Source organism: Suncus etruscus, chromosome 14 (assembly GCF_024139225.1).
Source record: "Suncus etruscus isolate mSunEtr1 chromosome 14, mSunEtr1.pri.cur, whole genome shotgun sequence".
NCBI lineage: Eukaryota > Metazoa > Chordata > Mammalia > Eulipotyphla > Soricidae > Suncus > Suncus etruscus.
Window position 1 is genome coordinate 32896966 of NC_064861.1, and position 144179 is coordinate 33041144.

Here is a 144179-nt window from a genome sequence, read left to right on the forward strand (position 1 = left end):
TATGGGATGCTGGGGATTGAACCCAGGTTGACTGCACACAAGGCAAATGCCCTACATGCTGATAATTGCTGTAGCCCAGCTATTTAATCCTTTTTGAGAACATTTTAATTGGATTTGTTAATTCCTATTTCTGATAGTTCTTTGTTGGCATATAGAATTCAACTTACTTTTGTATATGTAGTTTTTGTATCCTGCAACCTCACTGAAAACTTTGATTTATTAATTAGTTCTAACAATTTGGAGGGAGCAAGGCTTTCTTCTGGTTATGTATATATAAAATTATGTTGTCTTGGCTGTGGGAGTGCAGTAGGTAAGGTGCTTATCTTGCAGGCAGTCAATCCAGCTTTGATCCCTGCTACGATGTGTGGTTCCCTGAATACAGAAGGAGGAGAAAGCCTTAAACACAGCTACTATAGCTCCAAAACAACAGCAAAAATGTTATCTGCAAATGATATTTTTTACTTCTTTATAATATGAATGTTTGTTTTGTTCCCTTCCCCTTCCCTCTTTCCTCCACTTCCTCCTCTGGAAATTCCAGCACTATGCTTAATAGCAACTGTTGGGCCAGAGAGCTAGCACAGCAGTAGGACGTTTGGCTTGCATGTAGCCAAGACAGATGGTGGTTCGAATCCCAGCATCCCATATGGTCCCCCGAGCCTGCCAGGAGCAATTTCTGAGCACAGAGCCAGGAGTAACCCCTGAGTATAGCCAGGTGTGACCCCAAAACCAAAAATCAATAAATAAACACCAACTGTTAGCATCTGTCTTGCTCCTGATGAAACCCTTGAATAAAATGTTAGCTGTGGAGAGGTTTATATATATATATATTTTTTTTTTTTGGTTTTTGGGCCACACCCAGCAGTGCTCAGGGGTTACTCCTGGCTGTTTGCTCAGAAATAGCTCCTGGCAGGCACGGGGGACCGTATGGGACACCGGGATTCGAACCAACCACCTTTGGTCCTGGATCAGCTGCTTGCAAGGTAAACACCGCTGTGCTATCTCTCCAGGCCCGAGGTTATATATTTTAACATATGTTTTCACAGTCCATACTCACTTACTGAATTTGTTTTTTAATATTGAGGCCAATACCCAATTGCTTAGGGAACATTCCTGGTAGTGCTTGGGGGACCATATGTGTGTTGGGATTGAAGCTGGGTTAATCAGATTCAAGCCTGTATTCTCTGACCCAAGAGGTTTGTTGTTTTTATTTAATTATAACTGGATGTTGAATTTTGTCAAATCCTTTTCCTAGCTCTGTTGAAATATTGAAATAAGCATATGGTTATGTGTGTACATGTGCACATGTGTATGCATATAACTGAGGGTCAAATCCAGGACCTTATATATTTGGGTCATAAATTCTGCCACTGAAGTAAAGCCCTAAACACAGTTCTATAATTTTTTTTTAATTTTTCAGTTTGCTGATGTATCTTAGTATTTTGTAAATGTTGAACTATCCTTGCATCACTAGAATGAATCTCACTTAATCATTGCATATGATCCTTGTAATGCCCTGTTGGATTTGGTTTGTCAGGAATTTTTTTCATCTATGTTTCTAAGTCTTATTGACCTACCCTTAGTCTTTTTGTGTGTTCGCCATCTTTGGTTTTAATTTCTTGGCAATGTTGGCTTCATAAAATGCACTTGGGATTGCTTCCTCCAATTCTGCAATTTGTGGAAAGTGTTTGAGAAGTATACTAAGCCTATTAAAAATGCTTAATAGAAATCCTCAAACTATCTGGTCTTGGACTTTTATTTGGAATTCTTTTGATTACTGACTGGTTCAATTTCCTTACAATTGCCTTGTTATATTTTGTTTCAGTATTGGTAGTTTGTATAATTCCAGAAATTTTTCCATTTAGTAGGTTGTCCAACTTGTTAGAGTATAATTATTCATTTTGGGCTCTTATAGTTCTTTATATTTCTTGTTTTCCATTTAACTTCTCACATTTCAGTTCTGATTTTATTTACTTGAATCTTTTCTTTCTTCCCCCTGAATTTCTTTCTAGTTAAAGGTTTGCTATTTTGTTTATCTTTTCTCAGAACCAGCTCTAAATTTAAATTATTTTTATTTCAATGATCTTTTATATAAAATGAATGTCTTTTTAATTTGTATTTCACTTGAAATATTTCTGATTCTTGCGGGAGGCCAGCATTTCTCTGAAAGCTGCATTTGCTGCTCCATTTTGGTAGGTAGATGGGTTTTGGTAGGTAGAATTTCCATTTTTATCTGCCCAAGGTACATTGGCTTTCACCCTTGATCCACTGTATATTTAATAGATCTCTGCAAATTTGCGCAATTCTCCCAGTTTTCCTGTTATTGATTTCTAGTTTTCTACCATTGTTGGATAATGCTTGACATGATTTCAATCTTTTTAAATTTGAGACTTGTTGGTGGCCTAATCAATGATCATTCAAGTCTACATACATTTGAGAAGAATGTGGGGCCGGCGAGGTAGCGCTAGAGGTAAGGTGTCTGCCTTGCAAGCGCTAGCCAAGGAAGGACCGCGGTTCAATCCCCTGACGTCCCATATGGTCCCCTCAAGCCAGGGGTAATTTCTGAGCATGTAGCCAGGAGTAACCCCTGAGCATCAAACGGGTGTGGCCCGAAAAACCAAAAAAAAAAATTAAAAAGAGAAGAATGTATATTCTTTTGCCTTAGGATATATTCCTCTGTATATACCTATTATATATCTATTAAGTATTATTAAGTAAGTCCGTATGATCTGTTGTGTCCTTTCAGATTTTTTTGAAACCTATGCCCATATAGATAACTGAGGTGCTTAAGTTCCCTTCAATTACTGTATTAATTTTATTTTTATTTTGGGGTTTACTAACATTTGCTTTATATATTTATATATAAATTAATTTATACATAAATATATATAATATTTTGGCTTTTGGGTCACACCCAGCAGTGCTCAGAGGTTCCCCTTGGTTCTATGCTCAGAAATCACTCCTGGCAGTCTTAGGGGACCATATGGGATGCCGGGATTTGAACCACTGTCCTTCTGCATGCAAGGCAAACACCCTACTTCCATGCTATCTCTATATTGGCTATATTGCTATATTGGCCCCAATATTTGCTTTATATTTTTAATGTTCCTATACTGGGTGCATATTTATAAAGTTATTTCTGGGGCCTCAGGTAATACAGGAAATAAAGCACTTGCTAATCCAAGTTTGATCCCTGATGCCACATAGGGCTCTGTGAGCTTTGCCAGGAGTCATTCTTTAGAACAGAGGCAGGAATAGATCCTGAACATCCCTGGATGTTGTGTCCTTATATTGGATAGAAATCAGTATCTTACTCCCTTCTTGGTCTTTTATTACAGTGTTTTAAATTCTATTTTTCTTGATAAAAGTATAACTATAAGTGATTTTAGTTTTTTTGGGCCACACCCGGCAGTGCTCAGGGGTTACTCCTGGCTGTCTGCTCAGAAATAGCTCCTGGCAGGCACGGGGGTCCATATGGGACACTGGGATTCGAACCAACCACCTTTGTTCCTGGATCGGCTGCTTGCAAGGCAAACACCGCTGTGCTATCTCTCCGGGCCTGATTTTAGTTTTCTTACATGAAATAATTTTCTCTTTACTTCACTTTGTACTTTGTACCTGTGTGTCTTGTAGGCATCATATACATGAGTTCTTGCTGTTGTCGTAGTTGTTTTTGTGTTACACTCAGCACTGCTCAGAGTTTACTCCTGTTTCTGTTTAGGGATCACTCCTGGTGATGCTCAGACCATATGTGGTGCCTGAGATCAAACCTGGGTCAACTGTGTGCAAAGCAAATGCCTTGCCCACAATACTCTCAGCCCATACCTGAGTTTTGTTTATAGTCTATTTTGTTAATGCTGGGGTTTGAATTCAGGGCCTCAGGTGTGCCAGAAATGTTTTCTACCAGAGTCACTTTTCTAGTCTTAGTTTTGTATTTTGGGCTACACTCACCTATACTCAGGAATCATTCCTGACTCTGCACTCCCAGATCACTCCTGGTAGTGGCCAGAGGACCCTATGTGGTTACAGGGATAAAACCCAGGTTGGCTGTAAACAAGGCTGTCTTCCAGTTCTGTATTCACCACTGTGCCATTAATTAGGCTTATTTTCTTTTATTTTTTAAATTGCTTTATTTAAGCACTGTGGTTACAAAATTGTTCGTTGTTGGGTTTCAGTCATACAATGTACACCATTCCTTTTTTTTTTTTTATACACCATTCTTGACCAGTGCACCCTTCCTGCCACTAATGTCCCTCATTTCCCTTCCATTCCCTACTCTGCCTATCTCTAGAGCAGGCAACTTGCTTCTCTTCTCTCTCTCTTCTCCCTTTCATTTCTCCCTCCCTCCTTTTGGACACTGTGGTTTGCACTATTGTTAATGGAGTAGTGCCTTGCAAGTCACTTTCTCCCCTTTCAGCACTGAGTTCTTGTCCAGCGTGATCAGTTCCAACTATCATTGTCCTAATCTTTGGCCCAGACCTGCAGGAGAGATTCAGTAAATATGGCAGGAGCTGGGAGTCTGGTAAACAGTTTCTCTAGCAGTTCTGCAGTGACTGTCCAGTTGGAGCAATCTGGCAGAGGTGGCAGTGGCAGTCTCCCAGCACCCCTAGCACTTCAGCTTTATATACCCTTCAGCCAACTGCCCCAAAGGGTAGTTCCAAGGGGCTTCTGGTTAACTGTCCCTTTAAAGGGACAGTACCTACTTATGTTTGACCAGGGGCCATAAGTTTCTGCTTCCTTATTTATTTATTTATTTATTTATTTTGTTTTTGGGCCACACCCGGCGGTGTTCAGGGGTTACTCCTGGCTGTCTGCTCAGAAATAGCTCCTGGCAGGCACAGGGGACCATATGGGACACCGGGATTCGAACTAACCACCTTAGGTCCTGGATTGGCTGCTTGCAAGGCAAACGCCGCTGTGCTATCTCTCCGGGCCCTATACCACAGTTTCTTTAGCCACTCACCTGTTGTTTCTGGAGTCTGGCCATTGTAAATTGTGCTTTAATGAACATAGGAGTGCAGGGGGCACTTTTGTATTATATTTTTGTGTTCCTGGGAACACAAAAACCCTAAGAGTGGTACTACTAGATCATATGGAAGCTACTAGATCATATGGAAGTTTCTTGAAGAATGTCTATATTGTTTTTTGTTGGGAAAATTCACGCACCAAAATTGCATAAGGGAAGGGGGAAGCAGGGAAGTCTGGAGCAGGGCCACCACAGGAAATAATTCAAACCAGGCTGAAGAGAGATGAAACACAGGTCTGGGGATCTTTCTACTATGTGGAGCAAGAGAAGAGGCAGGGTGGGACTGCAGTATTTATTGGGAAGATAGGACTACCCTCATGGGCTGGAGGGAGGGATGAAAGTTAAGGTAAAGAACCTATCTAGAAGTTCTTCTTGCCCAGTTGGACCTTTGACATGTAAAAGAGGAAGCCAAGCATTCAACTTCAATATTCCAACACCAATCCACTACCAGTCACCTTCACTATGCCACTGTCCCTAGTTTTCTAGCCTCCCCCCAGCCTGCCCTCTTGACAGGAATAACTTATTTTATACTGCCTGTTATAACAAAATAGTAAGTGGAATGATAAAAAATAGTGCAGTAAAAGTGTGTGAACATTGTTGTTTCTCATAATTGGGCCACTGTCTAAAGATTTACTGTTTGCTGCCAGGTGAGCCTTCTGTTATTGTTTTTTGCTGGTTGAGCTTAGTTGTCGTCTATGCTACTTCACTATAATTTATCGTGCCTCTAATGGGCTGTCAATATTGTGGAATTTGGAGGTATGGGTGTATATTAGCCATGCACTCCAGAAAACCCAGCATCTATACAACTAGAACTCTTCTTGGTCCTCACCCCCAACCTGAGGGACCCCGCCTTCACCCCAGCCTGAAGACCCATATATCCGTGAGTTTCATCAGTTTGACTTAGCATTTCTTATGAGATTAGTTGTGAAGCTGTGAGGCGAGACCACTTTCATGGCAGCATCTATGAGATGTGGGTGCGCTTTTAGTCTTTCTTATAAAGCTGGTTTGATACTGATGAGCTACGCTAGCTTTAGCTTATCTTCCCTCAGTTCAGCGAGTGATAACTTCAGCAGATAAAAATATTCTGAGTTTAAAGTTTTTCTTTCAGTACTTTGAATATTTTTATTCCCTCTGATCTGTAAGGTTTCTGCTGAGGGTAATATAGGGGCAGGGTAGACTATGGGGGAAATCCCTCTATGTAAATTTTCTCCATGCTGCTTTTAAGATTATTTTCAACTTCTGACATTCCAGTTATATTGTGACTTGTTTAGATCTCTTTGGATTTATCTTGTTTGGAGCTTTCTGTGATGCTGACTCTGCATGTCCATTTCTTTATCCAATTGAAAAAAATGTTAGCTATTATTTCTTCAGGTAAGTTTTACAAACCCTTTATTCTCAAGAATCCTAACATGTGAATCTTACTCTTGTTGATGTTGTCTTAGAGGACCCTTAAGCTATCTTCATTAGTTTTTGCTGTTATTGCTATTTGGAATGTTTCACCACCCTTTGAGCTCATCCATTCTATCAGATCTGCTATTAAATCCCTGTGTTTTTTTTTTTTTTTTTGTGGTTTTTGGGTCATACCCGGCAGTGCTCAGCGGTTACTCCTGGCTTCATGCTCAGAAATTGCTCCTGGTAGGCACGGGGACCATATGAGATGCCGGGATTTGAACCGATGACCTTCTGCATGAAAGGCAAACGCCTTACCTCCTTGCTATCTCTCCAGCCCCTAAATCCCTGTTGATAGTTATTTTTCAACTTTATGATCTGTTTGGTATGTCTGTATATTTATCTTTGCTTAAGTTCTTTCATTCATTCTTTTCCCAAGTTTGGTGAACATCTTTATGACATCACTGAAAGCTTTTTCTGTGGCTTTAACTTGTTTGGAATGTAATCCTATTTCTTCATTTTTTGCCTAATTCTATGTATTGGTGAGACAGTTGCCTATGTGAGTTTTGAATGTTTACCCTATGCATGCGATGAAAATCATCATTCAAATTTGTCCTGCTACACTAACAACTACTTTAATAACAATGTTAAAGAATGAGAGAAATAGAATGCCTGTTGCGAATACAGGCAGAGGTGGGGGAGGAGGGAGGTGTGGTGGTGGGAATGTTGTACCGATGAAGGGGGGTATTCTGTTTATGACTGAAACCCAACTACAAACATGCTTGTAATCATGGTGCTTAAATAAAGATTTATATAAAAAAAAAAGTTCTACTTTTGGTTGTTTCTCAAACCCTATGGTTGCCTGGGCATCCTGGATTATTTTCCATCAATTCTGTTGAGAGCATACTAAGACCTGCCAATATTCTAAGAATGAAGCTCTCTGAACCCGTTAAATATTCTCCCTTCTTATTGTGATGATTTGGGAGTGGAACAACTTGGCTTTGGTGGTTGGATACTTGGAGGTGATGCTAGCTGGAAGTTTTACATGCATGGTTGTAGCCATGCTGACAAACTTGGTTGTACTTCCTGTGGAGCATAGTTGTGATACTTTCCAAAGCTCACACACTTAATAGTTTTGACATTTTCATGCATTTGGTTGTGGTATGCTAGAGATCATGTACTTATTTTTGTGGCTCCAGGACTCACAAATGGCAGTGCTACATTTCAGAGGAGAGGCACCATCCTTGGCATTGAGCTTATCTACAAGACAGGTGCCCTACCAAGGACCACATTCCTGAGTTGGGAGGCATCTTTTAGCATCTAGTCTTTGACTGAAGGGTAGGCCTTGAGATGTCAACTTATGTGGTGCTGTGGGGACAGCTTAAGTCCTGATGGTTTCCAGACCAGGCAGGGTACTCTCAGGAACAGCTACAAGAGTCCAGGCTTTGTACGAGTATACAATCTCCTATCTGAAAAGGATCAGTGAGTTGTGCCAAAGCAAGTGCAGCGACCATATCCCCAGGCCTATGTTCCTTGAGAACTTTCCTGGCTTCAACAGTGTCAAGGTGTGGTGGAGAGCATAGGCACATGCAGTGTGTCATCACTTGTGAGCGAGGCTGTTTTGAAAAGGCATAAAAGTAGAGTGTCTACTTTTTGTCCTCACTAAAATAAAAAAGGGGGGGGGCACCAAGGTCTCTGTTCCCAGAAATCGAAACACTCTTGCCCTCCCTCATTGTGAAACTAAGGAATTTGGGGCCATACCTGGTGGTGCTCAGGAGTCACTACTGGCTCTACACATAGGAATCACTTATGGCAGATGGAATGCCAGGGACTCAAACCCAGGTTGGTCACATGTAAGGCAAGTGCCTTACCTGCTTTGCTATCTCTTCAGCCACTAATGAGCCTTTTTTAAATTTATGATTTAGGGATTTCTCAAACTGCTAGTTGTGTGCCAGGGAAAGTGAGTCTATACATTAAACCTTTATATGTCAATTATTTCCTACCAACTTTTTTTTTTTTTTTTACTCCACTACACCTTTACTTATGGGCCATGCCTGGTTGTGCTTTTGAATCACTTGGGTTGGGGCTTGGGAACTATATGCACTGCTGGGGATCAAGCCTGGCAGAGCTGCATGCTAAGCAAGGACTGTACTATCGGAAATTGAGGCCTGTGGTGCCAGGATTTAACTTGGCTCTCCTGCATGCTGTATGCATTAAATCTTTGAGTAATCCCCTAGTCCAGTATATTTTTGTTATTTTTGTTGTTTTGGGCCACACTCGGTGTCGCTCAGGAGTTATTTCTGGCTCTGCACTCAGAAATAACTCCTGGCAGGCTCAAGGGACCACATGGATGCTGGTGATCGAACCCTTATCTGTCCTGGGTAAGCAGCATGCAAAGCAAATGCCCTACGGCTGTGCTATCATTCCAGTCCCAGAATACTTTTAGCTGAATCAAGTTGGGTTCTGTTTCCCGGAGAATCCAAACTAGCACATAAAGAGGGGGAGATTCAGATTTATTTGGAAAGCACTGAAACATGAAAAGGCCAGGGAGTCGAGGAACCTGTAAGCAGAAGGCTTACAAACGACTCTCATAGTGGAAGGTCATTCGAAAAGTTGGAGGTCAGAGCAGCAAGTCAGCAACAGAATGATGGGCCATGGAATTAAAACTACAAAAGGAGAAAAGTCATGAGGTAACTGAGTGAGGACCTGAAAAAATAAAACCAATAAATGAGCTTAACGAACTTTTGGTGCTTCAGTACTCTGAGACTGAATTGTAAAGCTCCAGATGAGTTGTGGGAGAGATCCTCAAAACAGAGCATGTGGGATTGTAGTCATTTCATTTAAAGGCCAACTTCTGTCCTAATTTAAGTAACTTCTCACTAGAAGACAAGCAACTATAAAGCCTTTGGTTGTTACATCACCTAGGTAATGAAACTATCAATATCAGTAATATAAGTATGAGATAATGAAAGTGAAGGGGCTGCAGCTATCAGTGAATCAGGAAAGAGATCAACGGAGGGCTAGAAGTAACTGCAATAAATCAACTGAAGATCTGAGAGCACTTCCATGAATGAGTTGCCATCAGTGTGGAAGCTACGATGGAGAGATACACAAAAGAATGAAATCTTGACATTTGTATTTACTCTGTGTCTGGCAGTTTATGTTTTGTTGTTGTTTGTTTTGGGCCATATCTGGCGGCACTCGGGGGTTACTTCAACTCTGTGCTCAGAAGTTGTTCCTGAGGGCCTGAGAGATAACATGGAGGTAAGGCGTTTGCCTTGTATGCAAAAGGACGGTGGTTCAAATCCCGGCATCTCATATGGTCCCCCGAGCCTGCTGGGGCGATTTCTGAGCGCAGAACCAGGAGTAACCCTGAGTACTGCCAGGTGTGACCCAAAAACCAAAACCAAAACAAAACAAAACAAAAAGTTGTTCCTATGGGGGACCATAGGGACATAAGGATGCTGGGATAGATCCCAGGTCAGTCCTCGGTCGGCCAAATGCAAGTCAAATACCCTACTGATGTGCTTTCCACTCAGGCCCTGTGACAGTTTATCTTTTATGCACTTGGTTTTACCTTTTTATGGCATTCTTGGCAGTGTTCAGGGAACCACGTGTGGTGCCAGGGACATGTGCTGGGAAAGCACTGGGCAAGACTTGTTTACTGTCCCAACCATTGAGTGGTGGAAACATTTAAGCCCAGGTAGTCAAACCTATCATCAACATTGCTTTACAATACTACGTAAAATTCATCAGGAATACAGCTTTCACACTCACCCCCACTCTCAGTACCTTTTCCTCCCACTCCTCTCTTTTAAAAGTATCAGTTTTCAGAGTCTGATTGTTATTGTGACTTGTTCCCCTTGCTTTGGTTAATATTACACATAATGCCCATCCACATTACAACAAAAGGCAAAATTTCATGTACAAATAGCTAAGTAGTACTTTGCTGTGGCTTGTCACCCTGCTATGCATTCCAACACAGATAGCTGTGCATTCCAATGCGGTATGAGGTATGAAATGGGGCTGGGGGAAAATGATCCAGAGATAACAATGAAAACAGGACCTAACCCAACTCCAAGCATACTGATAAAAGAGGATCTGGAGAAGTTGCTGCTCTTGAAAGTACAAGGAAAGCAGTATCACTAGGAAACACAAAATTTGAAAGTCTGGCAATTCATAAGTAACTAGTTCTGTGTTGCCTTTTCTTTTCTTCTTTTCTTCTTTACCAAACCCGGTGATGCTAAGGGGTTACTCCTGGCTATGTGTTCAGAAATCACTCCTGGCTTGGGGGACCGTATGGGACAGCAGGGAATCAAACCACGGTCGATCCTAGCTTAGCACATGCAAGGCAAATGCCGTACAGCTTGTGCCACTGCTCCGGCACCACCTTTTCTATTTTTAAATAATTTCTTCTTGCAGTGGCTCAGAAGAAATGTTAAAAGAATGTACTTAATTTTATTATGTAAGGTTTTTTTCCCTCTTGCCTAAATGAGTTTGATAACAAAAAGCGCTAAGAAAACATTTTTAGGGGCTAAAGTGTAGGGCCTTGCACCTGGGTATGATCCCTATCATCCCATATGGTCCCCCCCAAGCATGCCAGGAATGAGTCTTGAGTTCTGCTGGATGTGATTCCCCCCCTCCACCAAAAAAAAGAAAAAAATTAATTCTAAAGCTTACTAATGATAAGCAATGTTGAATTTTATTTGTTAGAATTAGGAGTCTATAGACGTTTTCCCCTTTGGATGGCCTTTTATGGTAATGATTTGTGTACATAGTTTTCTGAAATAATCTTGCATTTCTTGATTAAAAACACCTTATATATTTTAATATGATGCAATTTAGTTTGCTTTATAACTACTTGGATTTTTTTTTCTTGTAGTTGAGATTATGGTAGGTTTTCTGGGGCCACTCCTGGTAATGCTCCAGGAACCATATGGGATGCTGGGGATTGAACCAGATTGGCTGTGTGCAAGACAAATGCCCACCCCACTGTACTGTTTCCCTCTCATCATGGTAGTTTTGGTCACTCTGGGCCAGAACTAGGTGCTGAAAGGAGGCAAAGTGATATACATGATGTCCTATGAGTAACAGTATTGCAAACAACAGTGTATAAAAAAGTGCCTGTCATAGAGATAGGCTGGGGGGTGGGAGGGAAATAGACACATGTTGGAACATTTATGATTCTCAACCATACTTCTGTAATTTAGTGATTCAATTAAGAAAAAGAAATGATATCTGGGTTAGGATACATCACATGCTTGGGGGATAACCCTGGAATTACAGGATCCTTGCACAGTGGTCATGACTTGTAAGCCTCACTTGCCTTCCCCCTCCAGATGTGTCCTTGAAACTGGGCTGATAGGTCACTTGTACAGATGTGCTCTTAAAATATGTTTAGAAATGGGGCTGGAGTAGTGGCGCTAGAGGGAAGGTGTCTGCCTTGCAAGCGCTAGCCTAAGACGGACTTCGGCTCGATTCCCTGGTGTCCCATATGGTCCCCCCAAGCCAGGAGTGATTTCTGAGCGTATAGCCAGGAGTAACCCCTGAGCGTCAAACGGGTGTGGCCCAAAAACCAAAAATAATAATGGTTAGAAATAAAATTTATAAATACCATATCCAAGGAAATAGGTGGTACCTCTGAATTTAGCACTGTTTTTTTTTTTTTTTAATGCCAAACCCATCAAGGCAGTTAGACCCTCTTATCAGTGAAGGGTCAGCAGCTTGGGGCTTGGATTCATTCACATTGTGCTTTAGTTTTGCTGAAGTTCTTGGAATCTGTTCATAATTCATATGAAGTGTTGTTAGTTTAGAATCTGTCAGCTATATAAAACCTCAAACACAAAGCTCCTTTCCAAAGATATATTTTTCTCAATTGACATCAGATCTAAGCAGTATCCGAGGACCTGTTTCTAAGGCAATTAAGTTCTGCTGAATCTCAATGAACGTAAGATCCCAGGGTGTTAACACTGCATTTTATAATCTCTGAGCACTGATCAGCGTTCTTCTTAATCCGGTAGAAGTTCTCCACATATTCAGAACGCCCCAAAAGCTCCACAAAATCTTCATCGTGAGTAATTACCAGAAGCTGGAAGTTTCGTTGCTGCGAGCGACTTTTTATTATCCTGAAAAAAGAAATTCAGTATCTTTCATTACTACTTTCCTTTATTTGAAAAGGCCACTAAGAACCTTATGAGCACACAAATGTGTGCTGTGTGAGAAAACCAGACTTTCCTGTAATGTGTGTGTGTCTCGAAGCCCTGCAGGAAGTGGGGGGGGGAAGGACCCAGGAAGGAGTCCCGCCACCTCACAGACAATGAGGACAAGAGGCTTGACTCCTCACCCAGGTCCACTTAGGAACTTGAGAGAAAGAATACATTTCCTCGACAACAAAAATCTTCTCACTAGAGCAGAAGAAAACCTTTTTTTTTGTTTTGTTTTTTACCAAGCTTTTCTTTATTTATGTCTTTGCTACTGAACTTTAGAAGCGTGACTTACTCCTTTGCCTGGGGTTTTCTCAACCCGTTACTAATTTTCTCTGGAAAAAAAAAAACAAAAAACAACTCTACAAGTAAGGGAAATAACACATGCAAGCCCCCGCTGCCTTCTTTGGAGTTGGGTCTACTTAGAATTCTGCCACCACCAGTCACAGATACATTGTTAGTATGACACATAGGGGGCTTGAGTGGGTGGACTGATAATGAGTTTGCTCATTATCTATCTTCTGAGGGAATCACCTATGAGCCTTGAAAGACCTTTTTCTTGAGGGGGGGTATTGATTTTTGGGGCACATCTGGCACTACTTGGGGATGGCAGGGATCAAACCTAGGTCAGTCAAGGACAAGGCAAGCACTTCACCCACTGTACTATCTCTCCAACTTCAACCTTGAAAGATATTTTTTAACTTAGCACTTATTTATCTTTGCTTAGAGCTGGATATAATTAAATTGCAAAAGCTACCTGCTGATCATACAGAAATACTGAGAGATGGCTCAAATCCTGGAGTCAAATAAGAAACACATTTGCCAGAAAGAATTTACTTGGAGCCAGTAGTGTCTGAGAGCATCTCTATCTCAAGAAAATGCAGTTCTTTGCCTGAACCCAATCAATGCACCAATGAATGTGGTGGAAGTTGTGTGCAATTTTACCCTCTCTGAGAACCTATTGCTAAACTTTTTGCTGTCATTCCTCATAGCTGCAGTCTGACAACTGTGACAAGCAGGAGAGATGTGAAAAAAAAAAAAAAAAAAGCCACAAACACTGTCTCAGCCTAACCCCTGCACATACCATGTGGGTTTACAAAAAAAACCACCAAGTCAGGAAACCTTCATCAGGAGTTTCCCTAGGAACATGACACTGGGGCAGATGCAGGACGTGCCTGCACAGCTATTCATCATGTCTTCCTTGTGGTGAATAATCTAAATTACTACCAAAAGGTAAAACTGAAGGTTAGGCAACCAGGGAAGACACATATTGAGAAGGTTATCATGGAAACCTTTGTCTTACTGTAAAATGATCACAATTTGCCTCCAATTGGAGATACTTACTCAACCAGAGCATGTGCAAGAGATTCAATGTTTTCTCGGTCCAGATTGGTCGTTGGTTCATCCAAAGCAAGGATTCCACAGTTCAAGCAGAATGTTTCGGCCAAGGCTAAGCGAATGATAAGTGAGGCCAATACCTGGAAAACAGCACCATGGTTGAAAGCATGACACAAATCTTTCTCTAAGTCATCTCAAGAAAGTGTGCAGATCTACATCAACTGTTTAGAAGGGAAAGGTGGGGGCAGTGCCACAGGGTGCCAATCCTTTGGAAAAATGATTGCTTTCTTTGGTTTGAGAGCATAGCACTGTGGACTGTCTTTTAATTCAAAAAGTGACACACCAGGTGTATTATCTTAGGTCCATCATGTGAAATGAAAGAATACATTGGGTTGGGTGAATAGCTCAATAGCAATATACTTGTCTTGCCAGGTAAGAACTTGTGTTCTATTTTCCAGCACCACACACAAGAAGTTAAAAAAAGTGTTGATACTTCAGAGGCTTGAGTAATATACATAAGTCTTCAATTCAAAGATATAGTAATGACAATTATACTCCCGAGTCTCATGAGACCTTAATTTTTGAGTTGCCCCTCAACTCTGCTCTAACTCATAAGCTGTAAAATCATCTTTCTCCTTGAATCTGTATGAGAAATCATCCTGGTAAGTAAATTATAGATTCTTGATTCTGTATAGCTTCTCTTTGAAACACAGGGCCACAGTTTGGCCCTATGAGGACAGTACTTTCTTTATTTCAGGGCTGCTGCCTCTACCTATTTACAGGAGTGTCTCATTGTACAATTTGTCAAATGATTTTTCTTGCTAAAATAATAGTTTGGCCACACCTGGCAGTGTTCAAGGATTACTCCTAGCTATACACTCAGGAATCACTTCTGGCAGACTTGGGGGACAATATGAGATGTCAGGGATTGGACCCTAGTTGCAAGACAACTCCGTTCCCTTTCCAACCTTTTTTGGTTTTGTCTTGCAGTTTTAACTGCTACAGTAAACCTACTTTAGTTCCAAAATTATTTACTGTGCAACAATACCAGTTTTAAATGCTATTTTCTCATTCACAATTGGCAATAAAAATCATCCAAGCAAGTTAGAAATCACAAATTTGTCATTCTTGGCAGACTCTGACAGAGATAAATCTGCAGATACTTAAAATTGGTATCTGCTGTCTAGGATGACAAATAAGGCATGGAATGACTGAGCAAAACTTGAAAACAATTTATGAAGATAATTCAGATAATGAGATAGTACTTTTAGAATCTTAATATTCTGTTAAGATAATCAATCAGGGGGCCAGGGAGATAGCATGGAGGTAAGGCGTTTGCCTTACTTGCAGAAGGTAGGTGGTTCGTATCCCGGCATCCCACATGGTCCCCCGAGCCTGCCAGGTGTGACCCAAAAACCAAAAACTAAAAAAAAAAAAAAAATCAGGGCTAGAAAGTATGATGTATAAACACCTACTTCTAAACTGAAATGAGGAGCCTTAAGGGTTTGAGCTTGAAAACAAACTGCCCAGGAAGAGCCAGTCTTATTTCCATAAACTGCAGGTCCCACTTTGCTGACACTGTGGTAACATCATTCCTCTCTAGATTAACCTTATGCTCCTTATCAAACCCACACTGTGCCCCAACAATTGAATCTCAGGGAAGAACCTCAACTGGGAATCACATCAGAGCCTATGGCTTCCAGGTGTACTCAAACTTTTTAAACAGGGGACCAGTTCACTGTCCCTCAGGCCATTGGAGGGTCTGACTATAGTAAAAACAAAACTTATGAATTCTTTTTTTTTTTTTTTTTTTGGTTTTTGGGCCACACCCGGCGGTGCTCAGGGGTTACTCCTGGCTGTCTGCTCAGAAATAGCTCCTGGCAGGCACGGGGGACCATATGGGACACCAGGATTCGAATCAACCACCTTAGGTCCTGGATCGGCTGCTTGCAAGGCAAGCACCGCTGTGCTATCTCTCCGGGCCCATGAATGAATTCTTATGCACACTGCATATATCTTATTTTGCCATGAAGAAACAAAACAGATACAAATACAATATGTGGCCCGCGGGCCATAGTTTGAGGACCACTGTTAAAAGCTAACTTTTAGATGGTCTGCAGCCCCAAGGCCTTGTTCCTATTATGGGGTTGTTTTTTCCTCAATGAGGATCTGATATACTACAGTTATCTGGCTCAAACCCAGGACCTGGTTTACTTATACTGCATGTTATTGATTCTAAACATTTCCTTTTGCCTCCCTTTTACTTCTCTTTAAACCAGGATACATCTTTTAACTGCATTCTCAGTTTTCTATTTTTGGAGCAGGTGAAAGAAGTGCTAAGTACTCCAGATCAGTGTTTCTCAACCCTAGTTTTGCTGACCCTGAATCCTTTTCAACCATGCTCCTTCCTGGGATTTCAGAGTGGAACATATGACCTGGGTTGAGGAAAACTGCTCGGGCTGATGACAGAGTAAGTAACCTTATTTTCTCTAAAGGAGCGCTGTAAAACACAGGTGTTCCTGTTCTTGTTCTTCTTTACCTACTCTTGTCAGATGATTTCAAGCCTTCGCCTAAAGCCTACTTTATATCATAAGGGTGTTTCTCTGGGTAAACTAATTCTTTGTGTGAAGGACGTTTATAGATTCATGAGATCCTTGCCTTTTGACCAGCACTGCATCGTCCTCGCATATCCAAGGCTGTGTCTCCTTTTAGCATCACCACTCGGTAGTTGTAATTCCGCCTTTTATCTGAAGCTGTTACATTTTCATCAGCATCGGAACGTATTTCTATGTATTCAATATCTAACACAGAAAGGTGATTTCAGAGTCATTTAGGAAGTATGGAAGCAACTATGTGAGGCTGACCTTATAGGGATGAGGGTGGCAGTGGTATGTGTCAGGGGATGGGGTAAACAGTTACCTGTGGCCAGGAGGATTCATGAGCATCCAGAAAAGAGCCCAGATATCCTCAGTCTTAGAGATATCATCCAAGCCCTAAAAACTGAGCCTTTCTTAGTTTCCTTATTAAGAGTTTCCTCTCATGGCTTTTTCTTTTTTCATAATGTTTCCACTTATTACTATCTACACACCAACAGAACTTATTATGTTATCATTGTCATCATTAATGTGTCATCATTGACAAATATGTAAGTCTTGAGATTTTGAAAAGAAAAAGGTTTTTATTTTCCTTGCTTCAAGATGTCATCAAGACAATAAATCTTAGAAAGTCTCAAGGATGTATTCACAAAAAAAGTCTAATCTAGCATGGTGAAGTCATGTTAGGCAAGCAAAGGGACAAGATATTGGGGAAAAATGTGCAACATCAAGGTAGTAATTACCTTGTCCACGATAGGTGCTTCGCCATAGGTCACGAATAATTTTATTGATTTCTTCCATTTTCATACTGTGAAATTTCATTATTGCTCTGGAAAGAGAAGTCATTGGTACTTTAAGGGAAAGAATACATCTGATAGTACATTGAGAATAATATACATATATATAATATAAAATACTAAAAGTAGCATTATAATGATTTTATGAAATAACTTCCCAAATATTTTCAATAATAGGGGCCGAAAGTGATAGTACAGTGGTAGGGCGTTTGCCTTGCCTGAAGCTGACCCAGGAGGGAAGGTGGTTCAAATCCTGGCATCCCATATGGTCCCCCAAGCCAGGAGTGATTTCTGAGCGCATAGCCAGAAATGACCCCTTAGCGCCACCAGGTGTGGCCCAAAACCAAAAAAAATTCTTTTTCAATAATAAAAGTAGGATCTACAAATATAAATGGGGCCAGAGAGCGGTAGGATGCTTGCCCTGGACAAGGCCAGTCAAGATTTGATCCCTGACATCCCCCAAACACTTTGAGGAGTAGAGCCAGGAAATTATTCCCAAGCATCACTGGGTATGGCACTCCCAACAAAAGGAAAATAAAAAAAAGGAACCACTTTGTTGCCAGGCCTGTACTAGAAACAAGTGTATTCAAGAGATCCAGAGTTCTTATCATTCTCATATTCACTCTCTGTGGTATGAGAGAGGAATAGTAAAAATCCCGAGCAACTTTTAAGCAGACCTTCCTTTACTGGGAAGAACTCCCCAATAGATGCCCTGTGCTTCCAGGAAGTCAGTGAGGAGGAAGTGCCCAGGGTCCCCTCATCCACTGGGAAATAGGTGAGTCTCCAAGACCATTTTACGTTTTTTCTTTTTTTTTCCTTAAGACTAAGATTTTCTGTAAGTCAGTCACTTAAAGCTGCTTTCACTCCTGGATTCTGTAAGCTTTTTTTTTTCTTTCTTAACCACGAGCTTTGGTTCAGAGGTATGTTGGAGTCTTAAGTAAGCTGAGCTACAAAATATTTAATTTGCTTTTCTGATTAAAAATTCAGACACTGTAATCCCAAATATTTTAACTTCCATTTGGTCAGGTCCCTGCCCCTGTAGTGATCTTTAAGAATAAAACACAAAATTAGCAAAACCACTTAAAGAGGAAAAAAAATGTTTATAAAAACAAAAACAGCCTCAGGAGCCGGAATGGTGGCACAAGTGGTAAGGCGTCCGTCTTGCCAGCGCTAGCCTAGGACGGACTGAGGTTCAATCCCCCAGTGTCTCATATGGTCCCTCAAGCGAGGAGTGATTTCTGAGCACATAGCCAGGAGTAACAACCCCTGAGCATCACCAGGTGTGACCCCAAAACAAGAAAATAATAAAATACAACATTGAAGTAAGACCCTTTATGTTTTGCTTTAGGCTCTTTAGAAGTGAGTTTATGACCTAACAAATGTTGCACCAGTGATATAAAGGTAGCAGTACTGCGATTACCATACAAAGGAAGTGAGGTGCACTTACTCCCATTTGCAGGCCTCTTATCTGATACATATATATAGAAAAAAGGAAACTGAGCGTAATGCTCTGCATCTGTAAAATCATTTCATGATCTTCTGGTTCACCAACAAGAGAAAGAAATGACTCAACATAAACACATTCTAAGTATCAGATGAAGTATTATAAAGTAAGTAAAAGACTAAAAAAAAGCAGTTTCTGCTTGTTAAGAATAAAACAGGGGCCAGAGAGATAGCACAGCGGTGTTTGCCCTGAAAGCAGCCGATGCAAGACCTAAGGTGGTTGGTTCGAATCCCGGCATCCCATAGGGTCCCCCGTGCCTGCCAGGAGCTATTTCTGAGCAGACAGCCAGGAGGAACCCCTGAGCACAGCCGGGTGTGGCCCAAAAACAAAAACAAACAAACAAAAAAGAATAAAACAAGTATTCATTTTATGTATCTCCATACAACATTTTATGCTCCTTTCAAAAGGATGAAAACAAAAAGCCCAAGCATTTGCTACCGCTCCCATCTCCCACCCCTGAAACAAAAAACTCAGAATATGTTCTTGGAACCAATCATATAATCCATAGCTTTATAAACTACACTTCTAATTTTTCCAGAGACTTAAAGTCATCTTTCTATTCCAGTTAAAAAAAAATCTCCCATCAATAATAGTCTAATAACTAACATTCCCAATGAGGAAATGATCTAGGTGGGATGGGAGGTATTCAAGAAGAGCTTCAGCTGTGGTTCCCTTATATAAGAGCCTTGGTACAACTTGGATTCCAGGTAGGTAGGATGGGTTGCAGTATTGGGAAAAAGTTCCGGTATTGGGAGATCTAGATTTACCCAGACGTGTATTAAAATTAATGCCTACTACTGTTTACTGGCCTGATAGTTTTTGGTTTTCATTTCGGAAATGGGGAGGAGTTAGGGCCCACACCTAACTCAGAGAACCATATGGAATGTTGGTGATTGAATCCAGGCTGGCAGAGTTCAAGGCAAGCACTCCACCTGCTGTACTCTCTTTTCAGCCACTGATAATTTATCTTCATATCTTCTCTCAGTCTACCACAGAGTTTACAATCTCACTATACAACAGCAAATATATTAATCCATAAGAGGGAACTAACAATTATAACAGTTTTCTATTGATTAACTTTTACTATAACATATACTTTAAGTGGCCAATATGAAAATGTATTTATCACTTTTCCTTATAATTACTATTAAATTTTTTTTTGGTTTGTTTTTGGGTCACACCCAGCAGCACTCAGGGGTTACTCCTGGCTCTACACTCAGAAATTGCTCCTGGCAGGCTTGGGGGACCATATGGGATGCTGGGATTTGAACCACCATCCTTCTGCATGCAAGGCAAATGTTCTACCTCCATACTATCTCTCCAGCCCCTAGGTTCGTTCGTTCGTTCGTTCGTTCCTTCCTTCCTTCCTCTTGCTCTTTCTCTCTCTCCCTCCCTCCCTCCCTCCCTCCTTCCCTCCCTCCCTCCCTCCTTCCCTCTCTCTCTCTCTCTCTCTCTTTCTTTCTTTCTTTCTTTCTTTCTTTCTTTCTTTCTTTCTTTCTTTCTTTCTTTCTTTCTTTCTTTCTTTCTTTCTTTCTTTCTTTCTTTCTTCTTTCTTTCTTTCTTTCTTTCTTTCTTTCTTTCTCTTTCTCTCTCTCTCTCTTTCTTTCTTTTTCCGAGTAATTTATTTATTTTTGAGCACTCGGCAGTGCTCAGGGGTTACTCCTGGCTCTGCACTCAGAAATCGCCCCAGCAGGCTTGGGGGACCATATGGGATGCTGGGATTCGAACCACTGTCCTTCTGCATGCAAGCAAATGCCTTACCACCGTGCTATCTCTCTGGCCCCAGCGTTATCAAATCTTAGTTACACATCTAGCTCCCAGTATATATATTATTATAAAGGGAAGATTATTTCTATTTTGTTTTTTGTTTTGGGGCCCCACACACAGATGTTCTGGGACCATATGCAGTGGTGCATGCAAGACAAGTGCCGTAATCCCTGTACAATATCCCAGCAAGGAGAAAAAAAATTTTTTTAGAAAGAAAAAGTGTTGGCCTGTTTTGCTTATGAATACACATACATCAAAATCAAATTTAGCAGGTATTAAAGAGTATGCCACTATCAAATACCATTTATCTCAAGAATGTGCAACAGAAAGATATTTAAGATATCTACTAAATTAACTAATTAAGAGAGAAAATGGGGGCCCAAGAGATAGCATGGAGATTAGGCATTTGCCTTGAATCCAGAAGGATGGTGGTTTGAATCCTGGTATCCCATATGGTCCCCCAAGCCTGCCAGGAGCAATTTATGAGCATAGAGCCAGGAGTAACCCCCAAACGCTGCCGGGTGTGACTCAAAAATCAAAAAAAAAAAAAAAAAAAAAGAGAGAGAGAAAATGATCACTTCACTAGTCAGTCAAAGATATGAGTTTTGATAAAAATCTTCATTACAAAGTAAAATTTCCTAATCTGACAAAATGATTACTAGTCACAGCAAATATTAAAGTTAAGGTCAAAATGCACAAAAGTATTTCTCCTACAGCCATGTAAAAATAAGATGCCTCTCACACTGTTCTAAAACAAAGCTCTTTAATCCCTAAGATTTCATTATGAAAATACTGACGAATGGGGGGGGGAGAAGTATTATTCCTGCAGGCCACTTAGAAAATCTAAGAATCAATTAAAATTGTGTTGTTTTTGGGTGACAACCAGCTGTGGCTAGGTCTGATCCTTGGTGGGACAGACAAGAACCATATACGGTGCTGGGAATTGAACCTCTATCAGGTTTGTGCAAGTGCCTTGTCAACTGGATTATCTCTCTGGATTACTTAATTGAAATTCTTAAGGTTAATACATTGGTCAGAAATAAATACACAGAATTTGAATTCCATTATCTACCAGTAAAATCCAAGAGAAAGAATAGAAAAAAAAAAACCCTATTCATAGTGGCAACAAAAGCAATGAAAATCTTGAGGAAATTCCAACAAAATCTTTTTCAAAATTAAAAAATAATTTTTAATGAAATCCACAGTTAAGCCAAAGTTTATATATGAGTTAACACAAAAGAACAAAACAGTAATGAGTTAATAATAAAATTGAAATACATACAGAACTTTGGTTTTATAAAAGTGACATTTCAAATCAGTGGGAAAGCTTCATTTGTATAACAGGAAAAAGTTAAAATTATAACAGACTCTAAAATTAAAACTTAAGAATGGGGGCCAGCATGGTGGCGCTAGAGGTAAGGTGTCTGTCTTGCGAGCACTAGCCTAGGACGGACCTCGGTTCGATCCCCCGGCGTCCCATATGGTCCCCAAAGCCAGGAACGACTTCTGAACGCATAGCCAGGAGTAACCCCTGAGCGTCACCGGGTGTGGCCCAAAAACCAACCAACCAAACAAACAAACAAAAAAACAACTTAAGAATGACTTTCAAAATCTACAATGTTTTCCATCATTGTGTTGAGACAAATACAGGAATTTCATAGGTTGAACAAACTGCATCTGCTCTACCATTTGCCAGAAGGGTGTATGTTGCTTGGTTAAAATACGTAATGAAATCAGATGAACAGCAATGTTGATTTTTTTGGTTATTTTGAGCCACACCCAGCAGTGCTCAGGGGTTATTCCTAAATCTGAACTCAGGAATCATATAGGATGCTGGGGGATCAAGTCCAGCTTGGTTGCATGCAAGGCAAGCACCCTACCCATTGCACTAGTCCTCTTGCCCCTGAACAATATGATTGTGTAAAGTAGTTTCTAAAACAAAAGGGAAAGATCTAAGATCTACTGAAGGCCCAAGTTCAATTCTTGTTACCACATGTCCCACCCACTCTTTTCTCAGCACCTATAGCACAGGTGGCTCCCACCGTCATCATGCAGCATGCACCAAACTGTCAGGCCTGCATAGTTGAGTCAAGTGTCACTGGGAGATGTCCTGAGCATGATAGGAGAGCACCCAAAAAGGGATATAAAGTTTGCTTCATTAAAAAATATTTCTGACCCCCCACCACCAAGGACTGAGGCAGAGGGGCCGTCTGTTTAGAGGAGCCCCGGACAGTGTCACAAGACTTAAAATAGAAAAATCCCCAGCTTGAGGTCATCGGAGTGAGACAATCAAGAGTGCAGCCATTCTGCTTTGCTCTGTGGCTTTGCATTTCTTCCAAAGAATTGTACCACAACACTTTAATAAGAGTACTGTATGGGCCCGGAGAGATAGCACAGCAGCGTTTGCCTTGCAAGCAGCCGATCAAGGACCAAAGGTGGTTGGTTCCAATCCCGGTGTCCCATATGGTCCCCCGTGCCTGCCAGGAGCTATTTCTGAGCAGACAGCCAGGAGAAACTCCTGAGCACCGCTGGGTATGGCCCAAAAAACCAAAAAAAAAAAAAAAAAAGAGTACTGTACATCAAATTTCACAATGAAAAAATTATGCATAACCCCACCACACTTCGTGATTGAAGAGGCTAGTTCTGGAGATGCAGCCAACAGCTGCCACCTAAATAACATTTCTGATCAGGACTTTAGAGAAGAAATGTTACAAATGTTCAATGAACTTAGAGAAATGATGGAATGAAGAGCCCAGAAGACTTGAGGATCTGAGAGTAGAAATGAGAAAACTTCAAACAGAAATATCAGAACTGGGGGCCAGTGAGGTGGCGCTAGAGGTAAGTTGTCTGCCTTGCAAGCACTAGCCAAGGAAGGACCGAGGTTCGATCCCCCAGCGTCCCATATGGTCCCCCCAAGCCAGGGGCAATTTCTGAGCACTTAGCCAGGAGTAACCTTTGAGCATCAAACGGGTGTGGTCCGAAACCCCCCTCCCAAAAATAAAAAGAAAAAAAAAGAAATATCAGAACTGAAAACCAATAGTAGGTTAAATGAAAACCTCACTGGAAAGCTTCACCAGCAGAGTAATAGCCATTGAGGAAAGAAACATGATATAGAAGATTATCTTCATAACACCTTCATACATAACAGGCTGGGAAAAATCCTCAAAGAAAGTAAACAGACGACAATAGAACTGCAGGATAAGCTCAAGAGAAACAATACAGGAATCTTTGGGGTACCAGAGACCCAGGAAGAACACTCCAATGAAGAATCAACATTCAAGGACATCATTACTGAGAAATTCTCAGAACTAAAGAGTGTGCAACCGTATTCTGGATGCCTGAAGAATATGAGCTAAGAGAGTCATAAAAAAAAAAATCACCCCAAGGCTCATAATAGTCACAATGATAAAAATCACAGATAGGGATAGAATACTGAAAGCAGCACAATCAAAAAGTAAAATTATATACAAAGAGGCATCCTTAATATTTACAACAGTTTTAACACAAGCAACTCTCATGGCCCAAAGATAGAGGTGGGCTATAGTGACAAAATTCAATGAAATGAATGCGTCACCAAGGAAAAATCACCCAGCTAGACTTAAATTCAGGTTTGAAGGAAGGATACACAGCCCAAAACTTTACAGACTCAAAAACACTCTTAAAAGAAGAGCTGAGGGGCCAATGAGGTGGCGCTAGAGGTAAGGTGTCTGCCTTGCAAATGCTAGCCAAGGAAGGACCATGTTTCGATCCCCCGGCATCCCATATAGTCCCCCCCAGCCAGGGGCAATTTCTGAGCATTTAGCCAGGAGTAACCCCTGAGCATCAAATGGGTGTGGCCCAAAAAACAAAAACAAAAAAAAGAGCTAAAAGCTAAACACAACTAACTCCTACAATACAATGGGATTTAATCACATGACTATGTTCTTTCTCAACATCCAAGGACTAAATTCACTTATTAAAAGACACAGGTGGCAAAATGTATCAAAATATTGAATCAATATTCTGCTGCCTGCAAGAAACACATTTGAATAGTAAGAGCAAACACAGCCTCAAAGTCAAAGGTTGGAGGACAATCATTCAAGCAAACAAATCCCTTAAAAAGGCTGGGATGGCCATACTAATATCAGACAACACAGACTTTATGCTTAAAAAGGTTATAAGAGATAGAAAAGGACATTTCTTAATAATCAAAGACATGTACAATAGGAAGAAATCACACTCCTAAACATATATACACCCAATGAGGGGCCAGAAAAATATTTAAAACAATTGTTGAAGATTTAAAGAAAGATATCAATGCCAACACAATAATAATAGGAGACTTCAACACTGCCCTGTCACCCCTTCATATACAGATATTTATCTATATGTATATTTATGATATACATAGTTTCAGCCAGGCTGAAACTCAACAAGGATACACTGGCCCTGAAGGAAGAAATGGAAGAGAGTGACTTGGTAGATATATATATATAGGGCTCTCCATTCCCCAAAAGCTGAATACACATTCTTCTCCAATGTACTTTCCCCAATGCAGACCACAAGCTGGGTCAAAAAACATACCTCCATAGAAGCAAGAGAATACAAATTATATTAACTACCTTCTCAGATCATCACACACTGAAATTAGAAGTGAATTACAGGGGCCGGAACTGTGGCACAAGCTGTAAGGCCTTGCGTGCGCTAGCCTAGGATAGACTACGGTTTGATCCCCTGGTATCCCATATGGTCCCCCAAGCCAGGAGTGATTTCTGAGCACAAGCCAGGAGTAACCACTGAGTGTCACTGGGTGTAGCCCAAAAATCAAAAACCAAAAAAAAAAAAAAAAAAAAGAAGTGAATTACAGACACAGAGAAAGAACATTAACACCTGGAAATTTAATAGCTCACTACTGAAGAGCTTGGAAACAAATGAGAATGAAGTTCTGAATTACTGGAATTAGTGGGAAATAGCAAAAAGCACTTTTAAGAGAAAAATTTATAGCTTTGCAAGGATTCATGGAAGAGCCTACTTAAATAACTTAATGAAACAGCTTAAAAAATTAGAAAAGTATTAACAAAATGAACCAAAAATAGGTAGACAAAGGAAATAATAAAGCTCAGAGCAGAAATTAATGAACTGGAAACTCAAAAAACAGTAAAAAAAGATCAATGGTTCTCTGTGTGTGTATGTCTCTCTGTGTGTGTATGTCTGTGTGTGTGGTTTTTGGGTCACACCCGGGAGCACTCAGGGGTTACTCCTGGCTCTATGCTCAGAAATCCCTTTTGGCAGGCTCGGGGGACCATATGGAAGCTGGGATTCAAACTACTGTCCTTCTGCATGCAAAGCAAATGCCCTACCTTAAAACTTGACTGATTGATTGGTTTTTGGGCCACACAAGCAGTGCTCAGGGGTTACTCCTGACTGCGCTCAGAAATCGTCCCTGGCAGGCTGGGGGACCACATGGGATGACAGGAATTGAACCAGGTCCTTACGGTGTTGGCCTCATGCAAGGCAAACACCCTACTACTATCTCTCTGGCCTAAGAGTTGGTTCTTTGAAAAAATAAACATAATTGATAAACACTAGCAAGACTCAAAAAGAAAGAGAAAAACTTAACAAACCAAATTAGAAATGAAAAGGGGAAGATTATTACAGAAACTACAGAAATTCAATGAGCATTCAGAGATTACTTTCAGAAACTCTATGCCACAAAGCAAGATAACCTGGAAGAAATGGATAAATTCTTGAAATTCTATAAACCCCAAGGTTGACCAGGATGATCTGGCATATCTGAGTAGACCTATCATATTGAGGAAATTAAAATGATAATCAAATATCTTCCCTAAAACTGTGGCGCGAGCCATAAGGCATCTATCTGCCTTGTGTGAGGCTCATCCAGAATGGACCTCGGTTTGATCCCTGGTGACCCATATGGGCCCCCAAGCCAGGAGCGATTTCTGAGTGCTTAGCAAAGAGTAACATCATCACCAGGTGTAGCCCCCCCCCAAAAAAAAAACTTCCCAAAACAAAAGCCTGTACCCAGATGGATTCACTAATGAATTCTTTCAAATCTTTCTAGAGAACCTGTCAAATCCTTTTCAGGCTCTTCCAAGAAATTGAAGAAACTGAAACACTCCCAAATAGTTTTTAAGAAACATCACCCGGATACCACAAGCAGACAGAGATGCCACAAAACCAGAAAACTACAGACCAATATCCTTGAAAAACACAAATGCAAAGATACCAACAAAATCCTAATAAATAGGATTCAATGCTCATCAAGGTCAGATACCATGAGCAAGTAGAATCCCAGACATGCAAAGATAGACATGCAAGGATAGTTTAACATACACAAGTCAATCAATGAAATACATCATATCAAAAAAATGGAAAAATAAAAAACATATGATCATATCAGTAGATGCAATGAAAACATTTGACAAGGTCCAATACCCATTCATAATAAAAACTCTCAGGAGATCAAAATTGAAGAAACTTTTCCCAATATAGTCAAGGTCATTTACAACAAGCCCACAGCAAATATACTCAATGGGGAAAAACAAAAAGCCTTTCCTCTAAGATCTGGCAAAAAACACGATTTTCCCCTCTCACCACTTCTATTCAAAAGAGTACTGGAAGTACTTGCCATAGCAATTAGGCAAGAAAGAGACATCATGAATATCCAGATAGGAAAGGAAGAAGTCAAACTCTTATCGCTTGCAGAAGACATAATACTATATTTAAAAAAATCCTAAAGACTCTACCAAAAAGCTTCTAGAAACAATAGATTTGTATGATAAAGTGGCAGACTACAAAATTAAGACACAAAAATTGATGGCTTTTTTTTTATAAATAAATAATGAAAGAAGAAAAAGACATTATGAAACAACCCCATTCACAATTGTACCTTAAAAAATCAAGCACCATGGAGTCGATTAAATAGAGATGAAAGATTTATACAAAAAAATGATAAGAAATAGAAGAGGACACAAGGAAATAAAAACATATACCCTGCTCATGAATTGGGAGGATTAACATCATTAAAATGACAATACTTCCCAAAGCATTGTGCAGATTTAATGCACTCCCCTCTAAGGATATGATATTTTTCAAAGAAGTGGATCAAATACTGAAATTAATTTGGAACCATATATGCCCACGAATAGCTAAAGCAATCCTTGGGAGAAAGAAGATGAGAGGCATCACTTTCCCCAAATTTAAATTGTATTATAAAGCAATAATAATTCAAACAGCATGGTATTGGAATAGAGACAGGCCCTCAGATCAATAGAATAAACTTGAGTATTCTGAAACTGACCCCAGGTTTACAAGCAATTTATCTTTGATAAAGGAGAAAAAAATGAAGTGGAGCAAGGAAAAATCCTACAAGTGGTGTTAGGAAAACTAGTCAATTACATGCAAAAAGGTGAACTCAGACCTCTCTTTAATACCACAGACCAAGGTCACATCAAAATGGATTAAAGACCTTGATATTGGATCTGAAACCATAATGTATTTAGAGGAAAATATAGGCAAAGCACTCTATGACATTGAGACTAAAGGCATCTTCAAGGAGGATACACCATTGTCCATACAAGTGAAAGCAGAGATAAACAAACGGGACACAAGTGAAAGCAGAGATAAACAAATGGGACTATATTAAACTGAGAAGCTTCTGCACCTCAAAGGAAACAGTGACTAGGATACAAAGGCCATCCACGGAACGGGAGAAACTATTCACCCAATATCCATTGGGTAAAAGGCTAATATCTAAGAATATAAGGTATGACAGAACTGAACAAGAAAAAATTCTAGCCCCATCAAAATATGGAGAGAAGAAATGAACAAACATTTCCTTAAAGAAGAAATACAGATGACCATAAGGCACATGAAAATGTTCCACATTGGGGTCGGAGAGAGATAGCAAAGCGATAGGGCATTTGCCTACCTGGGAGGGAGCTAGTTCAATTCTCAGCATCCCATATGGCCCCCCAGCCTGCCAGGGGCAATTTCTGAGTGCAGAGCCAAGAGTAACTCCTGAGCACTGCCAGGTGTGGCCCCCAAAACTAATCAATCAATAAAGTTAAAAAAAAAGTTCCACATTACTAATCATCAGAGAAATGCAAATCAAATCAGCAACGAGGTATCATCTCACACCACAGAGGATGGCAAACGTCACAAAAAATAAGAACAACTAGTACTGGTGTGGATATGGGGAGAAAGGGACTCTCATTCATTGCTGATGGGAATGCTACCTAGTCCAACCTTTCTGAAAAACAATATGGATATTCCTTTAAAAACTGGAAATTGATCTTTCTTATGATCCAGCTCCTACTCCTACCATAGGAACACAGAAACACAAATAAAAAAATGACCTCTGTATGCCTATGTTCATTAATTAATAGTGCTTCTATGCAGCAGATTATGAAAGCAACTCAGGTGCCAGACAAGATACACCACAAGAAACTGTGGTATATCTACACACTGGAATACTATGCAGCTATTAGAAAAAAATTAAGTGATGAATTTTGCTTATTTGTGGACAGACATGGAGAGTATTATGCTAAGCAAAATGAGTCAGAGGGTGAGAGATTAAAAGAGTGGAGAGTGCAATTAGACTTTTACCCCAGTTTACTACTTTTCTCTTCTTCAAACAAAATCACATAATTTGAACTATCTAGTCCTGCCTCCCAGTTAGAGGGGGACATAAGGGAGGCACCAAGACCAAACAGGTGCAAGACTACTAAGTAGTAAACTAGATACAGAGGGGACCACATTTTCTAGCAGCCCCAGGGGTGAGGGAGGATTTGGGAGGTAGGATGAAAACGGAGGTGTAGGGAGGACAAATCGGTGATGGGAATCCCCCTGATTTTATGTAAATATGTACCTAAAATATTATTGTCAACAATATGTAAGCCACTATGTTCAAAATAAAAATTATATCAAAAAAGAGTAATATGGAAAGGACATTCATAGCACCCTTCATTTGCAGCAGTGCTTCTCAAATAGGGGGGCACGAGACTCTGTAAAGGGGGTGCGTTTGACTTCAGCAAACACTGTCATAACAATCAAAGCCCCGTGCTTTTGTCTCTGTATGCCTCTGGATATGAGAGTTGCTGTGTCCTGCTTCAAACCCCGCTTCGAAAAGCTATGCATTGCAAAACATGCTCAACCCTTAATCCAGACATCACCTCTGCTTAAAAAAATCAGCTCAAATTATTTTATATATTTTTGTTTTGCAGGTTAAAGTTTTTTTTTAAATAAAGATACTATTTACAGTCGTGTGGGGGGCATGAAAATTTTTTTCTTTTTCCTAGGGGGGGGCATGACAGAAAATAATTAAAAAGCACTGATTTGCTGTAATATAAACCACAATGTCATAAAAAAAAAATGGGGCGAGCAAGCGAGCGAAATAAAATGCCTGTCCCAGAGGCAGGTGGGAGAGGGTTGTTGGGAAGGAAGAGGGCATCAGAAAGGGTGAGAGGGAAACTGTTGACATTGGTGGTAGGAAATGTGCACTGAAGATTGTTTTATGTTGTATGACTGTAACTCAATCATGAACAACTTTATCTGTGGGAAAAAAAAACCCTGTATTATGAACAACCTTGGAACCATGGTATTTAAATTAAAAAAAAATTCAGTGACAGGGCCAGAGCAATTACAGTACAGTGACTAAGGTGGTTGCCTTTCACAAAGTTTAACAGGTTGATCACTATCACCTCATATGATCCTCCACATCAAAAGCAATTCTTGACCACAGAGCCAGGAGTAACTCCTGAGAACTACTGGATGTGGCCCCCAATCAAACAAAAATCCCCTCAAATTCATTCATAATTTGAGGGGATTTTTGCATTCACAATTTGCAAGGATATATGATGGCTTTAATAACATTTATAATTATGGTAATTAATAAATCACTATATTAAAATATTAAAAATATTTTAAAATGTCCTATTTTGAAAAGGGGTTATAATAAGGCCAGAATGACAAGTGGTTCAGTAAAACATTCTATAATTAGTCCAGTCCCCAAAATTATATAATCAAAAAATGTGAAAGAAATCTGGGTGGCAATTAAATTTCAATGTGTGTACCATTGGGTAAGGGATTGATAATGGGGGGAGGTTATGATAGAGTACTTTGTTTAGAATGTATTTAAAGTCACCCTAAAAATAGTCTGTTTAAGGGACACAGAGATGCCAGAGTAGTAAATGGAACCATCTCTTCAAATACCAGGTTATAAAGACTTTTCCGTAGTAGCACTTCTGTGTAGCATGGCTTCTGTCCCAGCAATGAGATTGATTCCCCCTTTTGTTTCTAAGCTTTCCAAATGTCTTATCACTCTTGGAACTGGGAGCATTAATGAAAAGTTTATTTGAGCTTCTAAGTCACTTGTTCCTGAGTATATATACTTGATGGCACAATGAAGTCTAGTAGGCTCAGGGCTTTTATAACTGTTTTGGGACCACTTTTCTTTCCTTTTTTTTTTTTTTTTGTCAATTTTCAGAATTTTTCTTTTAATTACTTTTTGGATAATTCCATTATCATTTAAAAAAAACATCTTAATTTAAGCACCATGATTACAAGCTTGTTTATAGTTGGGGGTTTCAGTTATAAAAAAGAACACCCGGGCCCAGAGATAGCACAGCAGCGTTTGCATTGCAAGCAGCCGATCCAGGACCAAAGGTGGTTGGTTCGAATCTCAGTGTCCCATATGGTCCCCATGCCTGCCAGGAGCTATTTCTGAGCAGACAGTCAGGAGTAACCCCTGAGCACCGCCAGGTGTGGCCCCCAAAACAAACAAACAAACAAAAAAAAAAACAAAAAAAAAACTTCACCAGCAGGAGAGCTTTTTTGATTCTTCAATTCTTTTATTATTTTTTTTTCTTTTTCTTTTTTGGTTTTTGGGCCACACCCGGTGGTGCTCAGGGGCTACTCCTGGCTGTCTGCTCAGAAATAGCTCCTGGCAGGCACGGGGGACCATATGGGACACCGGGATTCGAACCAACCACCTTTGGTCCTGGATCGGCTGCTTGCAAGGCAAACACCGCTGTGCTATCTCTCCGGGCCCATGATTCTTCAATTCTTTTAAACCTCTCCAGGACTTAAAATACTAAGGGAGTTTATCATTTTGTACTTATGCTTCTGTGTCATACCTGGCAGTACTCAGGGGTAACTCCTGGCAGTGTTTGAGGACCATGTGATGCCTGGGATTAAACTGATATCTGCTGTATGCAAAGCAAATGCTTTAACTCCTGTATTGTCTCTAACTCTCCATTTTATAACATTTGAATTGATACTCTAAATCAGAAGTACACATAATTAAACTGTTTATTTAAAATAAAAATTTAAATATCCCCTTAATTTTGTTTTTATGCCACACCTGGCAGTGCTTAATGCTTACTGGCTCTGTGTTCAAGGATCACTCCTTGTGGGGCTCAGGAGCCTTAACCTTAACCTGGTTAGCTGCATGCAAAGTAAGTACTCTACCTAATATACTTTCTCTCCAACCCCCTACCTATTCTTTTTTTTTTTGGTTTTTGGGCCACACCCGGCGGTGCTCAGGGGTTACTCCTGGCTGTCTGCTCAGAAATAGCTCCTGGCACGCACGGGGGACCATATGGGACACCGGGATTCGAACCAACCATCTTTGGTCCTGGATCGGCTGCTTACAAGGCAAACGCCGCTGTGCTATCTCTCCGCCCCCCCCCCCCCTACCTATTCTTTAAAAGACAAACCCTTCTCGCTTATTACCATTCTAATATCCTTAAAGAAAACTAATTTCATTTTGTGGAAGGCCAGAACTTTTAAAATTCAACCACTGGAAGATAAAACACAACTAAATATATACAGACAAAAATATATGGTTTGAAATATTTTTCAAAAATTTTTTGAAATTTCTTTCAAAAATTACCGTGACTGTTGTTGAGAGGGCCACCAGAGCCACTCTTGGAAGTGCTGACCATCTGATGCCAGGAATTGAACTCAGGGACTTAGCCATACAAGGCATATGCTCTATCACTTCAGCAACATCTCTGATCCCCAGCAACCTTTCAATTTTGTGATCTACTGTTTTGGTGCTACTAGCACTGTGGATGTGAAGGACAACTTAGAACAGAGGTTGGGGGTGAGTCATAGAGTGTCTCAAAATTCTGATACTCAATTCTCCTTAGTGAAGGGACCAGTTCTGAACAAACTCTTAAGAGAGGTGCTACAAAATTATACATTATTTCCTTTAAGTCACAGAAGTAATATTTTGGGCATGGACCAAAACATGACGTATTTTAAAGTCATTAATTTTAGCTGAAGTGTTCTATTTTAAGGAACAATGAGGTAAAATATCCTAAATGATTTCCCCTTTTCTCAGCTTAGTATACACATTTCTGGCCATTGGCAATGCTTATAATTAGTGATGTTTTTTTAGAATACTACTAATAACAGATGGTAATCAGCTTTTCTTGAAAATGCACTGCTAATTTCCTGTGTTACCTTAAATAGACAGTTGATTGCAACAATTGGACTGACTGCTGTGTTTCTAAGAGCTGAAACAATGAGGGAAATTTTGAACTCTGCTTTCTTCTAGGTGAGAAGGCAAGGTAAAGGCTCAAATGAAAAAACCTTAAGGACAGTGTTTAAAAGCACAAGCCCACAAAGATTCGGTTTTTGGGAAATCTGTAGTGCTTCTTTCCTTCTCATTTAGAAGAATCCATCTGATTACAAGATTATTGAACTCAGCAAACAAACTGGCTTTGTTCCTTAAGCAATTTTAAGTTGTTGGAAATCACCTGAGCACTCCCTGCCCTTAACTAGACCCATTACACCTTTCCGAAGTACTTAGGATGATGTGTGCTTGTATGACTGAGGCACTTTTCCAGATTATACACACTATCACCTACATTGGTGTCCCACTCCACATGGGATTGTTTGCAGTTTACAGGAGAGCTAGATCCTATCTTGCAGAGCCTGACAGGAAGACAGAAGTGTTTTTGTTTAATAGAGGCACTATCTCCTTAAGGAATATTGGAAACATTCCCTATGTCTGTCCAATGGGTCTGCTTAGCCAGGTAGTACTTGTGGCAAACATGTGGTAACAAGGATTAAACCCAGGGCCTAGTATTTGCTAGGCATGTGCTCTATTACTTTCAGGCTTATCTAACCCCTATTTTTTTGAATAAAGATGTGTGTAACTGGGCAAATTCCTCCTATTTTGAAGGGAGAGTATCTCCTAAGTAGTGATCATTGGATCTGGGGCCACACCCACTAATGTTGGTATTGGGGACAACCAGGGCAACAACCAGCAGTGTTGAAGGATAGGGTGTCCTGTGGTACTGGGGTTTGCCCAGTACAAGTAAAGCAAGTACCTGATTAGTATCTCACCAGAACCCCCACCCCTACCCTCCACTTCGGAGAATTCATGTAGTTCTAGTTGCCACTAGCTCTAAAAGCATGTAGCAACAGTTGGAGGATTTCTTAATAGGTTTCTATTCAATGAGAAATAAACATATTAGAAATCTAAAGTCTAGCCCATGCCCGCCATGTTCCCAGCACAAAAACAGCCCAATTCCTCTACCAAACTCCAAAAGAAAATAATAGCCATTGATACTTCTCAGGTAGTCTGGTCCAATGATACCTCTGTGAAATTCTCAGAACGAGTGCAGATTCCCCTTTCTGCATAAACCACAGCAGGCCAGCACCACACCCTACACCCTCGGACAGAAATGACCCAGTTCCTTACCTTTATCAAACTGCCAAGTCACCGAATTCATTTCAGATCTACAGTGGCCACAAGTAATTTTCCATCCATTACTATAGCCTTTCTCCTTGCAAGTACAAACAATCTTACTTCATATTGTTACAACACAAAGGTAAATGGGATTATCAAAATTTAGATCAACAAGGGTCAATTTAAAGTAAATTTTATATGGATCCATGATGTTACTGAAGTTAAGTGTTTAAGGATTTAATTGGGCTGTGGCTTTTACTAGTTGAGCCTTTTGTGTTACTGTTTAGGCTTATTGAATTTGGTAGATTACTATGTAGTTTTCCAATTAGATTTCCCGTGATATTACTGGGCTTATACTACTGTAAAATTTTTGAGTATCACAGGAAATCTGAAGGGAAAGCTACATAAAAATCTACCAAGCGGGGCCGGGCGGTGGCGCTAAAGGTAAGGTGCCTGCCTTGCCTGCGCTAGCCTCGGACGGACCGCGGTTCGATCCCCCGGTGTCCCATATGGTCCCCCAAGCCAGGAGCAACTTCTGAGCGCATAGCCAGGAGTAACCCCTGAGCATCACTGGGTGTGGCCCAAAAACCAAAAAAAAAAAAAAAAATCTACCAAGCTCAGAAAAGCACCTGGTCCATTGTACTACTCTCTCTAGCCCTCTGTAATAATAAAATATAAAGCAAAAATAAATCCACCACCAAATTTAGCCCTTTTATATTAAAACTCTTACAAAGAATTGTATTATTTACCACCTGTTCTTTTCTCAAATAATTAACTTCCTAGATTTCAATTCCAGCTATGCCACAAAAAATTGTTCCTTGGGGTTATTTACTTTTCAGTACTATATTTTTGGAGGTGGGGGTCTGAGAGATGGCACAGCAGGTAGGGCGCTTGCTTAGTATGCTGATGACACGAGTTCAATCACAGCCTCTGAGCCTCAGAGCCAATCAGGAATAAGCACTGAACACCACTGGCTGTTGCCCAAAATCAAAAAGAAAAAACGAGAGAGAGAGAGAGAGAGAGAGAGAGAGAGAGGGAGGGAGGGAGGAGAGAGGGAGGTGAGAGAGAGTGAGAGAGAGAGACAGAGAGACAGAGAGAGAGAGAGAGAGAGGTGTCACACCTTTAATCTTTTTCTCCTTCTTTATCAGCACTACTTGACCAAATGTGTGAACAATATGAGTCTGGAAACCCTTTCCTTATTTAGCTATCCTAAAAATAATCCTCATCCATAACTTTATTTTGGGGAACAGCTAGTAATGCTCAGGGTTTACTCCTGGTTTTTCATTTAGGAATTACTCCTAATGACCAAAACAACAACAACAACAAAAACCAGTGAGGTATCATCTCAAACCAGAGACTGGTACATATCACAAAGAACAAGGATCAGTGCTGGCATGGATGTGAGACAAAAGAACTCTCATTCACTGCTGTTGGGAAAGTAGGCTGGTGCAGCCTTTTGGGAAAACAATATGGATATTCCTCAAAAAAATAGATATCGAGCTTCCATATGATCCAGAAGTACCACTTTTGTAAGGATATAACTTAAAAACCCTGAAACACCTTGCGATAAAGCCCTCTGCATTCCTATGTTCATCACAGCACTATTTACAATAGCCAGAATCTTGAAACAACTCAAGTGCCTGAGAACAGATGATGGCTATAGAAACTGGTACATCTACACAATGGACTACTATGCAACCATTAGGAAAAATGAAGTCATGAAATTTGCTTATACATGGATGAACATGGAGATTATTATGCTGAGTGAAATGAGTTACAGGAAGAGACATAGAATACGCTCATTCATTTTGGAGTTAAATAATAAATAATATGGTAATAATACCTAGAGATGATAACAATCAGGAAGATTAGTTCATAAAAGGAAGCTTGATACAAAGTGGTGAATACAATTAGGGTAATGAACTGTCCTACGTGACAGTGATGGTTGGAACTGATAGCTCTGTTGAAAGGGGATAGCATAATATACATGGTCCTTAATTAGCAACCGTGCAAACCACAGTATCAAAAATAAGAGAGAGAAAGACAAGTAAAATGCCTGCTCAATGTAGGCAGGGGAGGGTTGGTAGGAGGGAAACTGGAACACTGGTGAAAGGAAATGTGTACTGTATACAAACCGAAGTGTCTTAAAAAAAAAAAAAAGAAGAAAGAAATAGAGAAGAAAAATGTATGAGACAGGACAGGGAGAGGGCATCAGGGAGGGTGAGAGGAAAACTGGGAACACTGACAGTGGAAAATGTGCACTGGCAAAGGTTGTTGTATGATGTATGACTTTAATTCAATTGTGACAGTAACTCAATCATGAACAACTTTATCTGTAGGGAAAAAAAACTATTATGAATAAACCTGAAACCATGGTGTTTAAAGAAAAAATAAAATTCAAAATAATGAAATGTTTAAATAAAAAAATGAGTTCAAGAGAAGTATTGGAAGAATCACTTTAAAATTAAACTTAACCCGGGGCTGGAGAGATAGCATGGAGGTAAGGCGTTTGCCTTTCATGTAGGAGGTCATTCGGTTCGAATCCCGGCATCCCATATGGTCCCCCGTGCCTGCCAGGAGCAATTTCTGAGCCTAGAGCCAGGAATAACCCCTGAGCACTGCCGGATGTGACCCAAAAAAAAGACACATACAAAAAAAATTAAACTTAATCCATGAAAAATCTTGGCTGTACTTACAAAGTGCAAAAAATGCCATGCCTTTCTTCAGTCTGCAAAAAGGACTGGGCATCTTAGATTGCTGAATGACAATGCTGAGCAATAAGCAGTTCCACAAGATTCCAAGTCAGTGCCAGTTTTCAAAAAGAATAAAGTGCACGCATAGGACAGATGCTACTCAAGCAGAAACAGGAGCACAGACAGAACGGCTGCTTTGGCAATAAATCATGAATCACCTGAACATCATCAAGAAGCATTGGGATTAGCTAATTAAGGAAGCGAAGTAAATAAGTCAGCCTCAAATCAGGCCACGAAGAGACTTGGCCCTGAGCAGGGCAGCTGCTGGTGGTTACAGATGGATAGCCCCCAATTTTTCCTCTTCTAGAAAGGTTATAACAGAAAGCCTCTTTAAAAAAATGTCCAAAAGAATTGTGCCATCATATTTGTCCTCTCCTAGTCCTTTTGGGAGGGAGGGGCACACACAAATAGCAGCCTTCAAAAATTACTCCTGGCAGGCTCAAGGGATCATATGGAATGCTGAGGATCACACCTGGATTGGCCACGTGCTACCTCTGGCCTCTACTTTCCCTATTGTGGTTCTTGGACCATATTTTTCTATATTAATATAGAAATCTTAACTTTGAGGGCCAGAGAGATAGCACAGCGGTAGGGTGTTTCCTTTGCATGCGGCCAACCCAGGACGAACCTGGGTTCAATCTCCAGCATCCCATATGGTCCTCCGAGCCTGCCAGGAGCAATTTCTAAGTGAAGAGCCAGGAATAATCCCTGAGTGCCGCTGGGTGTGACCTCCCAAAAAACAAAAGTAAAACAAAACAAATAAAATATATGTATATAAAGACATCTTAACTTTGAAGAACCCCTTAGTAGTTTCCAAACTTAGTATCTGAAGAGTAAATGGCATTTAATGAGGGGAGAGAGTGAGACAAACAGGGGCTAGGGAGATAGTGCAAAGGGCTAGCTAGTGTGTATGATTTGTATATGGGAACCCAGGTCTAGATCCCTGGTACCACATGGTTTCAAGTTCTGCTGGATATGCACCCAATTGCCCCATGGCAATTTTGTCCTTTTATACAAAAAGGAAAAATGATGACATATAATTAATTTCCCCATTCCTGTTTTTTTTTTTTTTTTGGTGAAGTAAGAGTCTTTACTGACATTTAGTAACACTCATAAAGATATGAGGGGAAAGAGAGAAGTATGTGTTTGAGAGAGAGGAAACAAGGGCTTTTCCAGAGGGAAATAAGCAAAAAACATACAGATGTTCAAGGAAAAAGAAAGGCTTGAAGAGCAGGCCTTACTTCCCTTCTTTTTTTTTTTAACAGTAAATAAATATAACTTGTCTCAAAGGTTATGATGGTCAAAGTTACAATTAGTGAATGAAGAATGCATTTCTATCATCATTATCTAAATGAATTCTCAAACTGAAAGCTCCCTTGGTGCTGCATTCTAAATGTCACTGCTAAGGCTGATCTGTAGATTAAGTTCTATCTGACCAAATGTTGCCTTAAAACGAAGATACTGTCTATTTTTTCTTTTTTTTTAAACTTTATTGATTGATTGATTGATTGGTTTTTGGGTCACATCCAGCGGTGCTAAGGAGTTACTCCTGGCTCTGCACTCTGAGATTGCCCTCATTCCATATGGAATGCCAGGAATCAAACGTAGGTCCCTCCTGGCTCAGCTGCATGCAAGGCAAATGCCCTACTATTGTGCTATCTCTCCAGCCCTGATACTGTTTAATTATTTTAGCAATGAGGAAGATATTTTTATTTTAAGCAAACAGTTAACAAGTAAAATACAGGTAACTAAAAATTCATCTATCAGATACCTACAATTATAGATAAATTTAAAACAAATTATTTTATACTCATAGTTGAATCTAAGAAAAAAAGATGAAAACAAAGATAGGTCTCCAATCTGGAATGATCATATTATGTTTAATGTTGCAAGTGGATTTGGATATTATTTTTGTGAATAATCACCAAGAATGAAGATGAGACATAAGGCCTAAATAAGACTACTTGGAACTTTTCAAGATCTGTATAAACAAAATAAATAATAATAAAGTATCTGCAAAAAAATATCAAAAGACACACACACAGAGATGCATGATACTCCTTCAGTAACAATATTGCAAACCACAGTGCTTATAAGGGTAAAAGAAGAAGAAAAGGAGGGGAAGGTAGGCAGGGAGGGGGAAGAAAGGGAGATGGAGAGGAAGAAAAAGGGGGAAATAGTGGGGAGAGAGAGAAAAGATTCTGTCATAAAGGCAGGAGGAGGGGAGGGGGTAGGATGACAGGAGGGTAACTGGGAAAAATTGGTGAGAAATGAACAATGGTAAAGGAATGGGTGTTGGGATATTGTATGATCAAAACTCAACTATCAACAACTTTTTAACTCTATCACAGTGATTTAATTCAAAAAATAAAAGCAAATAAACAACAAAAAATATTGTATGAGAACCAAATCTCTAGGTCAATACTTACTGGTCAAGGGTCTTATAGTAAATGTCTAGATCTTTATTCACAAGCTCTGTTGTTCTCATAACAATCATCATTTCTCTGTATTTTTCCTCAGCATCCGCAAACTGAGGTTCTCGAAGTTCTTTCTTAAAGTGAATAATTTCTTCCTCATAACCTTTCTGTCTCCCCACAGCTACACTGTGATTTCTTTTTATGTTATCTATTTTTTCTTCCAATGTTTGATGTTCACTATAAAAGAAAGTGACAAATGAGAAACATTTTTAGGTTTTAATAAAACTGAATAGAAAGTCAGATCTCTTTAGGTAGTCAAGAAGAATAATGTAAGACACTAGTCTATCAGAATATGGGGACTGGAGTGATAGTACAGTAGATAGGGCTCTTGCCTTGCACAAATAGCTGACCTGGGTTCGATTCATATGGTTTTCTGAACCCACCAGGAATTATCCCTGAGTGCAACATTAGGAGTAAGACCAATGTACCAGGTGTGGTGCAAAAAAACAAAACCAAAACAAATCAACAAATCTATCATACTATCAAAGTGGCCCTCCTTGTGTGGGCTTTTTTGTGAGTGTGTGTTGGGTTGTTTTGTTTTTTTGGTTTTGTTTTGTTTTGTTTTGTTTCTTTTTCTTTGGTTGCTGTTTATCTAGTGTCAGGGATAAAATCCAGACATCACATATTTGTGATATTTGCCATATCCCTGGCCCCTCTACTAAAATAAAAAGTTCTCACTTTGAAGATCAAACATCCAGGATAGCTGACTTTATGTACCACATAAATAACTCTCAAAACATGAGAGGATGAAGCAAGTAGCTCCTGATTTTTAGATACTGACTGACCAATGTTATTATTAAAGCTTTTTTAACGAGTAGTATTATAATTTGACATATTTCTTTTTGTTTTTGTTTTGTTTTGGGGCCCTACCAGGTATGCTCATGGATCCCTCCTGGCAACCTCACAGGAACATATGGTATGCTGGGGATTGAACTGCTACATGCAAGCAAGGCAAGAACCCTCTCACTATACTATTTCTTCAACATCCTTTAAACCAAGAATAATATAATTTCCAAAACTAAAAAGTCACAAAATAGTGCTATCATTTTCTTCATTAAAGTTTTTTTTAATTAACTTCTGGTTGTAATAGTATTCACTATTAATTTCTGATTACAATACTGATTATACTCTCTATACAAACAAAATTCCTCTCAGACAGTAATAAAAGTATTCTGTTGCTTTGCAACAGGTCAACCAGGTTTCAATTCCCAATGTTCCAGATTGTCCCCTGTGCCCCTCTAGAAGTTATTTATAAGCACAAAGTAAGGAATAAGTCCTAAGCACTGCCTGATGTGGCCCCTAAAACCAAATAATTAAAAAGCTTTACTTTTCCAATTTGCTACCAAAAAGCACACTGTTAAAAAGCTGAACTCTGAGCTAGAATATCTGGGTCATATTCCTGACTTTCATCATAATTTTGTGATATTTTTATGTATTTCAGTTTCCTAACATTTGGGGGGGGTCACACCCAGCGGCACTCAGGGTTTACTCTTGGCTCTGTGCTCAGAAATTGCTCCTAGCAGGGTTAGGAGAGGGTAAAGGGTTAGAGGGGTTAAGCCGGAGAGATAGCATGGAGGTAGGGCATTTGCCTTTCATGCAGAAGGAAGTGATTCGAATCCCGGCATCCCATATGGTCCCCTGAGCCTGCCAGGAGCAATTTCTGAGCGTAGAGCCAGGAGTCACCCCTGAGCGCTGCTGGTTGTGATCCCCTCCCCCCCCCCCCAAAAAAAAGAAATTGTTCCTAGCTCAGGGGACCATATGAGATGCCGGGGATCAAACCTGTATCTGTCCTGGGTCAGCCGCGTCCAAGGTAAATGCCCTACCGCTGTGCTACCACTCCAGCCCCTTCCTAACATATTAAAAATGAAAAGGTTAATGATAAAGAGTTCTTGCTGCTATAAAAGTTTAATTTCTTTGATAGATGAATATTTAAAAGTTATATCCAAAGTCCTTATACCACAGGACTGTTTGATAAATTTTGTAAATTAGTATCAATTTACTTTAGCCTTAAATTTTTTGATTTAGGTTTATATGCAAAGACAGGAAGACAAATGACTAATCCATGTAGAATAGCTGAGCAAAAGATTTATGCTTAATCAACTCCAATGATTCAAAAATCAAAGTGACTGGTTAACACAAACATTTATACCAGTTTAGTTAGTGCCTTAACATAAACCAGATTATAAAGAATTTTAGAAAGCTTTGAAGAAGACAAGAACAAAATACTGTTTGCTCTACTAGAAAGATAGCAACTACACTTATACACCAACAAGATGAAAGAGCCACCATGCTAATGGGATGATAAGGGGAATGGAGAAAACTCTGGTGTATACCTAAGAACAGAATCCATCCAGAATGTGTCTCCAGTGACAATATCTGTAGCAATAACTCCACTGCCAGTATTATAGAGTGAACAAGCCCTGACCCAGGAAAGGTCCATAGGCCCCTATACTGGTTATACTAAGTACCATTATCTTGTACAAACTAGCCAAATTTAGGGGACTTCACAACCCAGTCTCAGGATTTGACATACTTAATCCTTATTCAGCACTGAAGTATAACTATAAACCCTTATCATTTTTCAAGTAATTCAATGCTTAAGGCCATGAATGTGTGTGCATTGTGTGTGTAAAAACTCTGATGGCCATCTTATATCTCAAGGGACTCTTGGGCTAAAGGCCTAAATTACAACTCTCCCCACCCCCATATACTGAATATTTTTCACATTTCTATAAAAATCCTTTAAATAGAATTTTTTAAAACATACTTTTTCAATTGCAAAACCTTCATTTGACCCATTTCTTTCAAATGTTGTTTTCTTTCTTCTTCAACTTCTTTAAGTTCTTCTTTTCTTTTTCTCAAAGTAAGGTTATCCTGTAGCCATCTTTCTTGTATCTAAATATATATATTAAATTAGTTAATTAAAAAAAAAGGCCGGAGGGCCCGGAGAGATAGCACAGCGGCATTTGCCTTGCAAGCAGCTGATCCAGGACCAAAGGTGGTTGGTTCGAATCCCGGTGTCCCATATGGTCCCCATGCCTGCCAGGAGCTATTTCTGAGCAGACAGCCAGGAGTAACCCCTGAGCACTGCCAGGTGTGGCCCAAAAACAAACAAACAAAAAAAGGGCCGGAGAAACAGCACAGTGGTAGGGCATTTGCCTTGCACACAGCTGACCCAGGACAGATCTGGGTTCAATTCTGACATCCTATATGGTCCCCTGAGCCTGCCAGGATCAATTTCTGAGCACAGAGCCAAGAGTAACTCCTGAGTGCCACCAGGTGTGGTCTCAAAACAAACAAACAGACAAACAAAACCCAATCAAGTAACCAACATGTGACTCAACTGCTGGCAGGGAACGATTGTTGTCTTAGCATGTTTAATTCAATGGGATAATACCGTATCAATCACCATGTCTTGACTAACATAGGTCATTCATATACATACAAAACATAACAGTTTTGGGGGCTGGAGAGATAATACAGCGGCAGGACATTTGCCTTGCATGCAGAAGGACAGTGGTTCGAATCCCGGCATCCCATATGGTCTCCCGAGCCTGCCGGGGGTGATTTCTGAGCATAGAGCCAGGAGTAGCCCCTGAGCACTGCCGGGTGTGACCCCAAAACATCAAAACAAAACAAAACAAAACATAACAGTTTTGGAGATGCTAGGGATCGAATTGAGGACCTCACACAAGTAAGGCATCTGTTCAACCAACTGAACCACACCCCTGAATATATAAAGTTAAAAAATTTACTCCTGGATCTCAACAAAAAAAAATTTACATCACTGGATCTCATCTTGAACAGCAAACCCACAATGCAACTTAATGATGTATCATGAAAATCCCTGCTTTCACTCCATCTCTGGCACCAGAGTCCAGGGTGTTACACAAAGATTTGAAAACCCAATGGGGAAGACACAGACCATCGAGTTCAGTGAGCATGAACAGTAATAATGAATGCTCAATCATCACCAACCAACTCTGTAAATCTTCAGGCAATAACTTTAGGTGTTTCATGAGTTTAATTAAACTAATCAGCAAAGCACAAGAAAGTAGAAGACAGGCTGGAGTGATAGCACAACAGGTAAGGAGTTTGCCTTGCATGCAGCCAAATCAAAACGGACTCGGGAGGACCCCCGCACATCCCATATGGCCCTCCGAGGCTGCCAGGAGCGATTTCTGAGTGCAGAGCCAGGAGTGGCCCATAAATAAAAAAAAAAAAAAAAAAAAGAAAGTAGGAGAGTCAAAATGAGAGAACAGCATGCAGAAGTAGATTATGGTAGATGATTTAAAAAAACAACTTAATAGAAGCTTTGAACAGCAGAGCAACAGCAGCTGAGGAAAAGATTGAGGCACTCCAATATGAGATGGAAGAAACTGCTAGAAACAACAGAAGGCAGGGGCTAGATAGTACAGCATAGTGTGTTTGCCTTGCGCATGGTCAATCCAGGCTTGATCCCTGACATCCATATGGTCCCTTGAATACTACAAGGAGTAAGTCCTGAGTGCAGAGACAGGAGTGTCCTGAATGTGTCTAGGTGTGGTCCAAAAACAAAAAAAGAAGAAAAGCAAGAAATGCAGAAGGTGTGGGGGGTGGAGTGACAGTACAAGAGGTAGGGTGCTTGACTTACATGTTGTCGATCTGGGTTCTATCACCAGCATTCTATATGGTTCCCTGAGCTCTCCAAGAATGATCCCTGAGTGAAAAACTAGCAGTAACCCTTGAGCACCATCAGATGTGGCCCCAAATGAAAATAAACAGAAGATAGAAAGATGTCTGAAAAGAACTGAATCGAGAGAGAGAGACAGAGACAGAGACAGAGAGAGAGAGACAGAGACAGAGAGAGAGAGAGAGAGAGAGAGAGAGAGAGAGAGAGAGAAGGAGGGAGGGAGAGAGAGAGAATTTAAAGAGAGAAACAATGTAAGAATCATTGGAGTCCTTGAATAGCAGGAAGGCAAATATCACTGAAGAAACAATAGTTCAATCACAGATAAGAATTTTCCAGAGTTGAGAAATACAGGCAACCGAAGAGGGTCAAAGGACACCAACAAATTTATCCTCAAATAGGAGACTCCAAGAAACACTGTGCTCAAAATGATAAAATCCAAAGATAAAAAAATTTATAGGGGCCGGGCGGTGGCGCTAAAGGTAAGGTGCCTGCCTTGCCTGCGCTAGCCTTGGACGGACCGCGGTTCGATCCCCCGGTGTCCCATATGGTCCCCCAAGCCAGGAGCAACTTCTGAGCACATAGCCAGGAGTAACCCCTGAGCATTACCGGGTGTGGCCCAAAAACCAAAAAAAAAAAAAAAATTTATAAAGGAAAGTCCAGAAGATTCACAGATTTGTCAGATGAGACTGAGTCAGAAGAGAATGGAGAGATATAGTACAAAAAAAAAAAATCAATGAAATGAGCATGTCAAAAGAACACTACCCAGCTAGATTATCGTTCAGATCTTGAAGAATGATACAGAGCTTAAGGAAAAGTCAATAACTTAGGAAATTCATAGCCTTGAAAACAATGTTTCATGCAAAAACATTAAAAAAAAGATTCTTTAGGGCCGGAGAGATAGAATGGAGGTAGGGCATTTGCCTTGAATGCAGGACGGTGGTTCAAATCCCGACATCCCATATGGTCCCCTGAGCCTGCCAGGAGGTATTTCTGAGCATAGAGCCAGGAGTAACCCCTCCCTGAGTGCTGCCAGGTGTGACACCCCCCCCGCCCCCCCAAAAAAAAGCTCCTTTAAAAGGCAAGGCAAACTTTCAGCACTTGACACTGAGCATAAAATTCAATTATGGTGCCATGGTTGTCCTCTACTAAATTAAGAAAGGTTTATTTTACTACTATCCTGCGAAGGGACTGCATATATTAGCAATAGCAAATTAACATTTATTTATATTATAATATATAATTATTATAACATTATTTATATTAACTGTTATATATATGATCAGGTCTTTTATTCATCCATAAAAATATTTGTTTGTTTTATTTGTGGGCTATACCCAGCAGGGTTCAATGGTTACTTTTTTTTTTTTTTTTTTTTTTGGTTTTTGGGTCACTCCTGGCAGGCTCAGGGGACCATATGGGATGCCGGGATACGAACTACTGACCTTCTGCATGAAAGGCAAACACCTTACCTTCATGCTATCTCTCCGGCCCCCAGTGGTTACTTCTAATGTGTGCTCAGAAATTACTCCTAGCAGGTTTGAAGGTGCATATGGGATGCCAGGGATTGAAATCGGGTCAGCCAGGTGCAAAGCAAACACTCTATTCACTGTACTATGAATCTAGTCCATCATCCATAGAGATTTTTATTATACTTCTTTACTTATTAATGCAGACACTTAAGCAGTATCTATATTTCCTATTATATAAAGTTAACATTCCATTTCTTAGAATAAAACACACTTTAGTGAGTTTGATACGTAGTATGTGCTCCTATCCCCCCTCAAAGCACTGCTGCTATGATCTTTATTTTTTAAAAAAGTACAGAGGTTAGGTCACTTGCCTTCCACATGGCTGACCTGAGATGGATCCCCAGAATTCCTATTGTCTCCCTAAATCCACCAGGAGTAATTCCTGAATGCAGTCAGGAGTAACCCCTGAGAACGGGCAGGTGTGGCTCAAAAACAAAACAGAAAAGGCCAGAGAAATAATAGAGAATTTAAGATAATTGCCTTACATGTAGCCAATCAACCCTAGTTTGGTTCCTAAGCCCTACTAGAAGTAATCCTAAATAAAGAACCAGGAATAAGCCCTAAATATTACTGGGAGTGGCACAAAACCCAAAGGGGGGGGGTATTCAAAGGGGCCAGAGACAGAGTACAGATAAGGCATCTGCCTGCATATAGCTAACCCAGATTTGATCTCTAGCACCACATATAATCTCCCAAGTCTGCCAGGAATGATTTCAGTATAAAGCCACAACTGGTGTGTCCTCTTTATCCCCCCAAAAAGAATGTAACAGATCTATTTGTTAAAAAAAATAAAATAAAATTCACTGGGGGAGAGGGGATTACACAGTAAATGAATTATATAATCCTACCTATAAAAGTAAAATCACAATTATCTATTTGTTGGTGTATGAATAAGAAACTTCTTTGAAAAAAAAAAAACGAACTACCGGAGAGATAGCACAGCAGCGTTTGCCTTGCAAGCAGCCGATCCAGGACCTAAGGTGGTTGGTTCGAATCCCAGTGTCCCATATGGTCCCCCGTGCCTGCCAGGAGCTATTTCTGAGCAGACAGCCAGGAGTAACCCCTGAGCAACGCCGGGTGTGGCCCAAAAACCAAAAAAAAAAAAAAAAAGAAAAGAAAAAAAAAGAACTATAGTTCGGTAATGACATGAGATAGAGTGAGAATTAGAAGAGGATGAAAAATAATGATGGGGCCGGTGAGGTGGCGCTAGAGGTAAGGTGTCTGCCTTGCAAGCGCTAGCCAAGGAAGGACCGCAGTTCGATCCCCCAGCGTCCCATATGGTCCCCCCAAGCCAGGGGCAATTTCTGAGCACTTAGCCAGGAGTAACCCCTGAGCATCAAACAGGTGTGGCCCGCAAAACCAAAAAAAAGTAATGTTATGCTTTTATATTTAAACTCAAAAAACACACACACATATTTTATTAAAAATAAGTTGAAAAAAATGTATAGAGAGCTATAACAGGGGTTAAGAGGCATGAGCACACCTTACATGAAACCAGCATTGCATGTTTCCCTAAGAATATTTCAGGGGGCAGCCCTGGAAGCTTGTAGAATCATATCTTTTGGCCCTTGCATTAAACTCCAAGAATCTCAGTGAATAACCTTGGAACTCCTGAGCTCTGCTTGGGTGGCCCAAAGATTTAAAGAATTATTTTATTGGAACTGCTCCTCCTCTCTGTTGTTTGCAATGCTACTCACTGGATCGTCTTTTAAAGGTAAAATTCAAAAAAAGCTATTGATATAAATGACACCAGAAGCCAGGATAAACCAATAAAGTAAAGACTTACTTTCTGTGTATCAATATCTTGTCTCATGATTCCCATTTCATTGTTTATCTTTTCTTTGTGTTTCTCGTATTCACTTAGTTGAGTTATTACTTTATTCAGCTCGCTTTCTTTTTGCTGCCAAAAAGAAAACTCTTTAATCATATGAAATAAAATATGAACTAACAAATAATCTCAATTTTACAATTACCTTTTTATAGTCATCTTTTCCATCTTGAATATAATTCTCAATGTCTTTCACATAATTGTGAATATGTTTAACCTTCTCTTTTATATCATTCATCTGTGAAAAGTATTTATTAAATATATATTTATTAAAAATAGATATATAAGATTCATCTCCAAACATTTTTAGATTATGGTAACAAAAACTTAGTAAGTTAGAAGTCTTGGGTTTTAGTTTCTATCACAACAAATTTTTACAACTTCAGACAAATCTCTATCACTATATACTGAGCTAAATTCACAATTTCTATTTGAGTGCAAGAAGCAAAACAAGAGTCAGGGATGCTGTTCAGGGGCAAAATACATGACTTGCATGTGTGAGGCCCTAGATTGACTGCAGAGACAGTCTACATTTATTCTAACAAAAAATATTTTGTTAAAATAAAAATTTGATCAGAAACACATCATGTTTCTTTTAACAAATCTATTAGAGGGAAAAAAAAAAAACCCACACCAGGGCTACTACATTCAGTATTGCTGGGAATAGGATATTAGAGGAAAAAAAAAGAAATTCAGTGCCTGAGGATCTAACTTAAAACTAAGCATGTGCTCTATTTGAGTTGTCACTCCAGTACCTCTAAAAAATAATCTGAAAATATTATTTATCTTATGTTATTCAATTTCATGATAGTGTACATTATGATGTTCTGAATATTAATTTTAACAGGTATATTTACATATAAAATGGAAAACTTACTTTATCCTGTGCTATTTTGTTGTTCATGTTTTTTTTATTCATTAATTCTTCTTTTTCCTGCTGGAACTTTTCCAATGCTGTTTCCAAAGGACTTATCTGCTCTTTTGCATCCTAAAAATATTTTTAAAATATATGTCATATATAACATTTCATTATATTTCTTTAAAAAAAAAAAGAGACAGGGACAGTTGTTAAAAAAAAAAAAAAAGAGGAACCAGTTTTATTACTTAGTGGTGGTAGTATTCCAAGAATTGGCTTCTTTTATCCCTTTATCCCCAAATAAAAAGGGAACTGAACCCTTGCCCTTAAATATATAAAGAAGCATGTGCACTCTACCACAGAGTTACATCCTTGGCCTCTATTTTCTTATGGTACAAAACCTTACAATCAAAGCACTATTTATCTGTCAAGTTGTAAACATAAACCTTCCAAAACCTCTAGAAGAAATAATACTTTATTCTGTTAATCATGTCTTACTATAGAAGCACATAGTAATCTTTATCCAAGATCATAACAATCAGTAAATGAAAGCACTAAGATTCAAACACACTTCAACTCCAGTTACTTTCTCAATGACTATGATTTGATTAGTCACTGATTTAATTCTTTATGAATATCATATGCCACTAATTATAACAGCGTATGGCATCAGGTATTGTTTTTATGAATTTGTAGGGGTCCACGTTGTTGGCTACTTGGTGATATTCATGAACTAAATAAGAAAGTCATCAACTCCAGGTTTCTCTAACGGAGGGAAATATAACTGCAAAGCACACTTAAATCCTTAAGCTAAGTAGTTATTTCATGGTAATAAAACCATACTCTTATTTTGACATTGGTAGGGCCACACTTATTTTGGAGGGAAGGAGCTTTCCAATAAATTCTTTTTCTGATCAAAAGTGACTATCAGTTGTTCTAAGATTTCTTAGATATACACTGATACATAGTCACTGTTCTAAACAAGGAGATAAGCACTTTAAGACCATAGAACATCTAATGATTCCAAAAAGTAGATAAATTCATTTGATTCAACCAGGTATGTCTTATTATATTTTGGAAAGTGGGGGTTTGTAAGAAAGTCATATATCAGACATGAGAAGGCCTATCTAAAAATTAACCCTGATAGTTTCCTAACCAGCTGCATGAAACTGGACATCTGTAAGACTTAATTTCTTTTTCCATAATAAGTGGGGAGGGATTTAGTTACTTTTCTCAACAAGGTTACTGAAACACAAGCTAAATGGTATAATGCCAAAGTACTTTACAATAAAAAATACACAAATAAGTGATAGAACAATATTAAATGTTACTGTAGGCCTCTGCTAATCTGTAATCCAAAAAGATTTAAGAAGCATATATAGCAACTATCAGATTCTATTTAGTGTTCATTGAATTTGTTTAATTATAAAAACTGAGTTTTTCTAGAACTGCTCATAAATTTAAATGTTTAGGTCTTTCATTTCATTAATGTATTTGAGGGATACCAATTGGTCTCCTTCACATGAACAAATTCAGTGCCCTCTTGTAGTAGGAAGGATTCCAAGACTATTAACTGGAATCAAACAGAAAAAGCACTATGACTAAAGGTAGTATTGCCATGATATATATTTATAGATGAGACAAAAATCTGATACAAGCAGGAATACTTAAAAGGAGTTATCTCCAAGAACCTCTGGGAAGTTCACTGCCTGTTTTTCCTTATTATACTCAATATCCTTCTCCCAAAAATCTTTACTATTTAGAAATAATTTCTGTCATAGAAGCCACACAAAGAACTATTTTGCTGTTTTCATTTATTCCTCACAACAGCCTAGATATAACCATTACACAAATAAATTCCATATAATTAATTAAAATAGTTAATAGTAATTCATTTACCTTTAATTCTCTATGTAAGGATTGTACTTCAGTGGATAATTCCACAGTTTGCTCCTCCATTTGCTGACGACGTTGTAAATTGGAGGATATCTGAAGTTTCTCTGATTTCAGTTCATTTGTTGTACTTTTTAGGTGTTGAATCTGTTCCTGCTGATCCTGTATAAACTTCCTATTCAACTCAATCTTACTAGAAACTGAAAGAATACATGTTGACATACTGATCAATGTAAAAAATACAGAAAATACTGTGAGTATTTTTCTTCCAGTTGTATAGGTCTATGGAATTCAAAAAGGCTGAGTGGGGTCCATCCTCTGCAAGAGAAGTGGCACAGCAACCTCTCCATCCCTGCCACCTTTTTGCTGGTGACTGAGAAAGAGTAGCTCATCTGACATCTGTCATTCAAAATTTTGGTAAGCTCAAAGAAATAGAGAAGTGGTGGTTTTGAGAAAAAAAAAAAAAAAATATATATATATATATATATATATATATATATATATATATATATATATATATATACTGTGGGGGCCTGGAGAGATAGTAAAGAGAATAGGGCACTTGCTCATGGCTGAACTAGGTTCATTCCTGGCATCCCATATGTTCCCCCAAGCACCACCACAAGTAATTCAGGAGTAACCCCTGAGCACTGAAAGGTGTTACCCCAAAACAAACAAACATATATACTGTGGTCCAGAAGGAAAATAGTTTTATATCCACATAAAAGGCATGAAATTTATAGTAAAATAAAGACTATTTTGGGGGCGCAAAATAGTGGTACAAGTGGTAAAGCATCTGCCTTGCCTGGGCTAGCCTAGGGCGAACCGCGATTCGATCCCCCGGCATCACATATGGTCCCCCAATCCAGGAGTGATTTCTGAGCGCATAGCCAGGAGTAACCTGTGAGCGTCACCCGGGTGTGGCCCCAAAACCAAAAACAAAAACAAAAAAGGAAAAAAAAGACTATTTTGGGGACTTCTTCATGTCTACATAAGAAAATAAATTTATTACCTGTATCTAATTTGTGTTGTTTTTCCTGTTTTTCCTGGTTTACTTGTTGAACAGTTCTCTCCAAGTCTACTCCTTGTAGCTTAGCTGCTTGTTGTGCAATTTTTCTTTCAACATCTTTAAGTTCCATCTTAAGAACAAAAGTTATATTCTCTAAGAAATGTGTCGCATTGCCATCATAAAATATATTTCAAATTAATTACTACTGTGACAGAAAGTACAGTGAGTATGGCATTTGTCCTGATCTGGGTTTGATCCCTGAGACTACATACAATTCTGCTTGTGATCCTTCAGTGCTGAGTTAAAAGTAAGATTTGTGCACAGCTGGTTTGACCTAAAGACAATTTTAATTAATTAAAATAATAAAACAAATTACTATTGCCAATTATTTTTAAATGTAAATTTATAACTTATGATTGTTTAATATGCCAAAAATAAATACTTCAAAAAATAAAAAAACACTTAAAATGAAAAACAAATAGAATTCTTAACTTCCATAACTCATGAATAAAATGATAAACTCAGGAATATAAACTAAGTGATTGCTCCCTGAAAGAACCTAAAATTCTACAAGATGAACTCAAAGCATAATGTGTATCTAGATACTAGATACTGTTTTATTTATATATTTTGGGGGGTTTGGGCTGTACCTAGTGATGGACAGTGTTTTCTCCTGGCTCCGCATTCAGAAATTACACCTAACCGTACTTGGGGGAATCATGCCATGCTGGGGATTGAACCCTAAGTCAGCTACATGCAAGGCAAGCACCCTACCCACTGTACTCTCTACAGCCTGTCTAGCTGTTTTAAGTCTCACAATTCATGTTTACGTAGGCCACAAAGGGAGCCAGGGAGGTAGTATAGTATAAGGGTTAAGGCATTTGATTTGCATGGGGCTGATACCAGTTCAATCCCAAAGACCATATGGTTCCCAAGCATACCAACCGGAACCTCCAAGCTCTGCTGGTTGTGGTTCCTTCCCCCACCAAAAAGACAAGCAAAATAAATATGTAAGCCAACAAAAAAAAAAATTTGATTATGCTTTAAACCAGTGGTTTTCGACCATTTTATACCTTTAAAGTAGCAAAGAGAGAAATATTTCCAAGATCAAAAAGGTAGATTTCGGGCCCGGAGAGATAGCACAGCGGTGTTTGCCTAGCAAGCGGCAGATCCAGGACCAAAGGTGGTTGGTTCGAATCCCGGTGTCCCATATGGTCCCCCGTGCCTGCCAGGAGCTATTTCTGAGCAGACAGCCAGGAGTAACTCCTGAGCATCGCCGGGTGTGGCCCAAAAACCAAAAAAAAAAAAAAAAAAAAAAGGGTAGATTTCTTAACTGGTATTTTCATATTAGGTTTAAGCTCTAATATAAAACAAAATTCATTTTAAACTGCAATAACTTATTGTCAGGGACAGTGCTTGCCTTGCACATGGATGACCAGGGCTCTATCTCTGGCATCCCATATGGTCCCTGGAGTGGTACCGGGAATAATTCCTGAGTGCAAAGCCAGGAGTAACCCTTGAATATCTCCAGGTGTGTGTGTTTGGGGGGGACTTTTTTGCAAATCAGCAAGAAATCACGATGACTGATACCAGTCTATGAACCTGGAGTTGGAAACCATTGTCTTAAGAAACTTACCTGAAATCTCTCCATAATTGTAATATCTGTCAGACACACTTTAGCACTTTCTTCTTCAGGTATTACTGCACCCAAGAGAGTTTCCTGTTCTTCTATATCATTCTTTAGGCGTTGTATGTCTCTATTGATATTCTGCAGTTTGTTTCTTAATTCTGGTATTTCTTTCTCCTTCAAATCAATTATACTTTGCCTTAACAGAAAACACAGAATTAAAAGTAAACTATTTGATATTTTCTTCTAAGACCATGATTATGGACTCTGCCAAAAAGCTTCTAGAATCAATAGATTCATATAGCAAAGTGGCAGGTTACAAAATAAACATGCAAAAGTTAATGGCCTTCTTATACACTGGGTGTGGCCCAAAAACCAAAAACCAACCCCTTGCTCCATTCCTTCCTTCCTGTGCAGCAACTCTCTCTCTCTCTCTTCTCTCTCTTTCTCTCTCCTCTTTCTCTTTCTCTCTCTCCTCTCTCTCTTTCTCTCTCCTCTCTCTAGAGAAAACAGAAAAAAAAAACAAACCAACAACCCCAACCCCAGTTCATTCTTTATTTTGAGGGGCATCCCAGGTGGAACTTAGTAAGTCTGGGAACTTCACCAGTGACTCCTGGCTATCTGGGCCTCAAGTTCAGTGCAAGTGCCTAAGGATGCAATGCTGCTCAGGCCTTGCATTAAAATTACCTGGGTCACCCCAGCAGTGCAGAGGACTTTGAGAGTTATCCCTGATAATGCTTAGGGGGCCTTGTTGGTACTGGCGATGGAACCAAGGTCAGCTGCATGCAAGATATGTGCCTTAACAACTACTGTATAGATTCAAGTATAAGCCGAGTTTTTAGGCACAAACTTTGTGCCAAAAAACCCAAACTTGGCTTATACTCGGGTCATACAGGTTATCTGATTTGGTTCGAGCGCACTGAATCAAATGTACATAGTCTCCAGTTGTCTTCTGCTGTCTGCTGGAGGGGGCGATGCGTCAGCTCAGTCCACTTCTCATTTCTTCCCTCAAAGTTACCTTGTAATATATCCATGTACTCTCTATCCTTTGTCCTCCTATATTTTAAGCAGTGGCACTGATCATTACCCAACAACTTAATATTATCTATCTACTCTTCCTAAGGGTAGGGATTTGGTCTATTTTACTCACTGCTACATAATCAGCACTTCAACAGAGTAATAAATATTAGCTAAATGAACAGAAAGTTCTCATTAACAATGCTAATATCCTGTGTTGGACTATAGAATGCACCATCTATACTACATTTAACAGGTGAATATGAAGTTATTGATATGCTAGTAAATATACACATTTTTATTGTCAGTAGCATTTACCAAGTAACTGCTTAAAATATGAAACATGTTTTAGAGTATTAGTTCCCATTACAGAAAAGACATCATTTCATTTGTCCTTATTTATCTTTTTAGCTTTCTAGCTAACTTGAATCCTGCTAGATCCTGATAAACTATAAATAAAGTCCATTATTTGCCTGCTCTTCTGGTTTCCATGAGATAGTGCATTCAGTAAAGTTTTAATCTTTCATCTGCCCTCACTTGGCAGTTCTTCCATGTTGTGGTCCATTATTAGTGTTTTTTTTTCAATACCATTCCTAATTTCAGGTTATCTTACCATATGTATGGTAATACTCCAAAATTTGTCACTCCAAAATCGACATACTAGGTTGATTAAAGTTGGCCACGGGCCTGGTAATAGCACATTAGCACATCTTTGTATTTGATCCCCACCACCAGCCCACATGTTGATTCCAGTGGCAGTGCTGCTGGGGATCCCTGATACACTACAATCAAATGTGTGCAGTGACCATAACAAAATGTATAGCACTATGACCTCCATTACACCAACAAATAGAAGAAAAACATTTAAAAAATTAAAAGGCTGCAAATTAGCCACAAATAATTGGTCATAATTCCATCAAGAGATGGGGGCAGGGGCTGGAGAGATAGCATGGAGGTAAGGCGTTTGCCTTGCATGCAAAAGGACGGGTACAGTGGTTCGAATTCCAGCATCCCATATGGTACCCTGAGCCTGCCAGGAACAATTTCTGAGCATAGAGCCAGGAGTAACTCCTGAGCACTGCCGGGTGTGACCCAAAAACCAAAAACCAAAAAAAAAAAAAAAAAAAAAAAAAAGAGATGGGGGCAGTCTATGTCTTTTCTAAGATTGACTAAAAAAAAACAGCAAAAGTAATGCTATACCAGTTTTTGAGCCCAGCCCTTAAAAGACCTGTTGTTTCCACTTCCTGTTTTTTTTTTTTTTTTTAATATTTCCTTTGGTAGCTCAGTGTGCTGCAAGGTATATGGCATACATGAAGGTCATGTGAAGGCATTCTGTATGAGAGCCCCAGCTGAGTTCAGTCAATTGTTACCACTGCCAGACATCTGAATATGACATCTTTTTTTTTTTTGGTTTTTGGGTCACACCTGGCAGCGCTCAGGGGTTACTCCTGACTGCACGCTAGAAATCGCTCCTGGTAGGCTGGGGGGGGGGGGGGGAACACACCATATGGGATGCCAGGATTTGAACTACCATCCTTCTACATGCAAGGCAAACACCTTACCTCCATGTTATCTCTCCGACCCCTGAATATGACATCTTGAACATGTGTCACCTGGAAAACTCTGATGATAGCAGCCTGTAACATCTAACTGCAGCCACACCAAGAAATCTGAGTGAAAACCCAGGTATGTCTGATAATTCCAGAGAACCATAAAAAGCAGAGATAGAAGTAGCTCCTTCCTTGTTTATTCCTTCTTCCTTCCTTGGTGTGGTATCAAAACAAAACTTTTGTTCTCAAGCCAAGTCTCAGATATTAAAAATCCGTATTCTCACCTCATGGGCACAAGTCCCAGCATCTCATCACGACGTTTTTCTTTTTTTTTAAGCTCTGATTCTGTTGACTTGAGTTTATCTGGAGCAAGACGCAACTTAGACTGCAAATCACTGACGACTTCTTGTAATTCAGCTTCAGTTTGAAAAACTCTCTGACAGACAGGACAACAGGACTGGTTTTCATCACTGAGTTGAGTAATAAACTGGGAGTAAACTGCTGTGGCTCCAGCCAGCATAGCTGTTTTAAGAAAGAAATTTATAACCAGTGAAAAAATCAAATTTCATTAGTACAGTTACATCCTGTTCTGTGATTATGATTTTCCTTTTAAATAAAATATCATGAAACAAAAATTGTATTTAAAAATCTCCCAAAGAGCAAAAAACAGATGTGTACAAATTATTTAGGGGAAGGGCATAGAGATAGTGCAGCAAGCAGGACATTTGCCTTACAAATGGTCAATCCAAGTTCAATCCCCAGCACTCTATATGGTCTCCTGAGCACTGCCAGGAGTGATTCTTGTAAACACAACCAGAAGTAGCACCGTGCACTGCTGAGTGTGCCTCCCCAACAAAAAGGACACACACAAATTATTTTCTGGTGATACACACTAAAGTATAACCCAACTTTAGAGCGTACTGTATGCAAAAATAAATATTCAATAAGCCTTATACCAGTTCCTTTTATTCCTTAGCAGTAAAATATATACAAACAATGAATATAACCTACAGAAAGTTATCAACTCTTTGCCACAATCACACAGCAAGTACTGTATAAAATCAGGATTTAAATTTAAGTAGTTTGAACCCAAACCAACTTTTTATTTCAAAGTTTATTGCCTTAGGCCAGAGCAATTGGTCTTGAGCCTGCCAGGAGTAATTCCTGAGTGCTGAGTTAAGAAGTAACTCTGAGCATCACTGGTTATGACCCCAAAACAAAATTAAAACAAAAGAGTCTACTGTCCCTTGGCAGTTTTTTTTTAAATATTTTATTTATTTTGCTGATTTTGAAAATATTATCAGGGAAGTTTTAAATCTTGGGGCTAGAACATTAGATAGTAAGGAGGGCACTTGTCTTGCATGTTGCAAACTTGTGTTGAATTCCCAGCACCATACGGGGTCCCTCAAGTCCTTCTAGAAGTACTACTGGTTGTGGCTCCCCCACAAAAAAACCCAAAATATAAAGCTATAAAAATTGATTAAAGGGGCCAGAGAGACAGCATGGAGGTAAAGCGTTTGCCTTACATGCATAAGGTCAGTGGTTCAAATCCTGGCATCCCTTATGGTCCCCCGAGCCTGCCAGGAGCATAGAGCCAGGAGTAAACCCTGAGCGCTGCCGGGTGTGACCCCCCAAAAAATTTTATTACAGATAACATTTTTATACAGATATATAATAAAACTATATAGACTTTTTTTTGTTTTTGTTTTTGGCCACACCCATTTGATGCTCAGGGGTTACTCCTGGCTATGCGCTCAGAAATCGCTCCTGGCTTGGGGGGACCATATGGGATGCCAGGGGATCGAACCGTGGTCGTCCTATGCTAGCGCTTGCAAGGCAGACCCTTACCTCTAGCGCCACCTTCCCGGCCCCTATTTATATAGACATTTATCATTTGTTTACTGAGGAGTAACTGACACAAACACTGTAACAGCTTCAGGAATATAACATAACAAATATCTGTACATATGTAAAATTATTATAAATCTAGTTAACACCCAGCACCAAGTTTTAAAATCTCCTGTATCTAATAGCTGTGAATAAAAATTGTAAAGTATCAAGTGTCTTGATAGAAACAGCTAACTTACCTCGTTGCTTTGAGGATTTTTCAATTTCTTCTTTAAGCCTATCTAAATCACTTTCAAAATCTTGGCTACCACAAACATCAAACAACTTGTCTTCATAACTGGATAATTGTTCTTCCTTTCTTTTTAGCTCACTAGTTGTATGATTTTTATTTTGCTCAGCTGAAGCTAGTTCCTTACTAAAATAAGAACAAATGTGTATTGTAAATATGAGAAATGAGTTTGAAAGGTGAATAGAAAGAAGACAAATTCTATCAAAAAGCATTACAATAATTTACTGGCAAGAAATACTTTCGCTTAGAACTTCATAGAATAAATATACTTCATTCATTTCTGCCTTAAATCTTCCCCTAGCATAGAAAGTTTCTTGTCAAACCTGGCTTTCTCCATGCTCCAGGCATAATGTGCATAGATGAAATATTGCCAGATTTTTGGATCTTCAATGTTCTTAGTCCCAGGATAAGGGATCTTAGCTCAGCAAAGAGAATATATGCCTGCTAGGTCTATTGGAAGGACAGAAAAGAGAAAAAATACTCTCTTAATTTCCTTTAGACCTTTTCCATAATTATTTTCCCTCTCTGAAATTTCCTTTGTCCCCTTCCTTATTATTCTCCAATTATATCTTGATCAGTACTGTCATTCATCAACAGATTTTGCTTACTGTCATCTGTCTCCATCCCAACCTAATAACATCTTAAAAACTTCAGTGTCAATCAGATCAGTTGCATGCTTGGTTAGAAATACTCAGATCTGGAATCAGAGCTATAGCATAGCAGTAGGGCAGGGTTTAATCCCAGGCATCCCTTATGATCCTGTGAGTCTACCTGGAGTGATTTCTGAGTGCAGAGCCAGGAGTAACCCTGTGCTCTGCTGAGTGTTGTCCTCCAACCCAAAATGCTGAGAGGCCCACCCAACAGTACACAGAGGGCCATAGTGTAATGAGGATAAGACCCAGGGATCACTAATGCAAAACCTGTACTCTTGGACCTAGTTCCAGGCCTGGTTTCTCAATCTTCAAGTTATGATGTTTTAGAGTTACACAATTTAATATTTTATAATGCAGAATGGTTTATAATGGGGTATACTGTGTCTAAGTGGGAAAGATATTATTTTGGAAAAACTGTGCTTCACATAAATGTGTGTGGACACACCAATTTCATCTTGAATACTTCCAATGAGTCACAGTGAAAATTTTGGGGAAAGAAAATAATGTAGACAGTACTTTCACCACCCAATCCCCACTGAACACAGCTAGAAAAGGACACCCAAAACTAAATGTCAAATGCAGGCTTCATTCAAAGGTGACTAACACCATTGGGGATGGAGCAGTGGCGCAAAGGGGTAAGGTGTCTGCCTTGCCTGCGCTAGCCTTGGACGGACCACGGTTCGATCCCCCAGCATCCCATATGGTCTCCCAAGCCAGGAGTGACTTCTGAGCGCATAGCCAGGAGTAACCCGAGCGTCACCAGGTGTGGTCCAACACCACCCGCTCCCCCAAAAAAGCTAACACCAAATATTGCTGACTCCTCCTTGAAGGACCTTTCCTCAAGGTATCACTACACCCTTCTAGCTATGACCTTGCTCCCTGGGCACTAACCAAATAACACTTGCTCTTCTTCTTTAGATGCCAACATTTTAGATATTTCAGAGACTTTTTTTCCTTTGTGTTTGGGCCATACCTAGCAGCACTCAAGGGTTACTCCTGGTTCTGCACTCAGGAATCACAACTGGCAGACCCAGGACCTTATACAAGACAAGAAGCCTACCTGTACATCTCTCTCTCTCTCTCTTTTTTTTTTTTTGTTTTTTGGGCCACACCCGGCGGTGCTCAGGGGTTACTCCTGGCTGTCTGCTCAGAAATAGCTCCTGGCAGGCACGGGGGACCATATGGGACACCAAGATTTGAACCAACCACCTTAGGTCCTGGATCGGCTGCTTGCAAGGCAAACGCCGCTGTGCCATTTCTCTGGGCCCTACATCTCTCTTTTTATCTGCTTATCTGTATCAGTGGACATTTAGGGTGCTTCCAGACTATTATTTTTAAAAAAAAGCCATAATAAACACAGATTTGCACCTGTGTTTGAAGATATCTCTTTGAAGACATTATGCTTATTTAAAACTGAACACCCATAGGTCACATTACCACACAAAGAGGCAGTACTGCTGGATCATCTGAATTATTACAAGTAATTCCATTTTTGAAAATTTTTATGAATATTTTGTTTGCTTTTGGGTCACACCTGGCGGCGCTCAGGGGTTATTCCTGGCTCTGTGCTCAGAAATTGCTCCTGGCAGACTTGGGAAACCATATGAATTGAACCAGGGTCATCCTGTGTTGGCTGCGTGCAAGGCATTGCTAGGGGCCTTCCATATTGTTTTTTAAAATGGGCATGTTATTTTACATCCCATGAACAGTGAAAAAAACACGATTTCAATTTCTTTTCTGAGGCCAGAGAGATTTCTGAGCGTGGAGCCAGGAGTAACCCCTGAGCGCTGCTGGGTGTGGCCCCAAAGTCAATTTCTTTTTTAACATTTACTATTTGTATTTTTTTTGCTAGTAAACATCCTAACAAGTAATATTTTATTTTGGTTTTTATTTTTCTTTCTATAATCATTAGTGTTGTTTAAAATCATTGTTTTGTTTTAGGTCACATCCCAGTGGGACCTAGGGATTTCTGACTACACTCAGGGATTCTAGTGGGCTCAGATGACCATATGGGGTGCTGGGGAATAAGCCTGGGTCGATCTATACAACTGCTTCAGTCCCAGATCACACTTCCTTTTTGGGGGGAAGTTGCTATTTTTTAGGGGGGGGTCACACCGGTGGTGCTCAGGGTTTACTCCTGAGTCTACGCTTAAAAATCACCCCTGGCAGGCTCTGAGGACCATAAGGAATGATAGAAATTGAAGGGGTGCCAAGTGCAAGGCAAATGCCCTACCACTGTGCTATCTCTCTGGTCCCAGATCATATTTCTTATTTAATAAATAATAATAATTTTAATTTTCTCAGTTTTGTAAACTTTCAAAGAATAAGAGGTCTATACTGTTAGGTTATACCTTATTTTACCCAAAACAAAGCTCACACCTGGTTTCTTTGTTCATTTACAACTTGGTTTCACCCAAAACAAAGATTGTTTTATATGTAAACCTGGGTGGACAGGTTCAGAATAGCCTGACCTTAATGCCCCACCTGGGGGTGATTTCTGTACTCCATAAGAACAGTTCTGGCAGGCAGCGTAGGAGGAGATACAAGGTAGTAGACTGCCAGACTATACGTGTTTCACCCTCAGCCTGGTTTGGATTATTTCATGCGTGACCCTGATTCAGAGTTATTCACCTGAGGTTGGAGATAAGGCATGTGGGATGATTTTACACTATACCACTGTCACTATTTTACTTAATTGGTAAAATCAAGAAAAACTAAACACAGTAAGTTACATCATCTTGTGAGAATGCATTATTTCAAAACAAAATTATAGCAAAAATTGAGAGTTTTCAGGGGCTAAAGAGATAGTACAGTGGCAGGGCGTTTGCCTTACAAGTAGCCAATCTAGGACAGATGGTGGTTAGAATCCCAGCATCCCATATGGTCTCCAGGAGCAATTTCTGATCACAGAGCCAAGAGTAAACCCTAAGCACCTCCAGGTGTGACCCTAAAACAAAAAATAAAACAAAAAAATATTGAAAAGTTTCTATTATATCTTCTAATACTATAATTACTTACTTCAATTTGGCAAGTCTGTCTCTGGTCTGGTTAATTTCTTTTGCTTTACTATGGAGCCAGTCTTCAAGTTGTTTTTTGTTAGGAAAATACCCTAATAATGAAGACAATTCATCACTGTGCCTAGATTTTATTTTTCTGATTTGCTCATCTTTATCAGCCTATAGGAAAAAAAAAACCACCAAGCTTAAAAAAAAAGTTCAATTACTTTCAAATTATATCAGAACCAAAACTAGACTGATCAAAGTTCTAAGCATAAAAAGTAAAACTATAGGGTGAAATAAATAACTTAAGTGGAAAGAAAATGCCAGCAGACATAGGCTTGCTTTGAGTTTGATTCTTGGCAACACACAGATTCTTGAACAATACTGGAGTGGTTCCTATAAAACAACAACAAACTATATAAGAAGGAAATCTAAAAGACTTTTAAAGTAAGTGCCAGAGCAATAGCACAGCAGGTAGGGCATCTGCCTTGCATACAGCCAGCCTGGATTCAATCCTCGGCATTCCATATGGTCCCCCAAACCTGCCATGAGTAATTTCAGAGTGCAGAATCAATAGTAACCCCCGATCACCCTAAGTGTGCCCCCCAATTTTATTTTTTAAGTCTAGAGAAAGGCCTAACTCATATAAGATAAAGACTGGCAATATTAAAAAATGAAAGTTTTGTATGATATCTGATAAAAACTAAAACAGATGAGTTTCTTTGTTATTTAGCAATCCTTAAATTTGAAAGGCCATTTAAAATGGTTAGCTCTAAAACAAAGTCAGGGACCGGAGAGATAGCACAGTGGCAGGGGCGTTTGCCTTGCACACAGCTAATCCACGATTGGATTGGCATCCATATGGTCCCCCCAGGTCTGCCAGGAGCGATTTCTGAGTGCAGAGCCAGGAGTAACCCTGAGTACTGCAGGGCGTGACCCTCCAAAAAAAGAAACCAAAAATAAATAAATAAAATAAAATAAAGTCAATGCCAAATACTTCGTATTAACTCAATTATAATTTAAGAAAAGCATTACCACAAAGTGTAACTAGAACAGAAAGTCATACTTTATCTTTGGTCAGCATCTCCATCTGGGTACGTGTTGTTGTATGATGGTTTAATTGCTCCATTTCCTGGTCCAATTTACGCAGTATCCTATCTAAGTCTGCTTTCTCATTTTGAAGACTTATTACTTCAGTTTTTAATTTTTCTATATTGCAGTTTTTCTCAGCTTTGCTTAGCTCATGTTCCTTATCAAACGAATGCAAAAAATTAACATAAAATAGTGATAATGTACTAGAGACCAATTTCTTCCCACAAGGTCATAATATTATTATTTTCTTTTATTCAACAAAATACAACAGCTAAAGATATTCAAGGAAAATATTAAGTCATTTTATATGGCATAATTAATGGTGAAGGAGTAGAGAATTAGTAAAAGACCCAGAAGGGTCTAAAATGAGAAAAAAGGAGAAATTAATACAAAATCAACGACAACCTTAAGTATACACGTTAAGGACTCTTTAGTCAACCAGGAAATATTTATTAAGTACCCATGTAAATCACTACATCGTCTGACATGTGCAACCTATTAAAGTGTCATATTGTTCCTGAGCAGGATTTTCCCATGCTAACCAGGCTATACTTTTTTTTTTTTTTTTTTTGGTTTTTGGGCCACACCCAGCGGTGCTCAGGTGTTACTCCTGGTTATCTGCTCAGAAATAGCTCCTGGTAGGCACGGGGGACCATATGGGACACTGGGATTCGAATCAACTACCTTTGGTCTTGGATCGTCTGCTTGCAAGGCAAACGCCGCTGTGCTATCTCTCCGGACCCTGGGCTCTACTTCTAAGTGACCAAAATTACATAAAATAATAATATAAAAAAAAAAAAGAGAAGATAATCAGATTAGCAAGAAAGGATCAAAGTGATATTTGTCAAATTTTTGGATGCTTATTTTGATTGTATAGATGTGGAAAAATAAAGAAAATTCATTTAAATAATAAAGAGACTAAGGGGCCCGAAGACATAGCATAGAGGTAAAGCGTTTGCCTTGCATGCAGGTCGGTGGTTCGAATTCCGACATCCCGTATGGTCCCCAGAGCCTGCCAGGAGCGATTTCTGAGCAGAGAGCCAGAAGTAACTCCTGAGCACTGCCAGGTGTGACCTGCCCCCCCCCCCAAAAAAAAGAGAGACTATGAAAGTTTACACAAAGGACAGAACCACAGTACAGCAAATAGGGTACTTGTTCTGGACTCAGCTGATTCTGGTGTGATCCCCAGCAACCCACAGGGTCCCCTAAGGCTGCCAGGTATAGCTCAGAAACAAAGTTTATACAAAATAAAAATGATAATATGACAAAAATCTATAGATTTTCCTAGAGGGAAAGAAAAAGAATGCTTTTTAAATTTAGATATGAGATTCATAACCAAGGTACACATAAGAATTATTTATCTAGTTTTAAAATAATACAGAATGCAAGCTCTAAATTTTTTAAACATTAAAATTATTAGATTACGTAAAAAAAAAAAAAAAATCTTACAGCTTTTGTAAGCTCTCGGTCCAGTTCAAGAATCCTGTCTGAAGAGCCTTCCAACTGCTGCAATTCGTATTTCACATTTTTCAATTCATTTTGCTTCTTATTTAGGATTTCTGATTTTAACTCAATTATTCTTCCCAGTCCAGTTTTCTTATCCCTTATTTCATCTATCTGTTTTTGTTTCAGAGCCTCTTTTTCTGTAAAATCATTCTACATGCAAACACAAAGAATGGGCATTCCAAACTTTTTCAACAATTTTAAAAACTCGATGAAATAGAAATATAGACATTCACTGTAACAGAAAAGCATGAAAAGTATAACATTATCCAGAGATAATCATTGAGCTTTTAGAAGACATTTTATTTAAAATCAAATAACTTTTTCATATTCTTATACTTATAAATTTTATATTATATGCATTCATACATACAGATTTTTTCTTAGAGCATATCATATCTCAATATTAATCCAAAAATATAATATCCATTAAAAAATTAGAACAACTCAACTACAGAAGATCTGACACCAACAAGAGGAAACAATATTTACCATCAGTTGCCTGGCAGTTTCTGCTTCAATTTCTTGTCTTTCTCTCACAAGTTTGTGAAAATTTTTAATCTGTCTTTCACTAAATGGACCTCGCTCAAAGCCATCCAATTCTAGCTGTGTTGACAAAGACTGAATTAATGAATCTCTAGCTCGGATATGTTCTTGATGGCGATCTGCTTGTAGCTGTAAACGACCTTTTAAAAAAACACAACCATAATAAATTTTTCAACTAATTTTCTTTAAACCTGAGGTATCCATGGGGGTTGTATGGCTTAAAGCAAGCCCAACCTTCATTTGTTCCCCAGAACTGCTATGGTCTCCTAACCCCTACCAGAAGTGGTCTCTGAGCACAGAGCCTGAAGTAAACTGAGAACCAGGGGTATAAGCCAATTCCCTCAACCCCCACAAAATTTTGAGGCCAGGTACCTTTGCCCAATTTTCCCAAATGGTAAATGTGGTATTGGAATATGAGAAATAAAGTATCTTGTCCCTGTACTCTGTACTTCAAAATGTTAGAATTACTTCAATGATGAGGTGAAAGTCCCTTTTAATTACAAATAAAATGATTCTAAAAATGTTGACTCTTGGGGCCCGGAGAGATAGCACAGCAGTGTTTGCCTTGCAAGCAGCCAATCCTGAACCAAAGGTGGTTGGTTCGAATCCCGGTGTCCCATATAATCCCCCGTGCCTGCCAGGAGCTATTTCTGAGCAGATAGCCAGAAGTAACCCCTGAGCACAGCCGGGTGTGGCCCAAAAACCAAAAAAAAAAAAAAAAAAAAAAATGTTGACTCTTAAGATTAGGAGCTGATTGTAAGAGGACACAATTATATGATTAAAAAGAAATTTTTCGTATCCAATCCCACAAAACTCAGGAAGGAGCTAGAGAACTGAGCTAAATAAATAATTTAGCCAATGATCTGATAGCATGAACTATGATGATTTTATCAACCATACATATGTGTTTTCACAAAAATTCTGAAATGGGATTGGATAGTATAGAAGGGAAGGTGTTTTTCTTTGCAAGTGACCAGCCTGTGTTCAATCCTCCATTTCCTCCTACGGTCCTCCAAACACCACCAGGAGTGATACCTGAGCAGAAGGAGCAATAAGCTCTAAGCACTGGTGTGCGATTCAAAACCACCCCATCCAGGACTGGAGAGATAGCATGGAGGTAAGGCATTTGCCTTTCAAGCAAAAGGTTGGTGGTTCAAATCCCGACATCCCATATGGTTCCCCGAGCCTGCCAGGAGCATTTTCTGAGCCTAGAGCCAGGAGTAATCCCTGAGCACTGCTGGGTGTGACCCAAAACCCAAAAACAAACAAAAAAATAAAAACCCATCCCCCAAAAAATATCCTAAAAGTGGGTTCGTTAAAGGAATACTGTAAGTTTGTGCCTCTTCCCCAACTCTGCCTTACACATCTCTTTTATTTGTCTGTTCTGTAGTTGTGTATCCTTAAAAACAAACTAGTAATGACAAGTATTTCTCTGAGTTCTACCAACCAATTTATAGCAAAACAGAATAAAGGAATTGTGGGAATCTCTGTCTATAGAAAGTACAGATGATAGATATTTTGGGGTATGTGAATGTCATCTAATATGGGAATAAGACATATGGGACTAAGCCCATAATTTGTGGAGTGCAGGCAATTAGTATCAGCATTAACACCACTTTCTGTTCTGCTAAGGATTATAGAATAATTTGATGTGAAAAAAAAAACATATATGTGTTGTGAGAAATGCTGAGCAGAAAACTGTTCTTACAGTAACAGTTTATAACACTGTAATGATAGTAAAACAATCCGGATATTGACCCTGGTAACAATCCACTACCTTTATTTCCCTGATCTTACTTGTAGTTACACACTTTACTTATGTATAAATATATTCACCTGTAGTAAGTTCCATCTAGTTTTATTACCTGGGAAGATTTATTTATACATTCATAAAGACAGAAAAGAACTTAACATGTCTAATACCACAAGTATCCTACTTGTTCCTTTTATGGCTACACTAACCTTCCTCTTGGCTATCTTCTTGTAAGATATAGATTACCTATATCCTGGTAAGCACTGATCTGTCCTCTATGCTGTTTCAAAAATTAAAAATTTTTAAACAAACAGAAGAATCTCCTGAGAATTCATCATTCATGTACAAAAATCTATATTACAGTAGAAAAAAAAAACAACAAGAAAATTGGTAGTACCCTGTTCAACAAGTAATTCTGCTTTTTCTTGATTAAGAAGCCTAGATTCCTTATTTAATTTTTCCAGTTCACGCTGACCATCTACCAGTCTCCTCTCTTTCTCTCTTACTGTTCTCTGATGATTGAGATATAAATCATTTAGCTGCTCATCAGTGCCCTGAAAAACCTGTGTAAAAGCAAAATTAAAAAGCTTTATTAAGTAGAAGATACCATTTTGATATAAAATATAAACCAAGCTTCCTTAATAATGGTTTTCATTTTGACATGGAACCAACACAAACATGATTTATCCTTTTTTCTACCTTCAATGTCTAATGTCAAAATAGGTTAAAAAATTCATTTCAATATTTTTTTTTTTTTTTAGTTTTTGGGCCACACCCAGTGATGCTCAGGGGTTACTCCTGGCTGTCTGCTCAGAAATAGCTCCTGGCAGGCACAGGGGACCATATGGGACACCGGGATCCGAACCAACCACCTTTGGTCCTGCATCGGCTGCTTGCAAGGCAAACGCCGCTGTGCTATCTCTCCGGGCCCTCATTTCAATATTCTAAAAAAATATATAATAGAATATATGCTTAGGGCTTAATCATGGCAGCCTCAGGGGATATTTGGGGAGCCAGTGATGGAATTCAGGTTGGTTACATGCAAGGCAAGTGACCTACCCACTGTACTATCACTCTATCCCCAGTATTCTCAAAATTTTAAAGTAGAACAAAATTCAACCATCACAAACCTTTTCCATTTTCTGTTCCAGTTCTGCATTATCTTTTTCCATCTGCTTCTTTCGGCTATCCAAGGCTTTAACTTCATTGTCAAGTCTCATTATTTTAGAGAGATTTTGTTCAATTTCTTTCAAACGATTCTAAAAATAAACATGTTGCAGAAATAAAATTAACAAAAAGTTTATACTGTAGTGTAATGAAAATAAAATGTGAACAAAGAAGAGATAAATGTGCCAGTCTCAGATACTAGTAAAGATAACCTCATTTAATGCTACTAAAGGGACCATAAAGCAACTGAGCATCAGACTTGAGTGACTTGCCTAAAATTTTTTTAGTGAGTTAAAATAAAAAAAAAAAAAACAGGAATCAGGGGCTGGCAAGGTGGTGCTAGAGGTAAGGTGTCTGCTTTGCAAGCACTAGCCAAGGAAGGACTGCGGTTCCATCCCCCGGTGTCCCATATGGTCCCCCCAAGCCAGGGGCAATTCCTGAGTGATTAGCCAGGAGTAACCCCTGAGCATCAAACAGGTGTGCCCCCCCCCCAAAAAAGCAAAAACAAACAAAAAAATAGGAATCAAACTCTACATTAACTCCCAAGTTATACCCCATCTTCAAAACTTCATATAAAAGTCATGCTTTTAGGGGTCAAAGTAGTGGCACAGCGGTAGGGTGTTTGCCTTGCATGCGGCTGACCCAGGACAAACCTGGGTTCAATCCCCCGGCGTCCTATATGGTCCCCCAATCCAGGAGCGATTTCTGAGTGCATAGCCAGGAGTAACCCTTGAGCGTCATCAGGTGTAGCCAAAAAAACAAAACCAAAATAATGGCTTTTAAAAAAAATAATTAGGAGCCATATTTGGCAGTGCTCAGGGGTTATTATTGGCTCTATTGTCAGGAATCACTTCTGGAAGGCTCAGGAGACCATACGGGAAACCAGGAATAGCACCTGGTTTGGCTGTGTGCAAGGAAAGTGCTTACCACCCACTGTACTATTTCTCTAGCCCTATTATTACAGACTCTATGAAAGCAGTCTGGCAGCTTCTAAGGTTATATGTAAGCTTAACCACATAACCTAGTAAAAAAAACCCACTACTAAGGAGTTAACCAAGAGAGATAGTTAACCCTCAAAACAAAGAACTGTGCACAAAATATTGCAGTTTTTTTCAGTGATAGCTACAAGCTGAAAACAATCTAATGTCCATTAATTAGAAAAGGATGACCAAACTATCCATATACCAAAAAAATTACTATATATAACATAAATTAAAATACATTATTTTATGCTAAGAAACTAGACACAAAATGTTACTTAATGTATGATTCCATTTGTTACATTCTGAAAAAAGACAAAACTATAATGTCAGAAAACAAACCAGTGACTACCAAGGGCTAGAACTTGAGAGAGAAGACTACAATGAAATCTGTTTGGGGGATAACAGAAATGCTCTAAACTGATTATGTAGTTATATTATTTTATGCATTTGTCTGTCACTGAACTATATTTTCTTAGCAAAGTGAATTTTACTTTATATATAGTAAATATGTTACAAAAGCATGAACTCAGAATGAGCAGTCTAAATTCAAGTCTTGGCTTTACTCCTTAATTCTAATGTGAATACTAGTACTATTTTCTTTTATTTATTTATTTATTTATTTATTTATTTATTTATTTATTGTTTTGAGAGCCACATCTGTTGGCACTTAGAGGTTACTCCTGGCTCTGCACTCAGAAATCATTGCTGGCAGGCCATATGGCAGGACCATATGGGATGCCAAGGATCAATCCAAGTTGATTGTGTGCAAATGTCCTACCCACTGTACTATCGCTTTGGCCCCTCGTGCTGGTTTTTTATTGGAAACATCATTGGGTTACTATGGAACTTTTATACTGTTGTGGTGGCCAACCCCAGAAGTGCCTTGGCACAAGGTAAGCAAGCTAAGGAGAAAGTCCACTTGGTGAGGGGTACTGAACCTAGGGATTCATACATTCAAGAAATGTGCTCTATGTTCCGAAGTAATAGTGTTTGTATGTGGGTCAAGCCAGGTATGATCCCTGGCTTCCCATAAAATCTCCCAAGCACTGTCTGAAGTAATTCTTAAGTACAGAGCTAGAAGTAACTCCTGAACAAGGTCCTACTCACAGTATTATCATTCCTACTCCCCAACCCCACACAACCCCACAGCTTTCCTAAGGGTTCTATGATTTCTATTCAAGAACATCACTATACAACAACTTTATTAAGATATAGTATGTATCTGTTTAAAGCAGACAAGTAAACTTTTAAAAGTATATTCAAAGCTGTACAACCACCACAATGTGAAATACTTCGGACCGTCTATAATTATAAAAAATAAATCCTGTACCCATTAGTTCCCAATCTTATATGGAAACTGCTAGTTTATTTTCTGTTGTTATAGAGTTGCCTATTCTGGACATGTCAAACAAATGAAGTAGTAAATGACTAGTACATTTTATTTAGCATACTTCAAAATTCTGTATGTTATAGGATGTATCAGAACTGTACTCCTTTTTATGGATAAATGGTATTCTAACATCAATTTACTGATGGATATTTGAGCTGTTTATGTTTTCGGCTATTAATGTTGTTTTGAATATCCTTATTTTTATGTGTATGTATATATACTGTACTTTAATTTCTCTTGGCTTTAAGTTATTTAGCGTGACAATGTATAAAACTTTTTTAAAGAGAGCCAGACTATGCAGTGCTCAGGGTTTATTCCTGGCTCTGTGCTCAGAAGTAACCCTACAGTGTTTGGGAGACTATATGAAGTGAACCAAGGATCAAAGTAGGGCAAATTTCAGATAAGGCAAGTATTTTACTCTCTCTCTCTCTTCTCTCTCTCTCTTCTCTCTCTCTCTCTTCTCTCTCTCTCTCTCTCTCTCCCCCCCCCCATCTTTTTTTTTCTCTTCTCAGTTATCTTTTAGTGTATGTCTAAACACTTACTATTCACATATCTTTTCAATGTACCTCTTTGTAACCCTAGCCATTCTTAAAAAGTTTCCTTATTTCTCCAACTAGATTTTAAATTCCTTAAAGACAAAGTCTTTGGCTTCTTTATCCCCAATAGCACCGAACACAGTACTATACATGTATCAAACAATCAGTTTCAGCTAAAGGACAGATTAATGTCATTCTGGCAAGCAAATTCAAAGCTTTTCTAGCATTCTATTCAAAGGTCTATTAGAACTATAGGTGCATTAAAGAAATTCAATAATCTTATACTGCTTCCCCCACCAAAAAATACATACATACCATATTTTTCATACCATAAGGCACACTTCCCCCCACAAAAAAAGGGGGGGAATGTCTGTGTGTCTTATACAGCAAATGCCACATGGAACTGAAGCCTGAGCGCAGGGGAGGAGAGCATAAACAAACCACTTGACATCCACCCCTTTATTGCATATCACATAGAACAAAAAATCAGAATAATACACTTTCACCGTCACATACAGAGCTTTCCTTTAAGACTATTTGATTGCTGCTGTGACTTTTTTTTTATTATTTATTTTTTTGGTTTTTGGGCCACACCCGGCAGCACTCAAGGGGTTACTTCTGGCTCTATGCTCAGAAAGCACTCCTGGCAGGCTCGGGGGACCATATGGGACACTGGGATTCGAACTACTGACCTTCTGCATGAAAGGCAAACGCCTTACCTCCATGCAATCTCTCCAGCCCCTACTGTGACTTTTGTTTTTTAATATTAATGAAAAAGTATTTTTAAAATGTTATTCTATTTTCTGATGTAAAAAAAAAAAGTTAGGTAAATGTGTTTAACTAGCTATGGACCGGCGTATTCTAAATATACTTCGGCTTCACAGGCTGTTTGTTCCCAGCACGTCTCCTGAAGGCTTCTCACATTGCACTATTTGCTTTAGATTTTTTTTTTTTTTGCTTTTTTGGGCCACACCCAGTCATGCTCAGGGGTTACTCCTGGCTATGTGCTCAGAAATCGCTCCTGGCTTGGGAGACCCTATGGGACACCGAACCGTGATCCATCCTAGGTTAGCATGTGCAAGGCAAATGTCCGACCACTTGCACCACCACTCTGGCCCCAGAATATTTTTTCTTGTTTTCCTCATCTAAAAACTATGTGTGTCTTATGATTCGGTATGTCTTTTAGAGTGAATAATACGGTATATAAGGTATATTATTTGAAACCCTAGCATAGTAACCTGGAACATGAGAAATACTCAATATATTCTTATAAGGAGAATTAAAAGAATTTCCTTAAGGTCTTTCTAATAAACCATCAAGTTGAAAAACTAACTTGCAAATATATTACAATGTTTTGCTTTGATTCCAAATTATATTTAGTGATAATAATAGTCTGCAATTATAAAAACTTCCCTAAAGAATTAAGAAAAAAAGGGGCCAGAGAGATAGCATTGAGGTAAGGCATTTGCCTTGCATGCAAAAGGACGGTGGTTCGAATCCCAGCATCCCCTAGGGTCCCCCGAGCCTGCCAGGAGCGATTTCTGAGTGTAGAGCCAGAAGTAACCCTTGAGCACTGCCAGTGTGACCCAATAAACTAAAAACAAAACCAAAAAAAAACAAAAAAAAAAACCCACACACACAGAAATGGGAAAGGTGACAATATATTTCATTGCACAAAATAAATACCTGAGATCTTGGGTTTAACAATCAGCACTGAAACAAACAAAAGAACAACTGGGAAGTTAGAAAGAGCCCAATGGTAGAGTAATGGTAGAGCTCAATGGTAAAGTATCTGCTTTACAGACATGGGTCTCATTATATTGATATTTAACAACTAGTGAACTATATTACTAATTTAGTATGGTATTGAAAATTGGTTGATACTCAACACTTATGCTCTCTGAGCAATTTAAAGATAATAATCTGATACAGACCTAAATTATTAACCATAACATTAACATAATCTTAGATAATTTCCCCCCAAAATAGATATACTATTCAAATTCACATTAAAATGAAGTGCTTTAGAAATGAGAGCTACTATGATAAAAAAAAATTCTCCTTACATTCAGATATCAAATTACCTTTAATGGATCAAGTTCATTCTCATAGGATTTGACAATTTCCTTTGAAGATGCTAACTGAGCTTCCTTGCTAATGATCTGATCACGAATCTCACACGCTTTTTCCTTATTTTGCTTCAGATACTTTAGTTCTGTTTGACATTCTTTTACTTTCTGACCTTGCATCTGACGCACTTGTCGAAGTGTTTCCAAGGCTTTAATGTACCTTTGAATTAAATTAAATTAAATTTCTGGTTAAGCAAACTATAGTATAAATAGAATAGGATGCAGTCATTAAGATTCTAGTTACAGGGGTCTAAAAGTGATAGTCCAGTGGGTAGTGCATTTGCCTTGTAGGTGGTCAATCTGATTTCAATCTCTAGCATCCCACATGGCCCCCTTAACCCCGCCAGGACTGATCCTTGAGCACAGAACCAGGAGTAAGCCCTGAGCACTGCAATGTGACCTACAAACAAACAAACAAAAAATTTAATTTACGAAGATCTTTTAGTATGTAACTTAAATGCTTGAAACATAAGCCAACTTAAGTGAAAAATATCACATAAAGTAAAACTACTCAGGGGTTACTCTTGATGAGCAGTATTAACTGATGACTTTCTTGCTTTAAAATTCTGCTAACACAAAAAAATGTAGGGGAGGGGATGAAAAGAGACATTGCAGTAGGTAGGACACTTGCACATAGACAACTCAGTTTAATCCAGAGAACTCTATATAGTCCCCCAACTGCTGATAGGAGTGATCAGTGAATGCAGAACCAAGAGTAAGCTCTGAGTACTGCAAAGGTGTGAAGAAGAAAAAGATGAAGGGAGGGGAGGGAAGGGTGATAAAACAACCAAATTATAACCATGGCTTAATAATCTAATGGGCTACAAAGTTTAATGAAAGCTTACAAACCTTGTTGCTGAGAAAATCTCATCAAATTTTTGCTTCAAAGCCTTTCCTTCACTTAAAGGCCAATTAGAGTCTTCTTGGTGACAGAAAATGACATTACTAAGCACAGACTTGGAAACTCCAAGAGAACTTATCATCTCTCGGTCAATTTCTGCACACTTCGAGCTGATACTGACTTTTTCACCGTGTCTGTAAAAAAAGAAACCAAGAATTTTAGCTGAACTTACTCTACTACTTAATCCTTCATTCTGTATTTGCTGTTTAAAAAAAGGGAGGGAAGAAGGCATCAAGGAAGGTGAGAGAGAAACTGGGGACATTGTTGGTGGGAAATGTGCACTGGTGAAGATTATTGTACATTGTATGACTGTAGCTTAACCATGAACAATTTTATCTGTTTAAAACACTGTATTATGAACAACCTTGTAACCACTATGTTTTAAAAAAAAAATTAAATTTAGGAGCTGGAGTGATAGCACAGCTGTAGGGCATTTGCCTTGCGCGCAGCTGACTTAAGACAGACCTGGGTTCAATCCCCGGCATCCCATATGGTCCCCCAAGCCAGGAGTGATTTCTGAGCACATAGCCAGGAGTAAACTCTGAGCGTCACCGGGGGCAGCCCCAAAACAAAACAAAAATTGGATTTAAAAAGCGGGGTGGAAACATAATACAGGGGATTAAGGCATTTGCCTTCGGTAGCAAACCAAGATTCTATTTCCTACACCACATATGAACACTACCAGGAATAATCAATCCCTAAATAGAGAGCCCTAGGAATAAAATCTAAACACAGTATGGAACCCTAAAAGGAAAAGGGAGCTCTGGAAGCTAGGGTAGTGATTAGAATGCAATCCAGCACCATATTGCATCTCAAACTTTGCTAGTTATAGTCCTAGAGACCTCACCGTCAGGAGGTTCCAATGGTTTCTGGTACCATAGGGTCTGAGCAGCATTGCATCCTCAGGTCCTAGCATTGTGCCATTATGCCAGCTGGTCAAGTATGGCTGGAACTGGCCCCAAGGAACTCTGGTCACAGAGCCAGAAATAAATTTGCCCTAGTCACAGCCAGGTGGAGTACCTCACATCCTGCTCCCCAAAAAGCAGAGCTCTAAAATAATAAATAGTACTCAGGGGGCCGGGCGGTGGCGCTGGAGGTAAGGTGCCTGCCTTGCCTGCGCTAGCCTAGGACGGACCGCGGTTCGATCCCCCGGCATCCCATATGGTCCCCCCAAGAAGCCAGGAGCAACTTCTGAGCGCATAGCCAGGAGTAACCCCTGAGCGTCACAGGGTGTGGCCCAAAAACCAAAAAAAAAAAAAAAAAAAAAAAAAAATAGTACTCAGATCAGGCTAGTACAGAAAAAGATGCTACTAGGTGGAGAGGGGGTGGTGTTCTTCAAATAGTGTTAAGAGATAAGGCCATGATAATTAGCCAACTGGATTAGATGGCTTAATATTGAGAGTTAAGGACTTTGGTGGTATTGGGGCTTAAACCCAGATCCCTGTGCATACATTCCTGATCATTGAGCAATCTTCCCAGTCTCATGGAGATTTTTTTAAGTTGAGTCAAGGGGAAAGAATTGTACATTTTTAGTTTTTGGGTCACACCCAATGGTGCTCAGAAGTTACTCCTGGCAGGCTTGGAGACCATATGGGATGATATATCGGATGCCAGAGATTGAGCCCAGGCCGGCCACATACAAGGCAAATGCCCTATCTGCTGTACTATCACTCTGGCCCTAAACTCAGGTTTTTAAACAAGTTGAAATCTGAGGTGTCTTTTATTTCTTAAGTGAAACAAGTTTTATTAAATGAAACTTGCTTAGAAAGAAGTGAAAGAGAGGAAATAAATGCTTAAGAGAACACAAGCTTCTCTAGAGTGGAAATAAGCAAGCAAAGAAAACATGGACAAGCAAGAGAGACAGACACATGCTGAAGAGCAAGCCCCTAACAATGTCTTTCTGTAACTGGTATTTTTTATTTTATTTTTATTTATTGAGGAGTATTTTTGCTACCTATTCACTGTCAGGTAGAATCTAGGGATATGAACTCATTATGACCATGCATTTGCAAGGTAAGTGCTCTAAGTCCCTTTGCTACTTATTCCTCCTGGCTCTAGTTCATTCATTCTTTTCCTACAATTGTTGAGAGTCCTATAATCAATATTACCCTGAACTTTTTGGTTTGCTTATCTATATTTATTTTTATTTTTTCCAGTATTTTATCTTGCTCTTTGGTTTGGGGGATCTGTTTGTTTGGGATCTCTTGCTCTTTTTTTTTTCCTCCCTATTTTGCTGATTTGTTATTTTGCTTCTTTGTTTTAGGCAATTTTACTCCATATTCTCCTAAATGCAAGTGATATCACAGGAAGTTCAGGATCATAGTCCTTTTGAGTTAGTTACTGAGGGTGTATTTTTGGTGGGTTGCTCCTACCTGCTTGTGCTGTTGGGTCCACACAGTGACAGTTTAAACTGTCCAGGAAGACTGGGTTTTGCATGTATTTGGTCATGGCCCCTGATTTTGGTGTGTTGAGTGGTTGATGCTGTGATACATTGGTATCTGGCTGCCATGAATTGAAAGTGTGTCACTTGCCTTTCATGCAGAAGGTCATTGGTTCGATTCCCAGCATCCCATATGGTCCCCTGAGCCTGCCAGGAGTGACCCCTGAGCACTGCCAGGTGTGACCCAAAAACCAAAAAAGAAAAAAAAAGTGTGGCACTGTCATCTTATAGTATTCTATTGCTCTTTGGGTCAAAGTATGACATACTTGTCATGTTTTGGTGTGACCCAAAAACCAAAAAATGTTTTATTAAGCAATACTTATATACCTGTCATGGGGTAGACTTAGGGGAGGGTGGGAAGTTGGGGACAATGGTGAAGGGAATGTTACATTGGTGGTGAGACTAGTGTTAGAACAATGCCAGAAAAAAACTATTATAAGCAACTTTGTAAACTTCATAAATTTCTTTGTAAAGAAATTAAAAAAAAAATGCTCAGCAGGCTGGGAATATAGGATGCCAGGAATCGAACAGGGTCCCTCCTAGATCAGCTGCATGTAAGGCAAATACCCTACCATTTTGCTATCTCTCGGGTCCCCTGTCTGGTTCACGTCATTTTTTGTTGTTGTTATTTTGGTTTTTGGGCCACATCTGGTGATGCTCAGGGGCTACTCCTGGCTTGGGGGACCATATGGGAGCCACCACTCTAGCCCCTGGTTCACTTCTGTGGGAAATTGTATGGAATGTCCTCATTAAATTTAGAATTAAGTTGCATATGACTCAGCAATTCTACTTTTGAGCATCTACTCTCAGGACTAAAATACATTCATTCAAAAGGACATCCTGGCAGCCAAAATAATGCTCATACATAAGTGCAGTTGCCATGTCTCTGCATTTGGCCAGCTCCATAGATTCACATCTTGAAAGAGATGTAAATGAGTCATGAGAAATTATAGGTACTTTGGCCTGGCCTATTGCACTCATAACTGACAATTGCCTGCTTTACCACTCCTTTAAGGCTCTCTGCAGAGACATCAATCTGTGACCAAAACTCCAGGTATTTGGGCTGATATCACCAGGATTTTTTTGAAATAAAATTGGGTCCTCCATCTGCCTCCATCTTCTCATACTTCTGAAAGTCTGGCAGCTAAAAGCATGAGCATTTTTTTTTATTTCTTTACAAAGGAATTTATAAAGTCTACAAAGTTGCTTATAATAGTTTTTTCTAGCAGTATTCTAACACCAATCCTATCACCAGTGTAACATTCCCTTCACCATTGTCCCCACTTACCACCCTCCCCTAAGTCTACCCCTTGACAGGTATAAATATTGCTTAATAAAACTTTTTTTTGGTTTTTTGAGTCACACCCCGTGATGCTCAGGGGTTACTCCTGGCTATGCACTCAGAAATCACTCCTGGCAGGCTCAGGGGACCATATGGGATGATCGAACCACCTATCTTTTGCATGAAAGGCAAATGCCTTACCTCCATACTATCTCCAGTCCCACCTCAAATCTTTTAAATGAGGGATCAGAGAGATAGTTCAGCAGGTAGGGCATTTTCCCAGTATGCAGTTCACCAAAGTCAATCCCTGACATCCCATATGGTCCCCTGAGCATCACCAGGAGTGATTCCTGAGTGCAAAGTCAGGAGCAACTACTGAGCACTGATGGGTGTGGCCCAAAAACAAAGCAAGAAAAAAATTTTTAATGGTATCTATACCCTACATTTCACTGCATAATCAGTGGGATGTGAGGGGCTGGAGAGATAGCATGGAGTAAGGCAAGTTTGCCTTACATGCAGAAGGACGGTGGTTCGAATCCCAGCATCCCATATGGTCCCCCTAGCCTGCCAGGAGCAATTTCTGAGCATAGAGCCAGTAGTAACCCCTGAGCGCTGCCAGGTGTGACCCAAAAACAAACAAACAAACAAAAGATGGGATGTGATTATATGAAAGTTTAAAACAAATATGCCAATATTATTTTTAAAAAGGGCTAGAGAGTACAGTGGATAAGATGATTGTCTTGCACAGTCAACCTAGGTTCAATCCCCAACACCAAATATGATTCTTCAAGCCCAGGAGTGACCCCTGAGCACAAAGCCAGGAGTAAGCCTTGAGCACTGCTTGGAGCATCCCAAAACACAAACAAAACGAAGTATGCTGTTACTAAATTTGTCTATAATTACATGCCAAAAGGTTATAAACCAATTTTGAACTGGAAAAACAATTTTAATAATTATGCAGTGAAATATGAGCAAAATATGTTCAATGAAAATATTTTTTAAAAATCCACCAAAAAAAGGAATATATTCCCCCAAAGCAGTAGGAAAACCCAGTCTTACAGACCTAAAAAAAAAAAAAAAAGGCAAATATTCAAATATAAAATACCTACTTTGTTCTAGTAATGACTCCTTCCAGGGTTTTAAATTCTGTCTTTTTACTTTTCTGAGTACACACCATAGATCTTTGCACAGCTACAAGATCTCCATTGACATCACGAAACTGCAGACGAATCTGGGCTCTTACATCTGTTTCCTGAGCAACCTTTGAGAATAAAAATTAAAGTGAAAAACCTAAACACCTAAACAAGCAACACTTTTAACATGCTATTCAAAATATAGGACAAAGTTATATTGTTCAACTGATTTACTGAAATTATATTATGCTACCTGCTTAAATAGCTTTTAAAAAAAATCAAGGTTTTTGAATCTTTTTTTTTTTTTTTTTGGTCACAGCCGGTGGAACTCAGTGGCCACTCCTGGCCCTGAGCTCAGACATCACTCCTGGCAGGCTCGGAGGTACCATATGGGATGACAGGAATCAAACCAGGGTCCATCCTGTGTTGGCTGCGTGCAAGGCTAATGCCTTACTGCTATGCAATTGCTCCGACCCCCAGGTTTTTGAATCTTTTAAAATAAGTCTTTTTTTTTTCCTTTTTAAGTAATAAACATTTTTGGTGTTTTTATTTGGTTTGGGGTCAGACCTGACAGTGCTCAGGGCTTACTCTTGGTTCTGACATCAAGGATCACTCACACTTGGACTCAGTGATCAAATCTAGATTGGCTGCATTCAAGTGTCCTCCCCGCTATACTATCGCTCTGGCCCCCAGTAATAAAAGTTTTTGAAGGCTTACAGAAAGCAGAAATACAGGACACAAAATCTTTTCTCCCTGAATCACTTGAGAATGAACTGATCCGGGATTCAATTACCACTAATTTTCTACAAAACAAGTCCATTTTCAACCATAATATTGATAGTCATATATTACTACTATATGATCCTCTGATCCCATATGGTTTGTCAGTTGTTCCAATTTGTTTACAAATTTATAAAAAAGGAGTTGGCCCTGAATGATCACTATACAGTTTTTGAAAATTACACAACAATGTGATATCTCTTTTTTCTTTTTTACTTTTAGACCACACATGGCTCCAGGTACCACACAATGCCAAGAGGAGGGAATCTAAGACTCCCATATTTAACCTATGCTCCAGTCTTTTGAGTCAGATCTCTTAAGTTTCTTTCAATCTGGAATAATTCCCCAAATTTTCTTTGACATTCATGATTGATACTTAAAGTGCACTATTTTATAGTGTGTCTTCTGAAATATAGATCTATCAAAAGTTTCTCATGACTAGGTCAGAGTATGCATCTTTAGGGACAATATTACAATAGTTATACATTCCTTTTATGGAATTCTAGCAGATTTTAGCACCTTGAATTATCTCAGTAATGGGGAGAGTCAACCTTAATTACTAATAAAAGTGGGATCAACCATGTTTCTTTACCATAAAGTTACTTTTCTACTTTTATTTTAAGCACTTTAAATATGCCCTATTACTAGGGCTGGAGTGGTGGCTTGGAGCGGTAAGGCATCTCTGCCTTGTAGGCGCTAGACTAGGACGGATTTCGGTTGGATCCCCCAAGCCAGGAACAATTTCTGAGCGCATAGCCAGGAGTAACCCGAGTGTCACTGGGTGTGGCGCACACACACACACACACACACACACAAAATATGCCCTATTACTATCTCCTCACTTGAATAGTGACTGATAAGTCAGCAATCATTATTTCCCCGCTTGGTATAAAGTATTATTTCTAGTTTAGACTGCTTTTTAAAACTATTTCTCTCTCCTCTTCCTCTTGTTATGATGTAAAGGAGTCCATACACTTCATTGCAGTGCTTGCATACTTGGTTGAGATTGCACACCTAGCTGTAAAGTACTGGAGTTAGAAATAAACAGCATTGTTGCCAGAATTGCAATCCATCAAAAATTTTTCCTAGACACACTTTATTGAACCCCTTATAAATATATGATCACCAGTCAGGAGGTGCTTGGCAATATTTCATGAACACCACAGTTAAAGTCACCTTGTCAATACTTCATAAGCACCACAGTCAAGAGGTGAATATGCTCATCTTTCAAGACACTCACTACATTACTAGTAGTTATTCTTTATTCATCTTTTTTTTTTTTTTTTTTGCTTTTTGGGCCATACCCATCGATGTCAGGAATTACTCCTGGCTATGCGCTCAGAAATGGCTCCTGGCTTGGGGGAACCATATGAGATGCCGAGGGATCGAACTGCGGTCTGTCCTAGGCTAGCACGAGCAAGGTAGATGCCTTATCTTTAGCGCCACCGTGCCGGCCCCCTTTATTCATCTTTTGCTGTTGTCTGCTCTTTGTTCCTATTCTAGATGCTAATAAACTCTAAATTCAGTTTTTTAAATTCTTTCCTATGTTTACTCCCTATGCGATCCCATCAGTCTTTAAAAGTTTTTTTTATGAACTGTATATACCGTATTTTCCGGCGTATAAGACGACCCCCTAATTTTGCAGTTAAAACATAGGTTTAGGCCTATATTCACTGTGTCAGACAGAACGTTCCTGTGTTGCAACTGTATGTACCACAGTGAGCCAATCACAACAAGCAAAGGTTCAAAGGGTATACTGTAATAGATTTCCTCTCTGACTCTGGCCAATCTGAGCAGGCTTTTGACAGTGTAGATTCGGGTCCAGAACATTGTCTAATCTGCATGCATAAAAAGCCTGCTTGGATTGGCTGAGTTAGAGAGGCGGTAGGAGCAGCCTGGCAGTGACTGGTGCAGGATGGAGTTGGAAAATTCATTTTGTGGCAATATTCAGACAATTTTCGTTTAGTGGCATAGTGAAACAGTTTTCGGGATATACTAGGCGTATAAGACGACCCCCAATTTTCGGCTGACTTTTTTTTGTTTCAAAAGACATCTTATATGCCAGAAAATACGGTATCAATGATTCTTAATTTTCATTCTCCAGATCAACCCTCTCCCTAAATGTACTTTTTATTTGTCTACTGTACAATAAACTTCCTTTATATATCAGACAGCCCTGATTTATATGTTTAAACCCAAGTCATCAAAATCTCCTTTTCTAAGTTTTCCACGTAGCATTAAAAGACATTATTTTATCTAATGTTCAAAGCAAAAACACCTGGAAAGTACGTTTGATTTACTTCTTTCATATTTCACAATCCAAAACATTTGCTAACCTTCAAAATACTTTTAAAAAATGGCAATATAAAAGAAATTATGTTGTGACTGCCAAGGAGACAGGGAGTAGGTGGAAAACTAAGGACAATGGTGGAGGAAATGTTATACTGGTAGTGGCACTAATGTTAAAACACTGAATGCTAGAAACAACTATTTTATGAACAACTTTATAAACCATGGTGTTTAAAGTAATTTAAACTAAAACCAAATAGGCATATTTCACCATTTCTACTAGCATCACTTTGATAAAAGAAAAAAAATGTCACTATTTTTCACCTAAATTATCACAAATTATCTTAGCTTCCAACCCTCTACACTTGCCATTTCCAGTGTCTTCCAACAGCTTAATCAATTACTTTAAAATGTAACCTATGCGGCCAACAAATGCGGTAAATAAAATATATGTAAAAAAATAAAATAAAATAAAGTAAAATGTAACCTATGCTGAGGCTGGAGAGACAGTACAATGGGTAAAGCGCTTGCCCTGCACACAACTGACTCACCCAGATTCAACCCTTGACATCACATATGGTCCCCTTATCCCTGCTGAGTATGGCCCCTCCACAAAACCAAGAAAAAAATGTCTGTTAAAATCATTTAATATTTTACAAATATATAATTCAGATCAGAGTGATTGCAAAGTGGGTAAAGTATTTGCCTTACATAAGGCTGACACATGATTGATACCCAGCATCCCATATAGTTACCCAAGCCCACCTGAAATAATTCCTGAGTGAAGAGCCAGGAGTAACCCGAGCTCTACTGGGTGTGCCTCCCCATCCCATGCCTTCCCCCCACCCCAATAACAAAGGAACTCAAGGATCTAAAACCTGGTTCCTTTTATCTCTCTATTTTAATTTTCTAATTCTCTACCATTATTCTACTTATATTATTCTTCCCTAGGATTCCTTGAAACATATATAACCCTACTACCAGGACTTGCACTTCATACTAACATTGACAGGAATGTATGTCCCCCAGGTATGTTATATTCCCTCTCAAGTGAATGAATAAATATTTCAAACTGATTGATATATTGTAAAAATGAGGACCAGAAAACAGACCTGGAAACAACTACAATAATTTGAAAGAAGATGATGGCAACCTATAGGAGAGTAAAAAAGGAAAAAGAGACAAGTTTCAGGCACATTTTAGAAAAGGGACTAAAAACTGTTTGTGAATAGGAAACTGAATTAGATGAAAAAACTGAGACTGACACTCAAGTTTAGGAGTGAGCAAATATGTGGATGGTTATTTCTTAAATTCAACAGTACTGTGAACAATAGGCTTGAGAATGAGAGATGGGACAGAAAATAAAATGTTTTTCATTTTTCGAGTCACAACTAAAGGTGCTCAGGGGATGATATGGAATGCCAGGGATTGATTAGGTCAGCTCCATGTACGGCAAGTGCCCTATCCTTTGTTATCTCTCCAGCCCAGAAATCAAATGTTCTGTTTTGAACCTATTAAATTTAAAATGACAAAAATCCAAATAGCTGGGCATGGGGTCTTGAGGTTTAGAAAAGAAGTTGTGATTAAAAGACTGCAATGAATGCTTGGGCACTGCATGGTCCCATGGACATCACTAGGAATTAAATACCAGACAATCCAACACCAACACCACTCAATATGCCTCCCCCCCAAAATAGTATATGCCACTGGACATCTGCCACCCACATACCAAACACCTAGATTGAAAATTTAAGATAGCTTTACACAGACTTTATGATAATGCTAAGTAGAACAAAAATGACTCAGTGGTACTAAGTCTGTGTATGACTGTTCACATTTTTCTACTTTTCTACTGCCAGGCATTTGATTTTCTGTAAGTCACTGTCAATTTTTATTAAATACAAATATATTTTATTATATATAAGACAAAATTTTACTTGTACCATTACCTTGGGATCATGAACAAAGGTATTTCCTTTGGTTCCAGGAGGGAAATCTCCGGTACAAATATATTTTAGACACTCAATGATGGTCTGAAGAAATAGAAAATGACATTAATTACAAGACAATTGCAGGTTTGTCACAAATATTAATATATTAGTCAAGGGTTCCAAACCCCTTTCTGCCCACTTCCCTGCACCACGTCCTCTCCCTGAGTCCCCTGGACTAAAGACCCACACTCAAACCCAAACCTCACAGATATCTACACTTCCATCCCTCCAGCCCCTACAACTCTAAGAACTGCTGGATTTTATGTATTTCCTCAAATATCTATAATATACCTTTATGCAAATGGAATTATTAAATATTCCTCTGCACGCTCACTTAAATATAGCATTTTAAAGGCACAGAAATGGTTAGTTTAACAGATTAGATCTCAAGCTCACAATCTTTAAGGACAACAGAAAAATGAATTCATATGCTCTGGCAGACAGACACTATCCCAGCAAATGGTCAAGCTTAAATAAAAATCCAAGCTTCTTCTATGATTAAATCAATTTTCCATCAAATGGACATGAAAATAAAACAATCACTGGAAGAAAAAATCAACTCACAGATGAATGGATCCAAAAAATCAAAGAGTCCATAAAAATGTAATTAAAAGAGTTTAAAAAAATGTAATAGCAAGCCACAGCAATAGAATTCAACATGCATAGGACCAAATCAGTGATATTAAGACAAAATAGCCATCACCAATAATGAAATGACAAAAGAAAAGTAAATGGATTGAAGAGAATATAAATTTCATGATAACAAAAGAAATAATCTTCAAATCATAGGAAAACTAGAAGAGGAAAAACGAGAAAGAGAAAGAACAGTTGGTGAAAGAAATAATAACTGATAATTTTTCTGATCTCTGGAAAGAAGCACCTTCAGATTCAAGAGGTCCAAAGAGTATCAAACAAAATAAACTCAAACAAAACAATAATGCCAAAACACATAGTAATCAAAAGACAAAGACAGATTACTTAAAACAGAAAGAGAAAAGAAAACCCTGAAAAGAGGGAATAACATAATATGCTCTTTCCATATATTTTACAAGCCAGGAAAGAATGGAATGACATTCAAAATACTGAATAATAAAAAGTTCTACTACCCTGTAAAGCAGGGGTCTCAAACTCAATTTACCTGGGGGCCGCAGGAGGCAAAGTCGGGGTGATCCTTGAGTGCAAAGTCAGTAGTAAGCCTTGAACATTGGGGGGTATGACCCAAACAACTAAAACAAAACAAAACAAAACAAAACAAAGAAAGATTCCTCTAGGGTAGGGCCACAAAATGTTGTACCGAGGGCCCCAAACGGCCCGCAGGCCTCGAGTTTGAGCGACCTGCTGTAAAGCTATCTTTTATACTTTAGACAAAGATATGAACCTTGTCAGATAAACAAGAGCTAGCAGCATTTGTGACAACTTAAACCAATACTGCAAGTATTACTGAAAGGCAACCTATAAGAAACAAACTCTTCCAAAAACAACTTGATGTTCACACACATACATAAAAATGGCAACATTTAGTCAATGCCAAAGGACTAAACTCACTTATAAAAGAGTAGCTGGATAGATCAAGAAAGAAAATCCATCCATCTGCTGCCATCTGCCTGTAGGAAACACCTTAACTCACAAGAAAAATACAGATTCAGTAAATGGATGGAAAATAATCATACAAGCCAATGGAAGACAAAAAACGTTAGCCATATTTATATCAGCCATATTAGACCAAATAACATTCAATATAAAGAAAATAGAGGCCAAAGTGATAGTACAGGGAGTAGGGCATTTTGCCTTGTACATGGCTGAACCAGGTTCGATCCCCAGCATTCCATATGGTCCCCTGAGCCTGCCAGGAGTGATTTCTGGAGCAGAGCCAGGAGTAACTCCTGAGAGTTGCTGGGTGTGTCCAAAAAAAAAAAAAGTGATTAGAGACAGTGATGGACACTACTTATGGATTAAGAACAACAGATCAAGAAATACTGTCATCAACATTTATGTACCAAATGAAGGCTCAGCAAAGTTTACAGAACTTCTGCTCATAAATCTAAAGAAATATATTGATGGAAACACAATAGTAGTCAGAGACTTCAATATTGGTCCCCTGTATTTGCCAGGAGCGATTTCTGAGCACAGAGCCAAGAAAACCCCTGAGAGCTGCTGAGTGTGACCCCCAAACCAAAAAATATTAAAAATAACAACAAAGGTTCTACATTCCCCCCAAAACAAGAATACGCATTCCTCTCTAGTATACATGGAACATTCTCCATGACAGACTTAAGTTGGGGCATAACTCAAGCATACATAAAATTTACAAATACAGAAATTATACAAGTGATTCTCTGACCATAATGCTATCAAAATAGAAATTAACTACAGAAAGAATATGAAGAAAACTTCCAACACTTAGAAGTTAAACAAACACTGCTAATCCAACATCTAGATCAAAGGAGAAATCAAGGGAAAACAAGAGATTTTTTGAAACTAAACAACAAAGTAGATACAAATTATCAGAATCTATGGGATACAGCAAAAGCTGTACTAATGGAGAAAATTCAAAGCAAGGCACGTCTATATATTGAGAGAAAAAAAGCCAAATCAACAATCTAAATAAACACAAATCTCAAAAATCTAGAGAAGGAACAGCAATCAAATTCAAATAATATAGTAAACAGTAAAATAGTATATAGAGATAGAAAAATAGTTAATAGAATTAGTAAAAACGAGAGCAGAAATCAACATCATAGAAACCAAGAAAGCAATTTAAAAAAAAAATCAATGAAACCAGAAGTTGGTTCTTTGAAAGAATAAACAAGAGAGATAAATCTTTAGCTAACCTCACAAAGAAAAAAAAAAAAAAAGAAAATGTTCAAATAAATAGGATCAGGGGCCGGTGCGGTGGCACAAGGGGTAAGGCATCTGCCTTGCCCGCGATAGCCTAGCACAGACCACGGTTCCATCTCTCGGCGTCCCATATGGCCCCAAGTCAGGAGCGATTTCTGAGCACATAGCCAGGTGTAACCCATGAGTGTCACCAGGTGTGGCCCCCCCCCCAAAAAAAAATAAATAGGATCAGATATAAGAGGAAAAATTTACAACGAATCCCCTAAAATTAGAAATATTATGAGATTGCCATGAACAACTAACTATATGCTCTTAACCTGAAAAGCCTAGAATAAAATGGTGAGATTCTTAGTTATGTAATCTCCCAAAGCTGAAAGAGAAAAAAGCCTCAACAGTCCAATCTCAAGTAAGGAAATTGAAAAATTAAGGACCTCCCCATAACAAAAGCCCTAGTCCAGATGGTTTCACTGGCAGGAGTTCTATCAAGCCTTCAGAGAAAATTTACTGCCTTTACTCCTTAAACTCTTCCAAACCACTGAATCTTTTGTTAACACCTTCTAGAAAGCAAACATTATACTAATAGCCAAAGCAGAGACAATTCCCCCCAAAAATTTTTTTCAACCAATCTCTGATGAATATCAATGCAAAATCCTTAATAAAATATTATTAGCTAAGTGAATCCAACAATATATCAAGAAAATTATACACCCAATCAAAGGGGAGTCATACTAGGAATGCAAGGGTGCTTTAACATATGCAAATTAATTAATATAATCCATCATATCCCTAAAAGGAAAGATAAAAATCATATTAACTGGTGCAGAGAAAGCTTTTGACAAGATCCAAAATCCATTCGTGATTAAAAACCCTTAATATACATTCCTCAACATAGTAATGGCCATCTATACCAAACTTACAGACACTATCATTATTTATGGTGAAAAACTGAGAAAGCATTTCTCCTGAGATCAGGTACAAGGCAAGGATGCCCAATGTCTCCACTTTTATTCAATATATTAGAAGTCTTGACTACAACAATCAGGCCAGAAAAACAACTCAGAGATCAAATTGAAAAAGAAGTCAGGGGCCGGCGAGGTGGCGCTAGAGATAAGGTGTCTGCCTTGCAAGCCCTAGCCAAGGAAGGACCACAGTTTGATCCCCCGGTGTCCCATATGGTCCCCCCAAGCCAGGGGCAATTTCTGAGCGCTTAGCCAGGAGTAACCCCTGAGCATCAAATGGGTGTGGCCCGAAAAACCAAAAACAAAAACAGAAGAAAAAAAAAAGAAAAAGAAGTCAAATTATCATTATTTGTAGATGACATAATAATATACTCAAAATACGGGCCAGAGAGATAGCATGGAAGTAGTGTGTTTGCCTTGCATGCAGAAGGACAGTGGTTTGAATCCCGGCATCCCATATGGTTCCCCCCCCTCCCCAGTGCCTGCCAGGAGCAATTTCTGAGCATAGAGCCAGAAGTAAACACTGAGCACTGCCAGGTGTGACCCCCAAACCAAAAAAACAAAACAAAACAAAAAAACAAACAAACAAACAAAAAAAACCCTAAAGTGTCCATAAAACAAAAACTTAATAAACAGGAGCCAGAGTGATAGAACAGCGGTAAAGGCATTTGCCTTGCATACGGTCGACCTGGGATGGACCCAGGTTTGATCCCCAAAATCCCATACAGTCCCCCGAGCCTGCCAGGAGCAATTTCTGAGAGCAGAGTCAGGAGTACCCCAAGTGCCACCTGATGTAGCCCTAAAACAAAACAAAAAAAATCTTAATAAACAATAAATTAACATAGCAAAGTGGCTGGCCAAAGTCAATACTCAAAAATCAGCTCTATAAGGCTAGAACCATAGCACTGAGGTAGGTAATTTTGTCTTGCATGTGGCAGACCCAGGTTCAATTTAGGCATCCCATCTTATCCCCCGAGCCTGCCAGGAGTAGTTTATAAACACAGAGCGAGGAATAACCTCTGAATGCTGCCAGGTGGGCCTAAAAAAACAAAACAAAACCAAAAAATCAGTTGCATTCTTATATACAAAAAAATTGAATTAGAAGAGAAAGCAATCAAGGAGCTTATCCATTTTAAAACTGTATCCAAAAGAAACAAGTAACTAGGAATCAACTTACAAGAAGTCAGATATCTATACCAAGGTAACTTTAATTTACTTAAAAGAGGGGCTGGAGAGATAGCATGGAGGCAGGGCATTTGCCTTGCATGCAGAAGGATGGTGGTTCGAATCCCAGCATCCCATATGGTCCCCCAAGCCCGCCAGGTGTGATTTCTGAGCATAGAGCCAGAAGTAAACCCTGAGCGCTGCCGGGTGTGACCCCAAAACCAAAAAATAAACAATATAAAAATAAATGACTTAAAAGACTTTAGGAAATATAAAAATATTTGTATTGAAGAATCAACATTATTATGCTAAGTTATTAAATATAAATTACTATGCTAAGTTATTATGAGATTTAATACAATCCATTTCCAAATTCTTTAAAGACATAAAAATATCAATAATAACATCTGTATGGAATCAGAAGAGACCACAAATAGCCAAAGCCATACTGAAAAAATAAGAAATAAGAATCTCATTACCTAATTTGGAATTGTATTATAAAAGTTCAAAACTGGAATAAAGATAGGCTATCTGATCAATAGGTCAGAATTGAACACCCAAAGACAAAACCCCATGTATATGAACAGTACATTTTTTTTTCTTTTTTGGTTTTGGGCCACACTCGGCAGTACTCAGAAGTTACTCCTGGCTCTGCGCTCAGAAATTGTTTCTGGCTTGGAGGACCATATGAGACACAGGTGGATCAAACCGTGGTCTGTCCTAGGTGAGAGCGGACAAGGCAGATGCTTTCCCGCTTGCGCCACCACTCCAGCCCTCTTTTTAAAATCGTTAGAAAGGGGTCAGAACGATAGCACAGCAGGTAGGGCATTTGCTTGGCACACCACTGAACTAGGTCCAATTCCATTGATACCTAGACTGCCAGGAGTAGTTTCTGAGCACAGAGCCAAGAATAACCTCTGAAAGCCGACAGGTGTGGTCCAAAAACCAAAACCAAATGGACAAAAATAGAAAAATATTTACAAATCATGAAGCTTACAACCAGATACAATTTGGTGTCATAACCAAGATGGCTATCATTAGAAAATATTTTTTGGGGCCGGAGAGATAGCATGGAGGTAAGGTGTTTACCTTTCATGCAGAAGGTCATCGGTTCGAATCCCGGCGTCCCATATGGTCCCCTGTGCCTGCCAGGAGCAATTTCTGAGCACGGAGCCAGGAAAAACCCCTGAGCACTGCCGGGTGTGACCCGAAAACCACAAAAAAAAAAAAAAAAAAAGAAAATATTTTTTGGAGGTATGGAGCCAAGCCTACCATGCTCAAAAATTACTTCTTTGGCTGGGAGAACCATATGGAATGCCAGGGATTGAGCCCAAGTCGTTTGGGTGCAAGACAAGAACCCTACCCACTGTAATATCACTCCAGCCCTAGAAAATAATACGTCAATCGAAAAACTAGACTAGGAAATTAATATCATCTCAAAATGTGAAGGAGTCCCATAGAAAGACTGAGAAATATGAGATAAACTTGCTCTTCAAATCCATGTTCTCCCTTGCTTATCTCTGTATCATGGCTTGCTCTTCCACGTATGTGATATACATTCTTTTCCTTCTCCCCACCCTTCTCACATCTTTCTAAATAAGTTTTGTTCAATAAAATCACCTTGTTTCACTAAAAGAGGAGGGAAAAAGAAATGTAAAATGAAGAATTTGGGAGGGCGGTATCCCCAACCCAAAGGCTCTCATTTAACAATAACAATGGATGATATAAAACATAGTACAGTTGATAGTTATGGTGTAGCTGAAATTTGTGGACTACAATGACCACATTTCAGATAAAGGTGTGAGGTGATGTTTATGTTAATTGACCTAATAGAGATGCTTTCACAAGATACCATTCTGTATACTTTAAATAGCTTACTTATATCATTTACACCTCAATACAAATGAGATTTTGAAAAGGTCTGAACTGTTACACCGATCTTACTGTCGATTTTTTGATACCATAATCATGTCATTCTTACACGAAATACTAGTACTTACTACACTAAATAATAAACAAGAAGAGGCTATGGAAGTGACTTTTAATTCCATTTTATACATGGGAGAACTATAAAGCCCTGAATATGAAGGTGATTTCCGGCCCACAGTAATACTAATAATGGAGAAAAACAGCTGGTTCCAGGCAGCTCACATTCACAGACACCTTATTCAATAAATCAAAAAAAATTGGGGGGGGGGGTTTTGGGGCCACACCTGTGTGTGCTCATCCAAGTTACTCCTGGTCCAGCGCTCAGAAATCTCAGAGTTACCACATGGGATGTCGGGGATCAAAGTCTACCAGGCAAAAAGCCCTACTCGCTGTGTTATCACTCCGGCCCAATAAATTACTCTCAAGCATCCTGTAGAAGACTGACAAGTCTTACTTAGCCTTTCCATCAACACAGCCGTCTTTCTAGCCCTGCTTTTTTATTTTTCTTTTGGGGGGGGGGGTCACACCCGGCAACGCTCTGGGGTTCCTCCAGGCTCTATGCTCAGAAATCGCTCCTGGCAGGCTCGGGGGGGGGGGGGGGACACCATATGGGAAGCCGGGATTCGAACCATCGTCCTTGTGCATGCAAGGCAGAATGCAATGCCCCACCTCCATGCTATCTCTCCAGCCCCGATCCCTGCTTTTTGCAACAGAGGCCGCCTTGCACCCCCAAACCCCCTTCTTTCTTTCTTCCTTTGGATTCGCCACGGGACAAGTTTGCAACTTCGGGAAACCTTTCATTCATCTTCCTTTATTCTGAAGGGTCGGCCAAAGTTTGCAAAGTCCTTTGGCAACAGTTGGCAGTTGTCACGATCCGATTTTTAAGACTGACGGCCCCCCCCCAAAAAAAAAATCACGGGAGGTCCCAGAGGCCGCCTCAGCTAGATTCCCCGGGAGCCCTGGAAGCCGCGTGTTAGGAATCTTTTGACACCTGTCAAGAGGCCCAGCGGAGGCGGCGGCTACTTACCGTCTTCCCCGCCCCATTGGGTCCGACCAGAATTGTGAGGGGGCTGAAGAAGGTGATAATTTGCTTATCTTTGTCCTCGATTCCAAAACTCCGCACGCCCAGAATGCTCATCTTTTCGATCCGGGACATGTTTGCAAAAAAAATTAGGGTTCTTTGTTTTAACTGAGCCCAAGCGGGAGCCTGACGGGCCAGGGGGCTGGAGGCCAGGGCCAGAGATCGTCGCCGACACTCTCCCTCCCTCCCTCCCACGCCGCCACCGGCTTCCTCGGCCGCCGACCCGCCGCCGAGTGCGGAGGTGGGGGCCGGCCCGGGGAACGACGCGGATCCGGCCGGAAGTCGCCGCGCACTCGCAGCTTCCCGCCTCGGAGCGCCGGCGACTCACGTGGACCGCTACGCTACGTCCGCGCGCGCGCGCGCCGGGCTGCAGGTGCGGGGCACGTCGGGAAGGCGGAGGGAGGGTCGCGCGGCGCGCACGCGCGCAGTCCGGGTTTTGGGGCACTGAGTCGCCCGAGGCTGTGGGGCGCCAATGCGCCTGCGTGTAAGCCTCGGACTTCCGCTTTGGCTTCTTGGTTTGGGGGCAGGTGCCCACAGCTCGGAGGATGCTCTTGAGGCGGCACCGTGATTGGTTGGATGCTCGGCGGGTCCACAAGTGGGATCCCGAGATTTCTGGCTTGAGGGAAGAAAGTTCTGCTAACCTTTCTTCCTTCCTCCCTCCCTCCCTCTCTCCCTCCCTTCCTTCCTTCCTTTTCCTTCCTTCCTTCCTTCCTTCCTTCCTTCCTTCCTTCCTTCCTTCCTTCCTTTCTTTTCTTTCTTTCTTTCTTTCTTTCTTTCTTTCTTTCTTTCTTCTTTCTTTCTTTCTTTCTTTCTTTCTTTCTTTCTTTCTTTCTTTCTTTCTTTCTTTCTTTCTTTCTTTCTTTCTTTTTTCTTTCTTTCTTTCTTTCTTTTCTTTCTTTCTTTCTTTTTCTTTCTTTCTTTCTTTCTTTCTTTCTTTCTTTCTTTTCCTTTCTTTCCTTCTTTCTTTCCTTTTTTCTTTTCTTTCTTCTTTTTCTTTCTTTTTTCTTTCTTTCCGTCCTTTCTTCTGTCTTTCTTTTCTTCCTTTCCTTTCTTCCTTTTTTCTTTTTCTTTCCTTTCTTTCTCTTTCTTTCCTTCCTTTCTTCTTTCTTTCTTTTCTCTTCCTTCCTTCCTTCCTTTTTCTTTCTTTCCTTTCTTCCTTTCTTTCTTTTCTTTTTCTTTCTTTCTTTCTTCCTTTCTTTTTCTCTTTCCTTTCTTCCTTCCTTACTTCCTTCCCTTCCCTTTCTTTTCTTCTTTTTCTTTCTTTCTTTCCTTCTTTCTTTCTCTTTTCTTTCCTTTTCTTTTCCTTTCCTTCTTTTTTCTTTACTTTCTTTCCTTTCTTCCCTCCTTTCTTCTTTCTTTTTTCTTTTTCTTTCCTTTCTTTCCTTCTTTTTCTTTCACTTCTTTCTTTTTCTTTCTTTCCTTCCTTTCTCTATTTTGTTTTCTTTCCTTTCTTTCTTCTTTCTTCCTGTCTTCCTTTCTTTTTCTTTAGTTCCTCCTTTCTTCTTCTCTATCTTTTCTTCTTTCTTTCCTCTTTTTTCCTTTTTCTTTTTCTCTCTTCTTCCTTTCTTTTTTCTTTCCTTTCTCTTTCTTTCCTTTCTTCCTTCTCTTCCTTCTTTCTTCTCTCCTTCCTTTATTTCTCCCTCCCTCCTTTCCTTCCTTCCTTCCTTCCTTCCTTCCTTCCTTCCTTCCTTCCTTCCTTCCTTCCTTCCTTCCTTCCTTCCTTCCTTCCTCAGGGGACCATTTGGGATGCCAGGAATCGAACCCGGGCCCATCCCGGGTCGGCCTCGTGCAAGGCAAAAACACCCCACCTCTGTGCTATCGCTCTGGCCCCTAGAAACTAGTTTTTCAAACAAAACTATAAAGTGTGTCTACTTTTTCGCTCTTAATGCACCCCTTAATTAAGTGTTTTTCTTGCATGGGAAATCCGGTGATGACAGCACGATGGTGCTAAAGGAATAAGTCCTTGGTTTGGGGGCGGAGGGGTGGGTCTTGGTGGGGGTGAGATATGTTTGTGTGTGTATGCACGCGTTCCCCTGAGACTAAAAATATGATGACTGAAACTTAATGTATCTAGAGGGGAGAGTAAACCAGGTTCTTTGGGTCAATTGCATCGTGGAGATCAGAATTGGATAAGTGGCTACTGATAACCCAAGCAGATTTTTAATAAGACAACCTGTCACTTATTCAGTGATAATTTAAGAAATGAATGGGTCCATAGTGATACTACTTCAGGTAAGGTGATTTGTCCTGCACATAGCCAACCAGACCAGGTTTTGTATCCCCAGCACCACTTAAGGTTCCTTGAGCCCCATTAGGTATGATCTCTGAGCACTGTTGGCTGTGACCTCCCCTCTCCAAAAATAAAATGAAAACTGAAGAACTGGGGATGTGTTGTTCTCACTGTGTGAGGCCCTGGATTGGCTTCCCGGAACCTGTAAGTAAGATAACAACCTAAAAAATAGATTGAACATGGAAAATTAAGACTAAGTAAACAATTTTACAGAACATTTTAATTGCATGGGGGAGTCAATAGCCAATTCTTGGGTTAGTTCTGACTCTGCACTCAGGAATTAACTTCCGGCAGTGTTCCCCGAACCATATGAAATGCCAGAGATGCCACGTGCAAGGCCATGTGTCTAATTCATTGTACTGTCTCTAGACCCAAACATATTTTAAAATTACAAAATAAGGGCCGGAGAGATAGCATGGAGGTAAGGCGTTTGCCTTTCATGCAGAGGTCATCGGTTCGAATCCCGGTGCCCCATATGGTCCCCCGTGCCTGCCAGGAGCAATTTCTGAGTCTGGAGCCAGGAATAACCCCTGAGCACTGCCGGGTGTGACCCAAAAACTACAAAAAAAAAAAAATACAAAATAAATAGGATGGGCGGTGATAACATGCAAATAGCATTGATTCTGGTGATGATTTTCCTGGTCAATTACCTCCCATCATAATTAAATTATAGACATCAGATAGGAACTTAAAGGGTAAAGATAACTGCCTTTCTGGAAAAGAAATAGTTATTAAAAATCAAAACAAAGCAAGATTACTGAGAAAATTATAGAAAATACTTTCCAATCACAAGATAATCATTTGCATAAACTGGAAAATTCACAGTTTACAAATTCAGATGGGGAAAGTGAGTAATCATGCAGTATTAAAAAAGGAAAACATGGAAGCATAAGACATTCCAACACATATGTTAAATCACTAATGGAACAAAGTATACAATTAAGTTTACATGACAAATATAATAAAAGCAAGTGGAAAAGATTAAAGTTCATTTTTAAGGTAAGTGTTATTGAAACAATTTACATAAATCAAATTGTCCTTTTCCAGGACAGTTTGAAAGGTTTTTTGTTTTTTTTAGATCTCACCTGGCAAGGAAGTGCTCAGAGAACTTTATAAGATGCTGGGGATCGGGCCCGGAGAGATAGCACAGCGGCGTTTGCCTTGCAAGCAGCCGATCCAGGACCAAAGGTGGTTGGTTTGAATCCCGGTGTCCCATAATGTCCCCCGTGCCTGCCAGGAGCTATTTCTGAGCAGACAGCCAGGAGTAACCCCTGAGCACTGCCGGGTGTGGCCCAAAAACAAAAACAAAAACAAAACAAAACAAAACAAAAAAAGATGCTGGGGATCAAACTTGGGTTGACCACATGCAAGGCAAATGTTCTATCTGTTGTACTATCACTCTGGCCCCAGTTACAAAGTCTTGAAGAGTATAAGCAGTTATGCAACACCATTTTTCTTCACCACTACCCTTTTTATTTCATGATTGTAGTTGGATTTCAGTCATAAAAAGAACACCCCCCTTCACCAGTGCAACCTTCCCACCACAAATGCCTGCCATCTCCCTCCTTCCCCATCCCCTGCCTATATTCAAGACAGTCATTCTGCTTCTCTCACTCATTAACATTGTCATGATATTTAGTATAATTATCTCTCTATCTAAACTCACCACTCTATATGGTGAGTTTCACATCAAGACCCAGTCCTTCCAACCCTCATCTCTGTCTGTGGACATTTTTATAATAATGTCTTTTATTTTTCTTAAAACCCATAGATGAGGGGCCAGAGCAATAGCACAATGGTAAGGCATTTGCCTTGCATGTGGCCAACACAGGATGGACCCCGGTTTGAATCCCGGCATCCCATATGATCCCCTGAGCCTGCCAGGAGTAACTTTTGAGCACAGAGCCAGGAGTAACACCTGAGAGCCACCAGGTGTGACCAAGAAAGAAAAAAACAACCCATAGATGAGTGAAACTATTCTGTGTATCTCTCACTGACTTATTTCACTCAGCATATAGATTTCATGTACATCCATGTGTAGGAAATTTTCATGACTTCACCTCAACTGATAGCTGCATAATATTCCATTGTCTATATGTACCATAGTTTCTTTAGCCATTCATCTGTTGAAGGGCATCTTGGTTGTTTCCAGAGTCTGGCTATTGTAAATAGTGCTGCAATTAATATAGGTGTGAGAAAGGCTTTTTTGTATTGTGTTTTTGTGTTCCTAGGGTATATTTCTAGGAGTGGTACAGCTGGATCAGATGGGAGCTCAATTTCCAGTCTTTTAATGAATCTCCATATTGTTTTCCATAAAGGCTGGACTAGATGGCATTCTCACCAGCAGTGAATAAGAGTTCCTTTCTCTCCGCATCCCCACCAGAACTTATTGTTCTTGTTCTTTGTGATGTGTGCCAGACTCTGCAACACTATCCTTTAAATAAATAAATAAATAAATAATTTAACACTTGTAGGAGAGTAAAATCAAGTCTATATTTTACTTAACCACTCTTAAATTCCAGTTGGATAAAGATCTAGATATATCTAAAAGCAATAAAAGGTGAACCTAGAAATGCAATTAGCTCCTTTTAAAAAGAAAAACTTTGTGGTGTGGGAAAAAAAAAAAGAAAAACTTTGTGACTCAAAGTAGTAAGCATTAGCAAGGACCTGTACAATATTTTACAGTCTCATGCTATAATCTTATTGTCAAGAAGTTAATTAAAATCACCTTTAACTCAATTATGTTAAAAAAGAAGTTTAATCTAATTATACCTTTACACTTTATTTTCTAGTTCACAGGAGTCAAGGATTAGGATAATAACCAAGTAGAGAAAGCAAATGCAGAAAGTGGAATGTGTTACAAGACATTGGTCTAGAGTAGACTCTCAGAAGATTTGTTATTAAAGCATGAGCTTTTGTAGTTCTTTCCAGTTAGTTTTTTTTTGGGGGGGGGGTTTAGGAGGTTTCATACCTAGCAGTGGGGGTGGTGGTTTAGGAGGTTTCATACCTAGCAGTGCTCCTTGTTTATACTCTCTGTACAATATGGTGCCTCAAGGCCCACCAAATATAACACAGGGTCCTGGAGTACATCACAGTTTGGACGTAAAGAAGTGAAGGGAATTTGGGGAAACATAAAGGAAATTTTAATTTCTAGCATTTGACTATATATCAAATGCTAAAAAAGACATATTAGGGTTGGAGAGATAGTGCAGGACTTAAGGTGCTTGCCTTGCATGTGGTGAAACCAAGTTCTGTTCAATGGATAGTATACTGGTCCTCTGAAAACTGTCAGGAAGGATCCCTGACCATTGACACAGGAATAATTCCTGAGCACTACCAGGAGCAATTTAAAATCCAATAAATAAGTAGAAATTAGGGGACAGAGCTATGGCTCATGCAGTAGGGCATTTGCCTTGCACACACTAACCTAGGACGGACCAAGATTCGATCCCTTGGTATCCCCTCTGGTCCCCCGAGCTAGGAGTGATTTCTGAGTGCATAGCCAGGAATAACCTCTGAATGTCACTGGGTGGGGCCCAAAAAAGCAGAAACAATAATAATAATAATAATAAAAGTAAAAATTATTATTGTAAATTTAATTGATGTTACATTTTTGCCATGTAAGAAAATGATCATTTTAATTATACAGATGGAAGTTACTAAAAATAGAAGTGAGAAGTTATCATGCTTTCTGTTCTTAGCTTTAAAATATATAGGGAAGAGGGGCCAGAGAGATAGCATGAAGGTAGGGCGTTTGCCTTGCATGCAAAAGGACAGTGATTTGAATCCTGACATCCGATATGGTCCCCTGAGCCTGCCAGGAGCGATTTCTGATCATAGAGCCAGGAGTAACCCCTGAGCACTGCCGGGTGTAACCCAAAAATAAAACAAACAACAAAAATATATAAGGCCAGAGAAAGAATCAAGAGGCATGCTTTATAGATGGTCAACCCCAGTTCAATCTCATACATCCTGGTCATCCAAAAACCAAAATATGTGGCACCTAACACTGCAACAAGGCTCAAGCAGGAAAGTATCCTTAGGCCCTGTTGGCTGAGAACTGCAAAGATGGCTGCAAAGTCTCTCAAGCACTACTTGGAAGTCTTCCACCCTTATAAATAATTATTTTCTTTTCTTTCTCTCTTTTTTTTTTTTTGGGTAGGGGCACACCTGGCAATGCTCAGGGGTTACTCCTGGCTCTGTGCTCAGAAATTGCCCCTGGCAGGCTCAGGAGACCATATGAGATGTCGCAGATCAAGGCCAAGTCTGTCCCAGGTCAGCCACTTGCAAGGCAAATGCCCTACCACTGTGCTATCGTTTTGATTCCTGTAAATAATTTTTTAATTAAATACTTAAGAAAAATAGCAAGTTGAAGGATGGAAGGTGACATAAAATAGCCAAATTCCATTATTAAAATGTTCTACTTCATAACAGAAATATAAAGCTAAGAAACAACAATTCTAAGAGATGAGGGGGAAAATATTTGCAATGAAAGTTATCCATTCTGGGCCAGGAAATGATGCAAACCTCATTGCATGCAGCTTTGCATGCAGAAGGACAGGTTAATCTCCAGAATTGCAAGATTGTGTAAACACTGCTAGAAGAGACTTAGAGCAACAAGTCAGGAAAGGTCCCTGGGTACTGACAGGTATGGCCCCCAAAAAGTACGAATTCCTAAAAATAAAAGGATGATGTTGAGAGGCACTTTGCATATGGCTGGTTCAGTTCCTGGCTCTGTAAATGGTTCCCAATCACACTAGGAATAGGCTTGAATACAGAGCCAGAAGAAACTTCTGAGCATCTCTGGGTATGACCCCCCCACCACCAAAAGCAAAATATATATATATGTAATATATATAATAAAGCTGGAAGGACAAATCAGTTAAGTTCTTAGTTTACTGAGAAATAAACTAGTAAAAGGTTTGGTTTCACAAGTAACAAAATGGAGAACAAATTTATCAGAAGATACTATCTTAAACCCACTAGTGAATGGTTTTATTTTTATTTTTATTTTTATATTTTATACTTTGACGCTCTCTTTTTCTTTTTTTTTTTTTTTTTTTTTTTTTTGGTATTTTGGGCCACACCTGTTTGATGCTCAGAGGTTACTCCTGGCTAAGCACTCAGAAATTGCCCCTGGCTTGGGGGGATCATATGGGATGCCGGGGGATCGAACCACAGTCCTTCCTTGGCTAGCACTTTCAAGGCAGACGCCTTACCTCTAGCACCACCTCACCAGCCCCACGCTCTCTTTTTCTGATAATAATCAGAAATAATGATCACTTTCTTTTTATTAATATTTATTTTTTATTAATATTTGTCCAATAATACCTTTCAGTTATTAGGTTTTTCAAACTTTTCAGGTCACCAAAAGTGTTACCATTTGATTATACTGGTAGATGGGGCCAGAGAGATAGTACTGTGGGTAGTGGTTTGCCTTGCACATGACAGACCCAGGTTTGATACCCTTCACTTCATGTGGTCCCCCAAACTCTGCCAGGAGTGATTCCTGAGTACAGAGCAGGAGTGAGCTCTTGATATTTCTGGATGTACTCCCCCCAAATACCCCTCAAAAGAATATATAGATGATTTTTTTGCCAAATTCTTGTTTGGGGGCAACACTGCATCAATGCTCAGGGGTGAAACCTGTCTCGGCACTCAAAAATTACTCCTGGCCAACTTGGAGAACCATACAGGATGCTAGAAATAAAACCCTGTGTGAGATTAGCACACAGATCACCAGATAAATGTCATCTGTGTTACAGCTCTTTTATATAACAACTCTCATAGGTTTATCTCTGCAGGTGCAGCAGCCCTGGAAACAGGAACTTCACATTTGGGATCACAAACTCAACAATTGCTTGTCATTTCTCGTAGCTCATGTTTGGGCCTCACTCACTCATCACAGCTCTGCCTCTCCACTGCTCCACTGCTCAAGCCTCTAGCCTGTACCCCTCAGTTGCTAACCAGTGCTGGTCTACACGTCTTCACCTCTTTCCTTCTACATAAATGAGTGTCGTGTTTTCTCACTATTGATGTAAGTGCACTGTGTATTTGTGCACTGGCAGATACAGAGCTGAATCGTTTTCTTGTCACCACTCTCAGTTCATGTCACCTGCCAAACTGATGTTTGCTTTGTTTTTCCTATCAGTGCTTGCTAAGGTCTTATATCCACCTATGCCGTGGTCCAATTTTATATGTATGACCTAACTCCACCCTTATCTGTTTCTGCTAACGCCATGCAGCAAGATTTAAAATGATCAATAAGATAGCTGAGATTATCTACCCCTCATTACTTACCATTAGGTTCTCTATGCACCACAAATGAGTAGATCATCCAGTATTTTTTCTTTCTCTAACTTATTTTGCTTAACATGATACCTTTCAGTTATTTTCTATTGTAATGAATAGCAAGACTTCATTTTATCTTACAGTGAGCAAGGTTTCATCTTTTTTTTTTTTTTACAGCTACATAATATTTGATTATGCTTTTTGTGTTGTTTTTTTTTTCTTTTTTGCTCTACCCTCCGGAATTACTCCTGGCAGTGCTCAAGGGACCATATCGGGTTTCTGGAGATCAAACTTATCAAAGCCACATGCAAAGCAAGTGCCCTACACCCATACTATCTCTCCTGACCCCATTATTCTTCTTTACCTAGTCATCTATTGTTAGATATTTGAGCCATGTCCATACGCTGGTAATATACTAAGCACTGCAATAAACATAGGTATGTATATATCTTTTTAAAATAATGTTTTTCTGTTGAGGGGCAGATGCCAAGAAGTGGAATATCACTGGATCATCTGGGAATTATATTCTTACTGTTCTCTATAGAAGTTAAACGGGGGGCTGGAGCGGTAGGGCGCTTGCCTTGCATGCGCTTGACCTGAATTCGGTCACCGGCATCCCACATGGTCCCCTGAGCATGCCAGGAAGGCGTCCTGAGCAAAGCTAGAAATAGCCCCTGAGCATCACCGGGTGTGGTTAGAAAAAAGAAGTTGAGCAGGATGACTGAATGAAGGTTTTGTTCTCATTACATCCCCAACAACACTGCTTGTTTTCAGTCATTTTGACATGTCATTTGCATAATGTGTGATATACAGCACTGTTACTTTGATAATAAGTAATGATGAACACTTTTTATATATCTGCTGGCCAAATATCAGTCTTATTTTTTTGGAGATATGTCTGTTCATCTCCTCTTCCTGATTTTTTTTGTTTGTTTTTGGGCCACACCCGGTGGTGCTCAGGGGTTACTCCTGACTGTCTGCTCAGAAATAGCTCCTGGCAGGCACGGGGGACATTATGGGACACCGGGATTCGAACCAACCACCTTTGGTCCTGGATTGGCTGCTTGCAAGGCAAACGCCGCTGTGCTATCTCTCTGGGCCCCTCTTCCTGATTTTTTTTTATAGGATTTTGGGTTTTAGTTGTTCTTGAGCTTTGAGAATGCTTTATATAGTTTGAATATTAGACTTTTATTTTATATATGATATGAAAATTTTGTCTCATTCAGCAAGTTGTCAATTTATTTCAGTTCAAGTTTCTTTTGCAATAAAAAAACCTTTCTCATTTGATGTGGTTTTATTGGGGTTTTTCTTTTTTGCTTGTTTATTTGCTTCTTTTGGGGGGTCACACCCAGTGCTACTCAGGGGTTACTCCTGGATCTACACTGAGAAATTACTCCTAGCAGTGTTCAGGAGTTATCTTTATCAAATCAATAAAGATACCTCTAAGGTCTATATTTTGGAGAGTTCTGCCTATATTTTCCTCAATATATTTTTTAATGAAAATAACTACTCTAGATGTCTTCAATCCACTTTGAATTAACTTTTGTTGATGTGATGGGATGTGAGATAAAATTCCAGTGTCATTTTTGTGTATGAACAACATTATTTTTAGTGAACATGTTTTTAAGTTATAAAATAAGAGACTTTTTGTGCATTGGATATTTTCAGGGGTGATATTATAAAATGTAACCAGTTATAAAAATGATCAAGTAAATGTTTTTTATTACACAGAGGTTTTTAGCAATAATGAATAATAGAAAATAACAGCTGTGAAGTAAACTGTGATACAACTAATAGCAGGTAACCTTGATACCAAGAAACAAAGAGTAAAAGATATTAAAAGGATGGAAGTTAAAAAGGCTGAGTAAAAAAAAAAAAAAAGATACTATCATCTTACATTGTTAAGTCACCTCAAAAAATCTGTGTCATCATGCCCAGCTGATTGATTAGAATCAGTTCATAGAGAAGTCATTTGACCTAAAATTGATATCCGGTTAGTAAAAGCTACATTTTGGGTTTTTATAATTCCTAGTTAGGAAATTTAAGACAGATAAAAATGTCAGGGCAGAAGGAGAGATTGTTACCCATTACACAATTGCTCGGCACTCTTCATAGTCCCTTCTTTAAATTATATAATTACTAATGATTCTTAGAATTTTGGAGCACTAATTACCAATTTCATTCTATTCTCCTAAAGTAATGTGGATTTTTTAAAATCATAGTAGTTCACTTTAACTTGCTCTCTACACAGGTTGGGAAAATCAGACCATAAAAATATAATCACTTAGACAACAGTAAAAGAAATATAATTTGTATGACCATGTTAATAATGACATTAATACAATTACTAAAGAGAATGGTGACAACTTAAGTTTCCAGTAAAAACTGAATAAATTGTACATACATAAAGTAATATTATTCCGCTTTAAAGAGAGAAGCCTACCCACAGACTCACTCCACACACACTTCCACATGCATACACTCACATTCACACACACACAGGAAATGCTGATATTTGCAAAAACCTAGAGAGCAGTATACTAGGTGAAATAAAACACACACACACATGCACACACACACACATACACACACATGCACACACAAACCAGATATCATATAGTTGTATGGTTTCATTCATATAGGTTACTTGCAACTTCAGATTCGGAGATAGAAAAGATAAAGGAGAAATATAGTTGTCGATGGCTGTACTACGGTAGATAGAAATTCACTCTTGCAATAATAAGAAGAGTTCTAGAGGGGGATACATGCTGCCAGAGCCACCTGAAATTCTAAAAGCACCAATTTAAGAGTACGTGATCCCTATCTTTTGTGAATTCTACCTTACTCTTGATGGGAACAATTATCTCTCCTAAGGTCAAAAGTCTTTTAAATGTTTAAATCAGATGTATTTTACGAAGAATTTAAAACTTCAGCACAAACAAAAAACATTCAAGGTCCAAGAGGCCACTAAAACTCTCTGCTCAACCAATCAGAGCTCACTGTGAACATCTGCATAGAAAAGAAGCCTCCGGCCCAGAGAGGTAGCACAGCAGTGTTTGCCTTGCAAGCAGCCGATCCAGAACCTAAGGTGGTTGGTTCGAATCCCGGTGTCCCATATGGTCCCCAGTGCCTGCCAGGAGCTATTTCTGAGCAGACAGCCAGGAGTAACCGCTGAGCACTGCCGGGTGTGACCCCCCCCCCCCAAAAAAAAAGAAAAAAAGAAAGAAAAAAAAAGAAAAAGAAAAGAAGCGTCCACCTCCCACCTGCATCTCCCAGAGGACTCTCCCATTTTGAAACTGGGTACCAGGCAGTATTTATTGTGATACCATCTGCCCCAGATGCTCAAGATAGTCCTTTTTTGTTTTGTTTTGTTTTGTTTCATTTTGAAGCCTCAAACAATAATGCTCAGGGCTTATTCCTGACACTTAGGGATCACTCCTAGAGGGGCGCAAGGAACCACATTGGGGGCTGAAGACTGAGCACAAATCAGCCACATGCAAGGTAAGTGCCTTACCTGCTCCAGCCCATAAAATAGTCCAAAATCAGGATTCAAGGCCAACAACACAAAAACTGCTCTGAGCTATTCAATGAAATCCTTCATTAAATACAACTCCCACATATCAGTGAGGGTGAGAACTAGGTCAGGAGTGCATGCTCTGAATGCTTGAGTTCTAGGTCAAATTCCTACTACCACCTGACCTCCCAAGCACCTCCAGGTACAACCCTGAAGGCCCTAGCACCAAGAGAAGCAGCTGTGGAGGTTCCCAGCAGCATCTTTGGGCCCAAATAGTACAGTATTCCTGGGTCTCATTGAGCTGTCCAGCCAGATTGGGGAGAGGACTAGAGTGATTTTTCAATGGTCAGGGTATTTGCCTTACATGGGGCTAACCTAAGTTCACCAGCATCCTGTACAGTGCTCTGAACCCTCCAGAACTGATCTCTGAGCATAAAACCAAGAGAAAGCCCTGAGCAGCATCAGGGGTGGCCCAAAATTCCCTCCCCAAAAGTATTTCTGATAATTCCTGAGCACTATTTGGGCCCCATCCCCACAAAAACAAAACAAAACAACAACAACAAAAAAAACTCAATCATATCTTCCTCACTGTGCTCAAGTCAAGGAGAATATGTGTGGCTCCCTTCTGGGATGAGACCTGAGTCTAAGGAGCACAAAGGTTAACTCTCCCAAGACACATATTTAATACATGACTCAAGCAGAGTGAAAAGGTACCCCAGTCTCATGATACATGCAAAAGATTCTATACTGTATGTTACGAGACTAAGACAGATAGTTTTGGTTGCTTTTCCTGGATTTATATCTTACAATTATCCAGAACCCCACATTCATCAATTATATAATTTGGGTGGAATAAAGCCCACCTCCAACTACAGGCAGAGCCAATCAACATATCTCATTTCCCTGCTCACTGTCCGAGAGTGAACATCTGATTCCTTTTTACAAGGAGGTTGAATTCTGGAACTTATGATTGAATAATTAGAAAAGAACAATTTTCTCTGGTCCTTAGGGATAGCACAGCAGTAGGGCATTTGCCTTGCACACGACTGCCCCTGGATGGACCTGGGTTTGATTCCCAGCATCCCATATGGTCTCCCGAGACTGTCAGGAGTGATTTCTGAGCACAGAGCCAGTAATAACCCCTGAGCTCTGCTGGGTGTGACCCCCCCAAAAAAAAAAAACAATTTTCTGTTTCAGGGTGCTTCTGAACAAGATTCAGAAAGATTCGGGCATTTTAACATTTTGGCACACAGTGAATGGGGCCAAGAAGAGTCACTGGGCAGGAGCTGAGAGAGAGAGATAACCTGGAGAGATTCCTTTTGGTTAGATAATCTCACATCCTCTTTAATTTAGCTTTTTAGGCACTGGCAACTAAGAGGATTCTAATAAAGAGTTTAATGGCAATCTAGTGAATGAAGTTGGTCTTTGCTAATTATTTATGGTCTCTGTTCTAATCACCATCTTTTAACAATATTTTGAATTCCTTTTCAAAACAGATGGTTCAATACATCCATTACAGAAATGGCTCAATACATTCATGAATCAGGGGCTAGAGAGATAGCATGGAGGTAAGGCATTTGCCTTGCATGCAGAAGGTCAGTGGTTCGAATCCTGGCATCCCATATGGTCCCCTGAGCCTGCCAGGAGCAATTTCTGAGCGTAGAGCCAGGAGTAAACCCCTGAGCACTGCCAGGTGTGACCCAAAAACAAATAAACAGGGGCCGGGCGGTGGCGCTGGAGGTAAGGTGCCTGCCTTACCTGCGCTAGCCTAGGAGACGGACCGCGGTTCGATCCCCCGGCGTCCCATATGGTCCCCCAAGCCAGGAGCGACTTCTGAGCGCATATAGCCAGGAGTAACCCCTGAGCGTCACCGGGTGTGGCCCAAAAACCAAAAAAAAAAAAACACAAATAAACAAACAAAAAATACATTCATGAATCAATCATACAAAATGTCTAAATACAACCATTACAGAGTTAAAGCAACCAGAAAAATAATTTAATGTATTTTAGCACAAAATTATGCTTAATTGTATTCATTCATTAAACTTTACATTATATATTTTCTTTTTTGTGTGTGTTTGGTTGTCTGTTTCTTGGGCTATACCTTGCAGAATCAGGGCTTACTCCGGGGCTCTGCACTCAGGAATCACTCAGGTAGGCCACATCCAAGGCAAGCACCCTATTCCACTGTACTATCACTTCAGCCCCACTTCTCCTTTTTTTTTAACACATCCTTTAAGAGGAAATTCAATCTTCTGATTCTAAGAAATGCAAATGTGGGAACAATGCTATGTCACCCCAAAGATTTTTCTCTTACAATAACAAAAGATTCTTAACAGGGAAAAAATAGGGATTTTTGTTATAATTTTTGTTATAATTAAAAGATGTTTTTTAAGATACAAGATATTGGAAAGATTTAGTTTCTCGATCTGTCATTATTAAGTATTCTCTATCTGATTGTTAGAAATTATTCATTTCCTCAAAGACAGTAAATAAATTGGTTGGCGCTGTAATTTTGTACAATGCACTTTCTTTGCCCCAGGCAAGTGCTTTACTCTTCAGAGCAGCCATGAGAATGCTTCTGCGCCTGAGTTTGCTTGCCATGGGGGCAGCCTACATTTGTGCATTGGCCGTAGATAGTCGCATGAACATGAACGGGCTGGTGGCTGAGACCCTGACTCTTCTCTCCACACACCAAACACTGCTGATCGGAAATGGGGTAATTTTTCTGTTCGACTTCTGTGTTGTGTTTTGTTCTGTTTTAATGCACAGTAATTGTTTTTGGTGATTAATATATATATATGTTATTAATAACCAAACGAGGAGAAGGGAGCATACATAGTTCCATGCTCAGGGCTTACTCGTGGCTGTATGCTCAGGAATCACTCCTGGTAGAGATGAGGAGTGCCAGGGATGGAACCTGGTCAGGTACATGCAAAGCATGTACTATCATGTACTATCACTATGGCCCCCTCATTAGCAACATTAAATGTTATGATGTGAGTGCTTTGAAATAATAAATGTATTTCCTTTTTGTTTCAGACCCTGTGGATTCCTACTCCAGAACATAAAAATGTAAGTCAAATGTTGCTTCAATTAAATAACTATGGGTATTAATGCACAATGCATTCATTATCTTTGGAAGAGATTAATGTTTGTGTTTTGCTTCTGAGTATGTGTATATAAGTGTGTGTACTTACAAATAACAACAATGATGTTATAACAAGTAGATTCTCTTAAATAAGTGCATCCAGCTCTTTGGTGATATTATCTGTTCTCCATCTCCAGCACACAAAAGTCAGGCTTTTAAATTTATTTTGTTTTGTTTTGTTTTGTTTTGTTTTGTTTTGTTTTGTGGGAGCAGCCAGTGGTCCATAGTTTCTCCAGTGCTACTTCCCATTAGGTGCTTAGGGGCCACTCCCAGAGTGTTTGGGGGAGAATTTAGCGTCAGAATTGAACCCAGCGCCGAAGAGTGCTCTACCACTAGGCCACATCTCCAGCTGTTAAAGTCAGATATTCTTTTCTGAAAAATATTGTGAAAGACGCTTTCTCATCTCTATTTGGCTCTCACTGCTCCTCCTTACTATAATGTCTTTCTGAAAGTATCTGCAACTTAGGGTTATATTTTTAGCATCACTGTCAGTAGATACAAAAATATATGATGACTTTCCCATATTTTAGTCATTTCCACATATTTAAACAATTGTGATTTTTTTTAAAATTTATATAAAAGAGCCAGAGCTATAGCACAGGGGATAAGGTGTTTGCCTTGCACACAGCTGACTAAATCCGCGACATCTCATATGGTCCTCTGAGCCTTCTAGGAGTGAATTTTGATGGTAGACCCAGGAGTAATTCCTGAGTACTGCAGGTATAGCCCAAACAAACAAACAAAAAAACCAACCAAAATTATATATACATATTTTAGTCATGATCATATGAAACTGTAAAATATATAACTTTATTAACCCAAATAAAATCAAAAGGCCAAAAGGAAAAACAAAAAAAAAAAGATATAAAAAAATCAAAAGGCTAACTATAGCTAAAAGAAAATACTAGTAATACAGTTACATCCCACTTCCTAAACATTTTTTTATTTAAGTGTGCATTTATATCATGTTCAAAACTCTAATAATTAAATAATTTTTATCTATTTTTTGAAAATTTATCTCCGTATGAAATGGTTGGCCACCTGGAAAGGAAGTAAAAAGCTCTTTGGAGAAGGAATTCAAGAAAACACCACAAAATAAAGTTGAACTTTGGGGACTAGATTTTTTTGTTTGTTTGTTTTTGGGCCACATCCATTTGATGCTCGGGGGTTACTCCTGGCTAAGCGCTCAGAAATCGCCCCCAGCCTTGGGGGACCATATGGGACACCGGGGGATCGAACAGCGGTCCTTCCTTGGCTAGCACTTGCAAGGCAGACACCTTACTTCTAGCGCCACCTCTCCAGCCCCAAGGGGACTAGACTTTTATACCTTAATTTATCTACTAATATATTTTAAATCTTCCTCAATTAGCACCAACTATGCATTGAAGAAGTCTTCCAAGGAATAGACACTTTGAGGAACCAAACTGAACAGGGGAATAATATGGAAAAACTATTCCTAAACTTGTCTTTAATTAAAGAACACATAGATCGTCAAAAAGTAAGTGAAAAACATTTTATGGAAATATTTGTATATTTGTCTGGCTGTGTCTATTTTTACAGGAGTTTCCTTTAATATTTAGTGTCTGTTCTTTTCACAGAAAAAGTGTGGCAGAGCAAGACAGAAAGTAAAACAATTCCTCAACTACCTACAGGAGTTTCTGGGTGTAATAAACTCTGAATGGACAATGGAAAGTTAAGACTCAACTGGCTGTTCCAGAGAAAGATTTGAGAAGAAGAGGACAATTTTATTGTAATGAGAATAAGAGCCAACCAAGAGGGGAGCCTTAATATTCATGTCATGAAATTCAATAGGCAAATTAAGTATTTCATGCATACTACTACCTTACCAACTCCCATTGGCAGAAAGCATAGAAACAAAAATACTTGAAACACATTTCAGATGCCACAATTGCTGGTTTTTTCCTCTGGGTTGCTTTTGGCAAAATAGATCCAAATATATACCTTATTAATACCACATTCTATAAAATATCTGTTAACTTAATATTATTTATGAAACTATTTCAAATTTGGTGTATTCATATTTATTTTTTTTTTGCTTGGCTACATTCCAATAAAACACAAGATTGATAACAGTGGTTGCATTTCCTGTTTGCCTCTGACTGACTTCTGACTTTTGTACATTTGGTCTGAGTATGGAGTTCCAGCTCCTTGGCAGCAGAAGTAGTTGAGTGGGTGGCCAGGAACAGCCAGAGTGAAACAATAACTAGAGTCTGATGAGGGTGTGGCGACAGGTCCACGACAATGTAGAGGCTGCTGTCCTCTTTGCTGCATACCCAGAAATAAGGAAGTTGCAGGTGAAATAGTAGGTGATTGATGAATAAATGGGCTTTGTCATACACTGCAATAGAATGTAAGACCCAAGACCTCCAGGGCAAAATACAGGATCATCAAACCAGATTTCTTCCCAATCAAAGGGAAGGATGCAGCAGGTCAATCCAATGCCAGTTCAGGGAGGGAGCAGCAAAGCTTTTCTGTAAAGCTCAGAGCACTGTGACGTGACCTGGAGGAATTTTTCTGGCCCCATCATAAAAATTATACCATTTTTATGGCATCACTGGAGGGAAGAGAAATTCAGCTAGGCAGTGGCAGTGAAAGGTTGGGAGAATGACAGCAAACCCTCCAACCAAACAGAGCAGGGTTTCTGCACACTGCTGACCCCAATTCAAATCCTTGATCCCACAAATGGTCCCCCAGGCACTGCCAGGAGTAAGTCCTGAGCACAGTGTGTTTGGCCCAAGGTCCCCATCCCCTCAAAAAAAAAAAAAAAAAGACGAAGAGCAGCATAACTGGAGATTACTCTCCTTTATAATATTTCAAATGTTATGTATATATACAGACATGTATAGTTTGTTTTGTTCGCATCTGATTGTGCTCACAAGCTACTCTCAGCTTTGTGTTTAAGACACTTAGAAGATTATGTGGGGCTAAGAATCAAACTTGGCCTCCTACATATAAAGCACTGCACTCAACATACTGAGCTTTTTACCTAATCCCTTTAGAAAAAAATGTTTATCTCAAATATCTTGGAATCAACTTGACTAAAAATGTGAAGGACCTATACAAAGAAAACTATAAAACGCTGCTCCAAGAAATAAGAGAGGACACGCGGAAATGGAAGCACATACCCTGCTCATGGATTGGCAGGATTAACATCATTAAAATGGCAATACTCCCCAAAGCACTGTACAGATTTAATGCGATCCCCCTAAAGATACCCATGACATTCTTCAAAGAAGTGGATCAGGCACTTTTGAAATTTATTTGGAACAATAAACACCCTCGAATAGCTAAAGCAATCATTGGGAAAAAGAATATGGGAGGAATTACTTTCCCCAACTTTAAACTTTACTACAAAGCAATAGTTATCAAAACAGCATGGTATTGGAATAAGGACAGGCCCTCAGATCAGTGGAATAAGCTTGAATACTCAGAGAATGTTCCCCAGACATACAATCACCTAATTTTTGATAAAGGAGCAAAAAATCCTAAATGGAACAAAGAAAGCCTCTTCAACAAGTGGTGTTGGCACAACTGGGTAGCCACTTGCAAAAAATTGAACTTAGACCCCCAGCTAACATCATGTACGAAGGTAAAATCCAAATGGATTAAAGACCTCGATATCAGACCCCAAACCATAAGATATATAGAACAACACGTAGGTAAAACACTCCAGGACATTGAGGCTAAAGGCATCTTCAAGGAAGAAACTGCACTCTCCAAGCAAGTGAAAGCAGAAATTAACAGATGGGAATATATTAAGCTGAGAAGCTTCTGCACCTCAAAGGAAATAGTGCCCAAGATACAAGAGCCACCCACTGAGTGGGAGAAACTATTCACCCAATACCCATCAGATAAGGGGCTAATCTCCAAAATATACAAGGCACTGACAGAACTTTACAAGAAAAAAACATCTAATCCCATCAAAAAATGGGGAGAAGAAATGAACAGACACTTTGACAAAGAAGAAATACAGATGGCCAAAAGACACATGAAAAAGTGCTCCACATCACTAATCATCAGGGAGATGCAAATCAAAACAATGATGAGATACCACCTCACACCACAGAGAATGGCACACATCACAAAGAATGAGAATAAACAGTGTTGGCGGGGATGTGGGGAGAAAGGAATTCTTATCCACTGCTGGTGGGAATGCCGTCTAGTTCAACCTTTATGAAAAGCAATATGGAGATTCCTCCAAAAACTGGAAATCGAGCTCCCATATGATCCAGCTATACCACTCCTAGGAATATACCCTAGGAACACAAAAATACAACACAAAAACCCCTTCCTTACACCTATATTCATTGCAGCACTATTTACCATAGCAAGACTCTGGAAACAACCAAGATGCCCTTCAACAGACGAATGGCTAAAGAAACTGTGATACATATACACAATGGAATATTATGCAGCTGTCAGGAGAGAGGAAGTCATGAAATTTTCCTATACATGGATGTACACGGAATCTATTATGCTGAGTGAAATAAGTCAGAGAGAGAGAGAGAAAAATGCAGAATTGCCTCACTCATCTATGGGTTTTAAGAAAAATGAAAGACATTCTTGCAATAATAATTTTCAGACACAAAAGAGAAAAGAGCTGGAAGTTCCAGCTCACCTCAGGAAGCTCACCACAAAGAGTGATGAGTTTAGTTAGAGAAATAACTACATTTTGAACTGTCCTAATAATGAGAATGTATGAGGGAAATTGAGAGCCTGTTTAGAGTACAGGCGGGGGTCGGGTGGGGAGGAGGGAGACTTGGGACATTGGTGATGGGAATGTTGCACTGGTGATGGGTGGTGTTCTTTATATGACTGAAACCCAAACACAATCATGTATGTAATCAAGGTGTTTAAATAAAAAAAATCTATTTTATCAAAAAAAAAAAAAAGCAAATGCTGGCATTAGTTTACTAGGAGGAATGCATGACACAGAGCCTAGTGGAGTGGCGATGTTCTACTGGTTCTTTGTCTTGGATTTTGGGCACTGTCAACATGACTTCTGGGTCCCAAAGGTACAGGGTCAGGCCTCTTGTCCCTGGGATGCAGATCCCTGCCTCAGATCCTGTCCCTCATTTGAGCACTGTCGACATAGCTTCCAGGTCTCAAAAGCCTCGGGATCTCCACCGAGGCCTCTTGACTCTGGGACATGGATCCATAGCACTGGGTCCCCATCAATGTCTCTTTTCTTCATTTGTGACGAACAACTTTTTTTCAAATTATAAAATATTTTTGTAACAGCCACTTTATTATAAAAAAAAAAAAAAGAAAAAAATGTTTATTTTGGTTTGGGGACTATACTAGAAGTGTTCAGAAGTCGCTCACAGAGGGGCTTGGAGGATGATATGTGGTAAGGGGGATTGAACCAGGGTTGAGTGGATGCAGCACAAGTGCATTAATCTCTGCACTATATCTCTAGACCCTAAAATATATTTTAAAACTTTAGTAAACTTGAAGAAGGAATTCAATGGCAATTTTCAGTTATGCCAAAGATTTTTTTCCATTTGAATGTTTACCAATCACAGGCTCTATGCTTCCAGCTGGGATAGTTTTAATCTGATGCTGCGTATCCTCAAAGTCAGCTGTAGCATCTTCATGGATCACTTGCTTGATGGCTTATGTGAAGTCGCTGCTTCTGAGTATGAGAAAGAGGCGGCGGCAGTTAAGACAAAGATTTTTAAACAGGAGAATACTGGCACTTTCTGTGTGAGAAAACACATTTCCCCGTCCAAAATAAATGCAGGGCAGAGCTCAGACCTCCCAATTTATAACCCGAATAAGCCCCAAGAGCTGAACATGGCAGGTGAAGGGGAAATATGGGTCATCCCAGAACATGCTCACTGTTCTAGAAACTGACTTGAAAACAGAAAACTCGATTTGCAAAAATGCCATGTGAGGGGCCGGAGGGATAACATGGAGGTAGAGCATTTGCCTTCCATGCAGAAGGACGGTGGTTCGAATCCCGGCATCCCATATGGTCCCCCGAGCCTGCCAGGAGCGATTTCTGAGCATAGAGTCAGAAGTAACCCCTGAGTGCTGCCGGGTGTGACCCAAAAACAAACAAACAAAAAAAAGCCATGTCAAATGATCTCAATTCAATGAATATTTATTGAGCTTCAGTATGTGCCAGGATTATACTAGAGACATAGAACAGACAAAATTCTGCTGTCATTCAAAAGTAGCTATTTCTACCAGTTCTTTTTCAATAAATGTGGATTTAAGAATGGCAGACTACACCTAAGGTCTCGCTAATGAGACTCACCAATCTGCCAGATCCCAGAGAAGCCAAGGGTGAGCAAGGTTCTATGCCAGGAGGGTAGAAACGGAACTTCCTAGGTGTACCAGGCTTTGTAAAAAGCAAAAATTATAATTCTCCAACTGTTTCTACTTTTCCTTGCTCCTCACTGCCACCTCTCGGTTGTGGGACGCTAGGACCCAGGACATCAGGAGACTCTGGATTGGTTTTGTTTGGTTGATTGGGGTTTTCGTTGTTGTTGTTGTTGTTGTTGTTGTTGTTGTTTGTTTTGTTTTGTTTTAGGATTATACCCAGTGACGCTCAGGGGTTACTCCTGGCTATGCGCTTAGAAATCGCTCCTGGCTTGGGGGACCATTTGGAAAGCCGGGATCAAACCCAGGTCTGTCCTGCGTCAGCCGCGTGCAAGGCAAACACAGTACCGCTGTGCTATCCCTCCAGCCCCTAGACTCTGGATCAGTGGTCCTCAAACTATGGCCCGCGGGCCACATATTGTATTTGTATCTATTTTGTTTCTTCATTGCAAAATAAGATATATGCAGTGTGCATAGGAATTCGTTCATAAGTTTTGTTTTTACTATAGTCAGACCCTCCAATGGTCTGAGGGACAGTGAACTGGCCCCCTGTTTAAAAAGTTTGAGTACCCCTGCCTGGATTGTAAAAAATATTTTCGCAAGGCTTGTGATTCTCCTCAATATGTGCCCCTACGGTAGAGCAATTATTTTTCACTGCTTTAGTGATTTTACCTATGCTGTCTGGTGAAAGAAGCCAGTGTGAAGGATTACACCATTTTTGTTTTGTTTTACATTGTAGAGACACAAGTAAACCTCGCAACATAATATCCCAAATTTTCAACATCTTGGAAGGCATTTTGGGCATCTTCATTCCATGTTCCATCATTGGGGTCCAGCTTTGGACATTCTTGCCAAAACATTAAGTCCTGAGTCTTAGTGGCTAGCCTCCATGTTAATGAATCCAATGCTACCCAAGTCTATATTATTCTGAACAAATCGGCCTGGGGATCTCCTCTCCCCTCAACTCCTCTCCCCTTAACACTGACTGTAAGTCTTAGTGAATGCTTGCAGACCTCCTGCTTCCTGCTAGGACTGAGCATCAGTTGTGAAGTTATTATCTCATACATATGTACTTTATGCTAAAACTGAGCGTCATTTAATTCTTCTTTACTGACCAATTCTCTGTTATATTGATCAATAAGTTGTGCTAGAGAAGGAGGCTGAGGAGAGAAGGAACTTGCTTCCTAGTCTTTATTTCTGTTCCCTATCCCTGTCTCTTGTTGTTTGTTTATTTTGTTTTGTTTTGGGGGCCTGCACTCAGGAATCACTTCTGGCAGGCTCAGAGGACCTGGGATGCTGGGAATCAAACTTGTGTTGGCCACGTGCAAGCAAGTATCTTACTGTTCTATTGTTCCTGCCTCTATAGTCTTATTCCTAACCTTAATATTACTTTTTCAGCAGCAATCAGTCCCAGAAGCAGTCATTATTAAGTCTGCAGCTTTTTTGGGGGGTGTGGGAGTCACCTCCCCCAAAATCACCATCCATCCTGGATCAGCTGAGCACAAGGCAAATGCCCCACCACTGTGCTATCTCTCTAGCCCCAATAGTCCTAGAATCTAGAACCACCCTTAGGTGACTTCATTACCCTGTGAGAGCCCAGCACTCAGATGCAATGAATTCCCATAGAAACATTTTCTGGGCTCAGAAACACGCCAGCAGTTAAAGTGTCTCTTCTGTAGAGGGTCCACTAGTCCCTTCTTCCACTTTTCTACTTTCTTTTTTTTGGGGGGGGGGGGAGTTGAGCCATACCCGGCAGCACTCAGGGGTTACTCCTGGCTTTGCACTCATAAACAGATCTTGGCAGGCTCAAGGGACCATAAGGGGTGCCAGGGATCAAACCCGGACCTTTCCCAGGTTGGCTGCATGCAAGGCAAACACTACCACTGTGCTATCACTCCAGCCCCACATATCTACTTCAATAACTCTAAGCTCTTCCCTTGAGTATCTATCTGGTCATGGGGCTAGGAGCTGCACCCCACAATTGACACCTTCACATTACCTTCTCATTCCCCTTTATCTTTCCATTTCTTTCAATACCTGTTAATAATTATTTATAAGACTGATCCTATAAATAGGTTCCTATAAATCTTATAAATTAGGTTGACAAATGGTAGATCATAGGCCTGGCATGTGCAAGGTCCAAGATTCAATCCTCAGCACAGCAATGCCCTATCCCATCTCCTGAAGCACCACTGGGAGTGATCCCCACATAAATAATATATATATATGTATATATGTCATACATACATATATATATGTCATATATATATATATATACCAAGGAGATAGGACAAGGTTTAGTTAAGGCACACAGTGGGCCCTGATTTGATCCTTGGCACTGCATTTGATCCTACAAGCACTACCAGGAATAACCTCTGAGCATAGAGCCAGAATAGTCCCTGGGTGTGCACAACCACCTCTTAACACACAAACATACTCAAGGTTTACATATAATTTTCTTTATTAAAATTACTAAGGCCGGAGAGGTAGCACAGCTGTAGGGCATTTGCCTTACAAGCGACTGACCCAGGACAGACGTGCATTTAATCCCCAGTATCCCATATGGTCCCCCGAGCCAGGAGCTAGTTCTGAGTACCCAGGCAGGTATAACCCCTGAACTCCGCTGGGTGTAGCCCAAAACAAAACAAAACAAAAATTACTGACATAGTAGAAACAACCCAAGTACCCCAAAACAGGTGACTGGACAAAGAAACTATGTAACACACACAATTAATACTACTCTGCTGTAAGAAAAGATAAAACCAAGAAACTTGCTGCTGCTACATGGATGGATCTAGAGACTATCATGTTGAGTGAAGTTACTCAGAGGGAGAGGGACAGACCCAGAATGATTTCTTTCATATGTGGGATATAAAGAAACTTTCTGAGGAAATAATAAGCTCCAAGGGTAACAAAAACTAAGAGCAGGAGATTGGTTCTTCACTAGGAAGCTTGCATATGGGGTGGAGGTGGGGAGATAAGCTAGGGAAGGGAGCACTATGACAATGGTGGAGGTGGAATTTGCCTGTTCTAGAAGCAGGTGGGGGGGGCAAAAGGAAAAGTGGGGGCTTCGGTGGAGAGAAGAGGAACTAGTGAAGAGATTGATGTTAGAGCATTGTATGTCTGAAACTTAATAGGAACTGGAGTGACAGTATAGAAGGTAGGGCACTTGCATGCACATAGCTGACCCTGGTTCAATCCTCAGCATATCATCCCCTGAACATCACCAAGAATAATTTCTGATGAGGCCAGAGAGATAGCACAGTGGGTAGTGTGTGCCTTGTATGTGGCTGACCCAGATTCGATCCCCAGCATCCCATGTGGTTCCCTGTGCCTGCCAAGAGTAATTTCTGAGCACACAAAATAAACAAAATGCAGTATATCCCAGATACTCAGATAAGGAAGAGAGTAACTGACTGCTTCTGTCAGTTAAGGAGGGTTTGAAAAAAATTGGGGCTCAAGAGTCTCAGTTTGCCCCGTCAAATGTTCCAACCCCAGGTTTCATGCTTCCATCTTCCTACAAGGCACCAACTTTGACAGAAGAATATTAAATGTGGACAATTCTTATTTTAAACTCTACAAAGATTTGCAAACACTGAGACCCTGATGCTAATTTTCAGCTCTATCAACCTCAGAAAAAGGGCACCTCCAAGGGAGTAATATCTAGAATTCGAGCTAATGTACAGTAGGTAGGGCATTTGCCTTGCATGAAGATGACAGAGTCCAATCCACCACCTCCTATGATCCCCTGAGTGCCACCAGAAGTGATATATGAATTGAGAGGCAAGAGTATGCTCAAAGAGCTCCCCCCTCAGGTGTGGCCCACATGAAAAAAAAATGGAGAGGGTAAGAGGAATAATTTCTCTTTGAGTAATTTCCTATCATTCAGGGCATACATTGAAATTTGATTGGCCTGAGTCTATCATTCTCATCTGGTAAAGTCTCAGTGCTGCCAGAAGAACTATTATTATATTCTACAATCTACAATCTTAACTTGGGTCTATATATCCTAGGCACTTTACAGGGATCAAACCCAGATTATCAGCATGCAAGGCAAGTGCCATTCCTCTAATCAAAAGTGTAAAATTACAAATTCAATGAGAATCCGTGGAAAATCTGCATAAAAACGAGAATGTTAGTGATAAAAGATGGTATATATCTTTTGTGAAGGAAAGGGATAGAGGTCTGGGGCTTTTTGAGAGAGGAAGGGATTCATCTAATGAGGAGATGACTCAGAACATGAAAACCAGATGCGGTGCAATTAGATTTTGGTCCTGCCATAGAGATAGGTTTCTCTGATAGAAAGGTTATTTCTGGGAGAAAACCCCAATTCTAGGTAATATCCTCAATTTTCATTCTTCTAGGTAATTTAGGAACCAGTAATGTTTCTTATGAATCTATAGACCTTGTTCAACCTCAGCTAAGTAACATGCCCTAGGAAGATCTGCTGAGATCTGACACCTTGGGGGAAATCTTTCCTCCAGAGCTCAAGTACATTTTAGTAAAAGTATAAGAAAAATATCATTCTATTCTTGTTCATGAAATAAAATTATTGTAAAGAAAATGTTGTAAGTTCAAACCAGCATATCTTAAAAGATTACACCATAGTTGCATCATAACTATGTTTTTGTTTTGCTTTGTTTTGGGACCACACCCAGTGACACTCAGGGGTTACTCCTGGCTATGCACTCAGAAATTGCTCCTGGCTTGGGAGACCATATGGGATGCTGGGGGATCAAACCACAGTCTGCCCTGGGTCAGCCGTGTGCAAGGCAAACACCCTACTGCTGTGCCACTACTCTGGCCCCTATAACTATGTTGTGTTTATTCCAGAATTTAAGATTAGAAAATCTAGTGCTGGGATCAGAGCATTCAATGCTGGGGTCAGAGCATTAGTGGTATGGCATTTGCCTTGCACGCAGCAGATCCAGGACAAACCAGGTTCAATCTCCGGCATCCATAAGGTCCCCGAGCCTGCCAGAAGTGATTTCTGAGAGTAGAGCCAGGAGTAACCCCTGAGCACAGCTGGGTGTTCCCCCTCAAAAAAGAAAAAACTAATAATGTAACTACACATTTACCAAGAGATAAATCACATACAATACACAAAAAGCATTACTGATATTTAATGTTGTTATTATAACTCTTAGAGCAAAATCGAAATTTTTGTTTTCATCCTGCTCTTTTCTTTTCTTTCCTTTTTTGTTTATGAGTGGTGCTAATGGCTTACTCCTGTCTCAGTGCTCAAGGATCTCTTCTGGTACTGTTCTGGAACCCATATGTGTTGCTATTGATTGAACTAAGGTTGGCTGCATGCAAGACAAATGCTTTAACCACTGACTAGCTTTCTGGCACTTGTTTTTTTTATTGCTTTTTATTTCTGATTTTTGGGCCCCTCAAGAAGTGCTCAAGGAGAACTGGAAGTCTACTCCAGACAATGGTCAGCCACCTGGGCCACAATGTTTAATGCTACTGACTAAGCTCTACATGGGGTATGGGGGAGAGGGGCCTCCATAGTCGCCATCCATCAGTACTCAGGGCCTCCTGAGTTATATGTAGTGGTGCTCTCAAGGGGTCATGCAGAACTGAGAAGGAACTCAGGTCCTTATACATACTAGGCATGAGCCCCTCACCCTACCCATCCCCTTTTTAAAGATTTATTTCTTGAATATGTGTATGTGCATTGTGAGAGTTGGATACATGACAGACATGCAATCTACCACTGAGCCAAAGCCTGGGCACCCAAAACAACTTTAATCTGTAAATTTAGAGAAAATACTGTGCTCAATAAAAGCATGTTAAACCCATCACTTTAAAAACAGGAACAAGAACAAGTTTGTCTATAAACTCAGTGTGTGAGCACTGCACTGTACAGGAAACACCATTGATACCAGAGATCTTGTAGATTTGAGTAGTAGCTATAACAGTTGTACAACAGACAAAAGTACCTTTTCTTGAAGAAGAGACTCTTTGTTCCGGTTTGAAAAACTTTTGTATGAATTACTAGCAACCTACTAAAAACTGATTTCAGATCCTGGCTTTGTTTGTTTCCTAATGATCACATCCGGTGGCCTCCAGAACCACACGCTACTATGCTCACTATCCTCACACAGCAACAATTATACTGATACATGTTACTACAAATAGACTTTAAAGAAGATACCATTTACAAAATTTTCAGAGTTATGAGGTATCAGGGAAAGGTAGGAAGCACAGTTGTAAAAACAACATCTAATATACATGTAAGCTACAAAATGTAAATTGGAAACCTGTGGAGAAAATTTTAACTATTATAAGATAGTAAAAAGGTAACTTAACAACATGCAGACTTAATATGTCGGTGAACAGAAAAATTGGTTGCCATAATTTTGGAAACTTGTCTATCCATTGATGTAACTATCATTTAAAAAATTCCGGGCTGGAGCAGTGGTGCAAGCGGTAGCACACTTGCCTTGTATGTGCTAATCTAGGATGGACCTCGGTTCGATTCCCTGGCATCCCATATGGTCCCCTAAGCCAGGAGCTATTTCTGAGCGGATAGCCAGGAGTAATCCCTGAGCGTCACCAGTGTGGCCCAAATAAAACAAAACAAAAAATCCAATGAAAGACATCTACACTCATATGTTCATGGCATCAATATTCACAGTAACCATAATCTGGAAACAACTCAAGTGCTAAGAACAGATGAGTAGGGACGAACCTGGATTTGATTTCCGGTATCTCAAATGGTCCCCTTAACCTGCCAGGAGCTATTTCTGGGTGCAGAGCCAGGAGTAACCCCTAAGTGCCTCTGGGTGTTGCCCCAAACCAAAAATATGTAAATAAAATGTTTTAAAAAAAATAGAGGAGTAGATAAGGAAAATGACACATCTTAGTGGAATGCTATGAAGTTGTTAGGAAAAATTAAGTCATGAATTTGTATAAATGTCATGGATAAATATAGAGAGTATCATGTTGAATGAAATGAGTCAAAGGAAGAGGAATATACATAGGATCATCACACTTATTTGTGAAATAAATATAGCATGGTAATAGTAACCAAAGGCAATAGAGATGAGGGCCAGGAGGACCAGTCCATGGTAGGAAGTTTGCCACAAAGAGTAGAGTCACACAGAATGTAGTTAAGGCGGAGAGGGACCACTATGACAATGAGTGTTGGAAATGATCATTCTGGACAAAAATTGGGTGTTGAAATGATGTAAGTGATATACATGATACCCCTTCAGCAACAGTATTGCAAACCTCAGCACCTAAAAGGAAAAAAGGAAAGGGGAGAGAGAGGGAAAAAAAAAACCTGCCATAGAGGTACACTAGAGCAGGGGTAGAAGAAGGGAAAATGAAGAGACATTGGAAGTCATTGGAAACATGAACCGTTGAAGGGATGGGTGTTGGAACATTGTATGACTGAAACTCAATTATGAACAACTTTGCAACTAATGCTAATTACATTTTTATAAAATTATTTTAGGATCAGAGCAATACTGCAGGTAGATTGCTTGCCAGCATCCCATATGGTTCCTCAAGTCCACCAGGAGTGATCTCCTGAGTGAAGAGCCAGGAATAACCCCTGAGCATTGATAGCTGTGGCCCTAAAACAACAAAAATCCCAACAATTCTTTTTATGGTATCTAGTTTTCATTTTTTTTTTGGTCACACCAAGCAGCACTCAGGGGTTACTCCTAGCTCTACACTCAGAAATCGCTCCGGGCAAGCTTGAGGGACCATAAGGGATGCTTGGATTCAAACCACCATCCTTCGGTATGCCGGGCAAACGTGCTATCTCTCTGGCCCCTCATTGATTCTTACTTACCTGATTCTAAAAATGTCCCTGAAAGAATGAAGGCCTAAGAATAGACATTACAATCATAAAGAAGGAGATCAGGAGCTGGACCAATAATACACTGGATAAGGTGCCTTGCGCTGCAGTCAACCCAAGCTGCTCTTCTGAACATAGCCAAAAGTAATTCCTGAGTACAGGAGTAAACTTTGAGCATCTCCAGTTGAGCCTGCCCCAAACAAAAAACGAAGATGGATATCAAAAAGGAAAAACATTCTCAGACTAGTGGCCAGAGTGATAGAACAGAGGGTGGGGCACTTGCCTTGCATACGACCAGCCTAGGTTCAATTCCAGCACCCCATATAGTCCTCTGAGCACTGCCAGGATTAATTTCTGAGTACAGAACCAGGAATAAGACCTCAGCACTTTTGGATGTGGCTCAGAAAGGAAAACAAAATAACAGGAAAAAAAAAATGATCACACTAGATATCAAGTTTTACCAATGTCAACCTGTGGGGTTGACATAAGCTCTAACGAGGGCAAGTCTTCTCCTTGCAAACATTTGGCAAGTTTTGGTTGTCATAGCCTTGGAGGTTAGGGATGCTATAAACATACTAAAGCACACAGACAGCCCTATAACAAGTCATTTCATTGAAAATTGCAGTACCGTCAAGGCTAAGAAATACTGAGCAAAGAAAAAACAAAAACAAAAACAAAAAAAATTAACAAAGACAGGAAAAGAAAATGTGATTTTGGGGTGGGTAAATCCACCAGAAACACATGGGATACTCATACTGGGAGAACTGAGGAGAGTTTAAGCTAATGAAGGGATTTTTGTAGAAGTGCAGCAAGGAAGACACCACCTCCCCCCATAAATGAAAAAAGAAAATGCAGTCCTTGGGCTGACAGAAAATAGGCACTTAACAGAAGAGTATTGTAGTGTTATAGTTGCAACGACAACTGTAATTCTACAACTCAAAGCTCTGAGGCTGCAGGAAAAGAGGCAACTTGGGAGGATTTTCAGTGAAGAGACACAAGCAGTGCCACAATGTTGTAAGGAAGAAGCTGGGAGCACCCAGGCTTCAGCTTTGCTTCCCTCTGACCCTGGGATCACCTGTCTGTGTTTTCCTTGTGCCCAGACCTATGAGCAAAGAAGTATATTAATGTGGTCCAGGCACAGCTAGACACAGAGGAGGTGAGGAAAGTGTTGAGAACCTGAGAACAAACAGGGAAGGACTCCCCTGCACAAAGGGAATGTTTTTGTAAATCAAATTTCCAATACACAGATCATGCGGGGGAAAAATGGGTGCATTTTTTGGACCACACCCAAAGGTGCTCAGGGGTTACTCCTGGCTCTGAGCTCAGAAATTGCTCCTGGCAGGCTCAAGGGATCATATGCATTGCCGGTAATCAAATCCAGGTCTGTCCCACGTTGTCTGCAAACAAGGCAAATGTCCTACCCCTGCGCTATCACTTTGGCCCCAAGATGGGTGCATTTTAACAGTTATCTATTTACTCAAAGAGTGAAGACATACTACAGACTAGTACAATATTTGGGTTACCTACAGATGACAAAGGATTCCTTTCCAAAATGTGCAACAAATTCCTCTTAATAAGAAAAGATAAACAACTCATAGGGAAAAAAAGGGTAAATGATATGAATAAGCATTTCTCAGAACAGGAAATACAAATGGCTATTAAACACACAAAGAGATCAACCTTGTTAGTAGTCAAGGGAAATACAATAGACCACAAGGAGATAACATTTCACGCCCACCGACTGGCAAAAATTAAAAAGTCAGATATTACAAATCTTGCCCAGGAAGTGAAGTAAAAGGAATTCTTAGATGCTATAACAGTCAGTTGGTAATTTTGAAATGTTCCTTTAGTAAAATAAAAGGTGCCTGTATTCCACGACCCTGCATTTCAGCTGGAGTGGCTGTTAGAAAGAAATTCTGACTTTTTTTTTCCCCAGAGACAATGTATTTTCTCATTTATTCAAATTCACTTCAGAAAGTAAACATTAAAAGATTAAAAAAAAATAAAACAGGGGCCGGAGAGATAGCATGGAGGTAAGGCATTTGCCTTGCATGCTGGCATCCCATATGGTCCCCAGAGCCTGCCAGGAGCGATTTCTGAGCATAAAGCCAGGAGTAATCCCTGAGCGCTGCCAGGTGTGATAGAAAAACCAAAAAAATAAATAAAACAAAAAATTCACACTGCAGTGACATCACATGAAAAAATTAAATTTCTAATAAATTTAAAAATTATATAACTGAGAATATATCAAAAATGGTTCTGTAGGGGCTGGAGAGATAACACGGTGGCGTTTGTGCAAGCAGCCGTCCCAGGACCAAAGGTGGTTGGTTCAAATCCTGGCATCTCATATGGTCCCCCGTGCCTGCCAGGAGATATTTCTGAGCAGATAGCCAGGAGTAACCCCTGAGCACCGCCGGGTGTGGCCCAAAAACCAAATATATATATAATATATACATATATATATGGTTCTGTAGACCCCAGAATTCATACCATGAATGGTAATGTGTCTATATCACACACAGTACAATGTAATATTCCTGGAATTCTATGTCTCCAAAGGGATTAAAAATTCATGAAAGTAGGAAAAAGTAATAAAGAATAAAAGAAAAAAATATTTCATGGAAGAAGCTGTGTGAACTCTTTATTGAACGATGGTTGACTTGAGTTTTTTTCCATGTATTTATTTATTTAGGCTTTTGGGCCACACCTGGTGGCACTCAAGGGTTACTCCTGGCTCTGTGCTCAGAAATCATTCCTGGCAGGATGAGTGTGGGGAAACCATGTGAAATGCCGGGAATCGAACCCAGGTTTGTCCTGGGTCAGCCACGTGCAGGGCAAACACCCCATGGCTGTGCTATCATTCTGGCCCCAGTAAACTTGATTTTAAAAAGTCTTAAGACAATTGAATTCAAAACATATTCTTTCATAAAGCATAAACCACCCAAGTCATGTCCAGAAATGGACTGTTATGTTGGGATGACCTTCAATTTGACTTAAGACATTTTGCCAAATGCACAGATGCACAGGGTCCCCCATGCACTTTTCTTGCAGCCGGTAATCACAATTTAAATAAAAGATTTATTCTATACATTTGTTCAGACTTGCAACTGTATATATACATGCACCATTTTTAAACTGTCTGATTATATTTACACTTATACATGGCGTATACAGAAGCCAAAGAGATTGAAAAACTTCTGTTGCATTGGAACAACACAAAATATGTATTTTCAATAAGGAAATTTACACCATTTACATCTGATTTTCACATCTTCATGTAACAGGTCACTATATATACACATTATATATATAAAATATATACTCTCACCAGTTTACTCTTCTGTAAGATGCATCAGAGAATAAATAGGCAATACTACCTTATTGATGTCAATGAGAACTGCAGTACCCTGTAGTACCCTGTAGTAACTGTAGTACAAATAACTTCATTAGGGCCCGGAGAGATAGCACAGCGGCGTTTGCCTCGCAAGCAGCCGATCCAGGACCAAAGGTAGTTGGTTCGAATCCCAGTGTCCCATATGGTCCCCCGTGCCTGCCAGGAGCTATTTCTGAGCAGACAGCCAGGAGTAACCCCTGAGCACCACCGGGTGTTGGCCCCCCCAAAAAGACCCCAAAAAAAAACAAATAACTTCATTAGGAAGTTGTCAAGATAACTAAAATAGTCCTTGAAAAATGTGTATACGTACATCCTTGTATCTATATATACATAAAAAGTGAATTTGTGGATATATGCACTTTCTCACCATAGTTTAAAATCATCCTAAACTTGGGACCAGAGTGGTGGAGCAGTGGTAGGGTGTTTGCCTTGCACGCAGCTGACCTAGGACGAACTGAGGTTCAATTCCCCGGGGTCCATATGGTCCCCCAAGCCAGGAGCGATTTCTGGGAGCATAGCTAGGAGTAATGCTTGAGTGTCACCAGCTGTGGCCCAAAAACCAAAAAAAAAATCACCCTAACCCCAAATTAGGGACATTTTCTAGTGGATCAGAACAGCATTCTTTGTTGTCATTTTTTTTAATGTATTACATATCTTCATTTCTTTAACTGTTAACAAAAAACCAACCAATGAAACAAACAGTAACAATAACAACCGAAACCAAAACCAAAAACTAAACATCAATGCTGGCCCCCTTGATATTCTTTTCCCTTACCTAACTTTCACTCCCTTGGAAAGCTTATCATTTTCCCTAACCTAAGGAGAAAATATTTTCTAAGGCTATAGACAGTTATATTTAATTTTTTTAAGGCTACAGACAATTTTAGTGGCAGGAAAAATTAAGACTTGTTTAAATGCTTATTTATATACTGTAGTGTAGATAATAAGATTGTCATTGAGTAAATATGGGATAAAGTAATTATGTTACAAGAGTAAATATGGAATATACTTATTGGCCAGTGAATTTTCATTTCAGAAACAGACTACATGTTCATCTTTCCATGATGTAAGTAATATTCACTCCTGACAATCATTTTAAGTATATCCATAACTATTTATAAATCATTTTGAGAAAAAAATAATTTAAACAACGCCTATTTTTAATATAAAAATCTTAGAAACAACTTCAAGTAGTACTTCAAATATATTTCCTTCTAATTACTAATTAGTTATATAACAATATTTTGGGAGGGTCAAAATGGTCACGTGTTGTGAAATCTCCTGAGTGTAAGTCAGGTGCTTTAATTAAGCTACATTTTGGTTCAAAGTCACTTCGGGGTGTGTGTGTGTGTGTGTGTGTGTGTGTGTGTGTGTGTGTGTGTGTGTGTGTGGTTTTATTTGTGAGGGGAAAGGGTGCCGCCCTGACAGCACTCAGGCGTAAAGTTACTTCTGGCTCTGTGCTCAGATAATCACTCCTGGCAGGTTCAGGGGACCACACAGAATGCCTGGTATAGAACTCAGGCTGCTTGAAGTCAAACACCATACCCATTGTGCTATCTCTCCAGACACTCCAAAATCACATCAGCTTTTCCTCAACTTAAATTGTGTAAGACTGCTTAGTCTTATAGTAAAATGTAAAATCTCGGAGTCAATTTGTTCTCTTCAGGACTGAGAATGAGCACGGATAGCAGAACTCTTAGTCTATTCAGAGGAAAACACAGGAATATTAAAAATATAGGGAGGGGTAAGTAAAGAAATGGGACTACTTCACATCATCTGGCAAATGGAAACAAAATATGCTCAGAAACTAGCCAAGGCAATTAGTCTAAACATAAAACACCAAACTAATAGTTTAAAACATAAAATAGAACGTCATGGAAACATAAGACAGCCACAGCAAGATCTATTTTTAGACAAGAAATATCAGGGGAGAGTGCGAACGCAATCCCCCACTACCACAAATTATGCAGTCAAGTTTCCCACATTTGGGGAAATTGCAGGGGTCAGCACATCTGGAGTGCAATGGATAAGCCTCGCCCTGGGGAAACCACCTTCATGATCACGGTATCTTCCCTGCCAGGTAAGTATAGCATGGAGGCAAGGCATTTGCCTCGCATGCAGAAAGTCGGTGGTTCAAATTCCGGCATCCCATATGGTCCCCTGAGCCTGCCAGGAGCGATTTTTGAGCATAGAGCCAGGAGTAACCCTGAGCACTGCTGGGTATGACCCAAAAACCAATATATATAAAATGCATAATTTAGACATGGTTTCCCCTCACGTACACCTTTTTTTCCACATTAACCAATGTCATGCTACTATTGTAGATATAAGCTCTTAATATCTTATTCAGATTTCCTTGGGAACTACCCCAAATTCTTTCTGATGAATGTTTTTTATTGTGAAAGTTCAAAACACTCAATATCCATTGGTATAAAATGGACTAAGTGGTTTATTTGTTTACTGGTTTCCAGTAAAAAAATAATTTAATAACTGGATACCTGGATGTGTGAGTGGTTGGGGACAGAGCAATAGCACAGTGTTAGGGTGTTTGCTTTGCATGAGGCCGACCAGGGATGGACCCGGGTTCATTCTCCAGCATCCCATATTGTCCCCTGAGCCTGCAAGGAGCTATTTCTGAGCTCAGAGCCACTGTGTGTGGCCCCAAAACAAAAACAAATAAAAGCACTTTGTTGAGCAGACAAGGTGAATCTGCTTAGCAAGGTAATTGCTCCACTTAGCTAATTCTCCAAGGAAGTCAGGCAGCAGACCATTGAACATATGAAAAGGCGTTGAACAAGGCCAAACAAATAGTACGGTGGGTAGGTATTTGCCTTGCACTTTGCCAACCTGTATTTGATTGAGTTTTTTTGTTTTGTTTTGTTTTTGTTTTTGTTTTTCCCAGTGACACTCAGGAGGTAACTCCTGGCTATGCGCTCAGAAATCTCTCCTGGTTCAGAGGACCATATGGGACGCAGGGGATTGAACCCAGGTCTGTCCTGAGTCAGCCAAGTGCAAGGCAAATGCCCTACCTCTGTGCTATTGCTCTGGCCCTGCCAACCGGGATTTGATCTCCAGCATACTTTTTGGTCCCTCAAGCCCACCAGAAATGATCCCTTAATGCATTGTCAGAAGAAACCCATATTCATTACAGCTTTAGTCATAAAAGCCAAGAATTGGAAATTATCTAAGTGCTCACTGATAATAAGGTGACATATATACGTTATATATTACTTTAAATATATAATATATCATTGAATTTTTACTCATTATTTAAAAATTTTACTCAGTAATAAAATTCTAATGTTCAAAACAACAAGAATGAACCTTGAAGTATTAGGCTAAGTGAAATAAATTAGTTGAAGAATACCATTTAGGTGGAAGATAATGAAATTCAAATTTACAAACAAAACAAACACAAACTTAGACTATAAGAACAAAATAGTGGGGGCCAGAGCAGTGGCGCAAGTGGTAAAGCTTCCTCTGCCTTGCCCGCATTAGCCTAGGATGGACCGTGATTCGATTCCCCGGCGTCCCATATGGTCCCCCAAGCCAGGAGTGACCCCTGAGCATCACCGGGTGTGGCCAAAAGAAATAAAAAGGTAAAATAAGGGGCCAGAGTGATAGTACAGCAGGTAGAGTGTTTGTTTGCCTTGTAGGTGGACAACACTGGTTCAAAATCCATATAGTCCTCAAGCACTGCCCAGTGTGATCCCTCCCATCCAAAGTCAGGATACCTGACCTGCTTAGCTCCCAAGAACAGACAGAGAAGGAAGGAAGGAAGGAAGGAAGGAAGGAAGGAAGGAAGGAAGGAAGGAAGGAAGGAAGGAAGGAAGGAAGGAAGGAAGGAAGGAAGGGAGGGAGGGAGGGAGGGAGGGAGGGAGGGAGGGAGGGAGGGAGGGAGGGAGGCTGAAGTGATAGCACAATGGGCAGGTCATTTGCCTTGCACACAGCAGACCCCATTTAGATCCTTGGCATCCCATATGGTCCACCGAGCTCTGTCAAGAGTAATTCCTGATCATAGAGCCAGGAGTACCCTTGAGTGTTGCCAGTATGTAAGAAAGTAAAAGAGAGAAATTAATAAGTACAATAAAATAAGGTAGCAGTTATCTCTGAGAGGGAATGAGTTGCCACATAAGACACTTTCATGAGAAACTCAATGTTAGGCACATGGGTTTATTTATTTTATTGTGTCTTAAATGGCATATTATTTTGTATGGATAGTTAATTTCATAATAAGAATTTTAAAAGTTCTTATCCTCTTGCTATTTTTTTCCTAATAATTTTTTTCACATAGTCCTCATCCTCCAGAAGTCTAGTATGAGGGAAAGATGATGCATTAGCATCAGGGCAAACAGGAGCAACAGCCTTCCATGCCCAAACCAAACCAATGTGATTACATCTTTTTATCATCCTCTCAAACCCACCACACTCATGGTGCTTCCTGTTTCTCAGGAGCTGCAAAGGTGCTGACAGACTAGTGAACAAAGAGAGGCTATTTGCACAATCTGCTCCCTCCCACAAGCCCAAGTACAACCAGATGGGCCAGCTGAACTCTCAGCCATGGTCAGGAGGCAAGGACAGACCAGGCCCTTGCTGAGGAATGAGCTAGGTTTGAAGGTCTGTGGAGTTTGAAGGTCTGTAAGGGAGTGAGCAACCTTCATCTGCCCCTAATGTGCTTTTGCCAACAGTCAAAAGCAAAATCCTCACAAACTATTCTCTCCAGGCACTGCTGGGCTCTGGGCACTGGTCTCTGAGTTAGCCCTGACAAGTTGGCCACCATTGGTTCCTACATATTTCTCCATCTTCATCCCCCATTTGTCTACTTTGGTGGTTGTTTATTCACGACCTAGCAAATGTTCACAAGCATCATCCACATCCAAAGCGCTGTCTGAAATATTAGCCACACAGGATACAGCTTGCTCTGGCAGTCTTACCTTCCTCCCTTACCCTTTGGAAGGTTAAACCACAAACACAAAAACAGATCAACTATAAATTGTGGCATATGCTATCAGGGAAAGACTATGAAGGCAGAGCAAACAAATAATAACCCAATGTCAGGGGCTGGAGAGATAGCATGGAGGTAGGGCATTTGCCTTGCATGCAGAAGGACGGTGGTTCAAATTCTGGCATCCCATATGGTACCCCGAGCTTGCCAGGAGTGATTTCTGAGCATAGAGCCAGGAGCAACCCCTGAGCACTGATGAGTGTGACCCAAAAACCAAAAAAGAAAAGAAAAGAAAGAACCCAATGACACGGTATGAGCCCTAAAGTTAGGCCTCCTGAGTTCAGGCTCTGCCTTTACCACTGATAACTTGTGATTAAGCAACTTTCTAGGCCCATTTTCCTTTCTATTAACTGCTAGTGATCCTCAAACATAGAAAAGAGTTGATTGAATTAGACACAGATGATAGCAGGCAGGGCTGTGGCCTCAAGATGCTCATATCATTGTGGAGGAAGACTTGCTGAATAAGTAAAAGTTCCACCAGATAAGGGCAGGGGGACTGGTGTCATGGAGGAAGATGGAGTGATGTTGAGGAACAAGGGCCACCTTCTACGTCAGAGGAAGTTTCTCAGCAGATGACATTTGAGAATGAAGTGATGAAAAGGAGCCAGTGTGGTGGAAGTTTCTGGGAAGGGAGAGCTGAACAGAAGAACAGCTAGTGAGAAAGTTCTAAAATTAGAACAAATTTGAGTGGAAGGACAGCTGCAAGACAGATGTGGCTGGATAGTGTTAGTGTAGGAAGAAGATAGGGAAGGAAAGGGGGCAGCAGGCACAGAGCCGACTCTGAATTTCTTTCTAGTTACTTCCGAGGGTCACTGAAGGTTTGCAGCAGAGAAGTGACCATTATCTGACTTACATTCTTGAAAGGGTTTATTTTTCTTTGCTTTGTTTTTGGGTTTTTGGCTTGTTTTTCTTATTTGGGGGGGGAGGTTGTTGCTATGGGACTCATTTGCACATGTCAAGCTTGCTTTTCTCTACCAACTAAACCATTATCTCCAGCCAAAATTCCATGGTCTGCTGGAAACCCCCTTTAAATTCTACAGTGGCTCCCTCCTCCTGGATCTTCCAGATGCGTTGCATCTTCTTCCTCTACTCCCCCATCCCCCTGCTGCCTCAAGGAACCTTGTGTGACTCAGATGTATGCCAGTCTCTGAGATTTATCAGGTCTCAGTCTGGATGAACTGGCCCACATGTACCCATATGCAAGTTCAGAACCAACACCAAAGTAACTGACTGCCCATCCCCATCCCCAGGGGCTAGTGTTTGGGTGACACAGAACCAGATCCCCTCTTGGATTCCCAGGGTGGTTCATCACCCCTTCTATGGCTCTTGTTCCACAGATTTTCATTCACACAACGAAGTGCCCAGCCAGCCACCCTCATCCTCTCTGGGACAGAGACAGATTTCAAACTCTACCCCTGTCTGCCCACTTCTTAAAGGAGGTCTGTCCCCTTTACTATGGTGGAGCTTTTGCTATGCCACACTTCCCCCATTTCCTTGTCTCCAATTTTATGTGTTTTGTCTGTTTTCTTATCCATCCCTCAATTCTAATTCTGGGTCATTTCTTCCCTTTTTGGGATGGGGATGGGGGAGGAAAGAAGCTTGGAACCACACCTGGAACCACACCAGCAGTGGGCTCTGGGATCATCACTTTGGTGTACTGGAGGGGGAGGTTTGGGGGATGGAGTAGGGAAGATAGGACCATATGGGGTACCTGGGTCAGTCACTTGCAAAGCAAGTAAGAGCCTTGCTTGCTATACTTCTTCTCTAGCCCTGAATCAAAGTTCAGTTCTGTCTCGCATTTGGATCTTGGTTTATTTTTTGTTTTCTTTTGTTTGTTTTGTTTTGTTTGGGGCCACACCCGCCATTGGCTTATTTTTTAACCAAAGACCCAAGTTCTCAGCTCCTTGCTGCTCCCCTTCTGGCTGATTCAGATATTTCCCTTGGAATTCTACAGTAGAGGAACTCTGGAAATGGCAGGCGCACAGCTACTGAAGTCCCAGTACACAGAGTTCTAAGAGCTTGGGCTCTTAAGAGAAATAAGGAACAAAAAGCAGCCATCTGGCAGACACCAGGGCCCAGTAGCACGAAGTTCTGTTTATCGACCCCCAAATCTGAGGCCATTTTCTGTGCAATCATGCTCCAATATCGCCCTCTTGTGGCTGATAGGGGTTACTTCTAAAACTAACCGTCCCAGATCACCCTCAAAAACTGTTAAGTTGGATACAGCAGGTCCCCTTAACAGTCCATTTCCCAATGTGAAATAAGTTCTAAGAACCAAATGTCTCCTACAAAACAGTCGTTATATTCCTGAAGCTCGACTCGATGGACTCTTAGCAGGTGCTGAGTATACTAGTCAAGAAAAATCAGGAATCGGAGTCAGAACAAGAAACTGCCTGGTGTTTTATCTCCCTTTCTAGTTGCAGAAACCAACTCTTCTTAGCCAGAGTTCCCAGAAATTACTTATATTCTCTCCGTCAACATAGTTTCGTCTTTCCAAGAATTTGATGTTAATAGAATTAGATAATATTTTGAGACTGGCTTCTTTTTACTTGGCACAATGAGTTAGAAACTCATCCAAATTGTCTTTTTATTTTTTCTTCTTCTTTGGATTATTGCACCGTACGGTGGTACCATTTTAATGTTTTTAAAGAACCTCCAACTTATTCTCCATAGCTCTTTAATCAGTTGGCAAATAACTAACAGTGCACCAGAATTCTTTTTCCCCTATACCCTTACCAGTATTTGTTACTTCTTATCTTTCTCATTATTGGTTTTGGGGCACCACAGAAGAGCTCAGGGATATTCTGGGCAGAGCTCACGCTAAAATGGGGCTTCCTGCATGCAAATCAAATCAAGACTTAGCCCGTTGAACCATCTCTCTGTCCTTTTTTTTTTTTTTTTTTTTTTGGTTTTTGGGTCACATCCCGCAGCACTCTGGGGTTACTCCTGGCTCTAATCTCAGAAATCGCTCCTGGCAGGCTCGGGGAACCATATGGGATGCAGGGATTTGAACCACCGTCCTTCTGCATGCAAGGCAAATGCCCTACCTCCATACTACCTCTCTGGTCCTCTCTGGCCTTTAATTACTTTCTTTAGGGTCACATCAACTAGTGCTTTGGGACCATAAGATGCTGGAGGTGGAATATGGGCCTCCATATGCAGAGAATGAAATCAGCACACTGAGCACACACATTTTCTCTTATCCAGTCTCTTCTTGATGTTCATCACTCTCTCTAGCATGTATGAAGTGAGCTTTTATTCTGATTTTCATGTCTCTGATTAGTAGTGATGGTAGCCCCTTTTTAATGTGCTTTGGCCTTTCAGAATTTTTTTTTTATCGCCCATTTTTTTTTTTTTTTTTGGTTTTTGGGCCACACCCGGTAACGCTCAGGGGTTACTCCTGGCTATGCGCTCAGAAGTCGCTCCTGGCTTGGGGGACCATATGGGACACCGGGGGATCGAACCGCGGTCCGTCCAAGGCTAGCGCAGGCAAGGCAGGCACCTTACCTCTTGCGCCACCGCCCGGCCCCCGCCCATTTTTTAAATTTTGTTTTTTTTGTGTGAGTTCATATAAAAAAAGGCTATCCTAGGGACTGAAGCAGTGGTGCAAGCAGTAGGGCATTTGCCTTGATTGCGCTAACCTAGGACGGATCCTGGTTCGATCCCCCAGTGTCCCATATGGTCCCACAAGCCAGGAGCGATTTCTGAGCGCAGAGCCAGGAGTAACCCGAGTTCACCAGATGTGGCAAACAAACAAAACAAAAACAAACAAAACAAACAAAAAGTCTATGCTTATAATTTTAAATATTAATCCCTTAGCAGATAATGATTTGAATTTTTTTCTCTTGTTCTTTAGGTTGCATTTTCATTTTTGTTGATTGTTGGTTGTTCTGTTGTTTTGTTTTTTCAGTACAGAAGATTTTATTTTTCTACTTTTATTTTAACACTGTGATTTACCAAGTTGCTCATAATGCAGTTATTTTAGGTATTAAATGTCAATCACACTACCAGTGTGACCTTCCCTTTACCAGCATTCCCAATCTCCTGCCCACCACCATAGCCTGGCTTCCATGTAGGCACAAATAAATTTACTTTATATTGCTTGTTACAACACAAAGGCAAATGGAATGATCAAAACTTATATCAACACAGATCAGTTTGAAATGATTTTTCTATCTCCCATGGTGTTACTAAAATCTGTGTCTAAGGATTTATTGGCTGTGGTTGGTGATAGTTGAGCTACTGGTTAGGCTTGGTAGATTATTATGTAACTTTCCTATCAGATTTCCTGTAATATTTCTGGACTGACACTACTATACAATATTGAGGTGTCACAGTTGCACACATGATCCAGGATTTATAGATATATAACTAATTTTGTGGCTTGGAAATTTGATGAAGTCAAGTTATGGATCTGGGTCATTTCTGTCAGAGGATATAGGGGGTGGCATTCAGCTGCTGTAGTTCATGCAAAGAGGGAAATCTGCTGCTTACCCTCTTTCTGAGAATGCCAAATGACAGGATTACCTAGGAATTATCAGCAGTCATTGTTTTCTTTTGGAACTTGGTAGAGGAGCTGGGCAGTTTTTCTGCTGGGATGATGGCAACTGTGGATAGGGCTGCTGAGTTTTTCTGGGGAGGAATGGATGTAGAAGGGCTTAGCCCAATTTCATTTCACAAGGAAACATGTAGAGGTTTCAATCCTGTAGTCTGCTCTCACTTGAGAGGATTTAGCTGTTCATATTATTTCATTTCAGTCATGGAGCTGTGCCATTTCTGTGAGAGTATGTAAGAGGTAGCTTTGGGCTACTGTTTCACACATAAAGGGGAAACTGCCTACCCCCTCGCCCACTCCTTCTAAGAATGCCACAGAAGTATCAGCCAGGACAGGACTACCTGGGATGAATCAATGGACATTGTTTTCTTGGGGGGGAGTTTTGGGCCACACCTAGCAATGCTCAGGGATTACTTTTGGCTCTCCACTCAAGAATCACAACTGGAGATGCTTGAGGGATGCTCGAGGTATCCCTATATAGGATGCCAAGGATCAAACCCTGGTTGGCTGCATGAAAGACCATTGTATCCTACCCATTGTATTATTGCTCCAATTTAACCATAGCCATTATTTTCTTTTGGCACAAGTTTTTTTTTTTTTTTGTTTTTTTTTTGGCCACACCCGGCGTTGCTCAGGGGTTACTCCTGGCTGTCTGCTCAGAAATAGCTACTGGCAGGCACGGGGGACCATATGGGACACCGGGATTTGAACCAACCACCTTTGGTCCTGGATCAGCTGCTTGCAAGGCAAACACCGCTGTGCTATCTCTCCGGGCCCTTCTTTTGGCACAAGTTTTGAAGCTTAATGTAAGTCTACTTGTTGATGTTTTCTGTTTAACAAAACAAACAAACAAACAAAAAAAGGTTTGCTTTTGGGGTCATAACCAAAAATCTATTGCCAACACAAATGTTGAAGAATTTCTTTCCTATGTTGTATTCTAGGAGTTTATGGTTGCAGATCTTATGTTTTTTTTTTATAATTATCTTTATTTATTTATTTATTTATTTTTATTTTATTTATTTTTATTTATTTATTTATTTTTAATTATGAGAACAAGGATGCGAAGAAAGAGGACAAGGTAAAGTTACAGTGGAAGGACAATGACCCATAACATAATTCTCAGAAGTCCCCTTGCTGATATCTTAACTTTGAAATTTCAGCCAAAGAACATTAAGATAAATAAGACAGAATCCATGTACAATTACTTTGTCCCTCAAGTCCCCAGATTGTAACACATTATAATATTTCTTTTTTTTTTTTTTTTTTTGGTTTTTAGGTCTCACCCGGCAGTGCTCAGGAGTTACTCCTGGCTCCATGCTCAGAAGTCGCTCCTGGCGAGCACGGGGGACCATATGGGACGCCGGGATTCGAACCGATGACCTTTTGCATGAGAGGCAAACGCCTTACCTCCATGCTATCTCTCCGGCCCCACATTATAATATTTCTTAACAGCACACAAGGCAATCTAAAGCCATAAAACTTATGTAACTCCTTAAACATTACAGGCATAATATTAGTTTACATTTTCATATACATGCATATTAGCTTAAGTTAACCTCAAATTTTAAGTGGGTTCTTTTTAAGGATTAGAGTCAAAGGAGCACAGTAAAAATGGTGTTAGAGTGGCAATTGTTGTTTGCATAGGCCCATCAAAATATGAGGGACATGAAAAGAAATAACCTTGGCCTAAATACAAAGAGACCAGACCCCTGAAGTTTCCTGGCACAAGACCAACTCTAGGCTCCAGGCAAGCTAGATCGTCTAATCCAAGACATTGTCTGTAGTGCTAACACACTTTTATTTTTCACACAGTCTCTGTTGTTGGTATCATGTTTCTGTATTAAAGATCCTGGAATCTGCATATCCTACATTGAAGTCAGGATGTGGAGCGTCCTCTCGTTTCACCTCACAATCAAAGGGCAATGCAGGGAGCTCTGTCCTGTAAGCAGGTCGTTGTGGTTGTTAAGTCTTCTCAGTGTTAAGGGAAGTCTCTTTTGAGCAGGTCGATGTCTGAGCAGTGTAGGGTCTTCCGTGGTAGAGGATTACTTCCAGGTGATGTTATAGACAAGCCTGGATGTTTCGTGGATGGCTTCCCTGGTTCAGGGGTGAATGGAAAATGCCCTTTCTTCTGAGGTCTGTGCCAGGTCAATGTTCAGGGTGTAAGGTTCCCTTGCACTACAAGATTTGTGTGCTCCAATCTCTATTAGATAAGATCTTATTTGTATGTATAGTATTTTCCCATTTTAATGTGCCTATGCAAAAAAGGAGCAATGCCACGTGGTGTTATTGGCGCATATGGGAGCCATAGGAACAATTCCAACAATTCCCATGATATGGTTCAATCATAAGCATTAAACTGGGGGACTCTTTCACCAAAATTCCTTGTTAAACAGCTCAAAAAGAGAAGATAAAAAGTGGTTAGAATCGTCATTGTATAAGACAACATTTAGTAAGAATTATAGTTGTCAGAGAAAAAACACAAAATATTCTAAAGAAATACATGTCCATTTTATGTGTCTTGAAACAGTTTGGGGTTGTTACACACAATGCACGGCTTTGGTCTGTGATTAGGATTGTACACAACTGAAGTTAAAAAGAGTAATGTAGGTTAGTGACGTTTGGGGGTCTTAGAGAGTTAAGGAGTAAAAAAGAGCTTTGTAGGGGTGTGTGAAAGGGCAGAATAAAAAATGAACATTCTAGATATGCAAAACATACTCTCAATAAATGAAGTACGCGTGGGGGCATGCCCCCTCGCGGTTCTGTAGTTTTTGGATGCATAGGGAGGAATTTCTCACTCCCTCCCCCCAGGGCCCGATTAACCAGGCGTGGCCCTGAAGACCCGCCTGGTGGGGGGGGGATCTTGTTCCCCTGGACTATGTGGTCAGCCCAGGGGGCCTATGGCTAGCTATCCTGCCCAAAGCCCCCAACATACCAGGCAAAGGCACCAGAAATCCTGGCATGCGGAGTGTTCTGAGCCCAGCCGCGCTCTGTAGTTTTTGGATGCATAGGGAGGAATTTCTCACCCCCTCCCCCCAGGGCCCGATTAACCAGGCGTGGCCCTGAAGACCCGCCTGGTGTGGCAGGTCTTATGTTTAAGGGTTTTGCGGGGTGGTTTGTGTGTGTGTGTGTGTGTGTGTGTGTGAGAGAGAGAGAGAGAGAGAGAGAGAGAGAGAGAGAGAGAGAGAGAGAGAGAGAGAGAGAGAGAGAGAGAGAGAGAGAGAGAGAGTATGTGTGTGTTTGGCCAAACCCTGTGGCGCTCAGGGGTTACTCCTGGCTCTGTGCTCAGAAATCACTCCTGGCAGGCTCAGGGGACCATATGGGATGCCAGGGATTGAACCCGGGTCCATTCCACGTCTGCAGCATGCAAGGCAAATATCCTATCGCTGTGCTATCTCTCCAGCCCATTATAAGTTTCGATCCATTTGGAGTTGACTTTTATGAGTGTAAGAAAAGAATCCAATTTCACTTTTCTGCAGAAGATTACTCAGTTTCCCAACATCATTTGTTGAAGAAACCATTTTTTACACCCTAAATTTACCTTTCTTATTAAATAATAATTAGCCACATGTATGGTGGTTTTTACATTAGTCCTGAATTTATTTGTAATTATTTTTATTGAAGAATCATGGTTTATGATATCAATGAACTGTTGTTTTACAGTTGCAGAAATATTTTGCCAAGCCTTCCACTAGTGTTTCAAGATCCCTCTACGATTACCTTATAGATCCTCATCGTCTCCTCCCCTAGTCTCCTCAAATATATGTGAAGGTGATGTTTTTGTTCTGGGCTCTCTATTCTATCTTAATGTTCAATTAAAAAAATTAATTTTTATTGTGACCAAAAGTGAATAACAAACCTTTCACAGTAATATTTAAGGTACATAGTGGCAATGAATCATGGTCATTCCCACCACCAGGGTTGTCCTCCCTCCACCCTTTTTCCCAGCATGTGTTCCATATCTCCCTCCTTTGCCCCCCAGAGTGCTAATGTAACTGTTCCCCTCTGTGTATAGCTTGTTGTAGATAGAGTATCAATTCTGTTGTTGTTGACTTTGGGTTTGGTGTTTAAGTATGATCATTTTTTATTTCCACTCAATTTTCTTACGGCTTTTTGGTCCTGGTACCATTCATTTTTATTTTCCCCCTCAATTCATGAGGCAGAACAAGATGATTCAAGTTGTGTAGTTCTGCTGGAAGAAGAAGAAGAAGAAGAAGAAGAAGAAGAAGAAGAAGAAGAAGAAGAAGAAGAAGAAGAAGAAGAAGAAGAAGAAGAAGAAGAAGGAGGAGGAGGAGGAGGAGGAGGAGGAGGAGGAGGAGGAGGAGGAGGAGGAGGAGGAGGAGGAGGAGGAGGAGGAGGAGGAGGAGAAGGAAAAGGAGAAGGAGAAGGAGGAGAAGGAGAAGGAGAAGGAGGAGAAGGAGAAGGAGGAGGAGAAGGAGGAGGAGAAGAAGAAGAAGAAGAAGAAGAAGAAGAAGAAGAAGAAGAAGAAGAAGAAGAAGAAGAAGAAGAGAAGAAGAAGAGAAGAAGAAGAAGAAGAAGAAGAAGAAGAAGAAGAAGAAGAAGAAGAAGAAGAAGAAAGAAGGAGGAGGAGAAAGAAGGAGAAGGAGGAAGAGGAGGAGGAGGAGGAGGAGAAGGAGGAGAAGGAGAAGGAGGAGGAAGAGGAGGAGGAGGAGGAGAAGGAGGAAGAGGAGGAGGAGGAGAAGGAGAAGAAACAACAAACAACAGTAAAAAAGAGAAAAAAGAAAAAACAGTAATTATCAAAAAGAAAGAAAAAGGAAATGCACCCAGCAACAACAACAAAAAATAGAAAAATAAATAAATAAAAAGAAAAAAAAACAAAGAAAGGAGCGCTGGTGTGGCAAGGTTTTGTGCTTCCTTTTTTTTTTTTTTTTTTTTGCATAGGCACAATAAGTATTGGGAAAATAAGAAAGGGAATTCCCTTGGCCTAAGAGATTCAGGGTTTCTCCGCCCTTGAAGCATATTGCCATGGGAACAACTACTGGCTCCGTACATGCTCTTAATGTTCAATTTTATGCCAGTAGCATTCTGTGTAACAGCCAAGGGAAGAGTTAAATGAAAATCTGCTTTGGCTGGAAAACCACCAGTCAGTAGAATGCAAGTTAAGGTCTCTGTAGCCTTATAGTTATTAGAATTGTGAACAGGCTTGTCCCAAAATGCTTAGGTTTTTATCTTATCATACACTGAATATTTATGCTTTCTTGGGTATACCACTGATCCCAGGTACCTTTGCTTTCAATAAACAAGGTTCCAATCTTATAGTTTCACTCATCATGGTCATTATGGCCATTCCTCTCATCATGAGGACCCAGAGGTGGCATTGACCATCATAATACTGTTTTGGTTTCTAGAACTTTGTAGTATAGTTTGAAAACAAAAAGCAAGAAACATCCAGCTTTGTTCTTTTTCAGATTTTAGTTATTTTGGTATTTCATGGTTCCATACATGAAAATTATACTTTATAATACTATGAAAATTATCATTGAAATTTTGATAGATATTGGACTGACTGATATCTGGACATTTCAAAATTTTAGCTATGGACCTTATTTCATCTATTTGTGAATTATTCAACTTCTTTCCAGAAAAAAATCTTATGCTTTTTAATGTTGGTCAAACTTGTTTCTAGGCATTTAGTTATATTTGACACTACATATGTGGAATGCTTTTCTTTATTTTGCATATGTTTCATTGGCAGGTGCATAAAAAAGCAACTGATTTCAGTGTATTTATTTTTATATCCTACAATCATCTGCATTTATTGATTATATCCAAATGTTTTCAATTTGAACCTTCATGATTTTTAGTATGTAAAATGCTATCACGAGCAAAACAACAGTAATTTTACTTCAATCTAAAGATGTGGTGATGCTGCTCAGGCCAAGTGATGCCTACAAGGCCACCACAGCAATTCTGGGATGAGAGAAAAAGTGTGGTGCTGGGGAAAGAACTGGGGTCAGCTGCATGCAAGCTGCACTATCTCTCCCTATATACCTTTTATTTTATCCTCACCTTATTGTTTAGCTAAGACTTGTAGTACTATGTTGAATAAGAGTGGAGAAGTGTTCTTTGCTCCTGATTGAAGGAAAAGTTTCCTAATTTTAACCTGTTCATTTGTTTTATTTAGTATTTATCACATTAGGTATATTTGTTCTATATTAAGCATAGTCAAATGCTTTTATGCATCTGTTTAGATGATTGTATATATTTTAACCTTTCCTTCTATATTTATTGGATGTTGAACCATTCTTAGGTCTCAGGTTTAAATACCACTTGACTATGATTTTGTTTTGTTTTGTTTTGTTTTGTTGTGGGTCACACCTAGCAATACTCAGAGGAATTACTCCCGATTCTGTGCTCAGAAATTACTCCTAGCTGTGCCCAGTGGACCAAATGGAATACAGGGGATCCAACCCAAGTTGACCATACTAAAGGCAAATTCCCTATCCATTATACTATTTTTCTGGATCATTATGAAGTTGTAATCTCCTTAAAAACTTCTTGAAAGCTCTTCCAGGAAATTGAAGAAATAGAAATATCTAATATCACCCTGATACTAAAAGCAGACAAAGACTCCACACAAAAAAAGAATTACAGGGCTGGAATGATAGCACAGCGGTAGGCATTTGCCTTGCTTGTGGCCAACCCAGGATGAACCCAGGTTTGATCCCTAGCGTCTCATATGGTCCCCTGAGCCAGGAGCAATTTATGAGCATATAGCCAGGAGTAACCCCTAAGCATCACCGGGTGTGGCCCAAAAATGAAAGAAAGAAAGAAAGAAAGAAAGAAAGAAAGAAAGAAAGAAAGAAAGAAAGAAAGAAAGAAAGAAAGAAAGAAAGAAAGAAAGAAAGAAAGAAAGAAAGAAAGAAAGAAAGAAAGAAAGAAAGAAAGAAAGAAAGAAAGAAAGAAAGAAAGAAAGAAAGAAAGAAAGAAAGAAAGAAAGAAAGAAAGAAAGAAAGAAAAATGTCTGCCAAAGAGATAAAAGTGAGGACATTGGTGGTAGGTATGAACACTGTTGAAAGGATGAACGTTGGACATTTCAAGAATAAAACTCAACCATGAACAACTTTGTAACTATTTCACAGTGATTCAAATAAAATTTATTATTTAAAATACTCGTAAAATATTCTCACAGTTTAACTTTTTAAAATGTCAACCCCTGAGCGTTACTGGGTGTGGCCCAAAAAACAAACAAAAAAAAAAAAACAAAAAAAAATGTCAATATTTCATAGAAAAAAAAGTTCTTAAATTCAGTTTGTTAATAGGTTGTTGAGACTTTTTACATGTATCTTTAGTAGAGATACTGAAGTATACTTTTCTTTTCCTATAGAGTTCTTTATCTGGTTTTAGCATAAAGATAATGCTGGTCTGTATAACTGAAAATCCTCCCTTTCCTTAAAATTTTCAGATGTTTGGGAAGAATAGGTGTTAATTCTTTAAACATTTGGTAGATTTTTGCCTAATTTGTCTTTAAACATTTGATAGAATTCATACTGGGGTTTTCTGTGCTGGGAGACTTTTGGTTACTGACTTAATCTCCTTATTAATTATTGGTTTGTTTAGATTTAATATTTCTTCCTGGTTCGGTAGTTTGCATGATTCTAGTAATTTATTCATTTTCTCTAGTTTATGTAATTGGAGGATGCACAGTTGTTCATAGTAGTCTCTTATGGTCCTATTATTGCTATTGCAATTATTATTTATCTTTCATTTCTGATTGTATTTGAGTCTTACATATTTTTTCCTTTTGTTTTTGCTTTTGGGCCACACCAGCAGTGCTCAGGGGTTACTTACTCCTGGCTTTACACTCGGAAATCACTCCTGGAAGCCTCAGGGGACCAGATGAGATGCTGGGGATCGAACCTGTGTTGGCTTCGTTCAAGGCAAACACTCTACCTGCTGTGCTATTTGTTTTCTTAACCTATCTAAAGGTTTGCCAATCAGCTCTTAGTTTCATTGATCTTTTCTATTTTTTCCCATTTCTATTTCCTTTATTTCCACCTTATATTATTTTCTTTCTTCTGACAAATTTATAATTAAATTGTTTCTTTTTTAGCTTTGTATGTGTGCATTTAAAAAATATTTCCATTCATCTAATTTCTCTGCATGGTGGGGGTAGGGGAGGTATTCCAAGCACTGCTCAGGGACCTGAAAACCACTTCTGGCGATTATTTGACCATCCAGGTCAGACAGTTCAATGTGAGGACCTGGCAATACTGTGCTGCTTGGGCCCAGTGGTCCTGGGCATCACCAGTGTCATCCAATTGTGCCCGGGGGCATCTAGGGCTATACCTGGAGATGTTTGGTTGAGAACATGAAGCGCCAGGGGTCACACTCAGGGCCTTTCATATGTGTCCCTAATCTCTCCAGCCTGATCTTTCTAATTGGAGGGAAAGTATCTTGTGTTCAGAGGCCACTCCTGACCTCAGTGTTTGGCGCTTCTTCTGGCTAAGTTCGATGGCCATGTGATGCCAGGGATCAAACTTATGCCTCCTACTTGTAAAGTATGTGCTTAGCCTGTTGAGTTCTCTCTCTATCTTTCAAATATTTTTCTCCAGTTTTTATTTAGGCACTATGATCCATAATAACTATTGTTATTAATAGTCTCAAGCACACAATATCTCAACATCACCCCCACCATCTCTAATTTCATACTTTTATATATTGTAACTACAAACTGCTCAGAACTGCTTTTGCAACATCTCATAGGTTTTGGGTAAGCTGTAATTCTATCTTTATTTGTTTTGAGAAATTCTTTGTTTTTCATTTCCTCCTTGAATCACTGGTTGTTTGGGAGTATGTTTAATTTCCACATGCTTGTAGGTTTCCCTTTCTTCTCACTTTTTAAAATGTCTAGCATCATACTATTGTGATTAGAAAAGATAAATGGCCTATTTACCTTTTTAATTTAAGACTTGCTTTCTGCCCTGAGACTATCCCTATGCACTTGCTAAGGCAGGGCAAATGAACCAACTAAACACCCTTGAAAATAAAGCCCATTCTGACCCCTCTAGTACTGTGAATCTAGACCAATAGGTTGTTTTCTTAAAGCTCCTTATCAAGCAGAGGTAAAACTAAGAAAAGTACAATAAAGTTGTCTTGTCTAATTTCAACTGAACTCCTATTTTTACTTTGTTAAGCATTTGCCTGACTGCTGTTAGTTATTGTTTAGTTCCCAGAATTTTAAAAAAGATATTTTTGGCCATTTATTGCTAGTTTATTATTCTTGTTTATATTTGGGGGGTAGTTGGGGCTACATCCAGAAGTACTCTCCACCCTATTTGCTGTTTTCATGTGGGGATGGGCTTCTAGAATTCCTTCTGCCATTTCTGCAGACACCACTGCTAGAGCATTTCAATACAGTTAACCTTTCTAGATTTACTTAGAATACATATTTTAGGGGCCAGAGAGACAGCATGGAGGTAAGGCATTTGCCTTGCATGCAGAAGGTCGGTCGTTCGAATCCTGGCATTCCACATGGTCCCCTGAGCCTGCCAGGAGCGATTTCTGAACATAGAGCCAGGAGTAGCCCCTGAGCGCTGCCGAGTTTGACCCAAAAACAAAGAAAACAAATAAAACAATACATATTTTACCATTTCAAGTGAACCATAAAAACTCACCACTATCTTGGTTCCCTTACTTTCTCTGATGTTGCACTTTTTTTCCTCTTCCTTTCTTCCCCCCTACCTCCCTCCTTTCCTTCTTCCACTCCTCTCTCCTCCCTTCCTTCCTCACTTGCCACACCTAGAGGTGCTTGGGGCTTACTGCTGAATCTCTACTCAGGAAATACTCCTGATGATGCTCAAGAAACCATATGAGATACTGGGGATCCTATCTGTATAGACCCGTGCAAGGCAAGTGTCTTACCCACTAGACTTTCTCTCTCACCCCTATGCTACACCTTTCTGAATTAAAAACAAACAAACATTTCATTATCCCCCTTCTTCCCTTCCCTTTGTTGCTGTTGTGATGACTGGGGGTTGTGCACACCTGATTCTGGTGTTCACCACCAGGGGTTGCACATCTGGTTGCTGCACTGGCACACTTGACTGGGGTACTCATAGGGACTCTCTCACATCATTCCAGTGCTTGCACACAAGTTTGCCAAGGGTCATACTCATTTATTTGTGGTTCTTAAACTGTGCTTGTAGGTGCTTGCTTGGAGGTCTTCCTGTTGGTCAGACATATGCTCGCTGGAAGGGGTGTCTCCCACCAGCTGCAGCACTCACATATCTTTAATTGAGGGGGGCTCTCTAGGAATTGTACACCTTAGCTGTGGTGCTGGCTATACCTGGCTTTGCGCTGGAGATTATACAATCATTGTCAAGGCACTATGACTCCCAGATTGTATAGGATCTGGAACTGTGCTCAGCACATGTGGATGGCACCAAGGACTAAAGTCATGGCCTCACATTTGCAAAGCAGGTTATTTGATATTTACAGTTTATTTACAGTTTTTAAGTTATATATTTTAATTTTCTTTCTATATTCTTTGTTATTGTTGAAAATGTCTATCCATTCTTCCGGAAACTTTTTTTTGTTTTGTTTTTTGGGCCATACCCGTTTGATGCTCAGGGGTTACTCCTGGCTATGCACTCAG

General features: G+C 39.8%; 2 protein-coding genes and 1 non-coding gene across 3 annotated transcripts; 1 reads left to right on the plus strand and 2 right to left on the minus strand.

Annotated features, from left to right (window-relative positions):
• Window positions 1-12277: 12277 nt before the first annotated feature.
• Window positions 12278-91284, minus strand: RAD50 (RAD50 double strand break repair protein). The gene is made up of 25 exons (XM_049786818.1): window positions 91150-91284; window positions 83191-83274; window positions 78149-78300; window positions 73266-73451; window positions 72372-72576; window positions 67342-67470; window positions 66609-66774; window positions 64405-64598; window positions 63859-64065; window positions 62384-62566; window positions 61337-61494; window positions 57616-57791; window positions 55813-56050; window positions 52971-53160; window positions 51338-51464; window positions 50332-50525; window positions 48454-48564; window positions 47722-47814; window positions 47535-47648; window positions 42315-42442; window positions 39500-39724; window positions 17291-17376; window positions 16612-16754; window positions 13960-14093; window positions 12278-12537 (listed from the first exon to the last, which is right to left on the minus strand). The coding sequence occupies exons 1-25, from the start codon at window positions 91276-91278 to the stop codon at window positions 12351-12353; spliced, it is 3939 nt and encodes a 1312-aa protein (XP_049642775.1). The 5' UTR covers window positions 91279-91284; the 3' UTR covers window positions 12278-12350.
• A 14583-nt stretch (window positions 91285-105867) lies between these two features.
• IL5 (interleukin 5) lies at window positions 105868-108146 on the plus strand. The gene is made up of 4 exons (XM_049786808.1): window positions 105868-106017; window positions 106341-106373; window positions 107819-107947; window positions 108048-108146. The coding sequence occupies exons 1-4, from the start codon at window positions 105868-105870 to the stop codon at window positions 108144-108146; spliced, it is 411 nt and encodes a 136-aa protein (XP_049642765.1).
• Window positions 108147-125928: 17782 nt separating this feature from the next.
• Window positions 125929-126092, minus strand: LOC126028770 (U1 spliceosomal RNA). Its single transcript, XR_007502485.1, has one exon. It is a non-coding gene; the product is annotated as a U1 spliceosomal RNA (small nuclear RNA).
• Between the last annotated feature and the right edge of the window lie 18087 nt (window positions 126093-144179).

Bases quoted from the DNA above. Each gene is read 5' to 3' on its own strand.
- RAD50 (XM_049786818.1), bottom strand. From the start codon at position 91,278: ATGTCCCGGATCGAAAAGATGAGCATTCTGGGCGTGCGGAGTTTTGGA. The intron at 61,495-62,383 runs GTATGACTTTCT...TTTTTCCTATAG, and splicing joins AGATGCTGACCAAAGATAAA to GCTGATAAAGATGAGCAAAT. The intron at 57,792-61,336 runs GTAAGTAATTAT...TTCTTATTTTAG, and splicing joins GACAGACTTGCCAAATTGAA to TAAGGAACTAGCTTCAGCTG.
- IL5 (XM_049786808.1), top strand. From the start codon at position 105,868: ATGAGAATGCTTCTGCGCCTGAGTTTGCTTGCCATGGGGGCAGCCTAC. The intron at 106,374-107,818 runs GTAAGTCAAATG...TTCCTCAATTAG, and splicing joins CTACTCCAGAACATAAAAAT to CACCAACTATGCATTGAAGA. The intron at 107,948-108,047 runs GTAAGTGAAAAA...TTCTTTTCACAG, and splicing joins AACACATAGATCGTCAAAAA to AAAAAGTGTGGCAGAGCAAG.